This window comes from Pelophylax lessonae (genome assembly GCF_965119305.1).
Source record: "Pelophylax lessonae genome assembly, chromosome: 9".
In the NCBI taxonomy this organism is placed as follows: domain Eukaryota; kingdom Metazoa; phylum Chordata; class Amphibia; order Anura; family Ranidae; genus Pelophylax; species Pelophylax lessonae.
The window spans coordinates 216,289,323-216,433,501 of NC_138776.1; the positions used below are offsets into that span (position 1 = coordinate 216,289,323).

At 43.4% G+C, this 144,179-nt stretch overlaps 3 protein-coding genes across 3 annotated transcripts in view; 2 read left to right on the forward strand and 1 right to left on the reverse strand.

Annotated features, from left to right (window-relative positions):
* Positions 1 to 20,016: 20,016 nt before the first annotated feature.
* CALY (calcyon neuron specific vesicular protein) lies at positions 20,017 to 83,799 on the reverse strand. The gene is made up of 5 exons (XM_082269350.1): positions 83,657 to 83,799; positions 38,368 to 38,522; positions 35,058 to 35,177; positions 26,653 to 26,766; positions 20,017 to 20,521 (listed from the first exon to the last, which is right to left on the reverse strand). Exons 2-5 carry the CDS (start codon positions 38,488 to 38,490, stop codon positions 20,327 to 20,329), a joined length of 552 nt encoding a protein of 183 aa, XP_082125476.1. The 5' UTR covers positions 38,491 to 38,522; positions 83,657 to 83,799; the 3' UTR covers positions 20,017 to 20,326.
* A 10,043-nt stretch (positions 83,800 to 93,842) lies between these two features.
* Positions 93,843 to 144,179, forward strand: part of LOC309563331 (uncharacterized protein) — a gene marked incomplete at its 3' end in the record, with an annotated part of 417,962 nt that continues 367,625 nt past the window's right edge. The window contains exon 1 of the mRNA XM_082267726.1: positions 93,843 to 94,026. The remainder of the gene's footprint in view (positions 94,027 to 144,179) is intronic.
* The window catches only part of LOC309562610 (uncharacterized protein), a 19,745-nt gene continuing 6,584 nt past the window's right edge, over positions 131,019 to 144,179 (forward strand). The window contains exons 1-3 of the mRNA XM_082266863.1: positions 131,019 to 131,102; positions 142,887 to 142,950; positions 143,214 to 143,260. Of these exons, the coding sequence (XP_082122989.1) occupies positions 131,095 to 131,102; positions 142,887 to 142,950; positions 143,214 to 143,260 (119 nt within the window). The 5' untranslated portion in view covers positions 131,019 to 131,094. The remainder of the gene's footprint in view (positions 131,103 to 142,886; positions 142,951 to 143,213; positions 143,261 to 144,179) is intronic.

A 144,179-nucleotide genomic window follows, 5' to 3' on the forward strand; every position in this document is an offset into this window, starting at 1 on the left:
CCAAGCATTCTGCTGGCATTTCGTGCTGCTCTATTACATTGTCTTCCCACCTTTAAGTCTTCTGAAATAATTACTCCTAAATCCCTTTCCTCAGATACTGAGGTCAGGACTGTGTCAAATATTCTATATTCTGCCCTTGGGTTTTTACGCCCCAGGTGCATTATCTTGCACTTATCCACATTAAATTTCAGTTGCCAGAGTTCTGACCATTCTTCTAGTTTTCCTAAATCCTTTTCCATTTGGCGTTTCCCTCCAGGAACATCAACCCTGTTACATATCTTTGTGTCATCAGCAAAAAGACAAACCTTACCATCGAGACCTTTTGCAATATCACTTATGAAGATATTAAACAAAATTGGACCCAGTACAGATCCCTGAGGTACCCCACTGGTGACATGACCTTGTTCTGAATGTTCTCCATTGACTACAACCCTCTGTTGTCTGTCACTCAGCCACTGCCTAATCCACTCAACAATATGGGAGTCCATGCTCAATGACTGCAGTTTATTGATAAGTCTTCTATGTGGGACAGTGTCAAAAGCCTTACTAAAATCTAGATATGCAATGTCTACTGCACCTCCACCGTCTATTATTTTAGTCACCCAGTCAAAAAAATCTATAAGATTTGTCATTTGACATGATCTCCCTGAAGTAAACCCATGTTGTTTTTCATCTTGCAATCCATGGGATTTAAGGTGTTCCACAATTCTATCCTTTAATAGGGTTTCCATTAATTTGCCTACTATTGATGTCAGACTCACTGGTCTATAGTTGCTCGATTCCTCCCTACTACCTTTCTTGTGAATGGGCACGACATTTGCCAATTTCCAATCTTCCGGGACGAGTCCTGTTACTAATGATTGGTTAAATAAATCTGTTAATGGTTTTGCCAGCTCACCACTAAGCTCTTTTAATAATTTTGGGTGTATCTCATCAGGACCCTGTGACTTATTTGTCTTCACTTTAGACAGCAATCTTAGAACGTCTTCCTCTGTAAAGACACATGCATCAAATGATTCATTAGTCATCCTTTCAAGTGGAGGTCCTTTTCCTTCTTTTTCTTCTGTAAAAACTGAACAGAAGTATTCATTAAGGCAGTCGGCTAGCCCTTTATTCTCTTCTACATACCTTCCGTCCTTTGTTTTTAATTTAGTTATTCCTTGTTTTAATTTCCTTTTTTCATTTATATATCCGAAGAATGTCTTATCCCCCCTTTTTCATAGACTGAGCTAGTTTTTCTTCTGCCTGCGCTTTAGAAGTTCTTATAACTTGCTTGGCCTCTTTCTGCCTAATCTTGTAGATTTCCTTATCTTCATTGCTCTGGGTTTTTTTATAATTACAAAATGCTAGCTTTTTATTTTTAATGATTTGGGCCACTTCTGCTGAGTACCACAGTGGTCTTTTCCTTTTTTTGCTTTTACTGACAAGTCTAATGCAATTTTCTGTTGCCTTCAATAATGCACCTTTTAAGTAGTCCCATTTCTCCTGGACTCCATGTAGTCCGTTCCAGTCTAATAAGGACTCATTTTTGACTAATTTCATTTTTGAAAAGTCTGTTTTTCTAAAATCTAAAACTTTTGTTTTTGTGTGGTGTGACTCTTTCACAGTTCTTATATTAAACCACACTGACTGGTGATCACTAGATCCCAAGGTTTCGCCTACAATGACATCATTTACCGAATCCCCATTTGTGAATACCAAACCCAAAATGGCCTCCCTCCGGGTTGGCTCCTCAACCACTTGTTGCAGAGACAACCCCAGTAGGGAATTTAGAATATCTGTACTCCTGGTAGAACTTGCTATTTTGGTTTTCCAGTTTATATCTGGAAGATTGAATTCTCCCATAATGATAACTTCTCCTTTCATTGTCATTTTAGCTATTTCTTCAACTAGTAGATCATCTAGTTCTTTAACTTGACCAGGTGGTCTATATATCACACCTACACGAGTTACTGCATGATTAGCAAACTGCAACGTAACCCAAACTGACTCTATGTTGGCCTCACCAACTTGTATTAGGTTAGATTTAATGCTATCTTTCACATACAGGGCCACTCCTCCTCCTTTCTTGCCTTCTCTGTCTCTTATGTATAAAGAGTACCCTGGTATGGTTATGTCCCAGTCATTTCTTTCATTAAACCATGTCTCCGTAACAGCCACTAAATCTACATTCTCAGATGCCATTGACCCAAGTTCATTGATTTTTTTACCTAAACTGCGAGCATTTGTAGACAAGACTCTGAGCTTATCATTTCTTAACCTCTGTGCTTCTGACCTGTTCTGGCATTGTTTCGGGGGGGCAATTGGACTCTTGTATTTTCACTCTTTTGCCCCCCCTTCCTAGTTTAAATACTCTTTCGCAAATTCTTGGAGTTGCTCACTAAGTACATTTGTTCCTTTGAGAGAAAGATGCAAACCATCTTTTTTGTACAGTTCCTTTCTATTCCAAGTAGAGCTATCATGAGAAACAAAGCCAAATCCTTGCTCTTGACACCATTTACTAAGCCATATATTGAACTCCTTTATGCGCCTCTGTCTATCATTCTGAACATTATGCACAGGCAGAACTTCAGAAAATGAAATGGTGGATGGACAAGAACATCCACGTCCCCTTCCTGCTTTTCTTGCTTAACAATATTAATAATACGTCTTCTATCTCGCCTAGCAGTAGCACCAGGGAGACATCTCACAAAACCATTTTCTTTAAGCTCCACACTTCTTATGATTGAATCACCCAGCAACAGCTGCTTCCTTTGAGACTTCACTTTATCTTTTTTGTCCTTGGCTGCAGTCTTGCATTAAGACTTAATTAAGTGGTCACGGCTATCATTGGAATGGATCAAACAGGTTTTATTCCAGGTCGCTCAACATATACTAACATCCGTAGATTATTCACTAATACCCAGGTCCCGAACTCTTCTCCTTTGCCTAGAGTGGTGTTGTCACTTGACACATAGAAGGCCTTTGACTCCGTAGAGTGGCCATACCTGTTCTATGTTCTGGAGAAGTTTGGCTTTGGGAGAGTTTTTCTCACCTGGATTCAAATTTTGTATGATAGGCCATTGGCTTGTCTCCGTATAAATGGTTCAGTGTCCAAATCTTTGAGCATCCATAGGGGCACGCGGCAGGGATGCCCATTATCCCCTCTAATGTTCGTGATTGTTATAGAACCCTTAGCACAGTTACTTAGACACTCCACTGAGGTCCGGGGTATGCAGATAGGCACTTTGGAGGAACGGGTCTCGCTTTATGCGAACAATATGTTGCTCTACCTCTCGGATCCGCACTACTCAATTATCAAAGTACTTACAACTATTCAGGACTTTGGGTCTTTTTCAGGCTTCAGGGTTAATTGGTCCAAGTCAAGTCTCTTTCCAGTAAACTTGGACACCCCTCTTTCTCTACCCGCAGAGTGCCCTTTACGAATCACCATGTCCTTCTGCTACCTTGGGGTCAAGGTGCAACAACCTCTTTCTAGTTATATAGCTAATAATCTTCTCCCCTGCATAGCTCTCTTAAATCTGAGATAGATAACTGGAAGCATCTGCCATTGACTCTGACTGGAAGGGTGAATCTGTTTAAAATGATTATGTTGCCTAAATTCTTATATATCCTAGCGAATTGTCCTGTGTTTATCCCAAATAAGTTTTTCAAAGAAATTGATTCTGCCCTCTCCACGTTCCTGTGGTACCCCAAGGGACCTAGACTCTCAATTGCCATGCTTCAACAACCTTTATCTGGGGGTGGGCTGGCCTTACCGAATTTACGCCTTATTACTATGCATTACAACTGGTATATATACACGGGTGGCTCTTCCCTCAACTGAATAACGCAGCCAAGGGGGCTGAAGCTGCAGTTGTATCCTCCTATAAAACACTAACAAATCTGATACACAGGCGTTCAGTTGCTCCCTTTGAAGGAGTGGAGTTGTTGGAGACCTCCCTTAGAATTTATACTAGGTAGAAATCTATGCTGCATGGTCATCCACTGTCTTTTTCATCGAACCAACCCTTGTGGTACAATCCCACTCTTATGCATTTTTATGATTCTCAGAATGCTACACTCCGGGCTGGGAAGGGCCTCAAATACATTCACCAACTGTTTAACAATGGAGTCTTTAAAAGTAAACATTTATACAATTTCAACAGGACTTTCTGATCCCCGGCTCATGGTATTTCCGATACCTTCAGTTGAGACATGCTGCCTAGGTGCAGTTTGGGCCGGGACCGGTGTCTCACTAATTCCTTACTTGAGAAGGAGCTGTTGAGGGATGTTCACTCCAAACTGATCAGCTTATACTATATCACCTTGATTCGGAGTGTACCGTCCCGATTGGATGCCATCTGGGCCGGGTGGACGAAAGATATTCCAGATTTATTGGAGGACAATTGGGAGGAATTGCTTCATACTTATTTCACGTCAGCGATTTCTGTCAGGGACAGGTTGATCCAACTTCGTATTTTTCATAGAACGTATTATACCCCACATAGATTATTTCTTATGAAAAGGAGGAACAGTGCGGAGTGTCACAAATGTTGCACCATGCCCGGGGACCTTCTGCACATGTTGTGGAGTTGTAATAAAATTAGTGGTATGGTAAAGTGCTGCACTGCCTCTTTTCTAGAGTGCAAGGTGTAGAATCAATAAATGTATGGAAAAAAAACAATATAAAATGAATAGTTGTAATGTGTGTGTATACAAATTACTGATAATTCATCATAAAATCATTGTGATAAAAAGTACGATCCTATGAGGTAAACATCCAAAAGAAATGATATATATATACCAAAAGTGCTAGATGTTCCAATATAAAATGCCAATCCTGGTGCTATAAATGAATAGCTAGTGACATGAGGTAATATCTCCATATAATAAGTGAATATATCCAAAGGACTAAAATATGATCATTGAAAAGTGCAACACGCTGTCCCAAAAATTGCTGATATGAGGACATTCCCAGAGTCGATGTAAAAGTGTAGGCCGTGTGATTTTACACTACGGACATTGCGCTTGGGTAGGATCATCTGGGCAATGTCGAAAAAGATAGTAAGATAGATGCATTATTCTAAAATGAGTGAATCGCCAATTTTCAGAAATAATAATAGAGTGTATGCTTTTATAGCTCTTAAGAAGCTTTTCCGGTAATGTTTTTTCCCCCATAATGTGAGACCATTTCTTTCGTTTTCTGTTTCAACCGTGATTCGTATTCGGTTCTTCCCGTTTGTAAGTGTTCACCGTTTATAGTTGCACACTTCCAGTATATTATGTTTGGATTCTTGATTTTACATTTAAACTATATGCATGCCATGCCATTTATCTTCACTGGCCTGTGACACATCGATTTGGCTGACTTGCCGTTTTGATGGCCTCAGTGCTGAGTGTTTAGTATCCATTTAATAATTATTCTTTCCACTATATGCTATTTTGAGTGGCTGCAATTGAGGGTCTAGTCCACACGGTGGCGCCATGGTGCCCCGACCGCTCAGTTGAAGGGCTTTGGGACTGCTGTGCGGCCAGGTAGCCACACACGGCGCTGCGTCCATTGGAGGGCGCTGTGTGTGGCGTTGGTAGCTGGCCACGGCCTCCTTTTGGTGTCCCTTCCGGCTCCTTCTCTCCCGCGCGGGTTGCTGCCCGGGCGCTGAACACCATCCGGTGTGTGTCTGTTTTCCGGAGCACGCATGGGAGTACTGGCCGGGGTTGGTTTGATGTCACATCCGGTGACTCACCACCCGGCACTGGAGGACTTCCTTACGCCCTCTCTATGGTGGTTCATCCCCATCCGGGGGAATCGGCTGGCGGTCTGAGTCTGACATTATGATACCTCCGTTTTTGGTAAATATATCCTGGCTTCCTTTTTTTTCAAACTTTTAGCTGTTTCTACTATGGGCTTTCCCCTTCCCTTGTGCGGTTCCTTTATTAATACTATTAATACATGATCTATCTACATTACTCCACATTAGAGGGACTTCTTACAAGTTTTTGGACACAGCTGTGCTATATTTATTTTGGCTGTCTGCTCCTAACTGGTGAGTACAGTTGTAACGGCTACATTTCATGTATTGGGTGATCTGCTATCTGCAGGTCCCATGTCTTTTCCCCCTTTGGTTAAAAATTAAAGCCCTCTCACATGTCATAATATGGATCTCCTTGCACTGGGTATTGGTGCTTTTTTTTACGCTATCTTCCCTTTAATAATTTTCCTTTCCATTCCTACTATGTTGCCTTTTATTTATTTCTGGTGTGGTATGCTGGGCTTTGTAGTTCCCCCTCCATATCTAGGGGCATGTATATCAACCATTATGTTGCTTCCTACTTGTTTTTGGTGTCGTATGCTGGGCTTTGTAGTCTCTCTCCATATCCAGGGGCATCTATATTGCTTCCATGCTTTTTCTTCAATATCTATTATTTTCGGGTTATTTTGCATGGCCCCCTGTGTACATCTTTCTAGGACTTTTGCCTCCCCCCCTCCCCCCCCCCCCCTTTTTTTCTCCTTCCCTTTTTGCTTTTTCCCCTCCCCCACCTTTTTTTCTTGCTCTGACTTATTTTATCCTTATTGCTTATATGTCTTCCACTCCAGGTCATAATCACCGATATTTATCTTGAGCATACACACACTTTGTGTGTTTTGCGCATATTGACATCAGCTGACAGACTCATCACAGCCGACCCCCCGTTATTAATAATATCTTTTCTATGACTTATACATTGCTTCTGCGCCTAAGCATATTGGCCATTGTGAATTACCATTTGCCTCTATTTGGGGTAGGTATATCTTATAAATCTCCCTTTATGTCTTTCCGGTCCCCACATCATTCCTTCTATGCCTCTCTGACCGTATGGACGGTTGCATCCTGGCTCCTCTTGTCTGGTTCCTTTTTCCCTCTTTGTATTGAACATCTCCCACTCTCTTTCCCCCTCAATGGTACTTTGTTTTGATTGACTACATCTTCACGACATTACTATTTTTTATATATATATATATATATACACATATATATATACACTGGGTTAGAGTTTAGCATGACCTATAGCGCTTAAAGGATCCCATTCTTAGATACAATGTTAACCCTGGAAGACACATGTATTGTTAGTGACTTATATACTAAGCCAACTGATAAAAATCAACTTTTGCATTACAATAGTTTTCATCCAACTGGGGTTTTCAAATCTATCCCTAGAAGCCAATTTACATGAGTTAAAAGGATAGTAACTAACCCACAGACTTGTGCAATCAGATTGAAAGAGATGGGTGAGAAACTGACAGAAAGGGGATATCCCTCTGAAATAAATAATAAAGAACAGAAACAGGTAGTGACATTCACAAACTCATGAAATTCTCAAAGGAGGATCCCCTTTGTGTCACAATTTCACCCATTCTCGATCGATATACAAAAAATCGTTAAGAGACACTGGTCGATATTGGGTGAAAATGATCCCAATATTCCGGAATTTCACGCACCCCCATTACCATCATATAGAAAAGGCAGAACTTTGCGTGACAGGTTAGTGAAGACTGACCAGTATGTTGATCCTAGTCCTATGATAACATTTTTAGGACCAAAAAATACAGGCTCTTATCCATGCCTGAGCTGCATTCAGTGCAATTCAATGATAAAAGGAAAAAACTTTACACATCCACACAAGGGATATGATATAAAAATTTAAGGATCATTTTACTTGTCAGTCTTCATATGTTATATACATCATTAAATGCCCTTGTGGCTTATACTATATTGGTGAAACCATTCAAAAAGTTAAAGATCGCATTGCCCGACATAAATACTCAATAAAAGATAAATTAGTTCAGTTACCATTAGCGAGACACTTTCTGGAAAAAGGACACTCAGTGTCCCAATTGAGATTTATGGTCATTGACAATATACCTAGAAACAGAAGGGGAGGAAATCGTGAATTACAGCTTAGGAAACGTGAAGTCCAATGGATCCATTTTTTACAACCGAAGGGGTTAAACTCTGAACTCGACTTGTATTTATTTTTGTAAATGGTATCTTTTTGAAGGGACCTTTTGGTCTAATTATGAGTCCTACACCTTCAACAGTGACAGCTATATTTCATCAATCAAAATATATGTTTCTTGTAGAGTCTTTTTTAGTGACAAATATTTTTTTATTCCTTTATTATTAGGATAACACTGATTCAACACCGCAACATATAGTTGATTGTGATATTTCATTGATCGAAATATATGTTTCTTGTAGAGTCTTTTTTATTGACAAATATGTTTTTATTCCTTTATCATTAGGAAAACACTGGATATGACTAATTGCATATAGAGAGGGATCTGTGTTTTGTAACTTTGTCTCAGTCCTCCTAATGATACATTGGAGACCACTGTGTGAATTAATCAATGATTGACGACTCGTGGATTCTTAATTGATGCTTGAACATATATAAGCTTTTGTACTTGTATAGAGATTTAGATGTATTTCTGTATGAGGAAGGACGTTAACCTTTGAGTCCGAAACGTTACGATTGAAATACTATGATATTGTACTGGTATGTACTTTAGATATCTTTCCAATAAAAAAAGAATTGTGCAGCAATCCCTGTGGACTTTTTCTCTTATATATATATATATACACATGTATACCCCTACCTTTATATATATATATATATATATATATATATATATATATATATATATATATTCTTGTTTTTCCGTTTATTAAGTAACATAACATATTTCATATTAGATGGGTCTCATGTAGACTGTCTTGTTGATAGACGACTGGTGAATAATAAAAGTTTATTCTGTTACACAGAGTCTGTATACCAGTAGCTCCAGAAGAAGCTTGATACTTCAAGCGAAACATGTAGGGCATCTGGCTGCATGAACTATCCCTTATCTCAGGGCTGCATCAACCACACTCGAGGACCCATATAGTGTCACTATTCGGGCACTACCTCCGAGTTTGTAGGATGTAATGTATATTATTTCGATACCACCATGTCTCATGTATCATTGTTTTACCACTGTTATATATACATGTCCTATTGATCTTGTGTATCTTGTGCATGTTAATCAAGTATTCCCCTAGTGCTAGGGGTTTCTGTTTTTATATGTCAATCAATAAAAAAGTTTTTACTTCACCCCTATTTGTGCCTATAAAGTCCATTTAGCTCCTTTCCACGATTCGATACAGCTTCGTGATGTTGTCATGGAGGAGTGGAAGAGGATTCCAGTGGCAACCTGTGAAGCTCTGGGGAACTCCATGTCCAAGAGGGTTAAGGCAATGCTGGAAAATAATGGTGGCCACACAAAATATTGACACTTTGGGCCCAATTTGGACATTTTGACTCAGGGGTGTACTCACTTTTGTTGCCAGCAGTTTAGACATTAATGGCTGCGTGTTGAGTTATTTTGAGGGAACAGCAAATTTACACTGTTATACAAGCTGTACACTCACTACTTTACATTGTTGCAAAGTGTCATTTCTTCAGTGTTGTCACATGAAAAGATATAATAAAATATTTACAAAAATGTGAGGGGTTTACTCACTTTTTTTGAGATACTGTATATTCTCAAGGGCTCTCTGAATGTACTTACCCAAGAAAATGGATATCAACTTAAAACATGGTGGTAGAAAACATCGAATCTGATCCACAAATTTGCCCCATCGGTCTCTGAAAGCTGCTGGAGATGCAGCAAGGAGACAGCACTTTCCTCCATATATATAGTGTACATGCCCCCTAATTCAGCCTTATTGGTGTAAGGTGCATGACACGATGATTGTGATCTCTTCGCTCCCGTTGGTGTTTTCTCTGGCACAGTACTTCCTTCATTTTTCTAAGATACCCAAAAAACAAAATCATAAGTCGGTAGCTATGAAAACAATTAACGCTGCTAGGCTTGGTGTACCAGTTCATTGGAAGTCCAACCCCCCCCCCCCATTCAATGAGGGAATGGGTCCATCGTATCAACTATCTAGCAGCGATGGAGGAGCTAATCTATACCACCCTTGATAAAATCTCTGAATACTCTGACATTTGGGAGGCCTGGGCATTGTTTCAAGGCTCTCGGTTATACCAGGAGCTAGTTCAGTATAGCAAAGGAGTTGTTATGGAACAATAACTTAACCTGTTAAAAGGAGAACTTAGAGTTCGTCTTTGGCTTGATACAAAAATATGTAATAACCAGAAGTAGATGGAGAGGGTAGCTGATGGTTTCCCTATCCCTGCTCCTCTCTTTATCTTTTGTGTGCTCTGCAATCCCTATCTTCCTAATCTGAGCATCTGGATCTTCCTGGACCTTCCGACTGACCGTAAAAAAAAAACAAAAACAAAAAAAAACACATCTTTTCATGATTTGATCAAATTGACATGGTAAATCTGATAGGGTTTTCATTTGGTGGGCTGATGGACCTTATAATTACCTTCCCCACCATCTCGACTATCTCAAAGGGTCCTTGCCATTTGGTGGAAACTTGCTCTCTACAGTAGGCACTAATACCAGTACCCGATCCTAAAGTTTAAACTCTCTAACCTTGGCAGACCGGTTGTACATACAACACTGGGCCTTTTGCGCAGCCTGCAAATGTTCCCTAATTATAAGCAAAACTTTTTACATTTGATCTTGTAGTTGTGAAATGTGTTCCACCACACTCCGATAAGGGGAAGCTTCTTGCTCCCATATCTATTTCACTATATCCAGTAGTCCAGAGGGGTGTCTCCCATAAGCCAACTCAAAGGGGAGAATGCCGTGGAGGCCTGGAGTACCTCTCATCTCTAACAATAAGGCTGACAACAAGCAATCCCAATCACGACCATTCCCCTCAACCGTTTTTTTTTTAGTGTCACCTTTAAGGTATTGTTGAACCGTTCCACTAACCGTCAGTTTGTGGATGATACACCGAAGTCTGCAAGAGTTTAATTGTAAACAGTTTACATAACTCCTTCATCACTTTAGACATTAATGGGGTAACTTGAGCCGTCAGATCTCGAATGGGAGCCCTGTTCTCATTAAAGTGGTGTTCCAGCCCTTTAGGTGTTTATTAAAATTCAGCAGCTACAAAAAGTGTAGCTGCTGGCTTAAAAAGCACACACTCACCTGTCCCACAATCCAACGATGCGGCTGCCCGAAGCCTTGATCCTCTTCCTCTGCTCTCGGTGGCACCGGCATCACTAGTGTGGGCACCCGGCTATGACAGCTTGCGGCTTCACAGCCGGGTGCGAGTCGCGCTGCACGCCTTGATTGGCCAGTAATCTCCTGGGACCTCTGACGTGTCCCGAGCGGTAGTGGAAGCGGGTACCTGTCAAAACTAGGTACCAGCTCCCCCCTCAAAAGCGGAAGTTCCACTTTTGGGTTAAACCCTGCTTTAACACATGAAACAACTCCAGTGCAATGACCTTGGATGAGCAATTTCTCAAAGGGGCAATTTTCGGATACCTGGTGGCATAGTCAAGGACAACTAAATGTATTGGTGTCCCCTAGCTGACTTGGGTAAGGGGTCCACCAAGTCCATGGCTATGTGATCAAAGGGAACCTCGATAATTGGAAGCAGTACCAGCGGACTGCGAAAATGGGGTGTTCTATGACAGGTGGGACAGGACTTGCAGTAGTCTTTAATTTCTTAATTACACTGGGCAAATAAAAATGCTGGAAAACCCATTCCTAAGTTATAGCCACGCCAAGGTGACCCACAAGTACATAACTATGAGCCAAATGTAATACTTTAGACCTAAAAGATTTTGGTACCACCAGTTGTTCCAACACTTCATCATTGTCTTTGGTTACTCTGTACAACAAATCATGATTCACAGCAAAATGGGGGAACCGCATATCTGCCCCAGGTTGCTGTGGTTCACCATTTAACACCGTGACCTGTTCCCTGGTGAGGATCAAAATGGGGTTCCTCATCTGAGCACTAAGAAAATCCTCCCGGAAGCACGTGAGATCTGACAAATCTGGCTCAGAGGAGGTACTTTCCGCTTCTAATCACGCAAACACCTCCAGGGGGCCGGGCTCACTTTCTGCAGGTTCAGCCATCTGGTACCTTTAATCAGTATTGATATCCTGCAACACAGTATTACAACCTCTGAGGGTTCCTGCTTTTTGGGGGAGACCCCCGAACCCTTGAGCTTTTGCTCATACAAGTCCCAAAACATGGGACACTCTCGCCCGACTAGTAAGTCATGAGGCAATCCTGGGTCCACCCCAAGTTTTAGTGGAGCAGTTACCCCCACATCACTATGCACACAGATGACCCTGACCTGTTCCCCTGGTACCAGCTTTCCCTGTAACCTGTCCGCTCAGAGCAGGGTGACAACACTCCCTGAACCAAGGAGCACTACCACCTCTTGCCCATTGACCCACACCACACACTCATGCAGATTCAGGCTGGTTGCATACTGCATAGGCATGCACGGACCATTGACGATGACTCATGTCGCATTCTATTGGCTCCTCCCATTTTTGATTTTTTGCCACTACATGACCCAGTTGGTAGCAGGACCAACAGTGAACCTCACGGGGTTCCCCCTGCCAGCTCTCAGGAAGCTTTGGCACCAAGGTGCTCCTGTCAGTTGAATTATGCACCCGAAAAGACGCCCTGCATTCAAAAGGTGCCATCTTGGCACTGAATGCACCTCCTTGGTCTGGCCCAGCTCTCTGGTTGCAGAAGGGTGCATGTCACAGTATGACAGTTGGGGATCTGCAGTCAGGAAAGGAGCCAGCACATCCTCCCAGCCTTTCTCAGGTAGACCTTTGCTGTTGCAATCCTTTCAAACATCGTCAAATAAGCTTCAACATTATCCGTGGCCGACATCTTTTGCAGGGTCTGCTGTACTGCCTTCCACGGGTCCCCCTTCACAAAGGGGCCACCTCTTACCACTTCAGCCTGCTGGATTACTGCCTTCTGTAAGCCTGCTATCTGTTCCATCAGTAAGTAGTTTGTCTCCTGTTGCACAGCGACTGTCTGTGCCAAGACCTGCTCCTGGCTGGCCTGTACCTGCCTATTAACCAGTATCAGTTGCTTAATTAAAGCGGAGTTCCGGGCACAGATCTCATTTTTTGATGAACATACCCCCGGGACAGTCAGGGCTAGCACATTCCACAATGGCTAGTCTCTGATCTGTCCCGGTTCGCACTTACCTGCAAGAAGAAATACTTACTTTGAAAATTTCTTCCACAGCGTTTCCATTTCTCTTGTGGGCAGCTGAGGCCGGCGCGGTCCTCTTCGGTGTCTTCTTCCGCGTCTTCTTCTCCCAGAATGCGCCGCACCGGCCCCTCTCGTCACTTCCGGTGCGCCCGGAAGTGACGTGCGGGGCCGGTGCCGTCGCATTGATTCCTGGGAGCGATGACGTTCAGCTCCCAGGAATCATCGCGAGGCAGGAAGTGACGGGATGAGCCGCAGCGCTGGAGGAGGAAGTACCCTGAGGTGAGTATTTACGATCTTCGATTACAAGGTGAGTGTACAAAAAAAAAATACAGATTTTGTGCCCGGAACTCCGCTTTAAGTCCTTCATTGCTTTATTTGATGCTTTTCCAGTCTGTGCAGCTTTAACCCAGGACATGGGTTTGGCCTGCACTCCTCAAACTGCCAAATGCATCCTCCACCAATTGTCAGGATCTGAGGGGTTAACAGGGAGCTTTGAGACAGTTCAGTCAAATTAAAAATGCTTTATTCAGCAAAAGCAACACAAAAATGACAGACTTTGTCTTGATGGGCAGTTTAAAACAACTCAAGGTGCTCTATTCATCAGTATAACACAGTCTTTTAAATCCGGTTAGCATCCCAGCAAAACAAACATTGTAAAGTCCAAGTTTCAGACCAGCTCACCCCAGCAGGTCACCGTCCACTTGTGGAGTCTTCCAGACAGCATACATCTCTCACTTTCACTGCTAGGAAACAGCTCCACTCAAGCTCTCAAACCAGCTGATTAATAACCAGGTCTGAGGGAAAAGTATCTGCCCACTTCAGTAGCCCTCTCTTAACCCTGTCCAAGGCTAACTCCCTATAATAGGTATACGTTTTAGGGGTTGAAACCTAGCTACATCCCTTTTGCAAGATTTGATAACATTCTGCTGATAGCAGGAAGCTGTAGCAATAAACACCAACAGCCAGCCAGTGGTCTCCCAACTCTTCTATAAAATGCAAAACCATGACCCAAAAAAAATATAGGTAAAAAAATTCCATTGACACAGGTCAACTTGCAGAGTGGGCGGAGCAACTACCGGCAGCGAGGGAGCTGTGGAGGAAGAGCTGCGGGGGACACGTGTGGCGGGGAGCCGCACTAGGGAGCCGCACTAGGGAGCCGCACCAGGATACCGGGAAACCGGGCGCGGGTGCGGGGACCGAGGCAGAGAGCGGCGGTGGAGGTCGGAAACCGCCGCACCGTACTGAGGAGAGGAGGAGACTGAGTGTGCCAGGAGGAGGAGAGTGTCCAGAAAATAGTGGAGGAGGAGGTGGAGACCGTCCGTTCTCAGTGAGGAGAGACCGTCCGTTCTCAGTGTCAGAGAACGGCGGTGGAGGTCGGAATCTGCCGCACCGTACTGAGGAAAGGAGGAGAGAGTGTTCCTGGAAGCAGAGGAGGAGGAGACCGTCCGTTCTCAGTGAGGAGGAGGAGACCATCCGTTCTCAGTGTGTGTGGCAGCAGCTGTGAGTAAGGCAGCAGCTGCAAACAAGGAAAGGGAGAAAGCTGTGTGACTGTGCTCTGTGAACCAACAGCTGTGTGACTGTGCTGCAACTGATTGCTGTGTGACTGTCTCTGCAACTGAGTACCTGGGAAGACTGGTAAGTATCCTTGCGACTGGTGAGTATCTTTGCGACTGGTGAGTATCCTTGCGACTGGTGAGTATCTTTGCGACTGGTGAGTATCTTTGCGACTGGTGAGTACCTTGCGACTGGTGAGGATCTTTGAGACTGGTGAGGATCTTTGAGACTGGTGAGTATCCTTGCGACTGGTGAGTATCTTTGCGACTGGTGAGTATCTTTGCGACAGATGAGTATCTTTGCAACTGGTGAGTATCTTAGCGACTGGTGAGTACCCCAGGTTTAGTACCAGGGGAGATAGAGGTAGTGTAGGTAAGGAATAGCAGGTCGTTAACATTATCCCCATAGAATAGTGGGTAATAATGTCCGACAGGATTGCGGATGCCACTCAGTGCACTTCTTGCGCCATGTATGAGTTCCTTGATGAACCAATCGAGGGCGAATACCACTGTGCAAGATGTGAGCGACTTGTTGCTCTGGAAGACCAGATCCTGGATCTAGAAAACACAGTGGCAACACTGCGTTGCATCAACAACCTGGAAAGAAACTTGGACATTACCCATCAGGCGCTGGCAGGGACCAGCATAGAGGAGGGAGGAGTAGAGGAGACGCAAGCATCAGTGGTACACAGCTGGGTGACCGTTAGGAAGGGTAATGGGAAGAGTGTCAGGGAGGCCAGTCCTGAGTTGGTACACCCTAACAAATTTGCCATGTTGCAGGTTGAGGGGGATATCAGCTCAGGGGTGGCAGTGCTGGAGCAGGCGCCCTCCCCCAGCTGCCAGGGGAGCGGCGGCTCCAGGAAGAAGGGGGGCCGTGACTCAGGAAAGGTCAGACAGGTTGTGGTAGTTGGGGACTCAATTATCAAGAGGACAGAGAGGGCAATCTGTCAAAAAGATCTCGGTAGCCGAACAGAATGTTGTTTACCGGGTGCCCGAGTTCGGCACATCGTGGATCTGGCAGACAGATTATTGTGCGGGGCTGGGGATGACCCAGCGGTCATGGTGCATGTGGGCACTAATGACAAAGTAAAAGGAAGGTGGAGGATCCTAAAGAACGATTTCAGGGACTTAGGTAATAGATTGAGGAATAGGTTTTCTCCGAAATACTGCCTGTACCTCGAGCCACACAAGACAGGCAGAAGGAGATTAGGGAACTTAACAAGTGGCTGAGGAATTGGTGTAGGAAGGAGGGGTTTGGGTTCCTGGAGAACTGGGCTGACTTCTCAGTCGGCTACCGGCTCTTTAGTAAGGATGGGCTGCACCTTAATGGGGACGGTACAGCTCTTTTGGGGAGAAAGATGGCCACCAAGTTGGAGGGGCTTTTAAACTAGGAGACGGGGGGGAGGGCTCAGAAGTAGAGTCAGTCAGGAGGGAGCAAAGGACTGAAGGCAGTTGTAGAGTCAGCAGTGACAGTAGGTCTACAACGTCAATTGGCAGGTCTGTGCGGGAAAACCTCAGACCAAACAGGAATAAACATAACCACCAATCACATTTAACTTCCGTAAAACTAAGAGGGGTATATGCTAATGCCAGGAGCCTAGCTAATAAAATGGATGAGTTGGAAATGTTAGTACATGAGGATGACATAGACCTTGTGGGAATAACGGAGACTTGGTTCGACCCCTCACATGACTGGCTGGCCAATATCCAAGGGTATTCAGTGTACCGGAAGGACAGGGTAGTAAAAAGAGGGGGAGGGGTATGTCTCTATGTCAAGAACAATGTAAAGGTGATAGAGAGGAGTGACATTACAGAAGGGATGAGCATGGATTTAGAATCTGTGTGGGTAGAACTCCATAGGGAAGGAGAAAAGGGAAAAGTAGTTGTGGGGGTTTGCTATAGGCCACCTAAACAAGGGGAGGAGATAGAGCTGGAATTTTTAGCACTACTGGGTAAAGTGGCAAAACTGGGATCAGTCATCATATTGGGGGACTTCAATTATCCCGACATTGACTGGGAAGAGGGGAATACACACTCACAGAAGGCCCGTCTATTCACAGAAACCTTACAGGATAATTACATGTCACAGTTGGTGGACTCTCTGACTAGAGAAAACGCAGTCCTGGATCTATTGATCACTAATGACCCAGACATAATCTCGGAGGTAGGAGTCCAGGACTACCTGGGCTCTAGCGATCACAGGATGATCACATTTAGTCTAAATAACAATATAACAAGGCAAGTGGGGAACATAAGAACCCTAAACTTCAGAAGAGCAAACTTTCCAAAATTGTACTCATTGATGGAAAGGGTAAACTGGGACCAAACCCTGGGATCACTGACCACAGAGGAAAAATGGGAATGCTTTAGGAACATATTAAGCAAATGCATCTTGCAGTGCATTCCTATGGGAAAAAACGTATTAGGGGAAAAAAAATGGCCTTCAAGAAATATAAATCAGGGGGCACAGTATCGGCTTTCGAGCAATACAAGGAGGCAAATAGGAAAAGTAAACACGAAATCAAGATGGCTAAAATCAACTTTGAGAGACAAATAGCGGAGGATAGTAAAAAAAAAAACAAATAAATTCTTTAAATATATCAACAGCAAAACTAGGGCAGAGCATATTGCACACATAATTAACGATGATGGGAGGATGGTTACAGACTGAAAAAGCAACCGTGCTGAATGCTTTTTTCTCGTCAGTCTTTACTCAGGAAAATGAGGGGTACACTGACCATGACTGTATGGTTAGTAGTAATACACAGGACTTGCCACTATGGCTAACAGATCGTGAAATCAGGGAAAGGCTGGATAAACTTAACACAAACCAATCACCAGGCCCAGATGGCGTACATCCGAGAGTACTCAAGGAGTAAGGTTATATCTAGACCACTGTTCCTGATCTTTGCTGACAGTATTAGGACAGGAGATGTACCGGGGGATTGGAGGAAAGCTACCATGATTCCGATATTCAAAAAGGGGCAGAGGCATATCCTGGGAAATTATAGGCCCATCAGTTTGACATCAATAGTATGTAAACTTCTGGAGGGGATGATAAGGGACTACTGTATATCGTAGAGTTTGCTAAAGACAACAACATCATCAGCAGTAATCAGCACGGGTTTACAAATGGGCGTTCTTGCAAACCAATCTCTTAACATTCTGCGAGGGGGTGAGCTGTGAGCTAGATAGGGGCAGACCAGTAGATGTGGTGTACTTGGATTTTGCTAAGGCGTTTGATATAGTTCCCCACAAGCGCTTAATTTATAAAATAAGGTCTGCAGGTATCGACCGCAGGGTTTGCTCTTGGATACGGAACTGGCTAAAAGGGCGTGTCCAAAGGGTGGTAATAAACAGCGCATACTCAGACTGGTCTGAGGTAGTAAGCGGGGTCCCCCAGGGCTCAGTCCTGGGACCAACCTTGTTCAATTTATTCATAAACAGCATTGAGGACGGGATCAGTAGTTCGTTATCAGTTTTTGCAGATGACACAAAATTGGCCAGGGCAATAACTGCACAGCATGATGCAGATATCCTACAGAATGACCTGGACAAAATAACGGAGTGGGCAACGACATGGCAAATGAGGTTTAATGTGGAGAAGTGTAAAGTTTTCCACTTGGGGACTAAAAACATAAAAACACAATACACTTTAGGAGGGGAATCCTTGGGGGAATCAAAAATGGAGAAAGATCTGGGAGTCTTGGTTGATGATAGATTAGGCAATAGCATGCAATGTCAAGCGGCAGCTGCCAAAGCCAGCAGAATATTAGCATGCATAAAGAAAGGGATGTATTCCAGAGATAAGACTATAATCCTTCCACTTTATAAAACTCTGGTCCGACCGCATCTGGAGTATTCTGTCCAGTTCTGGTCGCCAGTCCTCAGGAGGGATGTGTTGGAGCTGGAGAGAGTCCAGAGAAGGGCAACTAAACTGATTAGGGGATTGGGGGACCTTATATATGAAGAGCGTCTGCAATCGCTTGATTTATTCTCCCTGGAGAAGAGACGCCTGAGGGGGGACATGATAGCAATTTATAAATATCTCAACGGGGATCTCAGCTTGGAAAAAAAGCTGTTCAGTCGAAGGGATTGCATGAGGACCCGAGGGCATACAATGCGATTAGAGGAGAAGCATTTTAACCTCAGGCAACGTGGGGGGTTCTTTACTGTTAGGGCTACAAGATTGTGGAATTCTCTACCACAAGAGGTGGTTTCTGCGGGAAGTATGGTGGCTTTCAAAAGACTATTAGACGTACATCTCAAGGATCAGAACATTCAGGGGTATGTGAGATGATTACAGCCACACACACCTACACAGGTTGAACTGGATGGACTATTGTCTTTATTCAACCTCACCTACTATGTAACTATGTAATTAAAAAAAAAAAACACAACAATATTATTATTGCTGATGATGATGGCAGACAGACTGTGGAATCAAAGCAAAATACCAGTATTAACTTCACATGGATACTTCCTTATGGTAAATGAGATGCCCAGATTTTCGCCTTTTTTCTGGAAGAGCTATGTATTTCTCAGGCAAGTTGCTGATAACATGAAATTATCTATATGAAAATATCCATCCGACTGAAAGGAGTTTAAGAAATTAATGAAACATAGGCCACTGTACAGTTAAAAGTAATATATTTAATGTAGCATACAAATGATATGCCATGATTTCACAATACAATATGAATTTTTTTTTTCCACTTTAAGCTTAAAACGGATCACATCCTCTCCAAATAGCAACATGAAGGGTCTCTGGCCCTTATACTGTTCAAGTTACAACACTGGGACCCATGCCCTGATATAGTTTATGTTGACTTAGCAGACTATGTGTGCCTCATTTACTAAAGTTTAATGTGAAATGAACTGAAATGGTGCATTTTGAATATCCAAACACGTGCAGAAAAGGCTCCTATATTTTTTATTTTATCTTGCACATAATTGGATGTTTATGTTTAATTCACTGTCCTTAACCTTACACAGTACTAAATCAGACCCAACTATTATACCATCTTGGTAAATATCAGCTTAGGTTTACCAGTATAATGAAAAGGTATTATACTGATGGTCTTGATGAGGGTTTCACTTCTGTTTTCAAGTGGCATATCCCATTTAATCCTATTCCATCATTTTAACAAGCAACAATATGGCAACTATAATAAAAGATAGTTAAAAGCAATAAATGGAAATAACTGCATTGAGAAAGTGAAAAAGCATTCTAGAGATTATGAGAGTACAGCAAACATGAGTACTGACTGTCCTTAAAGTGCTGCACAGAGTTGTTTGGGATTTCACTCTGTTTTTTATGACTTGTCCATGATATCTTTGAATGGTGGTAAAATTACTTGTCTATGTTTTACTTTTTTCTCCAGTTCTCTTGAATTCCCTCTCTGTAACAATGATTAGTATTTTTATGGAAACCCTGACCCACAAAAGACATTCTGCAAAATATTAAGTGTGTTAACTTTATTGCATCTCCGACACACCTTGCTAACTGGGACTAAGTTTTATTTTTACATGAAGATGTTTCAGGCAAAGTAGTGCATGGTGATAGGGAAAACTTCCAGCTCTTCCAAAAGCCAACCTTCTTCCTTAAATCTTCCTTGATCTCACAGATTTCCCCCTTTCCTTAGCTATATAAACTCACTGCTGTGCTGCCCCCATCTCTCTTTTGGCTTTTTCTGCCTCCTTTAGGGCATTGATGACCGGCAACCATGGGGAAGGCAGTTCTGGAAGAGTCTTCTTGGCCTGTGTGATTGCTGTGTATAGGGTGCCATGTGGTCCTGCTTCTTGCTGGGAATAATACATTTCCAGGTCTGTAGGAGAGCAATGCTTGTGCTGTAAAAGAAAAGGCTCAGTCACAAAATAATAGATTCAACACAATAAGAATATGCAATTGACAATAGGTAAGCTTCCATTATGTTATAATGAGTGATCTTGTCCCTAGTGCTGGGAAAGTGGCGTGTACATGTTTTTCTCGTTCAAAATATTTCATTATTTTTTTATGAACATACAACAGATGCAACAAGGGTAGGTAAAACAGAGTCCAAACATTAAATTATGCATAACAAAGGCCCGTGTACGTGTTTTTAAACATTGTCTTTTATGAGTAAAAATTGTTGCTGCACTATGCTTGCTTTTTCTGTCTCATACAGTATGTTCATTGTGTATACAGAAACTATTACCTGTGGAGGAAGGAGGCCAACCTAGACAGATATACACTGATCAGCCATAACTTTAGGACCATCCACCTAATATAGATTAGGTCCCCCTTTTCCTGCCAAAACAGCCCTGATCCGCTGGGGGGTGGATTCCACTAGACCTCTGAATGTATGCTGTGGTATTTGGCACCATGCCATCAGTAGCAAATTCTTTAAGTCCTGTAAGTTGCAATGTGGGGCCTCTATGTATTAGACATGTTTTTCCAGAACATTGCACAGATGCTTTATTATTTGAGATCTGGAGAATTGAAGGCCAAGTCAACACCTCCAGCTTAAAGTGGTTCTATGCATTAGGTAAAAAAAAAAAAAGCCTTCTGTGTGCAGCAGCCCCCCTTAGCTCTCCTAATACTTAAAACATATCTCCCGTGCTCAAGTGGTGTATTATTGGGGAATAGAATATATATATATATATATACAGTGGGTACGGAAAGTATTCAGACCCCCTTAAATTTTTCACTCTTTGTTATATTGCAGCCATTTGCTAAAATCATTTAAGTTCATTCTTCTTCCTCATGATTGTACACATAGCACCCCATACTGACAGAAAAACACAGAATTGTTGACATTGTTGCAGATTTATTAAAAAAGAAAAACTGAAATATCACATGGTCCTAAGTATTCAGACCCTTTGCTGTGACACTCATATATTTAACTCAGGTGCTTTCCATTTCTTCTGATCATCCTTGAGATGGTTCTACACCTTCATTTGAGTCCAGCTGTGTTTGATTATACTGATTGGACTTGATTAGGAAAGCCACACACCTGTCTATATAAGACCTTCCAGATCACAATGCATGTCAGAGCAAATGAGAATCATGAGGTCAAAGGAACTGCCTGAAGAGCTCAGAGACAGAATTATGGCAAGGCACAGATCTGGCCAAGGTTACAAAAAGATTTCTGCTGCAATTAAGGTTCCTAAGAGCACAGTGGCCTCCATAATCCTCAAATGGAAGACGTTTGGGACGACCAGAACCCTTCCTAGAGCTGGCCGTTCGGCCAAACTGAGCTATCGGGGGAGAAGAGCCTTGGTGAGAGAGGTAAAGAAGAACCCAAAGATCACTGTGGCTGAGCTCCAGAGATGCAGTCAGGAGATGGGAGAAAGTTGTAGAAAGTCAACCATCACTGCAGCCCTCCACCAGTCGGGGCTTTATGGCAGAGTGGCCCGACGGAAGCCTTTCCTCAGTGTAAGACACATGAAAGCCTGCATGGAGTTTGCTAAAAAACACCCGAAGGACTCCAAGATGGTGAGAAATAAGATTCTCTGGTCTGATGAGACCAAAATAGAACTTTTTGGCCTTAATTCTAAGCGGTATGTGTGGAGGAAACCAGGCACTGTTCATCACCTGTCCAATACAGTCCCAACAGTGAAGCATGGTGGTGGCAGCATCATGCTGTGGGGGTGTTTTTCAGCTGCAGGGACAGGATGACTGGTTGCAATCGAGGGAAAGATAAATGCGCCCAATACAGGGATATCCTGGACAAAAACCTTCTCCAGAGTGCTCTGGACCTCAGACTGGGCCGAAGGTTTACCTTCCAACAAGACAATGACCCTAAGCACACAGCTAAAATAACGAAGGAGTGGCTTCACAACAACTCCGTGACTGTTCTTGAATGGCCCAGCCAGAGCCCTGACTTAAACCCAATTGAGCATCTCTGGAGAGACCTAAAAATGGCTGTCCACCAACGTTTACCATCCAACCTGACAGAACTGGAGAGGATCTGCAAGGAGGAATGGCAGAGGATCCCCAAATCCAGGTGTGAAAGACTTGTTGCATCTTTCCCAAAAAGACTCCTGGCTGTATTAGATCAAAAGGGGGCTTCTACTAAATACTGAGCAAAGGGTCTGAATACTTAGGACCATGTGATATTTCAGTTTTTCTTTTTTAATAAATCTGCAACAATGTCAACAATTCTGTGTTTTTCTGTCAGTATGGGGTGCTATGTGTACATTCATGAGGAAGAAGAATGAACTTAAATGATTTTAGCAAATGGCTGCAATATAACAAAGAGTGAAAAATTTAAGGGGGGTCTGAATACTTTCCGTACCCACTGTATATATATATATTTATAGGTGTTCCATGGTCTTTTGTTGGTATCACTTGTGGTCCTACTAAAAGACAACAATAAAAGAAGGAAGAAGATGTGCAAAACTGATAGAGACATACCCCAAGCGACTTACAGCTGTAATTGCAGCAAAAGGTGGCGCTACAAAGTATTAACTTAAGGGGGCTGAATAATTTTGCCCGCCCAATTTTTCAGTTTTTTATTTGTTAACAAAGTTTGAAATATCCAATAAATTTCATTCCACTTCATGATTGTGTCCCACTTTTTGTTGATTCTTCACAAAAAAATACAGTTTTATATCTTTATGTTTGAAGCCTGAAATGTGTCAAAAGGTCGCAAAGTTCAAGGGGGCCGAATACTTTCGCAAGGCACTGTAATATATAGCCCACCATAGATGGATTGAAATTCAGATGGTTCAGCTGGGACCGGGCAGGCTGGTTGTACAGAAATCTGATAATTGTGTTCTGATGACAGGGAGCTTTTGCTGATGTCAGAATACAATAGCTCCGCGAAAGGAATTTCTGCTTCAACATCGAGTGTGTTGATGGGGGGGATCAAATTATTACTTTTTAATTCAACCCGCAGGTTGAACACCAAAAAAAAAAAATACATCATCTATGGCCTGTCTAAGAGGTACAAAACAATCATCTATGGCCTGCCTAAGAGGTACTGTGAGACTTTACAGTTTATGGTGTTCAAGATTCAAATGGTTCAAGGTTTTTGCTGCTTCTATACCTGTGCTGCTGCTGTAGTTAAATTTAGCTTAAAGTGGAGATCAACCCAAAAGTGGAACTTGTGCGCTCATTCGCTTCCTCCCCCCCTCCGGTGCCACATTTGGCATCTTTCAGGGGGGAAGGGGGAATGGGTACATGTTTTTGACAGGTACCATTCCCCACTTCCGAGAGAAGGTGCCGCGGTGCCGTCCCTTGGAAGTTTGGCCCCCTCCTCCTTCCCCCGCCATCGAGTCAATCTGAATGCACAGCGCACTTTGTGCATGCACAGTAGAGATCCGCCCGTGAAGCCGCAAGGCTTCACTGCTGGGTTCCCTGACCGGCAATGGCGGCGGCAGCACCCGACAGCCAATGGAAACATTGGCTGCGGTGCCAACATCGCTGGACTCCAGGACAGGTAAGTGTCCTAATATTAAAAGTCAGCAGCTACAGTATGTGTAGCTGCTGACTTTTAATTTTTTTTTTTGAGGGGGGGGGGGGCGGAACTCCACTTTAAGTGCTATGGTGATTTGAACTAACTGCCATAATAGTCTGGTATTCAAGTCAGTTAGCTTGTTTCATTCAAAGGTCTTATTTACCTACTTACTGTTCTTGTGCATTTTCTTATTTTTGCCTTGCAATAATATACTTACTTTATTCACAGTCTGGTGTCTAATTTCATATGCTGATATAGTTATGGCATAGCTCCCAACTGTCCCTGATTTCGAGGGACTGTCCCTGATTTGGAACAAAGTCCCTCATTTTGGTCTGATCTATATAATTGTATAGAAAAATGCACTTTAATCTAAATTCTTTTTTTGTTGCATTTGTAAATGTATAAAGGATTAGTAGTGTATAATAAAAGCACTTTTAACTAATCTTTTTTCATGTATAATTCTCCTTTAAGGGGGCATGGCAGTGGGTGTGTCCTATGACTATATACTATTGCTAGTTAGTGTCCCTCGTTCCCATCTGAAAAAGTTGGGAGGCATGGTTATGGCAGTATACTCATACCTAGACTAACATAGGTCCTTGCAGAACACTAAGATATATCTAGGTGTGTCAGAGGGGACAAAGCTGCTTACTGAGTCCTGGCAGAGAACAGAGTACCCAATATACCAAGCGGCTCCTGTGGGGGTAGCATTACAGCAGTATCAGCTCTCCATTTTTAATTGTCCCCCCAGAGAAACCTGTGGCTTAAAGTGGCCCTGGTTCTGTTTGCTTACCAAGAAACATGGAGCACATTTTTTTTTAAAGTAGGAGCAGCAGAAAGGAAACAAAAAAATTATCAAAAAGGTTAAAGCGGAGTCATTGGTTATAACTGAAGAAATGAAGAACACACAATAAAAATAAGTTACAGGTAGAAAATGTACAGTATACATGTAAACCTGGTCAACACATAACAGACTTTACTGGAAAAGGGATGTTGTTACCAGTAGGATTTTGCATCAGGACTGTCATTTTAAACATGCATCGTTGTTTGTTTGCCCTTAACGAGTCCCGGACCGCCCGCCGCAGTTTTACTGCGGCAGGCAGACCCTCCTGCATGAACCGACTACATCGGTGGCACGCGTGGTGCCGGCGGCGCGTTCCTGCCCCCACTAGGCAGCGGGGATGCCGATGCACGGGGCTGGCGGCACCGATTGCCGCCAGCCACACAGCCACACACAATCGCTCCCCGCTGAGAGAGAAGGATGGGCAGCTGTTGTAAACACAGCTGACCGTTCTTCTCTCTGAAATGATCACAGTGTGCCTGTGATCCTTCTATATAGGATCACAGGTCTCTATGGTCATTTCACAGGCCCCTCCCCCCACAGTTAGTAAACACTCCCCTAGGCTTAAATTTAACCCATTGATCACCCACTAGGTTAACCCCTTCCCTGCCAGTGTCATTATTACAGTAACAGTGCATATTTTTAGCACTGATTACTGTAGTAATGTCACTGGTACCCCCAAAAGTGTCAAAAATGTTAGTTAGGGATCCGATCAGTCCGCCGCAGTCCCGCTAAAAATCGCAGATCTCCGCCACTAGTAAAAAAAATAAATAAATAAACAAAAATGACATAAATCTTTCCCCTAGCTTGTAGACGCAATAACTTTTGCGCAAATTGCTTATTGCGATTTTTTTGTTTTTTAGCCAAAAATATGTAACAGAATACAACTTTTTTTTCTATGGCCTAAAAGGATGAAAAATTTTTAACCAATTGAAACAATTTTTTGGGGGGGAATGTGAAAAATATTGTTTTTTTTTCTGATTTGGCGTTCTTTTTTTGTTTATAGCGCAAAAAATAAAAAAATCAAATACCACCAAAAGAAAGGTCTATTTGTGGGGAAAAAAAAGGACATCAATTTTATTTCAGTACAGTGTGGCACGCCCTCGCAGGTTTCTATTAAATTTACGCAGTGCCGAATCACAAAATATGGCCTGGTCATTAAGGGGGCAAATCCTTCCGGTCCAGAAGTGGTTAAAGGAGTTGTAAAGGCAGAAGGTTTTTTATCTTAATCATTCCATGCATTAAGATAAAAAGCCTTCTGTGTGCAGCAGCCCCCCTCATGCACCCAAACACTTACCTGAGGTCCCTCTCTGTCCAACGATGTCCACAAGTGTCTCAACCGACCGAGATTCTCCGTCCTAGATGGCTGAGACACAGCAGCAGCTCCATTGGCTTCCACTGCTTTTAATGAAAGTCATCTAGCCAATCAGGGCAGAAAGGGGGCGGGGTTCCGTGTCTAAATAAACACAGGGAGCTGGGACTCAGCTTGGTGCCCCTATAACAAGCTGCCTGCTGTGGGGGCACTGAACTGGAGGGAGGGGCCAGGATTACAGAAGAGGGACCCAAGAAGAGGGGGATCTGGGCTGCTCTGTGCAAATCCACTGCAACAGAGAAGGTGAGTAGAACATGTTTATTATTTTTATAGGAAAAAAAAAAACAGGACTTTACAATCACTTTATATGTTGAAATGGTCACAGTACCTTGAAAATGAAACCTTCAGGACAAGTGAGCTGTTCATACCACAGAGCCTTGTACATCACCAGCATCAGAAGACAAGCCAGAAAAACCATGGTGATCAGAATCAGACCAGTCAGCTTGAGAAGTCAAAAAAAAAAAAAAATGAAACATCTTTTAGGAATCTTTAAGAATGAATAATAGAAAATATTTGGATTAAATGTTCATCATTTCTTTCTGCACATAATGGAAGGTCCACAGAGATATTTTTTTAATTACAATCACAGCACACATTACCTTAAGACCGCATTCACATTGATCCGACTTGGACCGTGACTTGTCAGCCTGACAAGTCGCGGTCCGTCACGCTCCCATTGTGTAGTACAGGAGCCGTTCTAATAGGAGCGACATAAGTCGCTCCGACTTAGAAAAAGGGTCCTGTACTACTTTGGGGCGACCTGGAGGCGACTTGCATAGACATTCATTTTATGAGGTCCGTGCAAGTCGCGCCGAAGTCGCGCTGCAGGCGACTTCACAGGTCGCCCCCTAAGTCGGAGCGACCTAGTGTAAACCGGCACTAAAAGAAGAGCAACATTTCAAACAAACATTTCTAAATGTTTAAATTAAAAATATAGTCAGTTGGGGTCAGCCGAACTGAGAAGCAGGACTGGGAATCAATCAAGAAGAAATGAGGTTGAATTTATTCTTTTTTGAGAAGAGAAGAGAAGACTAAGAGCGGTATAATCAACATGTATAAATACATAAGTGGTGCATATGCACTTGGTGTAGAGGTATTCACTTAAGGGTTATCAAGAGGACAAGGGAGCACTCTTTACGTCTGGCGGAAAATATTTTTTAACTCCAAATACAGAAAGGCTTCTTCACAGTAAGAGCTGTGAAAATGTGGAATAGACTCCCTCAAGAGCTGGTTCTGGCAAGCTCAGTAGATTGTTTTAAAAATAAGGCCTGAATTCTTTCCTAAATGCACATAATATAACTGGATACTAATATTTATAGGTAAAGTTGATCCAGAGAATATCCGCTTGCCTTTTGGGAGATTACGAAGGAATGTATTTTCCCAGCTGGATCAAATCGGATCATGCTTTATTGGGATTTTTTTTTGCCTTCCTCTGGATCAACTGTGGGTAAAGGATAGTGTATATGGAGATTTTTGATTTGTGTGTGTATTTTTATTTTTTATTATTTGATTGAACTGGATGGACTTTTTTCAACCTGATGAACTACAGTATGTAACTATTAACTATGATCCTTTGCAAGCTCAAGGTTATATATATATTATAATAATCAAAAACAGATAATCTATGCTAAGTATATAATTAAAAATGCATATGCATAAACTGTCTTCAGTGAACTTGGAGTATAGACACATACTCCACCAAGCCATCCATTGGTCAGTAAGTTTCACCATCAAATGGAAAGTATTTGTGGGGGTTTGCTATAGGCCACCCAACCAAAGGGAGGAGGTAGAGTTGGAATTTATGGCACTGTTGGGTAAAGTGGCAAAGCTGGGGCCAGTCATCATATTAGGGGACTTAAACTATCCTGACATTAACTGGGAAGAGGGGATTGCACACTCACAAAAGGCCCGTCTCTTCATGGAAACCTTACAGGACAACTACATGTCTCAGATGGTAAATTCTCCTACTAGAATGAATGCAGTGTTGGATCTATTAATTACTTATGACCCAGATCTAATCTCAGATGTAGGAGTCCGGAACAACTTGGGTTCTAGCGATCACAGGTCGATCACATTCAGCGTAAATCACTAGGTAGCAAGGCAGGAGGACAACATAAGAACCCTAAACTTCAGAAGGGAAAACTTTCCCAAACTGTGCTCAATGATGGAGGAAATAAACTGGGAAAAAACCCTAGGATCACTGAACACGGAGGAAAAATGGGATTGTTTTAGCAATATATTAAACAAATACATCTCGCAATGCATTCCTATGGGAAATAAATTTAAAAGAGCCAAAGCCAAACCTGGCTGGCTTAGCCGTAATGTAAATAAACTTATTAGAGAAAAAATTATGGCCTTCAAGAAATATAAATCAGAGGGGACGTTATCGACTTTCAAACAATATAAGGAATTAAAAATGTAAATACGAAATCAAAATGGCAAAAATTAACTTTGAGAGACAAATAACGGAGGATAATAAAAAGAACCCTAAGAAATTCTTTAAATATATCAACAGCAAAAAAACGAGGTCAGAGCATGTTGCACGCATAATTAACGATGATGGGAGGATGGTTACAGAGGACAAGGAAAAGGCAACTGTGCTTAATGCTTTCTTCTCCTCAGTCTTTACACAGGAAACGGAGGGGTACACTGACCACGACTGTATGGTTAACAGTAATTCACAAGACTTGCCGCTATGGCTAACAGAGGGGGAAATCAGGGAAAGGCTGGATAAAATTAACACAAATAAATCACCAGGCCCGGATGGCGTACATCCGAGAGTACTCAATGAACTCAGTAAGGTTATATCTAGACCACTGTTCCTGATCTTTGCTGACAGTATTATGACAGGAACTGTACCAGGTGACTGGAGAAAAGCGAACGTGATACTAATATTCAAAAAAGGGCAGAGGCATATCCCAGGGAATTATAGGCCAGTCAGCCTGACATCAATAGTATGTAAACTTCTGGAGGGGATGATAAGGGACTATATCCAGGAGTTTGCTAAAATCAATAATATCATCAGCAGTAATCCGCACAGGTTTACAAAGGAGCGTTCCTGTCAGACCAATCTGTTAACATTCTATGAGGAGGTTAGCTGTGAGCTAGACAGTGGGAGACCAGTGGATGTGGTGTACCTGGATTTTGCTAAGGCGTTTGATACAGTTCCCCACAAACGGCTGATTTATAAATTAAGGTCCGCAGGCATCAACCACAAGGTTTGCTCTTGGATGTGGAACTGGTTAAAGGGGCGTGTGTCCAAAGGGTGGTAGTAAATAATGCATACTCGGACTGGTCTGAGGTGGTAAGTGGGGTCCCCCAAGGCTCAGTTCTGGGTCCAATTTTGTTCAATGTATTCATTAACAGCATTGAGGACGGGGTCAGTAGCTCGATCTTAGTGTTTGCAGATGACACAAAATTGAGCAGGGCAATAACTTCACATCGGGAGGCAGAAATCTTGCAGAATGACCTGAACAAAATAACAGAGTGGGCAACTTCATTGCAAATGAGGTATAATGTGGATAAGTGCAAGGTATTGCACTTAGGGACTAATAACGCATTGGCAAAATACACGCTAGGGGGGGAACCTCTGGGGGTATCAAAAATGGAGAAAGATCTGGGAGTCTTAGTAGCAGATAGACTTAGCAATAGTATGCAATGTCAAGCTGCGGCTGCCAAAGCCAGCAGAATCTTAGCATGCATAAGGAAGGGGATGTATTCCAGAGACAAAACTATAATCCTTCCACTTTATAAATCACTGGTCCGACCACATCTGGAGTATTCTGTCCAGTTCTGGTCACCAGTCCTCAGAAGGGATGTGTTGGAGCTGGAGAGAGAGACAAGAGAAGGGAAACAAAACTTATTAGGGGATTAGAGGACCTTAATTACGAAGAACGTTTAGAAGTGCTCAATTTATTCTCCCTGGAGAAGAGACGCCTGAGAGGGGACATGATAGCAATTTACAAATACCTCAACGGTGATCAGAGCATAGAAAATAAACTATTCAATCGCAAGGAATGCATGAGGACACGAGGCCATACAATGCGAGGAGAAGCGTTTTAACCTCAGGCTACGTAGGGGGTTCTTTACAGTAAGGGCTAAAAGACTGTGGAATTCTCTACCACAAATGGTAGTAACTGCGGGGAGCATGGCTACTCTTAAAAGACTCTTGGACATACATCTCAAGGATAAAAACATTCAGGGGTATGGGAAATGATCACACCTACACAGGTTGAACTGGATGGACTATTGTCTTTATTCAACCTCAACTACTATGTAACTATGTAACTAAATGAAAGGACTCATAGGGATGCTCGAGAGGTAGTTAGGTGGTGAGGGCATGTTTAAAGTGGAACTGAAGCCTTGTTTATAACAGACTGTGAGCAGACAGGCTATTATCACAGTAGAGACATGTATTGTCTTTTCTGCAAAAAATATGCACCTATGTGCCTGCTTGCAGCATTTTCCGGCATGTAAACTGAGCTGTGCATGCACAGCTCAGCTTACAGCACCAAACTCATCCCTATGTCTCCCAGGAATTCATTTAGTTCTGCTTTAAAATTTAAAAAAATTGTTTTTTGTTTTACCGTAAAATCCTTTTCTCTGATGTTCATCGATGGGCACAGCTCCAGAATCTTCTTGACCATTGGGTTATGCTGCCCCCTACAGGAGTAGGACACTAGGCAGGAAAAAACTTTGCCACACCTATGGGGCAGTCCCAGGGAATATACTCCCACTTCTTGCTATAGGCATTTAGTTTTGTTTCAGTGTCAGAAGAACAAATAACTCAAACTCAACAGAGGGGTGGGTGCTGTGTCCATCAACAAACATCAGAGAAAAGGATTTTACGGTAAGATAAAAATCCCATTTTCTCTTTTGTTCATTGACGGACACAGCTCCGGAATCTTCTTGACAATTGGGATGTCCAAAAGCAGTGTCAAACATGAGGGGTGGGAAAAAACAGAGCAGAAAAAAATTCCCAAAGGTCAAACCTAGGCAACCAGGTAACACGTAGCTGAACCAAGAACAAATGGAGCTCACCTGAAAACAATACACCCTCAAAGAGGATCAAGTTCTCTCAAACAGCGGCCTGCAAAACCTTGCGGCCAAAAGCAGCATCCGCAGATGCCAACACATCTACTTTGTAAAATTTTGTGAAAGGGTGCACAGACGACCAGGGGGCCACTTTGCAAACCTGCATCACTAACACTTGATGGCGGAAGGCCCAGGAGGCACTAAGCGCCCGCGTAGAATGCACCTTACCAGGGAAAGGAGGAACATAGACCCTTGATCGAATAGGCCTGCACCACCGTCTGTCTGATCCATCTGGAAATTGTCATGGCAGACACAGCCAACCCCTTGCGTGGTCCATCCATAAGGACAAAAAGCGACTCGGTTGCCACCAGGTACACCCTAATCGCCCGAACCACATCCAGAGAATGCAAGGCAATCTCCTTAGGATGCTTAGGCTTAGGACACAGGGAAGGCAACACAATGTCTTTATTCAGATGGAAACCAAAGACAACCTTAGGAATGACTACCAAGGACAAAGCACCACTTTATCTTTATGAACCACCAGATAAGGTGAACGACAAGACAAAGCTGCCAGCTCGGACATCCTGCATGCGGAAGTAATTGCCACCAAGAAGGCTACCTTCTGGGATAATGTAAGCAGAAGAATTTTGCGAATATTCTCAAAAGGCAGTTTCTGAAGAACCGACAATACCAAATCGAGGTCCCACGGAGGCAACGGAGACCGCACAGGTGGAGCCAAGTGGCGAACCCCTTAAACAAAGGTGGGAGTCAGACAACCCCCTATCCTTCAGCACCTGGCTTTCAACAGCCAAGCCATTAAAGCCACAGACTGTAAACCAGGATGGAAGATCGGCCCTTGTGCCAACAGGTCTTCTCGTACAAAGACTGGCGAGGCCAGTCTGGGGCCACAAGGATGACCGGAATTCCTTCTGCCTCTATCCTCTAAAAAAGGAGGTCCACGGGTCTGGAAAGTATCGGAGACGTCCCCCCACCACAGATACGTGTGAGGGTGCCCCTTTAGGCAGAGGAGGATTTGTCTGCGGGCCTGGAGAGACCCGCTCTCGGCTTACCAGACCAGGGCCCTTTTGGAATCTCCTGAGTGGGTTTGAATGGATTTCGATCCCATGTCCTGAGATCCTGAGAACAAAAAGGCCGCTTATGAGCCTAGAAGAAAGGGCCACGTTTGCGACGAGACTCTTTGCTCCTAGTAGCCTGTGGGAGAATTGTACTCTTCCCCCCGTAGGACCCTTGATCCATGGAAGATCCGAACAGGCGATCCCTTAGGATCAGGGAAGATCAGACAGGACATTCTTGGAAGCTTGGTCCACGGACCAAACTTTTAGCCATATCATGCACTGAAGGACCACCGCTGTCACGGATACCCTGGAGACAAAGGGGGCCGCATCCAGAGAGGCATCACAAATAAACTGTAACCCCTGGACCAGCTGGTACCCCAGCTCTGCAAAGTTAGGTGGGATCTGTTCCCCTTCCAGATCCTGGCGCAAAAGCTTTGCCCACTCCGTTAAGGTCTGGGATACCAAAGTTATGGTAAACGCCGGTGTAAGGATCGAACCCACCATGGTGAACATGTGTCAGACTAAGGTCTCGGCTCTCCTGTCAAAAGGGTCTTTAAAAGCTGGAGAGTCCGCCACCGGGAGAAAAGTGGCTTTGTTCAACCTGGAAACCTGAAAATTCACCACAGGATGGACTGTCAACTTTTTTTAACAGGGACTCATCAAAGGGATACCTCCTAGCGAAACGCTTAGGCACCCCAACAGTGTATTTAGGGGAACCCCACTGACTCACGATAATTTTGTCAAAATAGGAGGGAAAAGGAAAGACCTTTGAGGATCTGCGAAATGTACCTTCGGCGGAGACGCAGCAGCAGCTGCGTCCTCTAGTTTTAAAGTTTCCCCCACTGGCATAATCAGTGCATCCCCTAGCACCTTTTCATATGTGGCTGTAGTGGAAGAGGAATCATCCTTGCTATCTGAGCACTCAGGGTGCGTTGACACAGACCCAGTAGGGTGACTCGCATCCGCGGCAGCCAATTCAATCTCAGAATCTGAGGAAACAGAGGATGCAGGTGAAGGCAGGGGCGGCTTTTTACCCGTCCTGTTATGCAGGACCATATCTACTTTGGACACTAGTAACTCCAGAACCGCCGTCATTGCAGACAAAGCAGACTGGGACCCAGAGGGCTCCACAGACTCTGAAAGAGGATCAGGTGGTGAAATATGCTCCAGGGGCTCCCTGGGTTAACCCGGGGAACCACACCAGCAAAAGAAGAAAACACTGCTAAGTGACCCCCCACCTCCCCGCTAGCGGCACCACAGGTCCCAGCACACCCAGCCGCTTCTATAGCAGGGAGAGCCGTTTTGCACCCACAGGGACTCACCACCACCGGTCAGGTAAAGAACAGAGCACCAATGCTGCACGCCGCACGGCAATTCAGAGAGAAAGAGGAAAGGGAGTTAACACTAGAGGCCCAACGCCAAAATCACCACCCATAAGGCTCTAAAAAATGGCCGCCGCTCTATTCAATGGGAAACTGCTAGAAAATGGGTGCCGGACTACACAAACATGGCCGCCGATATATACAACAGCCATCCACAACAAAATAGCAGCTCTACGTGGCTCCCGGGACCCCCAGAGGACCCCCAGGAATGCATGAACAGTAAGGAGGAGCCCCCAGCAAGACAATCCCCCCCAAAAAACGCATTTTTGGCACCCCCAAACTGGGTTTTCAGGTATGGTCATCCCGGGGGGGGGGGGTAAGAGTGAGAGCTAGTGTGGGTGAATGGAGGGGTGGTCCACAAGGGACCCCGAGATTTTGGGGGGAGACGCTATGTGGGAAGGAGGAGGAGCCGGGGTCTGACCTTCCCAGGGAGGGGCCCACATCCACCCCAAAAAGGACACCCGGGGGAGGGGGGACACTACTTACCACACCATGAAACCGGGTGGGCATCACTCCAGGCAGATCACCGCATCGGAATGGGGGTGCTGCGGGCCAGAGGCATGCTGCAACTAAGGCCGTGACCAGGTCATATGCATCCCCGCAAGATATTTAACTCGCCAGCCCATGTCCAGTGGGGCTATGTCGCAGAGAGCTGAGGCCTGCGCGTGCTCGCTGTCTGGATTGGGAGACCATAAGGATCTAGGATATCCAGTCTGACACCCAGTCTAGCAGTTGATTGCAGTTCTCACAGGAACAGAAAATAATAAATGAGGAAAAAAATTCCATTAAAAAAAGGGAAAAAATGCTAGGAACAGAGATTCCAGCAAGGAACTAGGTCCTAACGCCTGACTAGAAAAAAACGGAATGCCTACAGCAGGGAGTGGGAGTATACACCCTGGGACTGACCCATAGGTGTGGTAAAAATGTTTTCCTGCTTAGTGTCCTACCCCTGTAGGGGGCAGCATAACCCAATAGTCAAGAAGATTCTGGATTCCATCAATAAACAAAAGAGAAATGTATATTTACAGATACATTAAATGCTTATACATCTGAATCTTCTGATCATTTTGCTTGTGTAAGTATTTTGTCATCATATGCATATTTTAAATTGCCCTTGCTTGTGAAAAGATAACTAGACCTTGGCCTTAAAAAATGCTAAATTCTCATTTATTAAATATTCATCAACAAGAGGAATACATCTTTACAATATTAACAACTAAAAATGCTATTCACTGCCATACCTTGACCTTTTCAGAGACCTCATCATACAGGTTTATGTTTAGTCGTTTAATCCCTGGCACATGAATCTTCCTCTTTTTTTTCTGCTGCAGCTGATATTCTGTCCGAGTCTTTACAATCAACTAGTAAAAAAAAAAAAAAAACGAAATGTAAAACAGAGATTCCATATAAGTTGGTATTTTTACTGTGTAGAGGACAAAACATATTTTCAAGCGGACATACATAAGACATTTCTTGGTGGCCTAGAATGAGCCTGATACTTTTGAAAATATTGCTTATTAACTATTACAAAAAACTACTACAAAAAAACTCCCACTTACCATCTTTTTAATGGGGTTATCCGCTTATCCATTGGTCCTAGACATGGGAGGCTGCCATTTGGTTGTTGTGTGAATAAGTATGCCAACCAAAAATAGTACATGTGTGAGTATATACTAATTTTATATTTATGTGATTTGCATTTTATTTTATTTTTTCATGTAGTTATATACCTAGTACTAAGAACTTCCTGACAAAGCCAAACTAGGTGAAACATGGAGAAGCAAGTACCTGAGGCGACTCAGCTCAAGAACATCGATTCTAAATTGAACTGTTTATATTGTACTTCATTGACCAAAAAAATTCAATTTTTATGTAAGGTTTTATCATGTGATATAATCAAAAAGATTGTAATTTTAACTGATATAAAACATTTCAGTTCATTGGTGGCACCATAAATGTTCTGCTTCTGTTATAAAAAATAATTACAAAAAAACACTTTATGAACTATTTAATTGTAATTTCCAAGAAGGACAATTAAAGAGGATTCAGTTACACTTGTCACCTGAAATACACCCATTTTATGGCCATTTTTTGTTTTCTTATGCTAAGAGGCTTATAACAAGATATCTGCATCAGCAACGCAAACTCAGTAATGAAAAAGCAACATGTTTCGAAGGCCTTTAACAAGCACTTAACAATTCTACAAAATTATCATTATTCCTTTGTTATTTATTGCCATTGTATAATGAGCATCACTAATACAGAGGATAACATCTTTATTTTTCAAGGGCTGTATACTGTATATTGTTTTCTTATATTTATGTACTTCAAAGATAGTGTAGGGGTCACTCAGATTTGCCACAGGTTCCTCTTCCAAACTAGTGCAGCCAGGCACACAGCAACAATGACTCTTTGACACTGGCTCAATGAACAGTCTAGGGCAGGGCTTCCCAAACTTTTTGGGGCCGAGACCCACTTCTGAATACAGTTATTTTTTGGGGACCCACTTGCTTGTAATTGAATATTGTAAACGCTACAGAATTTGTTGGCGCTATATAAATGCAAATAATAATAATGCATATTTTAAAGAGAGGGGATGTTAAATTAAAAATATAAATTTACTACTTTTCAATTTATTATTGAATGAACTTGCCAGATGTTCTAAGTGAGGGGTCAGAAACCTGTGGCATGTGTGGCATATAAGCGGAGTTGTAAGTAATCAGCACCCTCATAGACATTATAAGGCAGGCAGAGGACAGAAATAAACCACCTCAGGACAGTGATCAGCAGGCTATATGGCACTCACCCTCCTTCCTCTCCCAGCGGTCCACAGTGAAGGTGAAGCCCCTGTTTGCCCTCTCCAAGGCCCAGCACACCTCACTCAGAGTCTCCATGATGAGGAGCTCTATGCTGGTCTTGGTGTCCTGGCTCTTCTCCTTCAGATCCTCTACTGGGGTCACAGAAGCTGCCATGAACTCCTGACACCGCCGGGCCACCTGGTCCTCCTATGAGACCGAGGCTGCTGTCTCTGTCCACTATAGCTGAGAGAATCCCGCCGCCAGTCTAGCCACCACTGCTGCCGCCAGCAGGACCCAGGAGCTGGCTCTGCACCCCATGAACATATCCTACATAACAGTCCACATACTACTGATGCAAGTATCCTCCTAGTGGGAAATGCAGACCAGTCTCCGTAAACTGCGTGGGCCGGGTCTTGAAACCATCAAGATTTGACTGCTCTGGCTCTCTGTAATTTGCTCGCACAGCACAATTTAAGTGCGCCCGCTCTCAGTGATGTCCGGCTCAGCGCCACCCACTCAAATGCAGCTCGCGACCCACCAGTGGGTCCCGACCCACAGTTTGGGAACTCCTGGTCTAGGGGTATACTCCATTAATTCTTAACAGCAATGAGAGGACACTTCACGTTGGTGCAACTCCTTATTATGACAGTCCCCTTTAGTAATGGCCCGGAAACTGAACTGTACTGAGACACTGTCACACACAAGGGATAGCAGCAGAAACAGTCACATATGATCCTGCCTTTCTAACCCACTACATTCTGGAATCATCCAGAAGATAGGGGGAAACAATCAAACCTGCAACCAGCCCAAAATAGACCAAAGCAATCACAAGCTGCTCCATTGATTACAGTGAAGCCAAAAAGAACTAAATATACCTAGCTTTCCCAGCAACCTATCTGGGAGGGTGTTACACCAGTTCAGAATTAACCCCCAGGTACACATCAGATCACAGTTCTACCTTTGCTCTTGCTCTCTTTTCTCAGCCTCCAAATTTTGCTGGAGAATTGAGCAGGGGGAAAGTGACAACACTTTTCCTGTAAAATGAGTAGGCAAAGTTCTAACAACAACAGAAAAGAGGTTTCAAATAAGAGGTCTCCATATTAGGTTTGTCTTAAAGGGACTCTGTCACTTGAATAAGGAAAGCTGCTAAGCAGTATAAATTGTACCCAGAGGTGCCTTCATATACCTGTAACAGCTTTCATTGCCTTCTGTGATATTCCAATGCTGGACTGTTCTGAATGGGCAAAACTGGCAATTTCAGATGATAATAAAGCAGGTCTACTCTTTCCTGCTTATTCACATTCCTAGTGGCCCATTACTGTGATTGGCTGCCTTGTTGGCCAATAGGAATATGTGTGGAGCAGGCAATCTTCATAACTACCAGCAAGTGCCAGAGCTTTTCCTTTTTAGGAAGACAAGGATAGCTGCTGCAGATCTGGTGATTACTGCACTTCAAGTTTCAACGAACCAATGTGATCAGACAAACAATAGTCTTACCGTATTGAGAGCGCAGGCTTAAATATAAAATATGTAGAGCATTTTCCAATGTATTTTTACTGATATCGATTCATGGAATTTGAAAGGATTCAAAACAAACATATTCATATCGCTCATGTACAATTTTGATATTATAAAGAAAATTATTTAAAACAGAAGCATTGCAGGAATGTAATACCCATCAAGCACTCTGAACACATGTTAACTATCACAATAAAGTGATCTGAGCTTGTCAATGATGTAGATCATATCTAACCTTTTCAGGAAATGGTTGCTCCAATTGGTCAACATCGAGAGGTGTTATCAAGGGCACCTTGTCCTCATCCAAACCTTGTTCAGTGTCACCTTTATCTGACAGGTTAGCCCCTAGCTGCACCATGGTCTCAGGCACAGCTAAACCGTGAAGAAAATCTGAAAACAGTAACAAACAAAATGAAAAAAAAAAAAAATGGCAATAGTGAATGTTTGATGAAACATGGTGAAACAAGCAGCAGTTTCTTCAAAAAGATACATAAGATCAACAGGTGGCTTGGCAGTTTCTATTGAGAAGGGAGAAGAGCTTGATCCAGATCCTCGGTTTTATTACCTGCTGTTTTGCCTTTAAGACCTATCCAGGTCTATTGGTCTGGTAAGGGCATATCAGATTATTTTCCGGTGGTGGATTCACTCTACACTTCTCCTCACTATCAAGCTTTCTGGTGTGATGTTATAGTTTCACCTGGATTTATATTGATTTATGGACTATTTATATTAGTCTCCTATTGTACTCTGCACTTGCTAAGTGTCCGCATTCCCAGCTGGGCCTGCCTGGGGGCTGCGACCTGGTTCCAGCTTGCTGCAAGGCCATCCCCACCATCAGGGGCCCTGGTGAAGAAGCAGGCTGGGGCTTAGACTTCATGCCCTGGGGAACCCCGAGTTGATGAACTACAAGGGCTCACTATTACAGACTTTTGACACTCCCCAGCGTGGACAAGGCTGTCTTAAAAATCTTAAATGTATTTCTAATCATTACCCATCTAAGTAAAATAAGAAAAGAAAAACAAGGTTTGGCTTCAATGATACTTTTAAGCTAATCTTTGCAAAATTTTGTACCGCCTTAATGACAGTGAACAGCAGGCATCTCCAGGAGTTTGCACTCCATATCCCCATCCCCAATGTTGTGCTACTGCACATCAAAACTGAGGCCATTCATAATGTTGGCAGGTTTCTGGCTGGTATTGGCCTCCCACCCGATGCAATTTACTATTGATGAATGGGGATTCCCACCACAGCAATGGGCTAATAAAAATTCACGTAGGACTTAAGGTAATGGGGCCAGCACCAGCAACCAAGATTTTCGGTAAATGACATGTCTGAATACCATCTAGTTAGTTAATTCCACTGCAGATTTTTTTTTTTCAAGATAATAGGACTAAATGTTAGGCTTAGTAAATGCCAAATTACATAAATCCAATTAAACAGAAATACTGTAAATGTGTATATACAACATAAAGAAAAGCAACTCGGATATAACACAGAAGACACATACAATACCAAGAAAAGCAAGAGAAATTACTAACTTGCAGTAAACGAGGCTAGGCTAAACACAACACAAGACAGACCTTGTAAGCAAGTAATCTGAAACCAATCTGAGGTTTTCTGATTGGCCAAAAGTGCAACTGTTACCCAGAAACATCAAAATGGTTTATTACAAAAGTGTCACATTTGACCTAACTTTATTCAGTTTCAGAAATATGCTTTAATGCAGAGGCGATAGAAGCCTTCCAAAATGCTATGTCTTTTTTGCTTCCTTCTTTCCTTCCCCATGACCCTACCATATTATTTTTTATTTTTATTTTTTTTTTCCAATTTATTTTTGTTTTTGTTCTCTGTTTCACAAAAAAAAAAAACTACACATTATAATTTATAACAATACATCCACTATCAATGGTGTGGTGCAGGGACCCATTTAGTATTATTAACTGATGCCTTGAACAGCTCAGGTTTGCATTTGGTCAACAGAGCTGGGACAAGGGTCTAGTAGGAAGGGCGGCTGCCCTGGTCTCAATGGTTTATTGCAGGGTTGGGGCACCCTGACCCTAACCCTAAGGGAAGAGGGGGGGGGGGGCGGCAAAGTTTGGCATCTTTGCCCTGGGCGCTCGATGACCTTGTCCCAGCACTGTTGGTCAACACAGCCATTTTTTAGCATTCAGGCTACATTAGATGGTCAATTGCAGCCAACACATTCATTGATTACTGTTCTTTTAAAGATCACACTTTTTGTGGTATTGTGTAGTTGCTATCAGCAACCAAGGATTCAAATCCACAACCACAGCTGAGGAGAGAACAAGGACAATTCACAACCATGCACTAGTACAAAACATAAATAATGTGTGTAATAGGGCCGTCATTATTCTGTGACTTTATATGTATTTACAGTGCCTTGAAAAAGTATTCATACCCCTTAAATTGTCCACATTTTGTCATGTTACAACAAAAAATGGAAATGTAATTTATCGTGACTTTATGTGATAGACCAACACAAAGTGGCACATAATTGTGAAGTGGAAGGAAAATGATAAATGGTTTTTAAAATTAAAAAAAATATATATATATATATATATATATATATATATATATATATATCTTTTAACTTCTCCACAACTATATCCCTGACCTGATCCTTGGCCTTCATGATGCTGTTTGTTTGGCACGGTTCTCTAACAAACATCTGAGGGCTTCACAGAACAGCTGTATTTATACTGAGATTATATTACACACAGGTGGACTCTATTTACTAATTAGGTGACTTCTGAAGTTCCACTAGATTTTAGCTAAGGGTATCAGAGTAAAGCCCCATACACACGCACAGATTGTTGGCCGACCGATCGGCCGTCTTTTGTCCAGTGTTGTTGTGTTGGTTGAAATGTGCTCTAGACTTGCACTGGACTTTTGTTGGCCAACAAAAACCAACTTCAGAAGTGATGTCATGTGATGGTTGACTTTCCGTGTGTTTTTTCTTCTCTGAGCATGCCCAGTCTTGCTCATCTGAATTTTGTCTGCCGAAATCTGTACTGACTGAGGAACAATCGGCCGTTCTGTTGACGGGACGGCCAACAAAAATTTTATAGCATGCACACCAGATTTTTTTCGGCCAAAAAGTCGCAGTTGGTTGTCTGAAGCATCATACTAACAAGCCAACAATCGGCCGATCGGACGTTGGCCGACAATTTACGGTCAACAATCTGTGCGTGTGTACGAGGCTTAAAGGGGGCTGAATAGAAATGAAAGTGGGGGGTGTCATGGCGCTCTTCTAATATCCCAAGGTGGTACAAGGAATGTGGGTGGATGGGAGGGGGGGGGTTATGGGGCTGCGTGGGGGGTAACAAAGTTTGGTACTGTAGGGAAGCTATAGTCTGCGGCAGCCAGCTGAAGCGTGGAGAAGCCCTGAGAGATGCAAGAAAGGGGAGAGCGGCGCCAGCTTAGTATAGTACAAGTTTATTTAACACTGTTAAAATTGGTGACTCACTGTCCGAGGTTGGGTGAGACCGGTACACAAAGACTGTTAGGGTCATCCATCTTCCTCTTCCAGGATAGTGGTCATAGGAGAAGGTGGTGAGGTTCCAGAGGTATAGCCGAGCCGCTGTGGGGCTGCTAGTTGTCACTGGCCGCGGCGGAGCATGCACAACAGGGCTCCGGCTGCCGACTTCTGATCCCTGATGACATCACTTCCTGGCAGGAGAAAAATAGGGGTTGCACGCGTTCAGAGCATCCATGCTCCTTCGTCAGTCGCCTGACGAAGGAGCACGGATGCTCTGAACGCGTGCAACCCCTATTTTTTTCTCCTGCCAGGAAGTGATGTCATCAGGGATCAGAAGTCGGCAGCCGGAGCCCTGTTGTGCATGCTCCGCCGCGGCCAGTGACAACTAGCAGCCCCACAGCGGCTCGGCTATACCTCTGGAACCTCACCACCTTCTCCTATGACCACTATCCTGGAAGAGGAAGATGGATGACCCTAACAGTCTTTGTGTACCGGTTTCACCCAACCTCGGACAGTGAGTCACCAATTTTAACAGTGTTAAATAAACTTGTACTATACTAAGCTGGCGCCGCTCTCTCCTTTCTTGCATCTCTCAGGGCTGAATACAAATGCATGCCACACTTTTCAGATATTTATTTGTAAAAAAAATGTTGAAAACCCTTTATCATTTTCCTTCTACTTCACAAATTTGTGCCACTTTGTGTTGGTCTATCACATAAAATACCAATAACATACATTTATGTTTTTGGTTCGAACATGACAACATGTGGAATATTTCAAGGGGTATGAATACTTTTTCAAAGCACTGTATCTTCAATAGATGTGGCTAAATACTGATCTTCAGCTAATAGCTACACCTAGAATGCCCTAAGTCCACTTATTGGTCTATAAGGTATTAGGCACATTCAGCTCATTCATGGAGAATGGAAAGGTGTGTTGAGAGAGCACAGTGTACCTGAATGTTTCTACATAGAACACAATCTCTGGTCTTCAACATTTCTTTATCAGCTTTGTGGGTCTCTTTCTCACATGGCTTTGCTTTCTCTGCACTTTAAATATGGCTTGACAATAAATGTTCTAATGGTATTCAAGGTAGGTAAACATGGAAAGGGGTCCTCTAGTGTCAGACGTCAAGCTAGTTTATATAGCCTCTCATAACAGCTCAAATCATGGTGTCTCCTTGGAAACACTCAGTTTCTGACACTAGAGGACCCCTTAGAAAACATCTGGATACTGGATAAAAGGCATCAGAGAGAAGATACTAGTGCTAGCGTCAGGCCACTGTCCTAAACCAGCTCGGTATGGGCTGGCACCCATTGTCATATGATTTTATGATTCATTTAATTTTGGCTTTTAACATACACATCCAATAAATACTACACTATGGAGACTTCATCTGGCTCCTGGTGAGCTTTATTTTTCCACAGCTACATCTGGATGGTGCAAGTTGGTGAACAGCCTTCCCCACAACAGATGGTGGATCTACACTGAGTGCGTATTTGCTATTGTAACAGCAGGCAGGTTTTCCGGTGAGTGTCCATTTCACAGGGGTGTGGTGGATAATTCTGGAGCACTGCACTGGATCGCTTCTTCACTTTTCAAGTCACCTCCAATTTTTTGAGCACATCTGTGCACTGAACTTTGTGCTTTCACCAATAAGTTTATATTGCTGATCCTATCATGGGACTGTGCATTTAAATCTATATTGTTCATTATATTGGTTATTTATTGTTGATTTTCATTCAAGGTTTGACTTATTTATTATTATATAACACATTATTCGCATTTTGTTGTTGTTAATTTACTTTTGGCACTACACACTTTTTCCTTAGATTATTTAAAAGTTTGGTATTTTACTTTTCTGTGTCAGCTGCCGCCCCACCACAGCACAGGGATACACCTTTTTTTTCCGTAAAAAGCAAGATTCTTTCCAGTAAACTCAAAGGGAGAGAACGTAACCCTAACATATCAAGTAATTTATTTACCAATTTGACAGGAATGTACAAATGCTATAAGAAAAAAATGGAGCAATATCCTTTGATAATGTCCATTTGTAACGCTCCTGCGTTTTATGTATGATGTGGATTTTCAGCTGCAGAAATATTCCACTTCAGTAGTCATGTAGAGAAACGCTGAGACACCAATCCCAACTCCCAATGACTCATCATGTGTGGATGATCTCAATTCAGCAAGTAAATACACACACTCAATAAGATGTTTCCTAGAGTGACTTATGTATATAGTAACACAGTGATGATAGGCTGAAGAGACAGATTGGGTAGAGATGGTAGATGACAGACACTTGAAAGGAAATGTTCTTGAAAGTAAGATAGTAGCAGATGGGATGCAGATAGGTTTAGCAATCATGTATGGTAGCAGATGACAGAGTAGCAGGTGGACATACAGGAGAGATCAACCCAGTGCAAGAACAGGTAGTAGTAGGCTCAAGAGCTAGCAATCTTAGATAATGCAGATGTAGTAATAGTCCTTAGTATGCAGAGCTAGATAGTGTAAGCTTTAGTATGAAGGTTATAGAGGTTTCCCCTGTGGGGTACTTATCACTAATAGCAATGTAGCAGAGGAGAGGTTCGGCAAGAGCGGATGATCCGGTAGCGGGATACAGGGATCAGCGCAGCGTGGTTCCGACAGCGAGGTATGCTTGCAAGCATGAGAGCTTCAAGACAGGTTAGCATCAAGGCACAAAGCAGTTTGAACGAACACATGTGAGTGAGAGCCGGCGATCTAAATAGCCATCCAGTCCGGCGCTCAGTGATGACAGCATCAGTCTTAAAGGTGTATGCGCACCTTACCAAAAGAGAATGGTGGGGCGCATACACTTATGAAAGAGTAATTAGGGTACCCAAAGGTACCAGAACATTACACCATTAGGACGAAACGCGTCCAGTAGACTTCTTCATCCCATTTATGTATTGCCTGTAACCATGCGATGTTTGTAAGTGCAAGTCTTTGCTTTTTTATTAAATGTTATTTAGCAATATTATGCTATGTGCACTTTTTTCTTGGCTTCCCTGTGGTCTGGTTTATGAGAGATTTCCACTTCTCCCCCTACTTTCCCATGAGCCCGGAGCTACATCCCTGGTCGTTTCTTAGGAGGATTTTGGATCATCATATAAGTCTGGTTGGTCTGTTTGTCATATGATAATACAGGCCCACAGCATCTGGTGAGCGCCCATTTCATTTATTCATCTGGTGACGGGACGCTTTTCACTTTACAGTCACTATTGTGTTTGTTATCAAGATTCATCACATTTTGTGACTTTATTTTCACCTTGATTATCCATTTATATGGGACTTTATTTGATCCAGTCATTTGGTTTCAATTGAATATGTTATCACTTGATGTTATTTTTGAATATGTTTATTCACATGTCACATTTGTTTAGCGCTGCACTCATCCTTTACTCTATAAGAAAAAAATGCTTAACATGCTCATTTGTACAACATGGCCAAAAGTCCTTTAAAACGAATGGAAAGAAATATCCCATCTTCAGCTTCTACACCTGCTCCACCAACTTTATGATCTATGTTCTTATGTGCCCTTGTGGCTTATTACAGAATATATAGGTAAAACCATTCAACCCCTAGTAAGGTAAGATTTGGGGAACACAGACATGCCATCGAGCACGAGGTAAGATAGTATAATGTGCCCAAACACTTAAAAGCCATCCACAACAAATCCAAAAGTGGTCTTAAAGTATGGATAAGGGAACACATTCCAATGACCTGTTCTAAGTCAGAGAGGTTCAAAAAGCTGTGTGAGCAAGATACGTACTGGATATTCACCCTAAATATCCTGACTTTATTCAGACTCAATGAAGAAATTGAGACAAACACTATATTATGAACATTTTTCAGAATGATGGATGAGGAAATGTTACGCTGCTCTGAGGCTCTTTTGAGTAAGGAATGGAAGTCTAAAGACAGCCAGCAGTATGTAAATTTTTTTTCTCATCCCCCATTCATACGGACTAAATGTTCCCTATCAACTCTTAAAAATTCCATTTCTCATATCCAATACATATCTTTTTCAGTTCATCTGTACAAAATACATTTACACACTATTCCATACATTTGCACCTAACGAGTCCATTAGGTACTGGCCAATTCATACATTTGGAAACATATCTACTGTCCCTTACTGATTTTAATTTAATTGTATTTTATAATTTTTTCCATTAAAATGTCCATCTGTGCATATATATCTTTTCTGATTGTACACCAATGTACATGCATACAAAAACACTCACACTTTCAGTATTTTTGTCTTTTTTTTCCATCTGCATAACCATGCTCTTTCTGAAATATGTGTCCATCTGCACATGATCACACGTCAACTATTAATGCTTTGTTGGACATATACTAATCACAAATTTTTCCCTCCCTGTTCCTGCATTGCTCGCTACCTTTTTTTTCATATTGTAATAATTTATATTCCCATAAAGAGTTTGTCCAATCTACATCTATATTTTGTTGTGCCTAGAGCGAGGGATAGACAGCACAAACTAAATGACTCTTCCCATTTCAATCTGACAGTCTGGCGATCTGTCAAAAATGTTTTTGCTTAACTCCCTCCCAGTCTCCTCCCTTTCTGCCTTTAAAAGCTCTCCAGCCAATCCTCCTATATGGTTTGACAAAGGTGCTGTCCTTGTTCCCCCAAAGTATGTAGTCCCGCCCCCCACATCATCCTTTTGGATTCTTCCTGCATTGCTCCAGCTCTGGCTCTTTACGAACATCCACCTCCCCACTCCAGCTCATCAGTTCACCACTGCAGACTTTCAACCTTGGCTGCCTTGTGTCTGACCTGCTGCCATTGCTGGCACCTCCATAGCCATACTGACACAATCCTCCAGCCTCTTCCAAGCCTAATCCTGCTGACCCAGCCATGAGCTCTGCAGTTTGTCCACCTGAATGTGTTTTTTAATCCTTCAATAAATGTTAGTGCAAATTTTTACTTATATCCTTGGTTTAACCTGCCTCTAATAATCTACACTTAGATGGCGGCACTTCTCATACATTTCTTTTTTTTTAACATGGGAAGTTTCCTGTGTTGACTTTCCACTCTTGACCACTCCCCACCTCCAAGCAGTATTAAGCCCAAGTAGAACATCCAAGGTAGCCAGAGTTTTGAAGAGGTCCTCCTAGGAGGGGGAATTTTCAACGCACTGCACATGCCTAGGGGCAAGATAGTTATTGATGTTGCATCTTCACTAGTCAAAAGCCCATAAGATAAGAGCATGTGCTAGGTAGTTCCTCAGATAATAACTTTCCCAGCATGCATAGGCAGGTCCCTCAAGCCTGCTGATAGGTTGGGACATCAAATATCCATAATACAATAGGTCACTTCTGGCACACCTTGCTGGAGCTAATTCAAACAGTGACTGAATGAGATGAATCACTCTATGCTTAGAGAACACCAACAGACAGAAAGACGTGTGTACAATGTACATGCATGTAAACGCGTCATAACATGTCTAAATGGATGTGTTTTTTATAAAAGATTCTGCTTGTAGGAACTTATGTGCCTTTCCAAAAAATGCACGTGTCTGTGTGAACGAGGCATAACACTTGCACACTCCTAATCTGCTCCCTGATTTGTGTGTGTGCTGTGTAATAGAGGAAGAGATCCGTTCCTTCTGTTATTTGGGAAGAAAGATAAAAGATGCCAATGCCCTTGACAGCAGTGAAGGCAGGGGTTTCTGCATGCACATTTTAAAATGCACCTGTGTAAAACATTTACATATTCTTAACAAACAGTAACAGAGCATGAACACCAGAAAATTATTTTCAGAAATTCTCAAAGATAAAAGCAATATCTATTAAAGCTAAACTCCAGTCCTCTCCTGTACTGGAATTACTCTGGTTTCCCTACAAATTGTGAGCTTCTGGACGTGTTTATTAGAAGATACAGCAAGTCTGATGGAGTCAGGGGGAGCTTGCCTCATTTCCTGGATGTAGGACATCCAACATTACCAGGTCCTTTCCTCTCTGGCACTACTGTCCCTGGCCCAACCCTTTTATTTATTGGATTTTAGTTCATTCAAACATGGAGGCTTTGCACCACATGTGGACCACCATAGGGTGTGCACCACAGGATGGTCTGTATACAAATTCACTCTTCCAGACATTTGTATATTTGCATAACTCCTCCCCGAAGCCAGTCTATTGCTTGCATCAAGCTGAAGGCAATACCTTGCGTCAGGCTCTACTGAGACAGCTTTGATGTTTTTTTCAGGAAGCTATGTACAGCTGCTTCCGCCAGCCACTTCTGCATGCATTGTATAGAGAAGCTCAGAGACCTAGTTGCGAGGTCAGTGGGTTTAAAATAAGGTATGCAATGAAAACAGAAAGCTTTTATTGAAAGATTTAATTAGTATGTTGAAGAGGGGTGAAGGAATAACCAAGGAAACCAAAATATAGGGAGATTAAATACCAACTTTAAAGCTAAACTCCAGAAATTCAGCTACTTTGCATCGAAAGTATTTAGTACATCTATGAGATTTTAGTGACTGTGCTGTGAAATGTTAAGATTAATTTCTTCTCCACAATGCCAATAGCTACAGAGGTAAGTGTTTTAAAGCACTTTAACTGTTTGTCCTGAATTTGTAAATACTTTAGGGTGCATAGTCTGGGCATGGAGATCACATTAAGCTGTGAGGGCTTGAATTATTGAAGAATAGAGTGCCTTGCGAAAGTCTTCGGCCACCTTGAACTTTTCGACCTTTTGCCACATTTCAGGCTTCAAACATAAAGATATAAAACTGTAATCTTTTGTGAAGAATCAACAACAAGTGGGACACAATCATGAAGTGTAATGAAATGTATTGGATATTTCAAACTTTTTTAACAAATAAAAAACTGATAAATTGGGCGTGCAAAATTATTCAGCCCCCTTAAATTAATACTTTGTAGCGCCACCTTTTGCTGCGATTACAGCTGTAAGTCGCTTGGGGTATGTCTCTATCAGTTTTTCACATCGAGAGATTGAAATTTTTGCCCATTCCTCCTTGAAAAACATCTTGAGCTCAGTGAGGTTGGATGGAGAGCGTTTGTGAACAGCAGTTATCAGTTCTTTCCACAGATTCTCGATTGGATTCAGGTCTGGACTTTGACTTGGCCATTCTAACACCTGGATATGTTTATTTGTGAACCATTCCATTGTAGATTTTGCTTTATGTTTTGGATCATTGTCTTGTTGAAAGACAAATCTCCGTCCCAGTCTCAGGTCCTTTGCAGACTCCATCAGGTTTTCTTCCAGAATGGTCCTGTATTTGGCTCCATCCATCTTCCTATCAATTTTAACCATCTTCCCTGTCCCTGCTGAAGAAAAGAAGGCCCAAACCATGATGCTGCCACCACCATGTTTGACAGTGGGGATGGTGTGTTCAGGGTGATGAGCTGTGTTGCTTTTACACCAAACATAACGTTTTGCAATGTTGACAAAAAGTTTGATTTTGGTTTCATCTGACCAGAGCACCTTCTTCCACATGTTTGGTGTGTCTCCCAGGTGGCTTGTGGCAAACTTTAAACAACACTTTTTATGGATATCTTTAAGAAATGTCTTTCTTCTTGCCACTCTTCCATAAAGGCCAGATTTGTGCAGTATACGACTGATTCTCCCACCTCAGCTGTAGATCTCTGCAGTTCATCCAGAGTGATCATGGGCCTCTTGGCTGCATCTCTGATCAGTCTTCTCCTTGTATGAGCTGAAAGTTTAGAGGGATGGCCAGGTCTTCGTAGATTTGCAGTGGTCTGATACTCCTTCCATTTCAATATTATCGCTTGGACAGTGCTCCTTGGGATCTTTAAAGCTTGGGAAATCTTTTTGTATCCAAATCCGGCTTTAAACTTCTCCACAACAGTATCTCGGACCTGCCTGGTGTGTTCCTTGTACTTCATGATGCTCTCTGCGTTTTAAACGGACCTCTGAGACTATCACAGTGCAGGTGCATTTATACGGAGACTTGATTACACACAGGTGGATTCTATTTATCATCATTAGTCATTTAGGTCAACATTGGATCATTCAGAGTTCCTCGCTGAACTTCTGGAGAGAGTTTGCTGCACTGAAAGTAAAGGGGCTGAATAATTTTGCACGCCCAATTTTTCAGTTTTTTATTTGTTAACAAAGTTTGAAATATCCAATAAATTTCGTTCCACTTCATGATTGTGTCCCACTTGTTGTTGATTCTTCACAAAAAAATTACAGTTTTATATCTTTATGTTTGAAGCCTGAAATGTGGCAAAAGGTCGAAAAGTTCAAGGGGGCCAAAACTTTCACAAGGCACTGTAAGTAGTTTTGTGCTGAAGTGTAATTTCAAAGAATTACATGCTAGGGGCATGTTCTATTTTGCAGGGGGGCGAATTTATATTGTGCATACAAAAATGAAAACAATACAAAATATCAAGCACCCTTACAAATACAGATCTAGCCTACAAAATACATGGACTGTCTTGTATACAATGTCATTCTAGTTTATAATCATGTTTTTAATTTAAAGTGGATGTAAACCCACTCTGATAACTTGTCCCTATAGGTAAGCCTATAATAAGGCTTACCTATAAGTACTGTAAATATCTCCTAAACTTGAACCGTTTAGGAGATATTAACATTTCATGCAGCCGATTATGTCATTGGCGCATGCGCTCTGAAGAAATGGCCGCCCGTGCCCCGTGCGCGGGAGTGACGTCACGCGGCTCCCGGCCAGTAGCATAGCCGGAGTCCGCAGACCAGGAAGGAAGACGGCTGAAGATGGATGCAGCCTCCATCTTCAGCCCTCTTCCTTCCTGGTTTGCGGACTCCTGCTACTAGCCGGGAGCCGCGTGACATCACTCCCGCGCACGGGGCACGGGCGGCCATTTCTTCAGAGCGCATGCGCCAATGACATAATCGGCTGCATGAAATGTTAATATCTCCTAAACGGTTCAAGTTTAGTTTGGAGGTGAGTTTCACATATTGTGCTAGTATGCGATGCATACTAGCACATTATGCATTTACTTTGCAGGGAAAAAAAAAAGGAAGATTTTACTTCCTCTTTAACAAATTCAAGGTATACATCAGAGCAGAATTAAAGGGTTGGCCATTTAAGCTGACGCATTGACAGTTTCAGTTCTCATGTGTTCCAATCTGTCATGCTTTCATCAGTGCCAAGCTCCGCCTTGAGTACTCAAAGGGGTAAAAAGATGCGCCACACTCTGAATACCTCAGCAAACTGTGCAGTGGAAGGAGTTTAAAACCTGAGCCACACTCCTTGTACCCACAAAATACGCTTTAATTACTGTGCCACAAGCAAGAATTTTACAGACATGAACAATTCTCAGCACAAATATTTGTAAAAAAAAAAAACTTGTCTATTACATATGTTTTTCTGCACACAGTCTGCCTTCATTATGAGCTCTTTCACAATGAGGCACTTGAAAACTGCACATAAAACTTTGATCGCTTTTTGGGCGCTTTTGAGGCACTTTCCATTCAATTTAATGGAGAGGTGCATTTTTGAGGTGCTTTTTTTAGCATTCAAAACATGTTCCAAAGATGCTGCATGCCGGATTCTTATCACTGCCCTGCCAGTGCACCACTCCACTGTGAAAGCATTTGTTGATTTCAATGGGAATAGGTTTTTTGTGAACTTTTCAGGTGTTTTTTTTAGAGCCAAAGCACATGAAAAGCGTCTCAGTGTGAAAGGGCTCTAACATATTAAAGACCATTGAGCAACCGGCAACTGTTGTACAATAAAGCATAACGAGTGCAGTGGTCAGGATATCGTCTTATACAGCCCAGCCTACAGCGTGCAGTGATCGCCAAAGCATTTAAAAGAGTTCTCCATAAACGCTTAATTTACAAACTGAGGTCTGTTGGCATTGATGATAATATATATAGCTGGATAGTAAACTGGGTATAGGAGAATGTCCAGAGGGTGGTGATGAATAGCGTACATTCTGGATGGTCTGGAGTTGTAAGTGGGGTACCCCAAGGCTCTGTCCTGGGACCAACTCTGTTTAATTGGTTCATAAATGATATAGAGGTTGATGTGAATAGTTCAATCTCAGTGTTTGCTGATGATACAAAGCTAAGCACTTTATAAAACCATGGTCCGGCCACATCTGGAGTATTCTGTCCAGTTCTGGTCGCAAATCCTCAGAAGGGATGTGCTGAAACTTCCAAAGAAGGGCAATTAAACTAATTAGGGGATTGGGAGACCTTAATTACGAGCAACGATTACACGCGCTTAATTTATTCTCCTTGGAGAGGAGACGCCTGAGAGGGGACATGATAGTGATTTACAAATACCTCAATGGTGATCCCAGCATAGGAAAAAAACTATTTAGTCTCAAGGAATGCAAAAGGACACACAATGAGATTAGAGGAGAGGCAGTTTAACCTTAAGCTGTGTAAGGGGTTCTTCACTGTAAGGGTGGTGAGAATGTGGAACTCTCTTCCACAATTGGTGGTAGCTGCGGGGAGTATGGCTACTTTTAAAAGACTATTGGACGTGCATCTCACAGATCACAACATTCAGGGTTATGGGAAATGATCATGTCACTGACACATACACACAGGTTGAACTGGATGGACTGTTGTCTTTATTCAACCTCAACTACGATGGAACTAAGGGTAATATCTTCACAGCAGGAAATGGAAACTTTACAATAAGACCTACTTAAAAATAGGGTGTTTTGGCTGCATCTTGAGTATGTCGTCCAGTTCTGGTCACCAATCCTTAGGAAGGATATCCTTGAACTGGAGAGAGTCTAGGGAAGGACAACAAAGCTAATAAGGGGCCAGATGACCTCAGTTGTGAGGAGTGACTACAATCAGTAAATTGACTTTAAAGACAAAAGGTTTTTACCTTAATGCATTCTTTGCCTTAAGGAAAAAAACATCCAATAGTAGCCCCCCCACCCCAAACACTCACCCCGAGTCCTGTATCCGCTTCAGTTCTTCACTCCCCTCTTCCTTCTCACACAAGCTTCACTGGGGGCAAAAGAAGCCATTGGCTCATGCTACTGTCAGTCAAATCATGTGCAGAGGGTGGAACCAAGTGCGTATCTATGAGCATAAACAGGTCAGCTCGGAATCACACCCGCACATATGCCTCCATAGCAAATGACTTAGAGAAGTGGAGGAGATGAGAGCTTCAGCGGGGGGACCCCAGATAAGGAGGTTTGGGGATGTTCCATGCAAAACCAGCAAGTAAGTATAACATTTGTTATTTTAACATACACATGTCAGCTCGGAAACACACCCGTACGTATGCCTCCATAGCAAACGACTTAGAGAAGAGGAGGAGCTTCGGCGGGGGACCCCTGAAGAGGAGGTTTGGGAATGATCCGTGCAAAACCAGTTTTTGCACAGAGCAGGTAAGTATAACAGGTTTGTTATTTTAACAAAAAAAATAACCTTTACAACTGCTTTAAACATATTTTCCCTTGAGAAGAGATGCTTAAGGCTGAGTTCGCACATATGCAAATTAGATGCATTTTTATCCGCATCCAAATTGCATAACATGTGAATGTGACCAGCTTTCAATAGAGCTGGTTCACACATGTGCAGGGTGGCCGCGGTGCAGTTTTGAAAAGGGTCCTATGTATTCTTCGGTCTGGTTCAGGTGCGAATTCAGGTAAAAATTTGCACCTGAATCGCATCTGAACCGCTGAATAGAAACGCACAGGACTCCAGACTGCAAACCACAGCTGCAAATATGTGAACCCAGCCTTATAGGAAATATGAATGTAAATTTAGAAATATAGAGTGAGAGCCCAATTTCCTGTTGATCCTACCCTGAAAGCAGACCCAATAGAGGAGACCCTGGTAAAGCCCCTATCTTCCCTTTACCTGGCTATTCTTAGTGTCGAGTCTCCCAAGATTGATAGGTTGTGGGAACAGTGGAGTGAGGACATGCCAGCCCTGGATAGAGGGACTTGGGAGAAGTGTTTTGAGAATAATACTAAGATGGTAATTTTCTCCCGTGACAGGTTGACTCAAACAATGTTTTTGCATAGAATTTATTACACGCCTCAAAGGCTGCATAAAATTTACCCACAGCGCTTCCCAGATTGTCCAAGATGTCACTCTACTGAAGGTACATACTACCATATGCTTTCTTCAGTTAACCTTGCCATTGTCCTCTCAACTAGCCCTGCTGGGCATTCAAGATGATGAGCAGAGGCCTTGTCGTACCAAAAGACTGCTTGCCCTTTTATTGTACTTTGCCAAAAAGGAAATTCTGAATAGATAAATCCTCCCCCCCCCCCCCCTATGCTGGCCTCATGGGAATCCTATATTGATGCAGTACTACCCATGTACAAATTGACGTACATTAGTAGGGGATGCCCAGGGAAGTTTGTTAAGGTTTGGCAGCCCTGGATGGAGTGGTGATGGATCCCTGCAGGTTCTTGGCTGCTTTGCCCTGGGTTGCGTCAAATGCCCTGTCGGGGGCCTTCCCCTCCGTTGTGATGAGAGTATATGTTTTGAATTTGTACTCATCTCCCTATATTCATGCAAGTTGTTTGTTGTACACAATTTATCAAATAATACCTTTAGATGTGGTGAATTGCTATGTAAACTAAACTTATTGTACTATGCCATTTTATTTCAATAAAACCAATTCTGGTTGTTAAAAAAAAAAAAGTGTTTGTGACCCTAAAAAAAAAAAAAAAGGATTATTTTCCCCATAAACATGGTATACAGCACAGTAGGGCTGAACGATATTCGATGTTCACATCGACATCGTGCTGTGGGAGTGGGCAATAGTCTCATCGCCGGAACATGCGATGGAAGACACAGTGTGGAAGGCAGAGAAGTCGGGACTCACAGTGAGTAGAAGTCTGCCCTGCAGCTAGTTCTGCTGACTGAGCGGTGAGCAGCGGCACAGCGAACCAATCAAGCGTGCCTGCACACCTGATTGGTTTGCTGTGCCGCTGCTCACGACGTGATTGGTTTGCTGTGCCGCTACTCACGGCGCTCACCGCTCAGTCAGGAGAACTAGCTCCAGGGCAGACTCAACATGTCAGGGGACGGATGTCAGACTGGCTGTGTTCTTCTAGAAACTCACTGTGAGTCCCGACTTCTCTGCCTTCCACCACACTTCTTCTTAACCTGCTGTCATACTTCCCCCAGTTCCCTACATTAACATTAACCCTGGCCTGCCCTGTATGGTACAATCAGAAGAAGGCTGCACTACTTCCCTACTGTAACATTAACCCTGTATGGTACAATCAGAAGGCTGCACTACTTAACTACAGTAACATTAACCCTGTATGGTACAATCAGAAGGCTGTAGTACTGCCCTACATTAACATTAACCCTGTATGGTCAGAAGGCTGCACGTTCCACGTGCCAGCACAGTGCACAGTCACACGTCAATGGTTTGCTGTGCCGCTGCTCACGTCACTTACCGCTCAGTCACAGCCAACATTCACAACATTCATCACTACTAAAAATGCGCGACGGAGAGGATCCGCTGCAAAAAAATATCGCAATATATATCGTTGGGAAAAAAAATATCGCAATGTGATTTTTTTTCAATATCGTACAGCCCTACAGCACAGTGCTTGTGCTGTGCAGTTTGCCTCCCCCCCCCCCCCCCCATATCACCTGAAATACCTGGCTGATCCTGCCTGGTTCTGCCCTCCCCTATAAACTGACCATGGTTTATCATGGCTTTTTTTTTTTTATACAGCACAGGCACAGGGACACATAACGTTATTTAACAGAGGGTATGCACACTTATACAACAGTGGGTTAACAACCACTTTATTGTCAACAAATGCAGTATTTACAGATTTACAAATGCAGATTAAATTACCTTTCTGAGATTAAAGAAATCCTAAAAACATGACCATGATAGATTACTTGGGGACTGGTGTTGGGAAATTCAGGTTCTAGCGTAATCACTTTATAACTGATTTACAGTGAAAGTTTGTTATCAACTTTTTCAGTAGTATCCAAAAAGAATGCTGATAAATACCTGTCATAGCAGGGTCACGTTCTTGAATTATTTATCACCATTCCACAACAACCAGCAGAAATGGTAAAAAAAATACATGCAGTTTTCATAAAAAATAAATAAATAATGGATGCCAAATGTACTGAAATTTGAAGGGGGCATTCCATTATACCTCCCAAGCGTCTGAGATGGGAAAGAAGGGCAATGTTTAGCGCAAAGTGTGTAGGCAAATACAACAACCCTTGTTGCACCGCCAGTTGCAAGGATCAAGACAATTAACATTACTTTATATTTCTATCACATGAGTATATAGGATATTTATAGCGCCAGCAGTGTGTGCAGCACTTTACATGCAGAAAAAGATTGGTTGGTCCCATAAGTTCTTTTTCTCTACTACTTTTACTTTATACTGGCTTTTCAAAATACTGTACCAAATATAAAAAATTTAGAGGCTGAAGATGAAATGTTCAGTGAAGTATAACACTTTTAGTAGTTAACCTCTTGGCGCAGACGGCATGTTTATATGCAGCAGCTCAGAGGGTATGCCTTTAACACCAAGCACCTGCATATATACGGTTCTGTAAAACAACTTACCGCGCTGAGAGCGTGATCCCTGCAAGCTCTCAGCACAGTAGCTAGAGAGGATTGTTAAGCATTCAATTCAGACTCGCGATCGAGAGCCTCTGGTCATGTGGCCCGAATGCCCTTTTGCCTTCCGGCTTTTAGAACTCTTAAATGGGTGGGAGGCGGTTGGCGCAAAAGGGTTAAATTGTATCTTTTTTTTTTTATATAGGTCTATACTTGAGACCAAAAAAAAGGGAAAACTGAAGAAGAAGCAGAACCTATGATCATATACTGCTTTTTATAGTATTTGAAAGTGGACCTGATATCTAATGATGAATAAACTCAAACATATTCCCGACTTTTAGATAGTTTTTCACAAAGTGAATACTATTGTTGTCCTATGGACAGAGTCTCCCACCTCAGCTGTAGATCTCTGCAGTTCATCCAGAGTGATCATGGGCCTCTTGGCTGCATCTCTGATCAGTCTTCTCCTTGTATGAGCTGAAAGTTTAGAGGGACGGCCAGGTCTTCGTAGATTTGCAGTGGTCTGATACTCCTTCCATTTCAATATTATCGCTTGCACAGTGCTCCTTGGGATCTTTAAAGCTTGGGAAATCTTTTTGTATCCAAATCCGGCTTTAAACTTCTCCACAACAGTATCTCTGACCTGCCTGGTGTGTTCCTTGTTCTTCATGATGCTCTCTGCGCTTTAAACGGACCTCTGAGACTATCACAGTGCAGGTGCATTTATACGGAGACTTGATTACACACAGGTGGATTCTATTTATCATCATTAGTCATTTAGGTCAACATTGGATCATTCAGAGATCCTCACTGAACTTCTGGAGAGAGTTTGCTGCACTGAAAGTAAAGGGGCTGACTAATGTTGCACGCCCAATTTTTCAGTTTTTTATTTGTTAACAAAGTTTGAAATATCCAATAAATTTCGTTCCACTTCATGATTGTGTCCCATTTGTTGATTCTTCACAAAAAATTCAAGGGGGCTGAATACTTTCGCAAGGCACTGTAAATAAGTCTACTGCAAATAATGGAAATACTGAGCCTCACACTTTCTGCAAAGGTGCAGTATTGGTCTGATAACATTGACATGTCACTGGTCCCTTTGTGGGTCCAGGGTTTGCACACCATATTGGGTCTTTAGGGTCTGGGAACCCTGGGAATAGACCACATCCCTGGACCTGTACGGCAAATTATGTCTAACTGCACCTGTTGCAATGAGTACCAGGTTGATCGTCCAAGCAGGATCCAGTGCCTGAAGGAACATTACAGGCCATCCCCAAGGTATTACCACGGTTTCTCTAATCAAGATGCACTGGTTCTATTGTTTTAGTAGAATGCACTGAAGAATTGATTAAAGAATTAAAAATAAAAGAAAGAAAACTGGTTTAGCATAGCAAACATCTACAGAGTACAGAAGAGGTCAATCACCTGACATTAGCAAGGAACAGAGGAATCACAACAATGGGTGGGGTACAGGAAAAGCCTGGGGTATTATGAACAGCAAAGCTTTGCCAGTGCCCAATCACCTGAAGGTAGCAGCCTATAACCTAGGGTCTATAAATATTCAGCCCAGTGCCGGGACAAGGTCATCCAGTGCCCAGGGCGGACATGCCAGAATGCACCCCCCCCTCTTCTGCGTTGTGCACGAAAAATCATCTTACCCATGCCCGATAAGTGCGCCTGATCATCTGAATCTGATAAATTACAAAGTGCAGGGGTTAGGATCAAAAGTATTATACAGAATGCAGGTATCAGTAGTAGGTAATGTACAGAGTGCAGGAATAAGGCATATGTAATATATTTTGTGCTGGGGTCAAGAGTGGGTAACATACAGAGTACAGAGATCAGGAGTTTTTGCACCCTAGTGCACAGCAGTATAAGGCATTTTGTCTACATATATACACTTACATACATACTGTACATAAAACCACCCATGTACCTGTCCAACTCAAGCATCTTCCCTGACTTTCTATTTCATAATAAAGGTTTATAGGTTAAGTCCACCTTTTGGGGAAAATAATAAATGCACGTATTGTTGCAGAAAAAAATGTGAATTTATTATTTTTTCCTACAGGAGCATTGCACCTGCAATCAGTAAATGGTGGGTGCAATGTCAGACTCCTGCAGACATGTCCTCCAGCCAGAGGCGTAACTAGAACTTTCAGGGCCCGGTGCAAGAAACATTGAAGGGCCCCCTGGACCCCTGGCCGGGGCCCTTCCCTTGAAGCCTGGGGCTCTTCCCACTGATCCTTGGGCCCTCTACTCTCGTTGCAAGGCCCTTTACTATGGTCCCGCTTGGGACCCTTTCACAAGTTCTGCAGTGGGCTCCCTTCCTGCCATCTCGGGGCCTCCCCACGGTGGTGGAATGCTAGGACCCTGTTGCAAGTGTTGAACTTTGCGTTCCTGGAAATTCACCCACTGGTGTCAGTAGTTTTTATTTTTTGGTATTTAAATTGAATTATTTTTTAAAATGTTATTTTATATTTTTACAATGTCACTGACTATGACTCTGTCCATTCAGAAAAGGAAGGCGCTGGTAAATTACATATTTACCCACCCCTTCCTGGTTCTCTATTGTGACACATCCCCTGCAGCAGCCGGCAGGAGAGGGAAGGGAGCACAGTGTGGGGGGGAGGCAGCACAGTAGGGGGGGGGGACCAGTGAGCACACAGGGGCCCAGAGACAGCAGAACACAAGTGAACTGGATAGGAGGAGTGGTGGAGGCAGCATACAGAGGAACCAATCTCCTCCCTTTTCCTCCTGCAGCTACAGGAGGAAAAAGAAGGACAGTGATTTCTCGACATGCTGCCCCCGCTGCCGCTCCTATCCAGGTGTACAGGAGAGCCGCATGGGCTCCCCTGGAGCATGGGGCCCAGTTGCAATTGCAACCCCTGTAGTTACGCCCCTGCCTCCAGCTTTCTTTCTTGTATCTATGTACAGGCTTTCTGTTAGAAAGCTATAGGAAATGTCAATGAGCTATAAGGGTGCTGAACTACAAGCCATGTGCCTTGGTGGCAGACGGGACTTGTAGTTCATTTATTCAGATCTCTGTGAATGAATGAATGATGCGGCTGTGTGGGTGGAGCTCCGCACATCCACACCAATTTTAAAATATGACAGCAACTGCAGGGGAAAGGATCCCCTGCCCGCTGCCACACGGAAAGGGATGAGGGAGGTGAGAGGGGAATGAGCTGGAACATGTTAAATGTTACACCCAAAATTTTGGTGTAACGTGTTCCAAAGGTGAACCTATCTTTTAAATCCCAACTCCAAGAAAATAAAAAAAAACCTCATCCTTGCAGTGGGGACCCCTGCCCTGCATGTGCGAAATACTCAATTAATATAGGAACAGGGGATATTAAGATATGAGTAGTGTGACCTTATTCTTTGTCCTAGCAAGCTCCCTACAATGCTATTACTGGTCCGCTGAAGCTTCTTAGTAAACTGCAACCAGCCACAGTCCCACTCTAGCCTCTTCAGCATACCAAAAAGGGCTAATGTCCCTGTACTGTATTTGATGATGCTGGAGGTTTTGCCCACAGAGCGGACCTTCGGGCAGAGGAGAATAGCACTGGAGTTGGCCAGAACAAGGTAAGTGAAAGAGGTACTTGTTGAGGGTGAGCCTCCAGAAGTTGCTGCAGGGACAGTGACTGTTCTCATAGGGTCTCAGATTTACTGGCAGTCCCCTCTTTATTCAGAATTATTTTTGAGGCTGCTAGTACAGAGCCAAATACCGCTGGGACAAGATTTTTCAGGAAGCTGTCCTCAAAGATCTGTAAGTGCCCTTGGGTATCCTGCAACCCTCAACCCTCCTCCCTGCATTTTCTTTTAAGAATTGCAATAAAAAGTAAAAAGGCCCCTAGACTGAACTTAAATTTGTTGGTGTGCTTCTGGGAATGAAAACCAGGCGGGTGGCCTCTGGACAGGTAAGGAAGACTCAGTTTCTTTTTGTATTAAATACGCTTTAGTATGATTACACCAGAGCACATTCTTTGATTGCTCTGTGGTCCAGTTTTGATGCTCACATGCCCATTGTAGGAGCGTTTAACTGTGAACACAGGTCAGCATAAACACCCTGATCAGCCTGTGGCTACACATCCTCATACACAGCAAACTGCAATGCCCATTTTTTCTGCTTTGAACACATCAACTTCATTAACAAGATGTTTACTTACTGCCCAATATATTCAACTGAATTTCAGATGGCATTATAACGAGATAATCAATATTATTCACTTAACCTGTCAGGGATTATAATGTTATGGTTGATTGGTGTAGAAGAAAATTGTTTTAACTGCCAACTGTTCAGTATTTTTTTTTAAAGCTACCAGTAACAAGTATTTTCTAGGTTAGCTGTGCCGCTTAGCTACATACTCAACAACCGAAATGGAGAATGAATCAGCACTATTTTATAGCACTGTTGCGGATTCATTATCCAGTAGGAACCTAGGTGGCATAAGTGGCTTAAAGTTGCAAAAGAAAATAGCCACCTGCCTGGCTATGTGGAGTGAAAGAAGTGTATAAACTACAAAACTTTAAAAAAAAGAAAACTCAGCAGCATGGCAGGATCTTCTGTACATGTAACAATTTATTGTCACACTGGGTTAAAGGAGTTGTAAAGTCAGAAGGATTTTTATCTAAATGCATTCTAAGCATTAAGAGAAAAAGCCTTCTGTGTGCAGCAGGCTCCCCAGCAGCCCCTAATACTTGTCTGAGCCCCATCTCTGTCAAGCGATGTCCTTGAGACCCTCAGCCGACCCTCTCCTTTCTGATTGGATGAGACAGAGCCATGGCGCCATTGGCTTCCGCGGCTTTCAATCAAAGTCAATTAGCCAATCAGGAGAGAGGGGGCGGGGCCGAATGGCAACTACGTGTCAGAATGGACACGCGGAGCTGCAGCTCGGCTCGGGTGCCCCCATAGCAAGCTGCTTGCTGTGAGGACACTCATCAGGAGGGAGAGGCTAGGAGCAACGAAGAGGGACCCGAAAAGGAGGATCTGGGCTGCTCTGTGTAAAACCAACTGCACAGAGGAGGTAAGTATAACATGTTTGTTATTTAAAAAAAAAAACAGACTTTACAATCACTTTAATATCCAACATAACAGAGATGCTAATGAGTTTGAGCCACTCTGGAATTAGTCATAGCTGTCTGTTACTCAGAAATACACACGATATAAAGCATATTCCTAATGCCCTCACAGGTGAGGTTGAAGGAATTACAGGTTAGAAAAAAAAAAAAGCTTGGAGCCCTTTCAGACAGTCAGAATTCGCCAACGGATCCCCACTGAGCAGGCAGATGACAGGCCTATGTCCGCTCCACTTATGCAGAGCAGACAAAAACACAGCCTGCTTTCCTCTATGAGAGGTCACATGGAAACTGTCATCCGTTCGACCCGCCAGATGGATGAGCAACGGATTCTGTTTTTAGAGGATAGGATCGGATCGGATGTCAGCCGTGTCAACGGACACATGTCCAATAACATCCGCCACTCCATAGACGACAAAGGACGGTCCACCTAAAAAACGAATAGGCGGACCCGATTGGTCCGCCTGTGTGAAAGGGGCCCCAACAGGAAGTTTATATTCAAAACGCTAATATATGTTTCTGGTATCTACCATACACTATTTAATGTAGGATACAAATTACATTCCCAAAAATAGTTAAGACCAGCCTTTTTCAATCGGGGTGCCTTGAGGTTTCTTTAGGGTTGCATTGGCAAAATGCCCAAAAATTGTATACAAGTCGATATGTGTAAGAAGGCTGCCTTTTAGTTACACTAAGTCACAGGTTTCATTGTGCACCATTACAACCTTCTAGCTGCCGGCATCCTAACGACCAATGGCCTCATCAGTTGATAAGGAGGATGTCAGTCGCCTGCAAAGCATCCTTGTTTGATCTTCCCCTGCCCCTCTCCATCAGCATTGGGGTCAGATTAGCTGAGTGAGGGAGAAAAACTGAGGGAGAAGAGAAACATTGCAATACTGATCAGTACCCATTTGCAAAGGTGTATTTGCTTTGAAAGATTAAATCACCTCTAATGTTGGGTGTCCTACTTGTGGATGTTGCTGCATTATGTAAAACTACAGTATTATAATAGTTCTTACATTTTAGAATGATGTGCCTCGATCATTTTTAAAGGGTGCCTTGAAATTGTCCATTATTTTTAAAGCGCACCTTGACTGAAAAAAAGGTTGGGAAACACTTTTATATACCATGAAGAGTTCTTTCGCCTAATTCAAAAATCCACCAAACTTCTATTTTAAGCAATTTGCTATTTAATAATCACCACCTCCATCAGATGGGAAAATGTCATCATCTCTGCAAAAAAGAAAATGCGGACATATTGCCCCCATAAGTTTCCCTAAAATGTCTGGAAACGTTAGAAATTTGCTTGGCATTCATATTCACAGTATTACAAAAGTGTTTACCCATACAGACCCCAATGGTACATCCAGTATACTGAAAGGAACATGTGCTACACTGTATCATGTAAACTACATTATGTATGTTGCAATTAATAAAATGTTGAATAGGGAGCTTTTCTCCTTTGGGAAGGAACATCACCTCCATATTAACGGTGTTAACACTACACTGCAATATCTGTAAGTACCAATCCCACAATGACAAGACCCAGCGGCAGACAGTCACAGCTGTTGCTTTTTATGGTCTGAACTGTAGTATTGTGGAGAATATACAGGTTAGAGCCCTTCTACTTGAAAAAATGGCAACTTTCCTTTAGAATGGTATATACTTCCGGACCCAGCCGCGAAAAGTGAAATTCCGCGAAATAGAAAAACCCTATTAAAATGCATTGTAGGCATGTTTTTTTTACTGTCACTGTACGTGTAGAAGCATTTTAAGGTCTTTAAACACACTTTTAAAACAATAGAAACTCATTTAAACACATAAAAGATACTAAGAGACATAGCAAGAGCTATGGAAAACACAAAAATATTTCATTTTTAATGATTTATATAGTAAAATAACATTACAAATAAAAACGCGAATTACCTGGACCGCAAAAACTGAACCGCGATGGAGCGGGGGATTACTGTACATTTTTATTTGAAAAAAAAAAACAAGTACATTTCTGTCTAAAATACGTACTATAGCTTGACATTTAACAGAGTAAGTAGTCACAAATGTAATCCATTTGTCTTTTCTTATTTTCTGCTCCTGTTGCGTTGCTCCTGTTGTGTCCCAGGTGACTATCCCTTGTCCTGGCAGCAACAATACTCTTCCCTCGTTGTATTAAACTGTCCAGGTAACCGCTTTACTGAAGTCTCTCTTTTATGACACCGCATTCCATAAGAAATACTTCACCTGTGGAATAGTTTCTCCAATGGCTCTATTATGCCACTCCTATGTAATGTCATTACTGTTGAAATACTGTACAAAGTCTGCCAAGAGTTTTCTGTCACCATTACATATTAACAATAGATCTTCAATACATCTTCCATACCAAGAAATATACTCTTCAAATGGTCTGTAAAAATAAGTATTTCTTTCCACCATCCTATATGTAAAGATTAGACAGAACTTTGCTCCCATTGAAGCTCCACATTTCTGCAGATAGAATGTCCCTTTCTACAAGGAAACTCAATGGATGATGACAGCAAAAACTCCTGAAGTTCACCTATGTACTGGCTGTATCTTTTAAAATAATGTTTAAATGGCGTGGTAATAATGAATAGAGAGATTTAACATCAAGAGTAACCCAAACATAACCCGAATGCCAATCTAGGTTCAGGATATATGTAAACACTGTGTTGCCTACAAAATTGGTTGAACAGCATTGCAAGCCCTTTATCAGGTAAAGCAGTTCACTTACTTCAATATACAGAAATGTCACCCCCCCCCTTTTTTTCTACCCTTCTTATCTGGTGTGTAGAGTTGACTTCAACTCACATACTCACCTGCTCAGCAAATCCAGCGTTGTCATGCTGAGATCTGCTGCTCAGGTGTCACTGCTATCTTCCCTTCTTACAACACTGAGGGCCCAATTACTTTTTTCGGGTTCAGACAGCCAGACCTCAAATGACATGAACCAGGCCAGCCCACTGCCTGCTACGTGTCTCTGCTCCTGCAGCTTCCTGGGATATGTGATGGGGATATTCCATGAGGCTGCAGGAGCAGAGACACACCGTTTTTGCTTAGATGAGAATGGTGTGGGAGGGTGAGGTTGTAGTAAAAAAAAAAAAGTGTAAAAACAATGTAAACAAAGAAACTGCAAAACAGCAAACATTATGGAAACATGAGATCTTCTTCTCTGCTACCCCTAGAAAGGAGCTACTCTCAGGTCCGGTTCACATTTATGCGATGCGGGAAGGCTGTGGATCCGCAGCCTGTTCCCGCATCGCACACGCACCCCCGGCAGTTCACACTGCCATATGCGATACGCTGGGGGTGTCAATGTAATCTTAATGACACCCCCAGTTTGATCGCATATCGCAGTGCGATCGTGCAGTTCGCACAGGATCGGATCGCACAAGTGTGAACCACTGTGCGATCCGATCCTGATGCGGCTGCCAAAAAGGGTCCCTGTGCGTGTTTGGTGCGGCTGTGGTGCGAATTTAGCCATACAAAGTGTATGGCTAAACTCGCACCGCACAGCCGATCGCATGTAATGTCGGAGCAGTGCGCTCCGACATTACATGCGAACCCCGCACACGCACAAGTGTGAACCGGGGCTCAATATTGTTCTCACTTAACCTAATGGTAAGAATGGCCCTCCAAAGTCACTAAACCATATACTATATAGACTGCTACAGTTAAACTCTCTCTAACTTAAAGCAAAACGATATGAAAACGCGCTAACAAGCTTAACTGCATACACATGTACTGTGTTCCTAAATTATTCTCCTGAGCATCTGAGGAGGCCTAGCATGCCTAAGTTCTGACTTGCATCGCATACTAGCACGTTATATAACACTTACCTGCAAACGAAGCCGCTGGAGGCCGCATCCATCTTCGCCTGTCTTCCTTCAGGGTCTGCAGACTTCTGCTGTACTACTGGCCGGAGCCGTGTGATGTCACTCCCGCGCATGCGTGAGGAGCCGCCGGTAATGGCCCAGGGCTCTGTAGAAACAGCACGGGTGGCCGTTCCTTCAGAGCGCATGCGCCAATGACATCATTGGATGCATGCAATGTAAATATCTCCTAAACGGTGCAAGTTTAGGAGATATTTACAGTACCTATAGGTAAGCCTTACTATAGGCTTACCTATAGGTACAAATTATAAAAGGTAGGTTTACAACCACTTTAAGGGAAAAAAATCCTAAATAAACAAAGCCACCACATTTAAACATTGGTAAACTACAATATATTTAGGGTTTTTTGAGTTTAATACTGGTTTAAGCAAAAATGATGACACTTTATTGACACTTTATTTGCTGTCCCTTAGAAAAGAATTGCCCTAAACACTCACTTGACCCAATGGTATGAATGGCCTTCTTCCTTAATCTACATAATCTGCTATAGTTACACCCTGGCTGTCTTATAGTTAAGTGTATGAAAAGACCTAACAAGCTACCGTAACTACATGCTTTGTATTTTTAAATTCTTCTCCTGAACAGTGAACCCCAGAGGAAGCCCAGCATGCCCAAGTTCTGACTTGAAACTGAGTCTCTGTACGCATATTAAACACTCTTGACTTTCGTAACTTCTAGGGAGCGTAAGGGAAGAATTTATGAGGAAAGGTATATACACCTAAGTGGTATGGGTTGCCTTAATGTAAATCCAAAGCCACAACAGATATGCTTGACTATATGATAGTTTTATTTGGCTAAACGTGTCATATATTCTGCACAAATTATAATGTGCAAAATACAGTCTATAGATTACATTCTACCCTATCTTCGCGTGAACAACTCATTAGCACCTTTGAGACAATTTATATCTCCTTGTAGTTAGGTGATGTGTTGGTTTCCAGGCTTAGGCCTTTTGCACTTGGGAGTTTATAGTTCAATGCCATTCACGTAGGATAATTAATGTAAAAAAATAACCTTTAATACATTCCTATTTAGCTACATACAGTAGCTATCAAACTAGTTTTCCCAATTGCTCAAAAGAGGTTACTTTGACCATATATAAAACAAGCATAGCAAGAAAGGGGCAACATTCAACAAAAAACACTTCTAGAGAGTTGTAATAATTCACAACCTAAGATTAAATTGTTTGCTCCTCATCTAAGCTGTAAAAATACAGTGCCTTGAAAAATAATTCATACCCCCTTGAAAGTTTCCACATTTTGTCATGTTAAAACCAAAAACGTAAATGTATTTTATTGGGATGTTATGTGATAGAACAACACATCCAATCTGACAGAGCTTGAGCTATTTTGCAAAGAAGAATGGGCAAAAATGTCCCTCTCTAGATGGGCAAAGCTGGTAGAGACATCCCCAAAAAGACTTGCAGCTGTAATTGCAGCAAAAGGTGGTTCTACAAAGTATTGACTCAGGGGGGCTGAATACAAATTCACGCCACACTTTTCAGATATTTGTTTATAAAAAAAAAATTTGAAAACCATTTAGCATTTTTCTTCCACTTCACAATTATGTGCCACTTTGTGTTGGTTGTGCAACAGACCACGAGGGTCAAAAAGGGGAGAAGGGAGGGACTTTTTGAGGATGCCAGAGAGATCAACAATTTACATAAAAGAGTATAACATTTTCAAATTTATTGACATAGCAAGTAAAAGAGTTGGGAGCATACAAACAAGACCAAACCCATGTGATGTAGGATGGCATGAACTGTAAATTGCTGACACACATTGAGTAAAACACAATCCCAAAGCTTATCGTCCAGAACCCTGACACATTTCGGCTGATTCAGTCTCCTTCAGGGGATTGGTGGACTTTGAGTACAAGCTGGGTTTTCTAGAATTATAACAAATAGTCATACAATATGTATGTAAAAAAAAAAAAGAAAGAAAAGGAAAACATGAATCGATATTAGAAAATGAATCATTACATACACAGGAGACTGAAGTAGCTTATGCTGGGGATCCATTTATTGGATGAGGCCAGATGTAATTGGCCTTTGCCTACAGTGCTGAGTCCTGAAAGCAAGGGACATAGAAAGTGGCAGCCAGGGCTTTATGCATTCCAAGAAAATAATGATGAATAATACATCAAAGTGAAAGTCTTAGGGGCTATGTTTATAGTCCCATATATGTTACATACTATAGAAAAGTATAATAAATTCAAAAAGGGATAATACATACAGGCATGCTATATTAACTCTTTTTGAATTTATTATACTTTTCTATAGTATGTAACATGTATAGGGCTATAAACATAGTCCCTAAGACTTTCACTTTGATGTATTATCCATCATTATCTTCTTGGAATTCATAAAGCCCTGGCTGCCACTTTTCTATGTCCCTTGATTTCAGGACTCAGCATTGTAGGCAAAGGCCAATTACATCTGGCGTCATCCAGCCTCCTGTGTTTGTAATTTACATTTTTTTCTAATATCGATTCATGTTTTTCATGTTTTCCTTTTCTTTCTTTTCTTTTTACAAGCATATTGTATGACTATTTGTTATAAAATTCTACAAAACCCAGCTTGTACTCAAAGTCCACCAAGTCCCTGAAGAAGACAGAACCAGTAGAAATGTCGTAGTTCTGGACGATAAGCTTTGGGATGGTGTTTTACTCATTGTGTGTCTGAAATTTACAGTTCATGCCATCCTACATCACATGGGTTTGATCATTTTTGTATACTCCCTATGTTGCAAACTCTTTTAGTTGCTATGTCAATAAATTTGTAAATTTTATACTCTTTTGTGTATATTGTTGATCTCTCTGGCATCATCAAAAAGTCCTGCACTTATCCCCTTTTTGACCCTTGTGGTCTGATGCACAATTTGTGACGTGGGACGGATGCCATCCAGGTGATCTGAATTTATTTTCGAATTGTATAGTCACTAGCTAGATGGTTGCACACACTTTGTGTTGGTTTATTACATTAAATCCCAATGAAATACATTTACATTTTTGGTTGTAACATGACAAAATGTGGAAATTTTCAAGGGGTTTGAATACTTTTTTCAAGGCACTGTAAATATCATCTTACACTATATTACCAAAAATATTGTCCAGAATGTCTTGATATGCTGACACTTTAAAAGTTCCCTTCACTGCAACAAAGGGGCCAAGCCGAACCCCTGAAAAACAAGCCCACACCCCCCCCCCTCTCCACCAAATGAAGTGGACCGGTGCACAAAGCAAGGTCCATAAAGACATGAATGAGCTAGTTTGGGGTGGAGGAACTTGACTGGCCTGCACAGAGTCCTGACCTCAACCCGATAGAACAACTTTGGGATGAATTAGTGTGAAGACTGCGAGCCAGGCCTTCTCTCCAACATTAGTGCCTGACCTCACAAATGCGCTTCTGGACGAATGGTCAAACATTCCCATAGACACACTCCTAAACCTTGTTTAAAGCCCTCCCAAAAGAGTTGAAGCAGTTAGAGCTGCAAAGGGTGGGCCAACCCAATATTAAACCCTATGGACTAAGACTGGGATGCCATTAAAATGAATGTGCGTGGAAAGGCAGGCATCACAATACAATTGGTAATATAGTGTAATTGACAAATAGCATGTACATCATTTTACCCTGACATACTATATTTTTTAAACAGATCATTTAAATAATCAGTGCAAGGTATGAGAAGCTCAAGGGTAATATCATTAAAAGAGGTATTAAACAAAACCTAGGACAAACGGGGGAGGGCCAAATCATGGCACCACATCCCTACAATTATCAAGCTTACAAACACAAAAAAGAAAAACTAAGAAATGACACCAAAAAAACTTCTTAGGTGCCATTAAACATATACATAAGTATACAAAGAAAATCAGTCCTATTTACGAAGATCTTAAACAGACATTACAAACAAATTTAAAAATAGTAATAATAGACACTTGAACCATAATACACTTGTTCAAGGATGGACTCCAGATATCATGACAAAACTTCACTTATCCATTCTAGGCAGATACATAGCTTTACTCATCATTCCTGGTTTCAACATGTTTCACTATTTCACTTCATCAGGAAACCACACACAAGTTCTTAGAACATTGCACAAAAAAAAAGGAACATCATTAAGAAATGTGCTATTTATTAAATCTCATTAATTCATTAAATCCAAATTTATCATGCTTTCTTTGTGTATACCACGATAAAAGGGGGGAACTTACCATGTCCAAAAATTCTTATTTATGCCTCCAGAAGCCCCAGGACCACCACAGAGGGGGGGATCTCCCTTATCAAACACCCCAAAGAAACCCAAAATAGGGGAGAAACAGTGCACCACAGAAGGAGATAAGGAAATAGATGACAACTATAAAAATATCCCACTAAATGTCTTGTTAAAGGGCAGATTTTTTTTACTTACTATAATTATTATAGAAAGAAACCACAAGGGGACACCAAAAAAGCACTTTAATTGATGAAACAGAGGGGATTACCTTAAACTAGGGGTGTCCAATCTTTTGGCCTTCCTGGGCGATGAGGACTAAAGCTTTTGCATCTGCCTAGTGCTAAGTATGAATAAGAAAAGTTTTGTCATGATATCTGTAGTCCATCTTTGAACAAGTGTATTACGGTTCAAGTGTCTGTTACCACTATTTCTACATTTTTATGTTTCAAGATCTATGTAATAAAGACTGGATTTATTTTATTATATCCTTTTCTATATTAGGACAGGAGATGTACCAGGGGATTGGAGGAAAGCTAACGTGATTCCGATATTGAAAAAGGGTCAGAGGCATATCCCGGGAAATTATAGGCCTGTCAGTTTGACATCAATAGTATGTAAACTTCTGGATTGGATGATAAGGGACTATATTGTAGAGTTTGCAAAAGACAACAACATCATCAGCAGTAATCAGCACGGGTTTACAAATGGGCGTTCTTGTCAAACCAATCTCTTAACATTCTACAAGGAGGTGAGCTGTGAGCTAGATAGGGGCAGACCAGTGGATGTGGTGTACTTGGATTTCGCTAAGGCGTTTGATACAGTTCCCCATAAGCGCTTAATTTATAAAATAAGGTCTGCAGGTATCGATAGCAGGGTTTGCTCTTGGATAAGGAACTGGATAAAAGGGCTTTTCCAAAGGGTGGTAATAAACAGCGCATACTCATACTGGTCTGAGGTAGGTGGTAAGCGGGGTCCCCCAAGGCACAGTCCTGGGACCAACCTTGTTCAATTTATTCATAAACAGCATTGAGGTCGGGATCAGGAGTTCGATATCAGTTTTTGCAGATGACACAAAATTGGCCAGGGCAATAACTGCACAGCATGAAGCAGATATCCTACAGAATGACCTGGACAAAATAACGGAGTGGGCAACGACTTGGCAAATGAGGTTTAATGTGGAGAAGTGTAAGGTTTTGCACTTGGGGACTAGAAACTTAAAAGCACAATACACGTTAAGAGGGGAACCCTTGGGGGAATCAAAAATGGAAAACGATCTAGGAGTCTTGGTTGATGATAGATTAGGCAATAGCATGCAATGTCAAGTGGCAGCTGCCAAAGCCAGCAGAATATTAGCATGCATAAAGAAAGGGATGTATTCCAGAGATAAGACTATAATCCTTCCACTTTATAAAACTCTGGTCCGACCACATCTGGAGTATTCTGTCCAGTTCTGGTCGCCAGTCCTCAGGAGGGATGTGTTGGAGCTGGAGAGAGTCCAGAGAAGGGCAACTAAACTGATTAGGGGATTGGAGGACCTTAATTATGAAGAGCGTCTGCAATCGCTTGATTTATTCTCCATGGAGAATAGACGCCTGAGGGGGGACATGATAGCAATTTATAAATATCTCAATGGGGATCTCAGCTTAGAAAAAAAGCTGTTCAGTTGAAGGGATTGCATGAGGACTCGAGGGCATACAATGCGATTAGAGGAGAAGCGTTTTAACCTTAGGCAACGTGGGGGGTTCTTTACTGTTAGGGCTACAAGATTGGAATTCTCTACCACAAGAGGTGGTTTCTGCGGGTAGTATGGTGGCTTTCAAAAGACTCTTAGACGTACACCTCAAGGATCAGAAAATTCAGGGCTATGTGAGATGATTACAGCCACACACACCTACACAGATTGAACTGGATGGACTATTGTCTTTATTCAACCTCACCTACTATGTAACTATGTAACTATATGTTTATTGGCACCTAAAAAAGTCCCAATTATTTTTCTTTTTTTGTGAATCAGTATCATTGAAAGAGGAACACAAGTCCGATAATTCAATCAATCAGGGGTCTCAGTCAATTCAGAAAAGAAATGTTCCTGATACACAACTAGTGTCATAATGCAATGCAGCATGATCAAATGAGATTTTAGAATAGCTCGAACAAATTTTGCTAAAGCTTATAAGAGTTACAAAATTATTTTCAAAGACTTTTGTCTTTTTGTGTCTCCATCTGTCCACAAGCAGGCAGGTTATGCACAAAATTATTAATTCAGCAGCATTCATACTCTGCTTAGAACAAGGCATACAATGCAGTCTTCAGCTACACTAAAGTTCCACCATGATAACAATGATACTCTATCTTTGTTTAGTGACTGTTTCGAAATATAAAATGTAATCCTAGAAGAGAAGATACATATTGGGAACTCTCTTTTAGGTAGAAAATTCATCCTCCACCATGTAACTATTAGTCATCAGAGGTCTTCCTGCTTGTAACCCCTGCTAATTGGCTATTTTAAAACAACTGCAAAACAAAATCTGAGACTACCATCACAGAGAGTGAGGCAGAACCAAGCACAGGAAATCAATCATGCCTCCATTCCAAAAATCTGAAAAGTATTTATTTTCCAATGCCAGGCTTTACTGCACTGAACAAAGCTGCCCAACTCTAAAAGATGTATGTACAGAAAGATGCAGCTCTGCATATGCATAATTCACACTGGAAATGATTAAAAATATACTCTGTTGTTAAGTAGCACTTTATAGTATAACCTCAGCTTAACCTCCCTGGCGGTCTGATTATGTCAAGATTTCTGTGCTAAAAGCGGTACATTGTTTTGCATAGAAATCTGTTGTTTTATATTTAAAACTCACCTTCTCCTGCGATCCCCCGCCGTCCTCCAGCCATCCTCCCGCTGTCCTCCCACTTTCTGCTCGGTCGATGCCGGCACCTGTCTTCCGGTTCCCTTCCCTGCGAGCCTTGTGACACAGGGGGGTGGAACCGGTGGCAATTTCCAAAATGTAAATAAACCAAATGACATGATACAAAGTTGTGATCCAAATGGATTACACTGTATCATTCCATTTCACCACAGGATTTCACCTACTGGCTTTTCCAGTGCCCTGCCTGTGCTTTTCCAGTTCCTTGTGCCTAGAAAATAGAGAACGACCATGGCGTCCAAAAAGCGTTCTTTTTGTGCAAAAGCGATTTTAGACGAACTGGAAAACAGCGACAGCGAAACAGAGTTACTTGAAGAACTGAGCAATAGCAATTCTTGGGAGAATTCGTCATCAGGTATGGAAAGTGACAACATCGACAATTCTGATGTCTCTTTCTGGCACATACAGTATCTAACAAAAGTGAGTACACCCCCCACATTTTTAAAAATATTTTATTATATCCTTTCATGTGACAACACTGAAGAAATGACACTTTGTTAATGTAAAGTAGTGAGTGTACAGCTTGTATAACAGTGTACATTTGCTGTCCCCTCAAAATAACTCAACACACAGCAATTAATGTCTAAACTGCTGGCAACAAAAGTGAAAACACCCCTAAGCAGAAATGTCCAAACTGGGCCCAAAGTGCCAATATTTTGTGTGGCCACCATTGTTTTCCAGCACTGCCTTAACCCTCTTGGGCATGGAGTTCACCAGAGCTTCACAGGTTGCCACTGGAGTCCTCTTCCACTCCTCCATGAGAACATCACAGAGCTGGTGGATGTTAGAGACCTTGCGCTCCTCCACCTTCCATTTGAGGATACTCCACAGATGCTCAGTAGGGTTTAGGTCTGGAGACATGCTTGGCCAGTCCATCACATTTACCCTCAGCTTCTTTAGAAAGGCAGTGGTTATCTTGCAGGTATGTTTGGGGTCATTATCATGTTGGAATACTGCCCTGCGGAGGGGATCATGCTCTGCTTCTTATGTCACAGTAAATGTTGCCATCCATGGTTCCCCCAATGAACTGTAGCTCCCCAGTGCCGCCAGCACTCATGCAGCTACAGACCATGACACTCCCACCACCATGCTTGACTGTAGGCAAGACACACTTTTCTTTGTACTCCTCACCTGGTTGCTGCCACACACACGCTTGGCATCACCTGAACCAAATAAGTTTATCTTGGTCTCATCAAACCACAGTACATGGTTCCAGTAATCCATGTCTTTAGTCTGCTTGTCTTTTAGCAAATTGTTTGCAGGTTTTCTTGCCTTGCATCGTTTGAAGAGGCTTCCTTCTGGGACCACAGCCATGCAGACCAATTTGATTCAGTGTGTGGCGTATGGCCTGAACACTGGCAGGCTGACCCCCTACCCCTTCAACCTCTGCAGCAATGCTGGCAGCACTCATATATCTATTTCTTAAAGACAACCTCTTGATATGACGCTGAGCACGTATACTCAACCCCTTTGGTCGACCATGGCGAGGCCTGTTCTGAGTGGAACCTGTCCTGTTAAACAGCTGTATGGTCTTGGCCACCATGCTGCAGCTTAGTTTCAGGGTCTTTGCAATCTTCTTATAGCCTAGGCCATCTTTATGTAGAGAATAAAAACAGTTGGCGCACAACGGGTAATAAAAGTTTCACCAAGGACTTCACAAGTGGCACTTAAGACAAACAACCAATATGAAGGGTTGTCAATAAAATAAATGGATAATTCATAAGTCCATATGTAAAAGGTCCATAAAAAGGTCCATAGAAAGGGAGTCCATGAATTATCCCAAGGTGCACTCCTGAGGCTGCTCAAGTGACAAGTAGAAGAATGCTTGGCGCTAGCTAGGGAGAAAACACAAGCGCCACTCTGAGTGCAGTAACTTGAGATTTATTGCATGAATTTATTGGAACAAAGGGTACTCACAGATAGAATAAAATAAAGGCTCATGACAACACTCCGGTCGGATCAGGATGGCTCGGCCTGAAGAAGGAGCGCATGCTCCGAGAACGCGCCGCCGGCGCCCTGATGTCATCACGTTACCGGAAGTGACGACGGATCGGCTTCTGTGTGTCCCCGGGACCAGGAAGAGCGGCCAGCTACCGCTCACAGCCTGTCGACCGTCACTGCTCGAGCCATCCTGATTTGACCAGAGTGTTATCATGAGCCTTTATTTTATTCTATTTGTGAGTACCCTTTGTTCCATTAAATTCATGTAATAAATCTCAAGTTACTGCACTCAGAGTGGCGCTTGTGTTTTCTCCCCATCTTTATGTAGAGCAACAATTATTTTTTTCAGATCCTCAGAGAGTTCTTTGCCATGAGGTGTCATGTTGAACTTCCAGTGACCATTATGAGAGAGTGAGAGAGATAACACCAAATTTAACACACCTGCTCCCCATTCCCACCTGAGACCTTGTAACACTAATGAGTCACATGACACAAGGGAGGGAAATGGCTAAATGGGCCCAACTTGGACATTTTCACTTAGGGTTGTACTCACTTTTGTTGCCAGCAGTTTAGACATTAATGGCTGTGTGTTGGGTTATTTTGAGGGGACAGCAAATTGACACTCTTATACAAGTTGACACTCACTACTTTACATTGTAGCAAAGTGTCATTTCTTCAGTGTTGTCACATAAAAAGATAAAATAAAATATTTACAAAAATGTGAGGGGTGTACTCACTGTTTTGAGATACTGTAGCTCCGTTGGAAATTCTGAAGAATCATTTGATATACTTCCCAAATTCCACAAGCTATGTGCCAGAAAGAGACATCAGAATTGTCGCTGTCGTCACTTTCTGTACCTGATGATAAATTTTTCCATGAATCGCTGTCGCTCAGTTCTTCAAGTAACTCCATTTCATTGTCTCTGTTTTCCAGTTCGTCTAAAAGTGCTTTTGCGCAAAAAAAACGAAAAGCACAGGCAGGGCACTGGAAAAGTCACCAGGTGCAATCCTGTGGTGAAATGGAATGATACAGTGTAATCCGTTAGGATCACAACTTGGTATCATGTCATTTAGTGTATTTACATTTTTGAATTTGCTGCCGGGAACCGGAAGGCAAGCGTCGGCATCTGCCGGGCACAAAGCAAGAGGACAGCGGGAGGAAGGCTGGAGGACGGCGGGGGAGGACGGCGGGGGGTCGCAGGGAAGGTGAGTAAGATTCTGGGGTAATCCCGAGTGTGGCTCAGGGTTACCGCTTTTGGTACTGAAAATGAACCCCTGAGCCACACTCGGGAATACCACTAGGAAGGGTAAGAGGCATAAAGCATATGTGTGCAGTGTGGGTGCCAGAACTGAATCACCCAAGGGATTGGGAGCCACAGGATGAAAATAAGTTTTAATAATGAATAGCAATATACATGCAAGAACTGTACAGGGGCTCACCAAGGTCCCTTCAACAATCTTAGAGAGTTGCAGAGATGCAGGGATTTGCTTCCTCATGTCAGAGTGGCTTCCTAAATCAGCGTTTTTCAACCTGTGTGCCGCAGCACACTGGTGTGCCGGGAAGAGCCCCCAGGTGTGCCGTGGCAAAATTACCCCATCTGATCTACAAACTGTGTTGGCCACTCAGTTAAGCCTTGTTGTTACAGCGGTTCTGGTCTGCTGTCTAAAGCTCACGTCCCGCTGCCACAGGCATTTGGGAAGCTGTGTGGGCCGTCCGATCGCATCTTGCCAACCGATGAGGTCATCGGTTGCTAGGGGCGGGTCAAGCGTACGCACAGCTTTCTGGGATGTGCGAGACGCAGGTCCCAGGAGACGCTGGCTGGCGCGCTTTTCCCCTAGGGGAGGTGAAGCAGAGCATGAGGAGAGGAGGAAGAACAGGGAGGAGGCTTTTCAGTGGCTGCATATGAGCTCCTCTGAGCTCCATGAGGTACAGCAATTGTACCTGTAATTTACTTGCATGTTTTTGTTTTAGGTATAATTGCAGGCATGGTGATTGTTTTTTTTTTTAATGCAATATAAATATACATAAGATATGTTGGTTATTATTATTATTATTGGTAATAGTAACTATATTTCTTTAATGGTAACTGCACTTCTTTTTATTTTGTCTTCCGCTTGCACATTGCTCTGCTGCAGTTTGGCCGCAGTGCAAGTGTAGCGCAGGGTACCCGCGGTTTTCATGTGCATTAACTGCAGTTTCCTATAGACTTCTATTATGTCCCTCATTTTTGGTGTGCTTTCAGAAAATGTAGGACATAATAGAAGTTGATGAGAAACGGCAGGTAACGCACATGAAAAGTGCAGGTACCCTGCGCTACACCTGCACTGCAGCGAGTTATAGTTAAATATACGTTCCGGCTCTGAAATGGTTTATCGGGGTTATGGCTGAAGATATCAGCCATAACCTCAGTATTGTTTTTTACAGCCCACGGCTGGCTTTCTAATGAAAGGGTTCCAAGCAGCACATGAGCCACTGGAATGCTTTCAGAAGCAGCGGGAGGGGATGTACCCCCCTCCCACCGGCTCACCCGATAAGCAATCCAATAGTGCAGCCGGCTAGTCCCAGGGGGCGATGAAAGAGTACATCCTCTTTAATAGCCTCTATGGCCTTGGAGGGCCAGAGCGACGTCATGTTGTTCCGTCCAGTCCAGGCTGCATTTTTGGTTGGTGTGCCTTGAGATTCTTCCAGATTTTAAAGTGTGCCTTGGGTGAAAAAAGGTTGAAAAACACTGTCCTAAATGACTAGTAGGGAAATATTCAAGAATCAGCAGGTGCAGAAGCAGAGAGATCCACAAATTGAATGCAACAGATGCAATGAGATCTTGCATTGCAAATCCTCAGATACAGCTTCCTCTTCAGCAAGGAGAACAGTGAACAGCACAGTAGTGACATCACCAAATATTACTCCAAATCCCTTGGAGTAGTAGTCAGAGGCATCAGTGCTTTAGATAATCTCATACTACAGATATACAGCTAGGAGTCTACAGTACAAGAGGCACAGGAAGTACACTGATATTTTTCAGAAGGAATTCCAGCAAAAGAAGATTTTCGGGTACTATACTTGAAAAGTAAAAATTTGCTCTAACACAAAATCGCTACTCCAGGTAAGTCCAAAATTGGGACTCCACTGGCTCAGCTCAGAAGGGTCCAGGTGGCAATACACCTAGAATCCTCCAAAAATGACTAACAAAATTCACTTTATGCAAACACAGATGATGATAATAACAGCCAAAATCCACAAGCAGGGGAGAGATGGTTAACACATTCCACACTGTTATGAGGAAGAACTCTCCCCTGCTCGTGGATTTTGGCTGTTTTTATGATCATCATCTGTGTTTAAATAATGTGATTTTTGGAAAATTCTAAATGTGCAGCCATCTGGATTTTGTTGCTTGTTAAAGATTTGCTCTGCTAATAGGAAATTTTAGAAGTGTTAATTCCGACAATCAGTACCCTCATCAATGCACATTTTGTCTTGAGTTTCTTTTGAAAATTAAATATCTGCTGTATGAGATATGAGACTTGGTGATGTCACCACTGTGTTGCTTTGACATGAGGAAGCAAAACGTTGCCTCTACCAAGATGGCCACATCCATACAGGGACACAGAGCAGAAAAGGCATAGTAAGTTAGGGGGCCTTCAGACAATACCCATGACAAGTCCTTTGCCCTCTGTCTACATTTTTGACACAGCTTCCAGAGTTAATTCCCTGTTTAACATTCATGGATGTTAGCAAATCTTCATGTTTTCAGTTCAGCTTTACTTTAGGATTAGGGTAGATAACATGACCAATTCAACAGACAAAAGCCACACAACGATATCCAGAAAGGCTTGTAACAATAGAACAGTCAATGTACTGTATATGTGGCAGGTAAATTAAATATACTGTATATGTGGCAGCTTTTAAAATCTTGTCATATTTCACAGCAGCTGACTTTCTGTGGAGGTGATAAGTCACCTCAGCCAGTTCCGTGTGGGATGGGTACCCAATCGCCCCACAGCCCCCCCAATTACTTTATGGACAACAGTGATTTTACCACGTCAGCATTGCCTGAGATAGGGATAGCACTTCATGTAAAGAGGCGAACAAAGGAGGAGCCATTGAGATTTAGGGAGAACACTGGGAAATGCAGTTAGAGCACATGGAGTTGGGCTGTGCCCTCATAATTGTCTCCTTTCTCTGTGGATCCCTCTTCTAGTCATGTGAAATATAATTTAACCAACATATTTGAACATGTAAACATTAGCTCTACAAACAGTGCCTACAGATAAAGGTGATATACTTAAATAAAGACACAAAGACATTTTTCAATAATTTATTGAACACAAATATTAACAGATGACATGATGAACTGTGGAAAAAAGTAAGTGCACCTTTGGCCTCAGAAGTTGGTAGGACACCCTTTAGTAGAAAAATATTTGTAAGAATTTTGCAAAACTGCCCACAAGCCTCTGACATCAGCTGAAATCTTTCAACACTCCTCCATGCAAAATTCCCAACAGTTTGTTTTTGGGGGTTTCCTTGCATGAACTGCCGATTTTATTCTTCCACAACATTTCAATGGGATTCAAATTGAGTCTAAGACAAGGTCACTCTGTAACCCTCCATCTTTAACTATTGAGCCATCACCTGGATTGCTAGTGTGCGTCAGATCATTATCATGTTGACAGATCCATTTCAGGCCTAACTTCAACTGTCAGACAGTTGGGCTTTCATTCTCATCAAGTACAGAATTCATAGTTGAATTGACTGCAAACTTCCCATGCCCTGGGTTAGCAAAGCAATCCCAAACCATAACATTTCCGATGTCATGTCAGTTGGTATGGGCTTCTTCTCCTGACATGCTGTATTTGGGTTGCATTAAATATATAAACTGTTACTGTGACTAAACAAATATATATTTGATTCATTAGTCCACCACACATTGTTCCAGAAAACTTGGGCTTTGTCTCCGTGTTCAATGGCAAACTGTGGTCTTGTATTAATGATCTTTTTAGACATCAAAGGCTTTTTCATGCTACCCACTTGCATGGTAAATCGGTGCAATCTCTTCTGGATTATAGATTCATGCACGTTAACATCAACTGTTGCAAAAGTTACCTACAGATCCCACAGTTAGATGTTCAGGTTCTTAGAGATTTTTTTTTTTTTAGAATAAAATATTCAGCTCTTTGGCTGAATTTTCTGGGCTAATCAGTCCTGGACAAACAGCAGTCATTTGAAATCTTTGCCATTTGTAGATTATTTTTCTTACAATGAATGAATGGCAATCTTTTAAAATCCCTTTGCCACACTCATGTTCTTCTTTCCCCAGGCCTTAGAGAGCTCTGTTGATCACACAGGTCAATAGCAAAGAGCACAAGACCCTAAATATCTGAGGTTTAAATCAGAAAGGTTCAATCTGCATACTTTCTAAAGATGTTGCAATCATTGGCATCTAATCTGGAACAGCCAATTTTAAGTGATAGTAAATACAGAGGTGTACTTACTTTTTGCATCTGACGAATCTACATTTCATTAATTGAATAATAAGAATCAATACACAATGCTAATTGCATATGCCATTTGTGCAAGTATATTACCTTGATCTTGACAGTTTTAATCAAGATCTAATGTTTACCTGTTCAAATATGTTTAACTTCTAAAAGTTGACAATTTGTATGTTGTATACTTACTTTTCACAGGCTGCAACATTGCTTGTAATTGCCCGTTTATTCAATAGCAATTGCTACATAATCAGTTTCAGGTAGTAGGGATGGATCGCACAAATCTGGAGTATTGGACCAGAATTTTAATTTCTGCACGCATCATTACCTACATTTTTTGATTGCCAGCAGGGATGAGCTGGGTTTGGTCTTAACTCGAATTTCAGTTCGGTCGAAGCCATAGGAAGCTATCCCTTGCTCGGTTCCCTGCCAGCCTGAACAGCGGTGACTGGGGCTTTCCCCATTGTGTAAGCTTCATGAATGCATAGGACTGGGGATGCTTGTGATGTCATTGACCTAATATGTTCACATGGCTATACTATGTCTTATGGCTTATACTAAGAGTGTAATAAGAAATGTAAAGACGAAATGAAGACGAACATGAGAGACATATAGCGGAAGAGAGTAAAAAGAACCCCAAGAAATTCTTTAAGTATATAAACAGTAAGAAAAGCGAGGCCAGAACACATTGGCCCCATAAAAGACGACAAAGGGAGATTTGGCCACAGAGGACAGGAAAAGGCGGTAGTGTTAAATAATTTCTTCTCTTCGGTCTTTACAAAAGAATTGGGGGGCTACACTAACCCAGCTTGTAAGGCCAAACTAAACAACACACCTCAGGAAGTACCGCAATGGCTAACAGAAGATAGACTTAGAACTAAACTAGAGAAACTTAACATAAATAAATCACGCACCCGAGGGTTCTTAAAGAGCTCAGCCAGGTGATTGCCAGACCCTTATTCATGATTTTTAAGGATAGTTTACAGACGGGTATGGTGCCAGCTGATTGGAAAAAAGCCAACATGGTACCAATATTTAAAAAAGGGCCGAGATATATCCCGGGAAACTATAGGCCGGTCAGCCTAACATCAGTAGTCAGCAAGATTTTGGAGGGGATGTTAAGGGACCACATACAAGATTTGAGTAATGAAAATGGTATTATTAGTAGTAATCAGCATTCATGAAAAATTGTTCTTGCCAAACCAATCTATTAACCTTCTACGATGAAGTGAGCTGCCACCTAGATAAAGGTAAGCTTGTGGATGTGGTGTATCTGGACTTTGCAAAGGCCTTTGACACCGTTCCCCACAAACGCTTACTGTTCAAACTAAGGAAGGTAGGTATGGACCATAGGGTGAGTACCTGGATAGAGAACTGGCTCCAGGGGACAGTGCAAAGGGTGGAGATTAATGGGGAGTACTCGGATTGGGCGGGTGTGGAAAGTGGGGTCCCACAGGGTTCTGTCCTGGGACCAATCCTGTTTAATTTATTCATAAATAATCTAGAGGAGGGGATATCTAGTACAATCTCAGTATTTTCAGATGATACTAAACTAAGCATGCCAATATCTTCTATGCAGGATGTGGAAACCTTACAAGTGGACCTGAACAAAATAATGGGGTGGGCAACTACATGGCAGATGAGGTTTAATGTTGAAAAATGTAAAGTAATGCACTTGGGTGCCAGAAATCAGAAAGCAAGCAACTCACTAGGGGGGGGGGAACCTCTGGGTGACTCTAGGATGGAAAAGGACCTGGGGGTACTGGTAGACAACAGGCTTGGCAGTGGCATGCAAAGCCAAACCGCTGCAAGCAAAGCCAACAGAATACTGGGATGTATAAAAAAGGGGATTCACTCCAGAAATAAAGAAATTATTCTCCCTCTCTACAAGACTCTGGTCCGGCCACATCTGGAGTATTCTGTATTCTGTCCAGTTCTGGGCACCGGTCCTCAGGAAGGATGTGCTGGAACTGGAGAGAGTGGCCACTCACTAAAACTAGAGGAAAGGCGGTTTAACCTTAAAGTACGTAGGGGGTTCTTTACTGTCAGAGCAGTAAGGATGTGGAATTCTCTTCCGCAAACAGTCGTATCAGCAGGGAGCATCGATAGCTTCAAAAAACTATTAGATGGGCACCTTAAAGACCACAACGTACAGGGGTATACAATGTACGGTTAACAGCAAACACACACACATCATAGGTTGAACTGGATGGACTGATGTCTTTTTTCAACCTCACTAACTATGTTACTATGTCAATGACAGTGACGAGGGTCATTGTCAAATCCCAATCACAGCACTACCTACTTGGAGTTTGCATGTTCTTCCTGTGCTTGTGTAGGTTTCCTCTGGGTACACTAGTTTCCTCCCACACTCCAAATGCATGCTGGTAGGTTAATTGGGTTTTGTCTAAATGTGCCCTAGTATGTGTATAAATGTGAGTTAGGGACCTTAGATTGTTAGCTCCTTGAGGGTTGGGACTGATGTGAATGTACAATATATATGTACAAAGCTGCGTAAATTGTCAGCTCTATATAAGTACCTGTTATAAATATTTAAAAAAATATGGTCATCTGGCCATATTAACTCAATATCACTAGCATGCGCGTCCCTTTGTTCATGTGAATTTGCAGGGCGATGAATGCCCTAGCCACAGCTGACTGAGCCAGCAGGGATGCGATCATGTGACAGTGTTCTGCCGACCTGGGTTTTGCCCAAACCCAGCACATCCCTGATTGCTGGGTGATCATGGACGATGATCGTTCTAGCAAACATCTCTTGCAGTGTTTCAGACTTAAATACTGAACTGCATTAAGAGGTTTCAAATCTGTTTTACAAAATGCCAATACCTTCCTTCTTTATTTCTCCCACAGGACCAGAGCTGACTCTATTGTGGTTTTAGGCAATACAATCCAGTGTTGAACATTGGCCTGCGCTCCTGGCAACTGAATCACAAAGCATTGACAGCCTTAAAATCCCTAAGACAGGTTTGGAATTTGTTGCTTTATAGAATGCTTATAAAAAATGCAAATTAGGGCCTGACATGAGCTACTGCCTCTTTAGAGAATATTTATTGATGAAATAAGGTAATATAACCTTAAAAGTGGCCAGACTACTGTGGTTTATTGGGAAAGCAAAAGCACAAAAAAGAAGAATTGAATAGATTAAAATATATAAGCATTGCTCTAATCAGTATGTAGAGTTGTTTTTAAAACAGATACATATCTATGACAATTCAAGGGTAAATTCAAAGCGCAATTACATTTCACTGGAACATGGAATCAGCCAATGTAATAGATCTGCGATGCTCCACATAGGGGTTTAGGATGACATCATACGACATGCACCTCTTTAAATACTGCAGTTGTAGACTAACATCAAATGCAGTGAATAATTACGCCAAATATTTGTGTACATAGAGAGAAATCATCTATTAGGCATGTCGATGAACTGTCAAAATGCAAAACATCAATTCAGGCACCTTACATAATGCTCTGCTTTAGGTCTACAAGAGGGCTGATGCCATTCCAAAAACACCTTCTAAAATAAATGCAAAATGCAAATTCAGCTTCATTCATTTTACACCATCTCAACAGCAAAGTAAAAAATCAAGGATCACAACTACGAGCACAAGGGTGTCATGGACAAGAACAAATGATTTGCATCGGCTTTGTCCCTGTTCATAGCTCAGAAGGATATTTCTATGTATATTGTTTAGCAAAGGCTGAGCACGCTAGGGAATATATAGAAAGGCAAACTGACAAAACCAAAAATGCAACCATCATGAAAATGAAATGCAAATTCCTTGCATGCAGAAAAAAAAAACACATTACACAGCATAGTAAAAGGTTAGAAATGAATACCAGCAACAAAGGGTCAATGTATCCCAACCGGCCCCCAGAATTACCTCTCACCCGGGGATGGTCAGATAGCAGATGTGTAGTATGAGTTGCTCCTGTTAGGATGTATGTATATATGTGTGTGTGTGTATGTATGTGTGCGTCTCGCTCTTTGGAAGGAATCTGATGGAGCCCGGTTGCCAAGGTGACGTTTTCTCAGACTGTCTCCCAAAGGGTGGGCTTAGAGAAAGCAGTTTCAATAAGCCTGACAAAGGCAGAAAAGCCTGCAAGAATATCACTGGAACAGAATCATGGATAATCTAAAGTATGCTGCAAATAGTGCAAAAGAAAAAAACGTGCATTTATTACAGTTAAAACATTAGCAAATACTCGGTTAAAGACCAGGTGATAAATAACGATACTACATAATTTATACCTTGCTGTAAATTATAAAGATATAAGGATTCATTAAGCAGTTGAGTGAGAAAATGAATATATGGGGCCACAAGCTTAAAGTAGTAATAAAACCAAAACCAAGGATGTAATATATTACAGCTTACCAATTATAAGAAGCAGCAGCTGCATTCATTTATTTATTTTTTTTAGGCTTTTTTCATTCTGTTTGCACCTGGTGATCTTGCCAGTAACACAACTCCTGTATTAGAATGCCTCCATTCTGGATGAATGAGGACTGGGGGCACCTTTTGACAGCTACATTGTCAGTCTGATAATGGCAAGTGTAGCATGCACCAGCAGATTTAGATACATTAAGAAATGGAAGCCAATCTCCAGCTCACACTTTATAAGTAGTTATAGAAAACAGTTTTTTCCTTTTGGGATAAAGGTTTTACATGACTAGATAAAACTTGATCATTGTAAGCACTCCTGTCAGTGTTAAAATGGTTTGTCTCATCCCTGAAACTGATACATTTGCAGGAGAGCTTGTTATTTTTAAAAAGAAAAACACATACTTACTGTACTGGCTGGAACACCAAGAAATAAAAGAAAAAAAGCCTAAAAAAGAAAATGAATTCAGGAGAGGGTGTGGCTTCCGGCGCTGAAGATGGCCGCTTAGTTCTTCGGCTCCGCTCGGCCACCCGGGACATCCACCAACTACAGCTTCCACAGCGGGCACTGAATCCCTCACGATCTCCCTATCGCCTCCGGGAACGATGAGGAACAAGAAGGGATCCTCACAGTCGCACAAGCTGGACGGATTTCTCATCTCCAGCTCGGCCAGACTCCGGCAAGATGGCGCCGACAGGCCCCCGCAGCACGCACCCATCCGAGGAGGGAACCAGGGTGGCGGAGTACAGCCGTTCAGGCAAGTAGCCAACCCGGATAGTGGCAATTCCTCCGGTGCCTCCACTCCCCCTTCTCCCTCATCGAGGAGCCCGGCTAAGCAGCGTCCCCGCTGGGGCTCTCCCCCCCCCGATCCCGCTCAGCCATGCGGGATGGATCAATCAGCATCCCTCTCTGGGGATCCCAGGGGATCGAGCACACTGCCTGCAAGTCCTTTTGCCGCTTTCCCGGTGGGTGACCATCCAATTTCTGCCACACTACTTATTTATTTTTTTTTTTTTCAATAAAAGCTTTATTGAATCGCAATAATAAACATGTACAGTATTAACAATGGCAGTATGACATATAGGTATAACTGTACAACATGTGCATAAGTTACAACATCATGTAATGTAGAATCAAAAGTTAGTGCAACAACATAGAACATGTAAGTCAGCTCCTGAGGTATAATGGGGGTATCTAAACTGGATACCCTCTCTTAGATGAGACAGGACCAAAGACATATGCCTGTCTCAAAGAAGGCCACTAGAGGGCGGGGAAGGAAGCGAAGATAGGAATTAAAGAAGACGAGTAAAGGAAAGAGAAGGAGAAGGAAAAGAAAAGGGAAGGGAGTGGGAGGTAATGGAGTACTATTGATAAGTACTTGATCAAGTAGCTCATTGTAGAAGCGTATACTAAAGGTCCAGGTGGAATGTGAGGGTTGATTATGAGAGTGCTAATCTTCAGTCATTTTTTTAAAATCCGAAGAAAGAGTAAATATCAACCATGGTCTCCACATGTCATGGAAGGGTCCGCTATTTTCTTTTTTGATGGCTAGAGTTTCCTCCATTTCATATGTGGAAGTAACCTTGTCTACCCAATTCTTAGACGAGGGGACGGATTTGGAATTCCAGTGTAAAGGTATAAGAGATTTGGCCGCGTTGAGTAGATGTCTCGTTAGAGACTTTTTATATGACCTATATGAGAGTTTATTGATGTGTAATAAACAGCTTGCCGCATTAAATTCTAAGGTAGAACCAGTGATATGTTTGATCAGGAGCACAACTTTGTTCCAAAAGGTCTTGATCATGTCACAGTTCCACCAAATATGTAGAAATGTGCCTGTGTGAGCTAGACATCTCCAACACCTTCTGGAGTACCTTGGGGACCACGTCTTCATTTTCGCTGGTGTTATGTACCATTGCGTGCGGATTTTAAATGACGTTTCTTGAGTTTTTGTGCTCAGGGAGCATTTGTGAGTAAATACACAGGCCTTCTCCCATTCCCTCTCAGAAATTTTGCGTGATAACTCAAGTTCCCATAATTTCCTATATTTGTCGTCAAAATTCGGCGATGGGGCTATAAGCCACTGATAGGTCATCGATGTCGTTTTCGATATTGGGGACTGTCTCTCACATATCCTCTCAAAAGCAGTTAGTTGTCTAGCCCACAAGGTTTTCTTTTTGTTATTTTGAACAAAGCTGTGCAGCTGGATATAATTCCACTGGTTCAATGAGATGTTTTGGGGTTTTAGGTTGTTTAGTTCGTGAAGAGATAGAATTTTTCGATCATGAATGCAATGTTTAATGAGCAAAGGATGGTCAGCTGAGCACTTTATATTAAGACCAGGAACAAAGTCTGATTTGTGGGAAACCGGAGTCAGAGGGCTCGGGTTGGTGGATAAGTTATATGATTTCGCTAGCTTGTGATAGATGGTAAGGGTGGTGTTGATTAAGGGGTGGTGTTTAACTTCAGAAGGGAAGTTGTGAGGGTCTGTCCAAAGCAGGAACTGGGTCAGATACCGGGAGCAGTGCCTCTCCATGGCCACCCAGTCCTTTTGAGTTGAATGGCAGTGCCAGTCAATCGCTCTGGTGAGGTGGGTGGCTTGGTAATACTTATAATAATCCGGGACCCCTATGCCTCCATTGATCTTGGGCAATTGCATATATTTTAGTTGTATCCTAGGTCTTTTGTTGGCCCATATGAATTTCCTTTGAATAGTCGTTAGTTTCCTGAAAAAGGAGGGAGGTATTGTGATGGGTAAAGCGTGAAATAAATAAAGTAGTCTAGGTAAGATGACCATCTTTAAGATGGCTGCTCTGCCGAACCACGAGAAATGTTTAACATCCCATTTACTCAAGTCATTAGTGATGTTTTTCAGGATTGGGATAAAATTGGCCTCATAGAGGGCATCTAGAGTTGGGGTAAGTTTGATTCCTAAGTATTTAAGTGAGGTTGAATCCCATTTGTAGGGGCAATTAGATTTAGTTAATTGTTTTACTTTATCGGGGAGTGAGATGTCCATGGCCTCCGATTTGGAATGGTTGATTTTAAAGTTTGATATGTATCTGAAGGTGCGGAAGTGTAAGTTCAGTTTTGGAATGGAGATATGTGGTTGTGATATATAGAAGAGGAGATCGTCCGCATAAGCAGAAACTTTGAATTCTCTTTCTTTAATACCGAAGCCACACACATCTGTATCCCCGTTAATATGTCTAATTAATGGTTCCAACGCCAATATAAAGAGGATGGGTGACAAAGGACAGCCTTGTCTAGTTCCATTCTTTAGATGATAGGGGCAGAAAGGATGTTGTTCACCTTAACTTTGGCTGTGGGATTAGAGTAGAGGGATCTTATCCAAGATATCATACTACTTTTCAGTCCTATATGTTCACAAATCATCAACATGTAGTCCCAGGCCACTCTATCGAAAGCCTTTTTGGCGTCGGTTGAGATTAACAGACCTTCAATCCCTAATTTGTGGGCTCCGTGTATTAAGTTCAGGGATCTGATAGTATTATCCCTAGCCTCACGGCCTGGCATGAAGCCTACTTGTTCAGGGCCTATAACTTGTTGCAATAGCGGTCTTAACCTATTTGCTAAGATTTTTGCTAACAGCTTCACATCTAGATTGAGTAGGGAAATCGGTCTATAGCTGGCGCAGGTAGTCGGATCTTTATCTGCTTTCGGAATCACTGTGATGCGAGCAGTGAGAAAATCTTGAGATGGTTTATGCTGTTTGGTTAGTATGTTTAGTGCGTTTGTTAGGGGGTCTGTTAAAGAGGTTTCAAACATCTTGTAATATTGGGACGTTAGTCCATCTGGACCAGGACTCTTCCCATTTTTAAGATCTAGAATTGCCAATTTGGTTTCTTCTGGGGAAATTTCCTTTTCTAATGCCTCCACATCTCCATCTGAAATCTGAGGAAGGCCACTGTCAATGATGTATTGTTTCATAATTGAATGTCTGGAGCCTATGAGGTCGCTTGGTCTATTCTGAGGGGGCAAGTTGTAAAGCTTCTCATAGAAAGATCGAAAGGATTCCGCTATCTTTCTCGGGTCATGTGTTAGTTTATTAGATTTGTCTTTTAATGACATAATGTGTGAAGAGGCTTGCGCGTCCTTTAATGCCCTTGCTAGGTACTTGCTTCCCTTATCCCCAAATTCGTAGTATATTGCCTTTTTTTAAAAAAGTGATCTTTTTATTTTGTTGTTTAGGATTTCGGACAAGGATTTCCTAAGAGATAATAGTTCTTGGTGGTGTTCTTTGGTTAATGACATTTTATGTTGAGCCTCAAGAGTCGAAATTTTTGTGATCAAATCTTGGACTTGTTGCTCCTTCTCTCTCTTTTTCCTGGCCCCGTATTTAATGAATTCACCTCTCACCACACATTTGTGAGCCTCCCACAGGGTCATGGGGGAGATATCAGAGGATTTGTTTTCATTGAAATAATTTGTGATTGTAGTTTGAATTTCACTTTGTATTTTAGCGTCTATTAAGAGAGAGGGGTTTAGCCTCCAATTAAATACTGGTTTGCAATGCGTGGTTGAGGAGAGAGAGAGTGATATCGGAGCGTGGTCAGATGAAGAGATGATCCCAATGTTAGCGTCCATAAGGTTGGGAATGTCCCTCTGAGTAATGAACAAATGGTCTATTCTCGTGTATCTATTGTGCGGTGCCGAGTAAAAAGTGAAATCCCTGTCGACCGGGTGTAACGATCTCCAGGTATCCACCAGGTTCAGTGATCTTAGTGCATGTTTGATTTTTTTCAGTGATTGGTATTTAATACACGAATGACCTGAAGATGTGTCCTGAAGGGGATTTAGGGGGACATTGAAGTCTCCCCCTATAATAATACATCCCCTGGCAAAGCTTTTTAATTCATCAATAATTCTTGAGCAAAAGGACACATGTGCCTTATTTGGGAAATATACATTTGCTAGCGTGGTTGGACGTCCGAATAATGTACCAGAGAGGAACAGAAACCTGCCTTCTGGGTCTGAGTGTTGATTTTCAACTACAAAGGGTGCAGATTTGTGTAATAAAATATAGCAACTCCTTTAGTCTTAGTGATGGTACTAGAAGCCTCATATATTTTAGTGTAGTTTTTGTCAGTCAGGGTAGGGATCTTGGGTCCCTTGAAATGTGTCTCTTGTAAAAACACAATTTGAGCTTTTGATTTTTGTAGTTCATATAGCAATTTCCTCCGCTTTTCTGGGATATTAAGGCTGTTCACATTATGGGAAATTATCAGGGGGTTCTTTCCCAGCTGTGAATAAGCCATGGTTAGTCAGGGCACAAAGTGGTATTGGACACGGACAATGAGGGGAGGGGGAAAAGGGTGGTAGAGAAAAGGCAGAGAGAAGAAAGAAGAGAAGGAGGAAGGAAGAATAGACAAGTAAGTAGTATCACCGACACACTACTTAAAGGAATGCTCCATTCCCTCTGGTCATCACTGCACACGGATGTGATGCAAAGCCTCACCCAGACAAGACAAGATGTGCAGCAGCTGGAGGTGAGAATGGATAATGCTGAAGCCTCCATGTCTAAATGCTCTTTATCTCTCAATACCCTCATCTCAGCTCATAATGATCACACGGATGACATTGATTGGATTAAGGACAAGCTTGCAGACCTGGAGGACAGGTCTCGGAGGAACAATTTAAAGTTAAGGGGAATCCCCGAAACTGTCCAGTCCCAACATTTGCGCAAAATGGCTACTGATCTTTTCTCGGCACTGGTCCCTTCTCTAACTGCGGCCGAATTGGAGATGGACAGAATCCACAGGATTCCTAAGCCTCACTTCATTGCACAAGACCTGCCTCGGGATGTTCTTCTCCGTGTGCATTTTTTCCAGACGTAGGACAGAATTCTCCTGGCCTCTAGACAGCTTCAGGCTCTCCCTGGGGATTTTCCGCAGGTCCAGATCCTGCCAGACTTATCCAGACACACGCTCCAGAAGCGTAGGAACCTCGCCACCATAACAAAAGCCCTGAGGAATCACCAAATCGTGCACAAATGGAAGCACCCGGCTCAACTATCTATTACCCACCAAGGCAACACTGTGACGATCGCTTCTCTAGAAGAATGTATGGCCCTTCTGCATCGCTGGGGCATCATTCCGGAGCCGCCAGCCACTCAGTCGCGGTCTTCCAGATCTCCCTCACCGCAGACCCTCCCGGATGATTGGCACATTGTGTCCCGCAAAAGGTCCAGTTCCAAACACTCCTCACCCGGAGGTGAACGCACCTCGATGCCTGCTCAACGTTGGTCCCTGGCCTAGGTATTGTTGACCTACTGGCCCCTCTCTTTTTGTTGCAGGTTTTACCTGCCCCTAGACTCTTTTTTATTTTTTGTCAGGCTCTCCCAGCCTGCCTGCCTTCCCTCCCCTTCTCCTTGTGTTGCTCCAGTCGGACTATAGGACTTGCAATTATTGAACAATCTGCACTACCCATGGCCCTCGTCCAGATGATCCGTTCCGTTTCTCCGATGATGCAAACTACCGTCCCATTTCTCTATTGAACAGCGACCTCAAGATCTACGCCAAAATCTTGGCGTCCAGACTTCAGCCCTTCCTCCCCCTGCTTGTGAGGAACGACCAGATGGGTTTTATGCCGGGCAGGCAAACGTCTGATGCCACCCGGCGGATCATAAATCTTGTCCACCTGGCGGAGGTGTCTAAAACGCCTTCTCTGCTCCTCACTTTGGACGCAGAGAAGGCGTTTGATAGGGTGAACTGGTTATTCATGCGACTCACGCTGGAAAAATGTGGCTTCTCGGGAGGCATACTCTCTGCGATTCTTGCCCTTTACTCATGTCCCTCAGCTCAGGTCCTTACTGCTGGCACAACCTCGAATCCGTTAAAAATAACTAATGGCACCCGTCAGGGCTGTCCCCTCTCACCTACGATCTTCAACTTGATGATCGAACCCATGGCGGAGGCCATTAGATCGGATAACGATGTGATGGGATTCCGGCTGGGTTCCGTCTCCCATACGGTTAATCTGTTCGCAGACGACGTCGTGATCGCCCTCACCAATCCGAGCCAGTCCCACCCGGCCGTCCATAGAATTCTTTCTGAATTCAGCTCGATCTCCTACCATAAGGTGAACACGTCCAAGTCCTTAGTACTGAACATGGGTGTTAGTAAACGAGACGCTGACCGTCTTCAGAGAGACTATCCTTACCCCTGGACCGAGGTCTCCATCCCCTATTTAGGAATACATATCACCCCCACCACCAAACGCCTATTCCCTGTTAACATAGACGCCTTATTGAAAAAAACATCTAAAGAAATGGCAGCTATGTCCAAAACAGAACTCTCCTGGGGTGGCCGGATGGCCGCCTACAAAATGTCAATATTGCCTCAAATATTGTATCTCTTTAGAGCGCTCCCCCTCACCTTTCCCAAAAAACAACTGGACGCTCTCTTCAGGAACATGCGTGATTTCATATGGGGTGGTGGGAGAGCCCGTGTGGCTACCTCCACCTTGTCCCTTCCCAAATCCCTGGGCGGTGCTAAACTCCCTGACTTAGCCCTGTATCTATGGTCCACTAAATTGGTTCAGATCCAAACTTGGTTCTCTACCTCCCACGCCCTTCCTTGGGTCCAACTTGAACGCCATCTCACTTCCATTAGGGATCTCCGCCTGTTTCTCCTCGGCGATTTATGGATCCCCTGGTCATTAGCTCAGCCGCCACCCACGACGCAGTCCTCGCTTATGGCGTGGCGCAAACTTGCTCTCTCCGGTGGGAGGCAGGCGGATAGACACTCTCAAAATTCCTTGTCGCTCCCTGTTTCCATCCTGGCTGCCCACCTTCCCTCCCTGCAGTTGACCCAACTAATTAATTTAGGACTGACTTCACTCTCACACTTCTATATCCACGGTACACTACGCTCTCCAGCCTCCTTGGCACGGGAGTATAGTATCCCTCCTACACTGACCTTCACGATCCACCGCATACACAGCTTCCTAGTTAAGCACCCTCCAATGACGGCCCATGTCCCCGCTAAACCCTGGGCGTACTACCATGCAGACCCATGTCCGACCAAAGGTATCTCCCTTTTTTACGACAACCTCCTCCAACTTGCAGATAAACCTAAGTCTATGACAATGCTTAGGGGGGAGAAAGATTTAGCGAACACCTTTACTACGACCCAATGGTCCAGAGCTTTGTTGTCCACATATCGGTATTCACATTGTACTTCCCACTGGGAACTAATGCTCAAGATCACGAACCGGTGGTATTATACACCCTTTCGGCTCTCAAAGCTGTTCCCCTCCACCCCAGCCCACTGTTGGCGTGAGTGCGGAGGAACGGGTACACTGGTACATATTCTTTGGGAGTGTCCTTCACTCACGAGTTATTGGAAGAAAATTTTCTGTTGTATAGCAGATTGCACGGGAATTCTTAGCCCTCCTAGAAAGGAGCTTGCGCTGTTGAACCTAGGCATCGACGACTACCCAATGCTATTTCGATGGTTGTACATATCCTGTTAGTGGCAAGAACGCTCATCCTACGCAGGTGGAAATCGCTGGAGATTCCAGGTTTCTCTGACATGGTCTCACTAGTGAACGATAACTATCGCTTGGAAAAAGCCCTAGCAAGCAACGATATCTCCTTGCATAAATTTGCCGAATCCTGGCGTTATTGGAAATATCACCAACAGTGACCTTGACGCTTGGCGGCGTGGTGGGGTTCAGCCTCTTCCCTGGCAAGTATGTTCCCACTGGGATGTCGGGGGGGGCTGTCATATCCCTCCGGGCCTGCCCGGCCTCCTGGTCCCCCTTCCCTTTGTCTCTATTCTAGGCCCCTTCACAATATAGTTGGGTCTTGGAGTACATTTTGCTGTATTTCTTTTGGGGTACAATCTAGGGCTCAATGTTGGGCATTATCTTTAGTGCTTGTTCTTTTCTCTTTCATGGGTCATACAAGACTGTGCCTATCCTTGTTCAAAGTTCCGCTGTTCACCTGTTAGCCATTGACCGGTTATGGCATCTGATCTTCTTCTTTGACTATTTTTTGACTATTATTGAACTTTTATTGAATTTTATTGTGTCCAGTCTGGAGTAATGTTCCCCCCCTCTCCTCCCTCTCCCCCCCTTCCCTCCTTCCCCCCCCCCTTCCCCCCCCCCCCCCCCATATCGTTGCCTTACAGAGTTATGCTCTACATGACTTGTTACTATTGTTATGCTTTTCGAATGTGTGTACTACTTTTTTTTCCTATGAAAAAAATCAATAAAAATGATTGTTTAAAAAAAAAGAAAATTAATGCAGCCATCTCATCTAAGAAATGGTAAGTTGCAATTGTGACAGGAGTCACTTTGGGCATGGGGGTTGTGGACCCCAATTTTTTTTAAAGAGGTTGGGAGGCACCATGTCCAGTCTTGTGTGGCTTACTTATGTTTAAGTCACCCTGCATCTTTTATGGATGCAGGGTGACCGGGAGGGTGGTGCACACTGAGAATATGGTTTGGACTACTTCAAATGGGACAGTAATATGCATTACCAGTATCTCTCAGGAAATATGGAGATCTATCTTATACCCATACACTGTAAGGCACAGGAAGTGCAACACCTAATTTGGGCGTCCAGGAACTATGAGAGACACCATGTCTGCTAATCAATGCGTATTAGCTGCAGAGAGAGGGGGGATTGTTTCCAGCAGCCCCTCCTAAAGAATGTCTACTGATTAACTAAGTGCTTTTGTCTAAAATAGGACAGTATGTTAATTGGGTCTGAGACTATTGATAAGTATGTTAATGAGCTCATCTGGCTGTCTACTAAGGGATGTAATTACACAGTCATTGTTCATGTGGTATTCTCAAAGTGTATATAAATGCTGTGTTTCTTTCAATATACGAGAAGAAGAGAGTTATTCTCACTTAACCTCAATACAGAGCCTTGTCTCGTAATTGGGGGTGGGGGGGGTGGGGATTTTTTGTATGGGCTTCATGTATGGCGGATTGGAGTGGTCGATAGCTGTCCTGGTGTTCGGGAGCAGATTATCCTAGACGACTGTAACCCCTTTCATACTTTGGGGTGTCGTTACAGCAATATAATAAATATTGCTTTTGAGTTTAACACCACTTTAGCCCCTTCCCACCTGGCCTATTGTAATATCCTGGGAGGACGTCATATTACGTGCTCCCTGGATCGCGCTTCTCGAGCACTCCACAGGCCACACTCCGGCACAATCTAACACCTGCTGTGTCCACTTGACTCGGCCAATGACAGATCACTGTATCGGCCCACTGCCAGTACCATGTGACCTCTGTTGCCAAATATAGCAGATCACATGACAGGCATTTTCGGGCCTCAAGAAATGAGGTAGGCCATCAGTACATCAGGATTGATCGATTTTCAGATATACAATATATACCATAGTTTGTGGACTCTAACTTTCCTACGGACTAAAAAATATACACTGATTTGGGTTATTTTCACCAAAGAAATGTAGCAGTATGCTGTACATTTTGGCCAAAATTTATGAAGAAGGATGATTTATTTGCAAAATGTTATAAGAGAAACAATAAAATAAATGATTAAATACCACCAAAGGAAAGCTCTGCTTTTTTTTTTCTTTTTAAAATTTCATATAGGTACAGTGTTGCATCCACTCGCAATTGTCTCTCAAAGTGTGACAGTGCCGAAAGCTGAGAATTGGCCTGGGCAGGAAGTCTGGTATTAAAGCTGTTAAAGAAACTTCAGCATAACATTTTGGACCCCTTTTACAGTTGCTTGTTTTCCTTGTTCTTTAATGCAATCCATGTGTATAAAAAAAAATAATAAGATTTACAGCATTAGGATCCGTTCACACAAGAGCAGTGACAGGAATTTTTTCGCACTGGAACATAGTGCACCATTTGGGCACATAGAAAACAATCAAGGGCCAAGGTGCCGAACGTTTCTGTCTTCCCAGCCACAGATGGCCCGAACGTGATCTTGATTGGGATATATCCATCATAGGGGAATTTCTCCGTCCCAATTCCCCAAATCTCCAGCTCTTCCTGCTTACACAGGGGAATGTGCTTCAGGTATTTGTCATAGAAGTCCCTGTATAAGAGCATTACTTGCGCTCCAGAGTCCAGTAATGCTTTAGTATAGACACCTTCCACTAGCACTGACACAATGGGGGAAGGCCTTATCAGCCTTTCTGGCAAATCAGCCTGTTTTTTAGAGAGAGTTAGATTCCTTCCTTCCCTTAGTATCTGCTGAGAAGACCTAATGGTAGCTTGGGGAGTGGAGAAGCATTGACTCTGTGCCTGTTTTCCCAACCCAGATGGCTGGTTACCCAGCTCGGGTGAAGGTGCGACTAAACGCCTTGAGGCCCTCTTCAGGCGCCTCGGCTTGATCTTCTCATTCTTTCCATCATTGGAGCTCTTGACCCTGTTGGAGTTCTCAGTTGTCTCCTTCACTGTGAATCCTTGCAGTTTCCAACCTTTAAACAAAAAAAAGTTTCTGTAACCCTTTCAATACTTCGCCCAGATTTGGTTCAGTCTCCTTTTGAGGGCACTGTACTTTGAAATGCCCCGGCTCCCTGCAGCTAAAACACCTCGAGTCAGGCTTCGCCATCTGCATATTAGTCTGGGCTTCCATTATTCATTGAAAAGTTGGTTGCATCTTATTTTGGGTTTGAATAATTTGAGTGAGTAACTAAACTGGGGCTGCTTCAGCGACAGACTTGACAATGGGAGAGCTGAAGTATTCCTCTACCTCCATCTCCTCATCGCTTTCCTCCACAAGGGAACTCTTCTCCACTTCAGTCATCCGAGCTGACACCTTTTCCACCTTGGGATTAGATCTTGAAAGTTCTTTAGACCCTTGATTATTTTCGTCTAGCAGGGCCTCCTCTTCCCTTACTTCTTTCACCAGTTCGGGATAAGTAGGACCACTTGCGTTTTTTTAAGTGGCAGGCTCAACACAATGGGTGGTTGGGCCTAGAACCCTGCAGAATTAGTTCTAGACAAACTTTTTCAGCATCATGGGGGTCAATCCCCATTTTTGAATGAGCTAGTGTAGGATCCTATCCACTCTGACAACATAATCGGACAGTCTCTCACCCTTGCTCTGGTAGGTGTGTTCAGATTTGCACAGATTTAGATTACAGATTCCACACATAAAAATGAATGAAATTTTGAATGACACGCTTCTTCAAGGACTTACAATTCCTTTGACTGGATCCTTAGCAGATGGACTAGCCTCATTATAGTTTGATATGTGGCTATTGGTCTCGTTATAGCACTGATCTGGACACTCATTATCATTTTAGATTTTTTTAGCGCTGCACTTTTTGTTTACAGATTACGGATTACATCTGCTGTGGGGCTTCTAAGACTTTTACTTGACCTCTGTCTTTTCACCACCTCTGGAACGCTCCACTCTCCACTGCTTGCATGGCCTGATCCATCCAACTTTCAAATCCTTCCTATCCAGTAGGGGTTAGAATCTACCCTGAGAAGAACTGAAGCTTTCAGTATCTCTGTTTACTTGATGAGCTGAAGCGGTACTATTCTTCACCAGACTTTCAATCCGCTTGCTTAAGTCAGTACAGAAAGAGGCAGGCGGCAAACCAGTTGTGGGCTTTTCGACTTCCTCTGACGCTGGGCTTATTGACCTGAACTGTGAGTGATCCTTACCCAGGTCTCCAGCAGGCAGTAACGGTATCACTTGAGCCTCCAGCCCTTCTGCCAAGCTCACAACATCTTTCTGGAAACAAGTTAAAAAAGCCACTCTCCATTCTAACAAGGCATTGGTGCAATCTAAGTCAAACTTCTACAAGATGACCCCTTGTTCTTGCACAGCCTTCCTCACCAGCTGCCACACCTCCCACTCAACTTCAGGTATCTCTACCTCTGTACACAACTCCAACTGGCTGTCTTGCTCTTGACTCCAAACAGGATCCTTCCTTCAACTCTTAACTCATCGCACAACTTGTTATGGCAACCCATGAGGGGTACCCTGTATGAGCCCCCAGACATAGCCCCACCCCTGTGAGGGCAGCTTAAAGATAATTGACCACAAGGATTGACCTGACCTTGCAAGTCCCCCAACACCTTTGACACCCTGGGTTCAGACATTTCTGCATAAAAATCTGCATAACAATGCAATCGTACAGGCACCAGATTATGACATAGTAATCAAGTAATTTTTTTACGTAGAGTTCTGCAGTCAGACAAATCAACAAAATGTGGCTTAGGCAAGTATATTGTTAGTATCAACTTCTTAGCACAAATAAACAGGAACATTATGGATATAGAGTTTTAACAGAATGGAAGGCAGCAACCGGTAACCTGAATAAGGCCTATGGCCACCGGTAAGAAAAGGGAAGGAGAATGACCATCTTTATGTCAGACTACTCCCTATTGCCCCCTGGTGCCACAACCCCACACTAAACACAGATACTCAAGAAAATTCCAACAGATTACCCAAAATATAGGATCCTGGTCTCTGAAAACAGTTACGTATTATTATGGGCAGGTATTGTACTCAATATCACTTTAGTGTATGTGCGTGTGTGTGTGTGTGTGTGTGTGTGTGTGGGGGGGGGGGCAGTGGAGTCCTTGTGTTGTAGATGTTCTATATCTTCAGCTAGCAGGGCCCAGGAAAGTTCCTATATAATGGCATCCAATGTTGCAAACAGCAAGGATAAAGGGTCTCCTTATTAGGACTTTAACAAAGAGACAAAAAGATAAAGGTGTCTACATGCAGTGTCTCTTGGCGTGTAAAGAGGGTGGGCTTTTGCCTGCTCACCAATCCAGACAATACCAGGCAATAAAGGAGTAGCGGAGAGATCCTGAAGCAGGCTCCTGAAGATTCTGTGATCAGGGAAAAGGTGCTCGACCGTACAATCTGCCTCACTGTGGCTAATGTTGTAGAGTGTCTCTGCCAATGACACAGGCAATTTAGCTGGCACCTGGCTACAATAATATAATAAGATCTAGCAAATATGGTATATACAGTATGTTGTAATATTCTATTGTTTGTAATGACTTAAAGATAAACGAAGCTTTGCAAAAAATCAATATGTAGTGTATATATCAGAATACAAACCTTTAGACTTGGTCCGTGTACTGAAAATTGATTAATGCACCCAATATCTCTCCCAACCTACACAGAAAGATAAAACAAAAATATTACCAGTAAATAGTTCTTTAGAAATAGATAAACTATGTAGTATTCCAGCTGTATAAAGTTGGAAATACTTGGTTAGCTTTTCATCCAAACGTCCGTAGAAAAATTATTTGTCAGAATATTCTTTCTTGCCATATTGAGTCAACAATTTCATTTAAAAGCCTTTACAATTTTGTCCAGACTTGATATTTGAATGGAATCCAGACGTATGAAAAAGGTTTCATAATGACATGTACATTTTTTCATGAATGAAAACCACATTCACAGTTAGAAAAACGTTTGCTTGAGAAAAAATTTCCGTCTTCAAATTTTCTTATTACTGTGCACTTTGCTGTATTTTTTGTGCATTTCTGCCAACGTTCCCAGAATGTTAAGGTGTGAATGTAGTCTAAGGGTCCTTTCACACGGGCTTTCCACCTAGCGGACTCCATTTTGCTTAGTGGGGATCGATCCGCTGATCCCTGCTGAGCAGGCAGATGACAGGTCCGTCTCCGCTCTCTGTGCTGAGACGGACCGTTCAGATCACCGCGCTCCTCTATGGGAGATCGGATAAAAAATGGACCGCCTGTCCATTTTCATCAGATCCTATCTGATCCGATCCTCCAGACGGATGGAAGATAGGGTTTCCATCTGTCTGGATTTCACGGACAGGATCGGATAGCAGCAGGTGTCAACAGACATGTCACCGCTGACATCCGCTGCTCTATAGGGGTGCATGGAGCATCCAAACGGGTCCGCCTGAAAAAATGACAGGCGGACCTGATCAGAAAGGCCATGTGAAAGGGCCTAAGTGTCAGCAGTGATCATCACTGGGATTGATTAACTCTTTACACACACACACACGAACACTAGCTGCCACCATGTGTTTTTACAGAATCATGCACCATTTGCAGCATCTCTTCTAATAATTTGAACTTTTAAGAAATGTCTGTGCCACTCACTGTCATGCAGAAAGGAAGGTAAGAGAGTTTAATATATAGTAGTGCTCTTCAAGGAGGCAGAGATTGTTCCATTTCAGATTAGAACAGATTTATCAATGCGTATTCTACTAGATTATTTTGCAATTTATTTATGATGCCTATCAAGCATGCAAGGACATTGTACCTGGAAGGGATAGGTGCAGCATCCAGACCTGCTGCCTGCAGTCTTTCAAAGTCTATGACAGGCCATGGCTGGACAGGTCTGAACACTCAATGAACTGAATTTAATCAAGTATAAGACTGCTTGAGCTGGTCTCTAACCAGCAGCTATCCAGATAGGCTAATCCCTGTTGTTGACTTAAGCCCCGTACACACCATAAGAAATGCGGAAGGGAAATTTTGTCCGACGACCAATCTGTCGATTTTCGGATTGTTAGTATGGTGCTTTGGACAGCCGACTCCGACTTTTCGGCTGACAAAATACTGATGTGCAGGCATTAAAATTTTTATCCTCCGTCAACACAGTCCGATTTTCGTCTCATTAGTACAGATTTAGACGGGGGAAAAATCTTATGAGCAAGACTAGGCATGCTCAGAGATGAAAGAACACAAAGAAAGCAATCCAACACATGACATCACTTCTGAAGTAGAATTCTGTCGTACGGGAAAATTCGTGTGCAGTCTAGAGCACATTCCAGCCAATGGACACGCACTCTGGACAAAAGACGGACGACCGTTCTGCGGAAATTCATAGCGTGTGTACGGGGCTTCAGAGGCTGTGCCCAGATACAGTTTTCCTCAGCAGAGCTGAAATTGTCAAACCTCCAAGGACAGCTGAGGCATAATGGTTAGGGCCCTTTTTTCCCATTTTTTCACTTCCCTAAGGCAGCTGCCATAAGTCTATGAATTACTATAGCTCTATGTGCCTCAATGAAGGATAAAGAAACTATGGTACAGTAAATGCTGAGCAATCTACCCAAATCTAGAGGGGCAAAGCCTTATAAAGAAATAAACGGTTGAATGGTTCTTACAACATTGTAATTCAAAGGGGCTTTGAATGTTGCAATCATAGCCAATGTGTTTTGGGGTTTTAATAATGTGTAATGCTCTTATTTATTTTCCAGTGACCTGGAACACTTAGAGCCGGTTCACACTGGGGCGACCTGGTCGCCTGACAGGTCGCCGTAGGTCGCCTGCCATAGAGAAGCTGTGGACCCGTTCTAATAGGAGCGACACAAGTCACTCTGACTTAGAAAAAAGGGTCCGGAGCTTCTTTGGGGCGACCCGGAGCGACCTGCATTGACTTCAATTATATGAAGTCCGTGCCGGCCGCTCCGAGGTCGCGGTGCAAGCTGCGCGCCACGACTTCACAGGTCGCCCGTCAAAGTCGGCTCGCCCCAGTGTGAACGGGGTCTTACATGAAAAAGTTCCAGGAGTTTGAGGTAGCCCACTTTTGTTGTGAAAAACAAAAAAACAAAAACAACAATCCCACTAGGTGATCAATGTACATTGCAGGGATTTTAGCAAACGTTGGTGGAGATCTCTACCTGTTTCTGCTCTGAAGAAAAAGATGTTTGCTCTTCTATGTCTTTTGGATACTGATGTGACTTTTTCATTGCTGATTAGCTGATGCAATTGCAGTGCTCTAATGAGGAAAGTTGCAAGGTCTGTATCCCTTTAGAAGTGATTAAAGGAGAAGTACAGGCAAAGCAGATTTGGCTGTACTTCTCCTGTGTATCATAGGAGTGCAGTTCCTTTTCAGCTAGAAAGACAACAAAAAGAAGAGAAGGGCGCACCGACCTAGTGCAATTCCATTAAAACATTTATTGAAGAATACCAGAAAGGTATCATACATCATACTCACAAACGCATGTTGAAAATGCGCATGCCAAAACACTATATAGACAGGTAACCTCCAGGACATGCACTGTTCCAATGCTGCAGGAGGGTTTGATGGCATCTGTATTGGTTAGGCTGAGGTGTTTCAAGGGAGAAACCTCTTCCGTAGAGCCACCCTGACAGCTGAAAAAGCTCATACTTCTTTTAACTCCTTAGAAGCATCTCACCAAAAATGAAATTTGTGTTGCAGAGGATACCCAAAATCTGACTTGTACCTCAGTGCACAAATTGGGGAAAATCAGTCAGCTAATCACAAGAGCATTTCTGAAGGCATTCCATACACCAGCTGTGAACATAATGCCTCCAGGTTGCCATATTGCATTGAATTTTACAGAGAATTAAAGCGCTGCAACTTGAAAAGGAAAGGTACTTTTTAATAATAATAAATTACATTATGACTTGTGTTACAATTGTATATGCTAGATTTTTTTTTTTTTTTATGTATTATATTTTTTTCCCACGAAAGTCGAATTACCCTTTAATTATAGCAGCACTAAGAGGAAAGACACAGGCTTGGACTGGCATATTTGTATTACCAGGCCTAAAAAAATTGTGATAACCCCATATAAACTTTTTTTTATATAAACCAACTCCCTCAATTCAATTTAGTATACTGATACCTAATGTCAAAGTGAGCATGTCAGTAATTTTTAAACTCAAAATAATTTGTCCCCCTGTAAAAAAATGAATGTAAATACTTACTTCTCCTGCCACTTGCATTTCAGAATGCTCTGGTCAATAGAAACAGACAGGTGATGTTTCTTCTGAAATTGAAGTGTTAATCTTCTGTGTCTTCTGCAGAGCTCAGTAGTTCTGCCAGCTGACCCATATCAGGGCAGCACACTGTAGGGATTAATGAACCCACCTGGGGACACAGGGGATTGATGCTCCTAAAATAGTCAGTTTCTTTATAGACTTCATCTGGTGACCCACTGTGTGCCTGTAATAGTTGGTTGCATCAAAGTCCTTTGCCAATAATGATTATGGAGCGGATACTCCATATTTTAATCTCCTTCGTTTCCTACACTCCATTATAGCCACCCTTACAGTATATTCAGATCTATTTATTAAATTAAATGTATTAGGCTGAGTTCACACTTATGTGAATTTGCATGAAAGGAGAGTGTGACCATCGCTCAATGGAGCCGCTTCACACAGCTCCAGGGTGGCCGCAGTCCGCATTGGAAAAGGGTCCTCTGTATTTTTGGCTCAGTTTCAGGTGCAAATTCAGGCAAAAATGTGGACCTGATTCGCACCTTAATCTGTGCACAGGGACGCATCAGGCCCATCAGTGTGAACCCTGCCTCAATAATAAAAAACATTATGTAAAAGCACCTGAAATTTAGATTGTAGCACAAAGCAAGTACCCCAGATATCTGCATTTCAGGAGACTTTTTTTACTCAGTTTCCAGATGCCTCGAATTCCTAAGCTCACTGACATGCAATTAATGGCCAGAATTTCTGGTTGAGAGCCTCACTCCACCCCCTTTTAAGCATCACTATTCTGATATACCTGTTATGAATAGAATTATTGGGAATTTGGTCAACAATTGCATGTCAATGCACCTTAGTAGATCTAACTAGGGCAGGGGATTTTGGAGGGGACTAGGGGCTTCCCTCCTACCCACTGATTATGGTCCATGGAGAGAGCAGATCATCCTCTAATGATGGACAACATTGTGATGAATGCTGAGAGCAAGGCTTGGATTAATTCTCTGAATAAGGACAATAAAGCTTCCCTTCTGGAGTGGATGGAAGGGGTAATATTAATCTTGTACAGGTTAATGATCAGAGGGAATACGGTGGCCCTCCTGCAGACTGGGTTGGAGAGGCTCTTGCACTTGGCACAATAATATTTATCAACAATATCCCTCAAGAAATCTATGCAGATAAATTAATTCCTCAGAATCAGACTGCTGGAAAATTGTTTTTTTTCTGATGTCTTTCCCACTGTGTGCCTCCTAGGTATGAATTCCCATTGTTAATTGGGTCACCTATTGTTTCTGTCCATCTGCTGGTATTATGTCCACTTCACCTTGTTACCAAACTATTGTGGGATGTTACAGTATATGTTTGTTAACAAGATTACTGTTTAAGATCACTGATAGTTGTAAGCTGTTAATTGGATTGTCATGCTAATATCCTCAAGAGGGGAATGTCCTCTTGTGGGGTATAAAGTATGTGTACTGAGTTTTAATAGAGTCATTCCTTTGGATTTTACCTCAACATTTTGTCTGTGTACGATGCGTGGGGTAATGCCTTGTACACACGCACCGATTGTTGGCCGTGAATTTTCGGCCAACCTCCGATCGGCCGATTGTTGGCTTGTTAGTATGATGCTTCCGACAACCGACTACGACTTTTCGGCCGAACAAAATCTGGTGTGCATGCTATAAAATTTTTGTTGGCCGTTAACAGAACGGCCGATTGTTCGTCAGTCAGTACAGATTTCGGCAGAAATAAATCAGATGAGCAAGACTGGGCATGCTCAGAGAAGAAAAAACACACGGAAAGTAAACCAGCACATGACATCACTTCTGAAGTTGGTTGTTGTTAGCTGATAAAATTTGTGTGCAGTCTAGAGCACTTTTCAACCAACACAACAACACTGGACAAAAGACGGCCGATCAGTCGGCCAACAATCGTTGCGTGTGTATGAGGCTTAAAAAGACTGGTATTAGCTCTTGTCTGCTGAAAGGGTTTGGAGAGAAGGAGACAATGTCTGGCGGAGGCAACCAAGCTGGGTGCCAAGCATTCCGTCACACATATAAAAACTGAGAATCTGGTCAAAAATTGCATGGCAATGCACCTTAGCATTCAGGACATCTCAAGCCACTATATACAGTAAGAAAAGTTAACTGATGTGCAACCACCTAGCAGTGCGCCTATGTCTTGCAATTCACAGTTGGGGTATTTTTTACTCTCCAAATTTACTTTAAAGGGTTAGTTTACCTTTACCAAAAAATTACATATACAGATGAGAGGCATCTGTAGAAAGAAACAAACTGTTCGGCTTTAACCAAAGTTGAATGATGCCCTTGCCATAGGCCAGGGCTTGACAAATTTGCTTTGCATCTAGGAGCCAGCTAAAAAAGGACCTGCGCGTTTATAAACACAGGACATAAATGAATCAGTTTTTCATTCATCTTGTCACATATGCCTAGTGCAAATAGTTCGGTCGAGAAACACATTAACCTTTCAATTTATCGTTAGTTCGGCAGAATTTTCCAAACTGTTCCTTCTATTTTTCGGCTCTGAAAAGTTAAAAGATTTTCTATTTGTGCCCATTAACTGGGTGAAAAACGAACGGCCCAACTCACAGATTTTCGAACAATTTTACGGCTAGTGTATGTCCAGTATAAGTGTTAGACAAGCACAAAGAAATGGCTTCTGATCCCATTCTGGAAGAGTTTCCACTACAACCAAAGGACCAGGTGTTAGTCAAGAACACCTAACACACCAAAGGAAGCAGGCTGGAGCATAAATTGAAACGCACCCGATACCAGGTGGTGGAGCAGCCTTTCCCACCTACCCTGGCAAATGGCCTGGTCTCAGAAGGTTTCAACCCTATCAAGAGGAGACAAGCATGTGTGTTAGGGATTGACTACTCCAGGAGGCCTGCTGGTGAACGGGATGCGTTTGATGCTGCTGTTCTTCTTCTGATGCATGAAGCTCAAACTGACTAGTTCCTACCACCCATAGTACTCGAGTCTCCAGCCTCCCAAAACTTAGAACCTAACGACTTCCCGAACGACAGCTTGGAGGGCCTGTCCACCCTATTCATTACCACAGACTGTACTGACTTGTCCGAGAATTCCCCCACAAGCTCAGGTGAAGAGGGAGTCACTACCTGAAGATGGACTTTTGCCAAGTGACTCGGCTGAAAGGCAAAAGAATTGTCATCCTTTGCGGTCTAACCACGGGAAACCTTCTGCAAGATATTCAGACAATGTTGTTTAAAATAGTTTTTACAGTTCTGCTTTATTTTTTTGTCCTTGTTGCACTTTGATTGCTGTTGTTGCCTTTACTTTTGCATCTGTAAAAGGGGAGGAGAGTGTGGGCAGGTGCTGTCTACTTTCTCCACTGCAGGTGGCGCTCTCAGTAGCGACACTGTTGTTGGAGAGGAAGTCAAGAGGAACAGGGTTCCTTTATAATATCCTGGGTCACTGGGGAAGCTATCCTATTGGATGTGTAAAAAAAAAAAAAAAAAACAATTAGCGCAGTCCTATAGTGATACCCAAAAATGATTGCTGCTAGAACATTACCCAGTGTTTTTCACTACACCTCCCAACAATTATGCTCACCAGCTCTGCTCCCGTTCCTATACACATTACGATCCCAGTTAGAGCTTCATCCGATGATGAAGCTCTGACTGGGAGTGATGAATGATGATCCGAGGTTAAAGCCCTGACTGGGAGCGTAAGGCGTATAGGAACAAAAGCTGAGCTGGTGAGCTACATTCACAGTGGATGCTGTTACCCATTTCATTTAATGCTGTTTACATAGCACTTGGGATCTTTTTAAACCATTGAGGAGCTTTTTAATAAAATAATACTATACAGAGAGCACTATTTCTGGTTCCATTTATTTTACATGCATACCTACCTGAAGTGGTGTGAAGCTGGTGAAGAGACAGAAAAAACAGGAGTTCCATTTCCCACGGCCACTGATGCCTAATAGCCCATGGTAAGGCAATAAGTGATATTGAGACTTTGATTCATATTGAGGTCAAATAAAGAAGGTGAGGAGGAACTGAAGAGATTACTATTATAGCACATTGGCAGTGGATTTTTTTGGACGCTTAAGAAGAGATTGTGGATAGGACTGTATTTTTTTGTTTACAATGTTTTTATGTCAATTTATATGTATTGCATAATTATCTTATTGGATGTTGCTGCCCTATGTGACTATGTGGTGGTCATCTTGGATCAGGCAGAGCCTATTTAAGGCCCTAGCTCCCAGGTTTGACACGCATTTCTCATGTAGGCATTGTAGAGAAAGGTACCCCGCCTGTTAGGTACAGTGTTAGCGGTAGGGAAAGGTTCCTGACAAGGAGGGAAAGTGTAGGATCTGCGACTCCTCTGGACATTATCCCGATTGGGCATGAGATGACCAGGCCACCTTCTACCCTCTTTACAGGTACTATCAGTCCAGTGAGCATTGCTCCATTCAATTTGCTTAAACCCGTGAGTTCTCCTGGGTTGAACGGTCTTCCCCCTGGGTTCTGTTGTGAACCCTTTTTGCATACTTCAATACATGTTCTTTATTGTACCCACCTGTGTGAAATACTGCCACCGCACCACTGACTGAAAAAATTCCTAGGATGTTGCTAAGAGATGTCTAGCTGTTACTGTTTACCCTCACCATTACATGAGCGAGCTCTCAAATGTTAAGCTCAGAGCTATTACATTGGGAGGGAACAAGTGAACGTGAGGAGGTTTGAATCAGAGAAAGAGCTCACTCCTGCAACGGTGAATAGTAACAGCTAGGAGTCGCTTAGTGTTGTCCAGTCAAGCTCTACAAGGTACATAAATGGCCTGCACATATAGCAAGGGCATTCTTCATCTTTGGTCATAGCAGCACAGTTTATGTTATCTACAAATGTCCCTTACCTGCATAGGTAGTTTTTGGTAAAGGTGAACTATTCCTTTAAGACAGGGGTGTCAAACTCAATTTAATCGCGGGCCGCATCAGCATTATTATTGCCCTCAAAAGGGCCGGTTGTATCTGTAAGACTAGATGTCCAGAGCATCCCCTACTCTTACATAAGATGTCAAGAGCCTCCCCACCATCAGTAATTGAGTCCCCACCCTACCTTACATCACAGTGCACCCCCTTATCTTGTGCTGCTGCTGGGAAGAAGCTGTAGGCATTGCTGGAAAGCAAAAAGTACAGGGCCAGAAGAGGGCTGGAGCTCTCCTGCAGCTTCAGGAGAGGTGCAAGGGCCACATGAAATGGCCTGGAGGGCCGGATTTGGCCCACGGGCCTTGTGTTTGACACCTGTGCTTTAAGACTACCATTAAAGGGGATGCATTATTAAGATGAGCCGTGGTGGAAATGCAGCAATTCACTAATTGGATAAAGCATGTTTCCACAAAGCCGATTGCCTCTCGGTTGATAAGGAAGGAATTTTTTTTTCCCCTGCTGTAGCAAATTGGATCATGCTTTGCTGGGGTTTTTTCGCCTTCCTCTGGATCAACTGCAAGTATAGGATTGTGTATATGGGATTGTATGGTTGGGTTTTCTTGACTGTTTTTTGTTATTTTATTGGTTGAGGCAGATGGACTGGTGTCTTTTTTCAACCTGACTATGTAACTAATTAAAGCCAATCAGTATTGGTTTGAGATTTAATTGTAATACAAGATGTATTCCTAATTCAGCCATTTTTAATATATATCTCTATGCGTAGAACTCCCCACTCTATACTCTGCTACAGTGTCAGATTAAAATAGAAGGTGCCAAAACTGCTGATTTTTGGTGGCTTAACAGCAGTGCGATTTTAAAAAGTGAAGCATATTCTGTAGTGTTCCTGTATCTCTTCGAAACAGAGCAACAGCCTCTCATATGACAGATTTACTTTAGCAGAAATAATCCTTCTCCCCACTTCAAACACAATGAGGACAGATATAAAAATACCTGGAATTCACAGCTTTGTACATGAAATACTGGAGACTAGCTGGCACATTAAATGGTAACAGAAGGCCATCATTTCTTTACTGCATTTCCACCAAAGTAGGTATAAGCTTATCACAAGTGGGGGTTAATGTTTAGAAGTTCTAATTAAACAGTGATATCAACAGGAGGAGGATGTGAAGTTATCATGCAGACATCTTCACACATTTTCTATCAGACCAAGTACTGAAGCATCATGAATATTCAGTAGGTATAGTGATGTATGCTTTGATCAGTTTACAGGCGTCCTTTAGAAATTATTCATTTGCCACAGCTTATAAAATATGGAGAAACAATTTACACTATTTCAGTGGAATAAAATAGCATATAATAACTCAAGGAATGTTTGATGTAGTGATAAAAGTGTAGTATGGCGCTCCACAGTCAGATTTCTTTCAGGTAGCTAGGCCAGAAATTTATGTTTCTTTTGTGCTGTAACAACGTCATGTGCTACATGGAACTTCTGAAAACTGGATAAGAAATGCTGCATGTTAAACTTCTATTTCAAGATGTTACAAATAGTGATAATATTTCAAACACAAGTACCAAAATACTGGTGTTGGTGATAGCAGTTGTCCATCAGGGCTGCTTAAAAAAGGGGACGAAAGATATTTGACCTGTCCATCAAACAAAAGAAAAGCAATACTTTCAGACTTGGCCAATAACTTTCAGAGTAGCCCAATAACTGAAAAAAAAAAAAAATTGAACATATAAACCCTATAGATCCCTGGTGTCCAACCTGCAGCCATTCAGCACTTTCTGTGTGGCCCTCAGGGCCCCTGCACCTGCAGGCACTAATATGAGGTTTCCTATTGCCCTGTAAGGCTACATTCACATGGGTGACTAGCAAAGAAGGCTCAACTCAGTTTGTCACTCTTACTCAATTTTTCCAATAAAGTTTTTTACCTGTCACCTACCCATCAGAGTACCCGGGTACCTGTCACCTGCCTATCGGAGTATCCGAGTACCTGCCACTTGTCTATCAGAGTACAAGAGTAACTTCCACCTGCTCATCGGAGTACCTGCTGCCTGCCTATCAAAGTACCCGAGTACATTCAACCTGCTCATCAGACTACCTGCCGCCTGCCTATGAAAGTACCCGAGTACTTGCCGCATGCTCATCAGTACCCGAGTACCTGTCACCTGCCCATCAGAGTACCCGAGTACCTGTTACCTGCCTATCAGAGTACCCAAGTACCTTCCACCTGCTCATCAGAGTACCTGCCGCCTGCCTATTGAAGTACCCAAGTACCTTCCACCTGCTCATTAGAGTCCCTGCCGCCTGCCTATCAAAGTAACCGAGTACTTGCCGCCTGCTCATCAGTACTCGAGTACCTGTCACCTGCCCAGCAGAGTAACCGAGTACCTGTCACCCTTCATACAGCCACCATGTCCAAGTCCAAAAAAGTTTTCACTGACGGATGAGAGCAGCGGGGAGCTATCACAGTCCGAATCTGAAACCAGTTCCGAATCTGGTTCAGAATCCGAGCCCTTTGAAGGCTTTACATCGGGGACCGAATCGGAGGAGGAAGATGTTTGGCCTAAAAGAAGATGCACTGAAAACCAAGCAGACACCAGCAGCGCCAATGGCCAATTGGCAAACGCCAACGGCACTAGACCCCAGGAGGAAAGGCCCAGTACAAGCACTGGAATTTCACTCCAGCCCAAAGAAGCAGAGCCCAAATGCAGCTTCCAGATGCCTTAGCAAACCCATTGTGGCTGACTTCTTGCTCAGGGTCAGCTACAATCCCCCCCTTCACAGCACAGCAAGGTCTGCAGGTCAACACCAAAAATGTTTCTTTAATTGATTTTTTAAATTTATTTTTCCCTATAGAGTTTCTTCAAGTCATCGTGGATCAAACAAATCTTTTTGCCCAACAGTTCATAGAGAACAACCCCACCTCATATCATGCCGGTCCTTTCGAATGGAGACCCCTAACATTAGAAGAGCTAAAAGTGTTTTTGGGCCTTACCATCAATATGGGGCTTACAAAAAAAACGAGTTGCATTCCTATTGGTCCACCAAACCCATCTACCTCATGCCAATTTATTCAATCGGTCATGTCCAGGTCCCACTATGACATTATAATGCGCTTCCTGCATTTCAACGATAACTCGCAGAGCCCTCCCCGAGATCACCCCAATTTTGATAAACTCTATAAAATTCGCCCCCTGATTGATTTCTTTTCTAAACGGTTTTTCCGAAGTTTATGTCCCTGACCAGAACATCTCTGTGGACAAATTACTGGTCCATTTCATAGGCCGGATGGGATTTAAGCAGTACATTCCCAGCAAGAGGGCTAGATACAGCTTAAAATTTAACAAGCTCTGTGAAAGCAACACTGGGTATGTGTACACCTGTCGTGTGTACGAAGACAGAGACTCCCAGCTCCAGCCCCCTGAGTGCCCAACGTACATGGGAATAAGTGGGAAAATTGTCTGGGACCTTGCCTTCCCACTGTTGCAAAAGGGGTACAACATTTATATGGACAATTAATATACCAGTTTGCCCCTTTTTCGCCACCTGTACCTGAAGAAATCCTTGGCCTGCGGTACAGCAAGAAAAAACAGAAGGGCTTCCTGCAGCGTCTAGTCATTACAAAATTAAAAAACGGGGAATCCGCAAACACTTTAGGAATGAGGAAGTGTTGGCTTTGAAATGGAGGGATAGGAAGGACGTTTACATCATGTCCACCATCCACAATGACACCTCAGTGGAACTTTGAAGAAGACGCGGTCCTGTTTGAAAGCCTGGTTGTATCCACGAGTACAATATGTTCATGGTGGGGGGCTGGATTTAAATGATCAAATGCTGCAGCCCTATCTCCCGACACGAAAGTCCCTCTTTTGGTACAAAAAAGTTGCAATTTACTTTTTCCATTTGGCCATTTACAACGCATATGTCACCTATCAAAAATCTACAGAAACACCAAACACCTTCCTCCAGTTTATTGAAGATATTGCCACTGCCCTGATTTACCAGCAAGGATCCCCGCCCCAGAAAAAGCAGACTTTATAAGCGCCATTTCCCTGACCATATCCCACCATCAGAAACCAGAAGAAGACGTCAAAAAAAGTGTCGGTGTGTAGCAAAAAAGGAGTTAGGAAAGACACAAGTTTTTATTGTGCCCAATGTCCCTCCCAACCTGGCCTATGCATTGGAGATTGCTTCAGACTCTTATCACACTGCCCTAAACTTTTAGCCTATATTTCAATCAGACTGCCATTTCCCCTTTTTCAATTTCTGGGCTGAATATTTTCCTGCGGCCTCAACTAACCAGATCACTGCCTTCAATGTGAACCAACCCTGGCCTGTATATCGACTATGCCTCTGCCTGCCATCTGCATTGTTTATCTGCCATGTTTCTGCCTTTCATGTGAAATGACCCTGGACTGTTTATCGATCTGCCTATGTGTTAGGGGCCTTAAACAATGTGATAGGTTGTCAGGAATTTATGTGTGTAATTTATGTCCCTAGGATGCATGATGGTGCTCCTTGGATGTTGGGCCCCTCTATGTGGATAGGCTGTGAAAAGGTCTCACACATGTGGTATTGCCATACTCAGGAGAAGTGGCAGAATGTATTTTGGGGTGTAATTTTTGCTGTGTACATGCTATATGCTAGGAATATCCTATAAATTGACAACTTTGTGTAAAAAAAAAAAAAAAAAAAAGGTTTTCATTTTTTTTCCACATTTTCCAAAAACTTGTGAAAAAAAATGAGATGTTCAAAAGACCCATAATGCCTCATAGAATATACCTTGGAGTTTTTTTCTTCCCAAAATGGGGTCATTTTGTGGGCATTTCCATTGTCTTAATGCTCTAGGGCACAGGTGTCAAACACAAGGCCCGCGGGCCAAATCCGGCGCCCTAGGCCATTTTATGTGGCCCTTGCACCTATCCTGTTGCTGCCGGAGAGTTCCAGTCCTCCTCTGGTCCTCCTTCAGACCCTGTACTTACTACTTTCCAGCAATGCCTCCAGCTTCTTCCCAGCAGCAGCACAAGATAAGGGGGGTGGACTGTGATGTAAGGGAGGGTGGGGGACTCAACTTCTGATGGTGGAGAGGCTCTTGACATCCTATGTAAGGGTAGGGGATGCTCTTGATATCTAGTCTTACAGAAACAACCAGCCCTTTTGAGGGAAATCATAATGCTGATGTAGCCCATGATTAAATTGAGTCTGACACCCCTGCTCTAGGGCCTTCAAAAGTGTGATAGGTAGTCAGAAAGTTATATGTGTATATATGCTCCTAGAACGCCTGAAGGTGCTACTTGGATGTGGAGTCTCTTTTTGTGGCCAGGCTGTGTAAAAGTCTCACATGTGGTATCACCATACTCAGAAAGAGTAGCAGAATGTATTTTCGGGTGTCATTTTAGCTGTGTACATGCTATGTGTTAGAAATAGCTTATAAATTGACAACTTTGTGGGAAAAAAAGAAAAAAACATTTTTTCTTAATTTTCCCAAGAATTGTGGGAAAAAAATACAACTTCAAAAAACTCACCATGCCTCTTACTAAATACCTTGGAATGTCTACTTTACAAAAAGGGGTCATTTGGGGGGTATTTGTACTGTCCTGACATTTCAGGGCCTCAAGAAAGGAGATAGGCCGTCAGTACATCTGGTGTGATCAATTTTCAGTAATTGGTACCATAGCTTCTAGACTCAATAACTTTTACACAGACTAAATAATATACACTAATTTGGGTTAATTTTACCAGAGATATGTAGCAGTATAAATTTTGGCCCAAATGTATGAAGAAAAATTAATTTTTTTGCAAAATTTTATAATAGAAACAAAGTGTTTTTTTTTTTTTCAAAACTGTTGCTCTTTTTTGCTTATATCATGAAAAAAAAAAAAAAACCCAGTTGTGATCAAATACCACCAAAAGAAAGCTCTATTTGTGTGAAAAAAAATTATAACAATTTTGTTTGGTTACAGTGTAGCATGCATGAGCAATTGTCATTCAAAGTGTGAGAGTGCTGAAAGCTGAAAATTGACCCGGGCAGGAAGGGAGAATATAATAGGGGTGTAACTGCTCTGTATGGAAGTGGTTAAAGAGTAGGTAAACCCAATATTTCATATTCTTGATACAGTATGTGCCTACTTAACCATGTACTTGTATAAAAAAGTATCCTGTTCTCTTTGTATTGCTTACTTTGTGTAAAATCCCTGGTTTTCTATTAAAAACTGACCACACTAGGCAGGAGAACACACCGTGTTCAGTTCTCTACCTAGACTTGTCCTGACACATCACCCCCACAGCCTGTTGCTGGGAAATTCAGCGTTCTGCTGCTTCTCCTCCCCCCAGCCCTTAAGCAGCTTAGAACATAGGGAATGTGATCACTTATAAAAAGGGGGGGGGGGGAAGGTATTTATAATGTTTTTATATCTATACACAAATGTTTTGCCTTTCATTTCTATTTTAAACTCAAGGGTTTGTTTTACAAGGTGATCATTCAAATACTTTAAGAGTAATAGAAAGCCCTAATTGTTTTTAGGAATTTTCTGAAATTCACTTCATCCAAGGAGATATACAGTATATATGCTACCAGTCACATTTTTAACAGTTAAAGCCCAGGGAATAACTTGCAATAGTACAAAGCCAAGCAGTAAGCTGCCAGAGGTGAAAACAATGTTTATGGTAATAAAAGCTGAAAAATTATTATGTAGATTTTTGAGTTACACAAAAAGACCTTTTTAAGGTAAGTAGTAATGGGGTAACAACTCACAGCTGTTCTGCAGTAGTGTAAGTAAATTAAGCCTTGAGGGCCAGTTCACACCATATAAACACAGTCCTGATGTGTTTTTACTTGCGTGATTTTGACACATTTTTGATGCGTTCCAGTGTGTTTTGATGCATTCTGGTGTATTTTTCCCCTCTTTTTTTGTTCATCCTAAATCTTCACATGTGGATTCTGGTGCATTTTTGTTGCATGTAGGCGAGTTCTGGTGCGTTTTCATGTGTTTACTGCATTCCAGTAGAATTTAGTGCAGAAAAAATGCACAATGCTCTGCTTTGTTTTCTGGCACTAGAACTGACCACACTGGTGTGAACTATGCCATTGGAAACCATATAACCTACTATCAATGCGTTTTTGATGCAGATAAAGAATGCACTGGACTGCCTATGGTGTGAACTACCCTGAAAGTTTATGCTAACAATTCCTACAGGTGTCCCAACTTTTGGTGATTACTTACAAGCTCTGTCTATATAGAAGCAGTATTGAAACAGACTGTGTTACTTTACACTCCTAAAGAAGAAGTACGGCTAAAGATTTTTTGGCCCCGCTACTCATATGGATCCCAGGAGTCCATTCTGCACTCCTGTGACCAGTTTTCAGCCAATAGCATCACTCAGGAGGTCCAGGCTCTGGATCAATCACGATTCTCCAAGATGCCGGACCAGCAGCTGGCTCAGCCTCTCCACATGCTGCTGAAAGCTAGAGGTGTACCGAACTGTTCGCCAGCGGACAGTTCCCGGCGAACTTAGCATGTTCGCGTTCGCCGTTGCGGGCGAACATATGCGATGTTCGGTCCGCCCCCTATAATACATCATTGAGGCAAACTTTGACCCTGAACTTCACAGTCAGCAGGGACATTTCCAGCCAATCAGCATACCTCCCTCCCACACCCTCCCACCTCCTATAAATAAGCAAGGGCAGCATCCATCTTAGATCATTCTGAAGCAGTGTGTGTAGTGAGAGTAGGGAGAGCTGCTGCTGCTGTTAAGCTAGGGACAGTTGTTAGTCAGTGTTCCTGGTCTTGCTAGTCAGTGTTCTTGGTCCACTACTGCTGTAAGGACAGCATCCTGACAGCACCCCAAAAAGCCCTTCTAATGGCTGGTATTTGTGTAATTTTTTTTTATATATATATATATATATATATATATATCTAGTGTCCCCAAAAGCCCTTTTAAGGGCTGGTAATTGAGATTTTTCTTTTTATATATATATATATATATATATATATATTGTACACTGCAGTTGCCTGCCCGCTGTGTGTGAGAGGCCACAGACCCACCACAGACTGTACTGTGTGCACACCACACTCATTTCGGGTGGCACAGGCACAGTACCTTGCATTTTAAAAAATATTTCTTTTTTCCTCTGTCATAATTGCAGTGAGTGCTGTGTCAGGTCCACAGAGTGCACTGTACCCACTGCAGTGCACTGCCCACCACTGATATATATTACGGAGGCACAGCATCTTGTTGCAAATTGAAAAAAAAAATATTTTTTATTATTGCAGTTGCCTGGGCTGCCAGTGACTGTCAGGTCCACAGAGTGTACTGTGCCCACTGCAGTGCCACTGCGTGCCCACCCACCACTGATATATACGGTGGCACAGCAGCTTGCAAAGTAAAAAAATATATATATTTTTTATAATTGCAGTTGCCTGGGTGCCAGTGACTGTCAGGTCCACAGAGAGTGTACTGTGCCACTGCCCACCCACCACTGATATATAAGGTGGCACAGCAGCTTGCAAAGTAAAAAAATATATATATATTTTATAATTGCAGTTGTCTGGGTGCCAGTGACTGTCAGGTCCACAGAGAGTGTACTGTGCCACTGCCCACCCACCACTGATATATAAGGTGGCACAGCAGCTTGCAAAGTAAAAAAATATATATATTTTTTATAATTGCAGTTGCCTGGGTGCCAGTGACTGTCAGGTCCACAGAGAGTGTACTGTGCCACTGCCCACCCACCACTGATATATAAGGTGGCACAGCAGCTTGCAAAGTTAAAAAAATATATATTTTTTTTATAATTGCAGTTGCCTGGGTGCCAGTGACTGTCAGGTCCACAGAGAGTGTACTGTGCCACTGCCCACCCACCACTGATATATAAGGTGGCACAGCAGCTTGCAAAGTAAAAAAATATATATTTTTTCTATAATTGCATTTGCCTGGGCTGCCAGTGACTGTCAGGTCCACAGAGTGTACTGTACCCACTGCCCAACACTCCTATAGGGTGGCACAGCACCTTGCACTCATAGTACAACACATTAAAAAAAAAAATGACAGGCAGAGGCAGGCCACCCCGCAAGGGCCGTCGTGGTCGTGGTGCTGTGATTTCCTTAGGCCCTAGAATAATTCCCAGTGTTCAGAGGCCACCACAGACCCTGAACTCAAAAAATTCTGAGGACATAGTTGACTGGCTTACACAGGACACCCAATCGTCTACAGCTTCCGCTCGGAACCTTAATGCACCATCCTCCTCCAGCTCAGCTTCGGGCACCTCTAAATTTACCACTCGCCAGCCCACCGGCACCACCACCAACACTAGCACCACAGCCGCTTCACTTGATCCGTCAGAGGAGTTATTTTCACATCAGTTGGAAGAAATAAGTGATGCGCAACTATTAGTGCCAGAGGATGTAGATAACGGGGATATGTCTCAGTCAGGCAGCATTATACACATGGACGTACATTGTGATGATGATGATGTTGTACCTGCTGCTGCTGCCTTTGCTGAGTTGTCAAGTGAAGCGGCTGATGATGACGATGTGTCTGTGGATGTCACCTGGGTGCCTGCTCGAAGAGCAGAAGAAGAGGGGGAAAGTTCAGATGGGGAGACAGAGAGGAGGAGGAGACGAGTTGGAAGCAGGGGGAGGAGGTCATCGCAAGGAGCTAGTGGCGCAGTCAGACAGCATGTAGATTCGGCACCCGGGGTCAGCCAGACAGCACGCCAATCAACGCAAGCTGTTGCCACCACCAGAATGCCGTCCTTGCAAAGCTCAGCAGTTTGTCATTTTTTTTGTGTGTCTGCCTCTGATATCAGCGATGCCATTTGTAACCTGTGCCAAAAGAAACTGAGTCGTGGGAAGTCCAACACCCACCTAGGTACAACTGCTTTGCGAAGGCACATGATCTCACATCACAAACGCCTATGGGATCAACACATGAGTAAAAGCAGCACACAAACTGAAAGCCACCATCCTCCTCCTGGTCCAGCATCTTCAGCCACGTCAACCACTGCTGTCCTCCATGCCCCCTATCAACAACCCGCCCCTCCGCCTCTCACCTTCAGCAGTTCCTGCTCATCTGCCCACAGTCAGGTGTCTGTCAAGGAAATGTTTGAGCGTAAGAAGCCAATCTCACAGAGTCACCCCCTTGCCCGGCGTCTGACAGCTGGCTTGTCGGAACTCTTAGCCCGCCAGCTTTTACCATACAAGCTGGTGGAGTCTGAGGCCTTCAAAAAATTTGTCGCTATTGGGACACCGCAGTGGAAGGTACCCGGCCGAAATTATTTTTCACAAAAGGCAATCCCCAACCTGTACTGTATTGTGGAAAAGGAAATCATGTCACGTCTGGCACACAGTGTTGGGGCAAGGGTCCATCTGACCACTGATAGCTGGTCTGCAAAGCACGGTCAGGGCAGGTATATCACTTATATATCACTCATTGGGTAAACCTGCTGGCGGCTGCCAAGCATGGAATGCGTGGCTCTGCTGCAGAGGAGTTGGTGACACCGCCACGACTTGCAGGCAGGCCTGCTGCCACCTCCTCTACTCCTCCTACTCCATCCTCTTTGCTAACCTCCTCGGCTGAGTCCTCTTCTGCTGTTGCGTCTTGCTCCACACCAACTGCACCCCCCCAGCTCCCCAGGGGCTATTCCACATGCCGGATACGACAGTGTCACGCTGTCTTGGGGTAGACTTGCCTGAAAGCAGAGAGTCACACCGGACCAGCACTACTGTACGCCCTGAACGCACAGGTGGATCAGTGGCTGACCCCGCACCAACTGGAGATCGGCAAAGTGGTGTGTGACAACGGAAGCAATTTGTTGGCGGCATTGAATTTGGGCAAGTTGACACATGTGCCGTGCATTGCACATGTGTTGAATCTGATTGTGCAACGCTTTGTGCAGAAGTACCCAGGCTTACAGGACATCCTCAAGCAGGCCAGGAAGGTGTGTGGCCATTTCAGGCGTTCCTACACGGCCATGGCGCACTTTGCAGATATTCAGCGGCGAAACAACATGCCAGTGAGGCGCTTGATTTGCGACAGCCCGACACGTTGGAATTCAACACTGCTAATGTTCGACCGCCTGCTCCAACAAGAAAAAGCCGCCAACGAGTATTTGTATGACCGGGGTGCTAGGACAGCCTCTGCGGAGCTGGGTATTTTTTTGCCACGTTACTGGACGCTCATGCGCAATGCCTGTAGGCTCATGCGTCCTTTTGAGGAGGTGACAAACCTAGTCAGTCGCAACGAAGGCACCATCAGCGACATCATCCCATATGTTTTCTTCCTGGAGCGTGCCCTGCGAAGAGTGCTGGATCAGGCCGTAGATGAGCGTGAAGAGGAAGAGTTGTGGTCACCATCACCACCACCAGAAACAGCCTTACCATCGCTTGCTGGACCTGCGGCAACACTGGAAGAGGAGTCTGAGGAAGAGGAGTCAGAGGAGGAATGTGGCTTTGAGGAGGAGGAACACCAACCACAGCAGGCATCCCAGGGTGCTCGTTGTCACCTATCTGGTACCCGTGGTGTTGTACGTGGCTGGGGGGAAGAACACACCTTCAATGACATCAGTGAGGATGAGGAATTGGACATGAGTAGCTCGGCATCCAACCTTGTGCAAATGGGGTCTTTCATGCTGTCATGCCTGTTGAGGGACCCTCGTATAAAAAGGCTGAAGGAGAACGACCTGTACTGGGTGGCCACGCTACTAGACCCCCGGTATAAGCAGAAAGTCTCTGATATGTTACCCAATTACCGGCAGTCACAAAGGATGCAGCAGCTACAAAATAAGTTGAAAAGTATGCTTTACACAGCATATAAGGGTGATGTCACAGCACAACGGGAATCCAACAGGGGAAGAGGTGAAAGTAATCCTCCTCCTACCACAACCACGCCGGTAAGGACAGGACGCTTTACAGACGTCTTGTTGATGGAGGACATGCGGAGCTTTTTTAGTCCTACGCATCGCCACAGCCCTTCGGGGTCCACCCTCAGAGAACGACTCGACCGACAGGTAGCAGACTACCTTGCCTTAACTGCAGATATCGACACTCTGAGGAGCGATGAACCCCTTGACTACTGGGTGTGCAGGCTTGACCTGTGGCCTGAGCTATCCCAATTTGCCATTGAACTTCTGGCCTGCCCCGCTTCAAGTGTGCTGTCAGAAAGGACCTTCAGCGCAGCAGGAGGTATTGTCACTGAGAAGAGAAGTCGCCAAGGTCAAAAAAGTCTTGATTACCTCACGTTTATTAAGATGAATGAGGCATGGATCCCAAAGGGACTGACAGTGGGGGATGCATTTGACTAAAAAAGGCCTGGTGATGACCGAGATGCCTTGGGCTAAAAATGGTCCACACGCTGCTGTATTTAATCATTCTCTGCATGCCGGATGACTTACGTGACGTCTCCGCCACCAACTACGGTTCAAGCCGCAATGTTTTAGTGCACTTTCTGCCTTGAAAACCTAAATTTTTCAGGCCGCTGCTACAGCAGCGGCTGCAACAATACCTACTTTTTCATGCATGTGTACATGCCTAATTTTTCTGGCCTCTGGTGCTACACTGTGGCTGCAAAAAAACAAAAAACAAAAAAAAAGGCACATACATGTGTCAATTCCCCTTCGTGATCGTTACCTTGTCGTGGCGAAGGGGCTTGCGTATCACAATGAAGCGATCACCTCTAGGAGTGTGTTGGCACACCCCAGATGATAAGGTCGTTGCTTCATTGTGAACAGACCAAAAGCGATCCGCGGGATAATTTTTCATAGAAAAAACATTCATTTTCTTTCATTCTTTCTGCGGAGCTGGGTATTTTTTGGCCGCGTTACTGAATGCTCATGAACAATGGCTGTAGGCTCATGCGTCCTTTTGCGGAGGTGACAAACCTGGTGGTCAGTCGAACCCAAGGCAACATCATCGACCTCATCCCATATGCGTTTTTTCTGGAGCGTGCCCGGCGAAGAGTGCTGGATCAGGCCGTAGATGAGCATGAAGAGGAAGAGTTGTGGTCCCCTTCACCACCAGAAGCAGCCTTGTCGTTGTCGATTGCTGGACCTGTGGCAATGCAGAGAGAGGAGTCTGAAGAAGAGAAGTCAGAGGAGGAAGGTGGCTTTGAGGAGGTGGAATACCAGCCACAGCAGGCGTCCCAGGGGGCTTGTTCTCACCTTTCGGGGACCCTTGGTGTTGTACGTGGCTGGGTGGAGGAAGAGACCTTCAATGATGTCAGTGAGGACAAGGAACGGGACATGGCTAGCTTGGTATCCAACCTTGTGCAAATGGGGAGTTTGCTGTTGTGCAAATGGACTGACTTACTGTTGTTAAACGGGGAGTTTGGTCTGTCAGAGTTTGGTCTGTCACTGTGAAGCGGGCGTAACCCTTACACTACTTGACCGATACAACATCATACCTGATCGTATTCACACACTGGATGTTTTAAAGCACGTTATTCCAAACAATTTAGGAATGTTAGGTGATTTATGCCCTTTATGGATCAAAACCCGACTCTGCGTCAACTACGTAATTTTCAGTGGGAGTTTTGCCATGGATCCCCCTCCGGTATGCCACAGTCCAGGTGTTAGTCCCCTTGAAACAACTTTTCCATCACTATTGTGGCCAGAAAGAGTCCCTGTGTGTTTTAAAATTCGCCTGCCTATTGAAGTCTATGGCGGTTCGCGAACATTTGCCGATGTTCGCGTTCGCCGTTCGCGAACGGCGAATTTTAGGTTCGCGACATCACTACTGAAAGCCTGAGCCAGCTGCTACAACCCCCCTCGACAGCCTGGTGGTCTAATAAGAGCTGGAGGGGCAGAGCAGAGAGACAGTGACTGACACATGGCTGCTCACTGAAAACTGAGTGCCAAGCAATCAGCGGTCTTTGATCGGTCAGTTTGCAGTCTTAGAAGCAGCATCAGACCAGTTTGTTCGCTGAAGGGCTGGAAAGCAGTGCAATAATGAGTGTTTGCAGGCAGCAGTGAAGCATGGTAGAGGATCCTTGCAAGTTTGGGGCTGCATTTCTGCAAATAGAGTTAGAGATTTAGTCAGGATCAATGGTGTCCTCAATGCTACGAAATACTGGCAGATAAATATCCATCATGCTATACCATCAGGGAGGCATGTGATTGCCCCCAAATTTTTGTTTAGCAGCACAACAACCCCAAATACAGTATAGAGCCCCCCGCTCCCCAGTACACACTGATCAGCGCTGACAGCCATTGGCTGCCAGTGCTGATCAGGTGCCCATTGGCTGCTGGTTTTCAAGCATTCCTATTCGACAGAAGCCGGACATTAGGCCGTTGAGATTGGTTTAAATTCCGTGAATGACTTGAGGATCAGGTGACTGGACTTGCAAGTGAGTAGCAACTCTCTCTAGCGTATCTGTATTCAAATTACCCTTCTTGTAACCCAATTAGAATATAAACACTATTGATATTTACCAGCACAAAAGTGCTGGATAAACATTAGAGTGCCGAAGGATGTCATGAAATAGGTGGCTTATTACATTCCTTACAATAGAAAATAGATACCGTGTATGAAGGGGAAAATAAAAGCCTTTAAGGGTTAGTTCATTTCAAATGTATTCACTGCAGTACTTACACCTACATTAGATGCTAGTCAGCATGTGGAAATGTAATTATCTTAAACATTGGCTTACCGCTCCATTCTAAAGTATTGCTTTTCAGGCTTCCTTTCAAAAGATGCATCCCCAAAGCTGTATTTCAGGGTTTGAACATCTCATCTGGCCCTGTAGTTCAGTGCCCAGTGATTAACCACTTGCCGACCACCGCACGACTATTTACTGCGGCGGTCAGCCCCTCACAGGCAAAGCGACGTAGGACTACGTCGCTAGCCTGTGAGGCTCTAGGGAGTGAGCGCGCGCCGCCGGAGGCGCTCTCCCGCTCGGTCACGGACCCCCCCCCCCGCACGTGTGCCCGCCGGTCACTCGCGGTTGTCCGTTACACCGGGAGAAAGGCAGGCGGCTAATAAAGCCGCCTGTTATTCTTCCCTGTGTAAGAATGGAGATCATACGGTTCTGCTATGTAGGACCGTTGATCTCTGTTCTTAAACCAGTAGCCACATCCAATCACAGTTAGAATCACGCCCCTAGGGACACACTTAACCCCTCCCTCTCAAAAAAAGTTAACCCCTTCACTGCCAGTGCCATTTTTACAGTAACAGTGCATATGTATAGCACTGATTACTGTAGTAATGTCACTGGTAACCCCAAAAGTGTCAAAAATGTCAGTCAAGGGTCCGATCTGTCCGCCGCAATGTCGCAGTCCCGCAAAAAAAATTGCAGATCGCTGCCATTACTCGTTAAAAAAAAAAAACAACAAAAATCTTTCCCTTAGTTAGTAAACGCAATAACTTTTGCGCAAACCAATCAAAATACGCTTTTTGCGATTTTTTTACCAAACATATGTAGCATAAAACAAAATTGGCCTAAAATGTTAAAACATTTTGATTTTTCAATTTTTTTGGGGGGGAATTTCATATAAAAAAAATGTGAAAAATATTGTTATTTTTGCAAAATTGACGCTCTTTTTTTGTTTATAGCGCATGATCAAAAAGTCGCACAGGTGATCAAATACCACCAAAAGAAAGCTCTGTTTGTGGGAAAAAAGGACGTCAAATTAGTTTAGGTACAGCGTCGCACGACCTCGCAATTGTCCGTTAAAGTCACGCAGTGCCGAATCGCAAAATAGGCCCTGGTCAGGAAGGGGGTAAAATCTTCCGGGGCTTAAGTGGTTAAACTACATATCTCAAAACTCAATGCACCCAAAAGTAAGCCTGGACAGGAGGGGCGAGGGTGGTGAGTAAACGTGTGTCTGGATTACATTGTATATTTTATCTCCTCAATGTTCCATCTATCCTAGTTCGATTTCAGGACAGCGGCGGACTGCAACTTTTATTGCATAGCGTTGCCGAAGGAGCTAGGCTTTAGGTAGGAGTTTTGAATTATACATTTTTTTTCTCAACAGGACAATGACTTATTATCCACTTGGGCCCATATAGTGCACTATAATGTTTATTGTAAAGGTGAACTAACCCTTCAAATATCCAGATATTTTGTTATAAAAGCTGCTACATCTGATTTACACTAAGCTGAAGAAAACAGCAGATCTTTCAACATTACAATAATATGAAGCATACCAGACAATAGGAAACTCTCATTGTTTAACCTTTTCCCGCTAACCGTTCGCATATATGGGTCCCTAATGTAAACATTTATGTGCCGAGAGCTCTCACCCTGCAAGCTTTCAGCACAGTAACTGGCGATTACCAGAAAGGTCCCAATACCTACTTGCGATCGGGACCTTTCATGATCACATGACCGCTGTGACAGTCACACACAGTGGTCATGATTGAAATTCTTGCCTCTGTCTCCCAGCATTTAGAACCCCTTAACGGGCTAGGAGGAGCGGCAGGAAGAGGTTAAAGAGCAACTCCACTTTTGTTGAGAAAATAACATTCCCTTCTAGGTGATCTATGTACAATGCAAAGATTTAAAAAAAAAAAAAAAGTTGCAGTTTTCTACCCTTTGTTATTCTCGATCTGCTGCTGCACTTGCAGGGAACTAAAGGAAAAAGAAAAAAGTAAAATTGAACTTTAAAAGCCACAAAAGGAGGGGTGCTCATAATTATAAAATGTATACATTTATTTAAGCCAAAAGAGATAAAAAATCAAATACATGAAAAAGGACAATACATAGTAAAATATATTCCAAATAGGAATATCAATTGCAAAATAATAATAGTGTAGGTCTTCAAAGATCTTGGTAGTGTAGGTCTTCAAAGATCTACACTATGTTTTTTGGATTTTGTACATTAATATTCCTATTTGGAATATATTTTACTATGCATTGTCCTGTTTCATGTATTTGATTTTTTATCTCTTTTGGATGAAATAAATTTATACATTTTATAATTGTGAGCACCCCTCCTTTTGTGGCCTTTAAAGTCCAATTTTACTTTTTTCTTTTTCCTTTATGCAATTATGGATGATGGGGCCTATTAGATTAGAGGAATTTTTTAATATTGCAGGGAACTAATGAGAAATATTTCAGGGTCTGCATCCCTTTAGACATGATTCACCTTTGGGAGTATTTCACCAAAAATTACTTTTTTGTTGCAGGGGATGCCCAAAATCTGGCTTGTATCTTAGTGTACACTTCTGGGAAAAATCAGTAAGCCAATCACACAATCAGGAAATTACATTTCTAGGGGGGCATTTTGTATACCATCCATGTACAGATTGCCTCCAAGTTGCCATATTGCATTGCATTTTACCGAAGATTACAGTACTGAATCAAACAGACTGAAAAGGAACGGTAATCTTTGCTATTATTTTCCCCCATGAAAGTGGAGTTACCCCTTACCTGTGACTGACTATAACAAAGTGCATCTGAGGTTACAGTAAGGATGTGTCAGAACCCATGTCAGGTTTTTGTTGCTTTCCTATTTCCTCCCCTATTTGTTCAGGTGACTAAAGTACAGAAAGCGATGGAAAAAGTCAACATTTTGAGACATCATCAGAGCATAAATAGAGAAAAAATCACCCAGTAAGGACACTTGTCCCAGTCACTTGTCACTTTAGAAAGATATCCTTTCTCTTCCTGTAGTTTCTATGGGACAGGTAGGTAAGGGAAACTACCCAATATGACACAAATAAACCAACAGAGGTTTTAATCCTTCCTTGCTGACTGTAGGAAAAGGACTGTTAACGTTTTGTCTTAATTATCTTCTATCCTTCAGACTGCTGAATGGACAATGAAGGAGCAAGCATCCATGTTAGCAAAACTATGCTGCCCAAGATCCAAGCAATCACTATTTTCTGTTCTCCCTGCATGATTTTGAGACATCATTACTAATGTAGCATGCCCCAGACTCGTCCTTGTGCAGCCCAGTGCATGTGAGCCATTGATGACAAAACAGCAGCTATAAGAAGGCATAGGGGCACAGGCCCCTTAAATTTCAAACAACCTGCGCGCGCGAGCCCTATGGTGCAGTGGCGCACGCGCCGGGAACCACGTGAGCGGGGAGCGGAGGAGGGAGCCAGAGGGGGCACAGGTGAGTGGATCTGGAACCAGAAGCAGGGAAAGGAGCGCTCAGTGTTACAGTACCCCCCCTTTGGTCTCCCCCTCTTTTTGGTACCCAGAAACCTGTGGATGAGCTCCTTGTCGAGGATATTGGACTCGGGCTCCCATGACCTCTCCTCAGGACCACAATTCTCCCAGTCAACCAGAAAAAATGTTTTACCTCTGACGACCTTGGAGGCGAGGATCTCTTTCACTGAGAAGACATCAGAGGACCCAGAGACAGGAGCAGGAACGGTGACCTTGGGGGAAAATCGGTTAAGAATGAGGGGTTTGAGAAGGGATACATGAAAGGAGTTAGGAATACGGAGAGAGGGAGGAAGATGGAGTTTGTAAGAGACAGCATTAATTTGGCTTTTGATTTTAAAAGGCCCGAGATAACGCGGACCCAGTTTGTAGCTGGGGACCCGAAACCGGATGTATTTGGCAGACAGCCACACTCTGTCCCCAGGGGCAAAGACAGGAGGAGTTCTTCTTTTTTTATCTGCATGTCTCTTCATACGAGATGCGGCCAGGGTGAGCGACTTTTGAGTTTCTTTCCAGATGGAGGAGAAGTCCAGGGTCAAGTCATCAACGGCAGGAACTCCAGAAGAGGTGGGAATGGGGAGGGGGGGCAGCGGGTGACGGCCGTACACCACAAAAAACGGAGATTTGGTGGATGACTCAGAGTCTCTAAAGTTATATGAGAATTTGGCCCAGGGCAACAGGTCGACCCAATCATCCTGACGGGAGGAGACGAAGTGTCGTAGATAGTCACCAAGGATCTGGTTAACCCTCTCCACTTGTCCATTGGACTGAGGGTGGTAGGCGGAAGAAAAGTTCAATTTGATTTTTAATTGGGTGCAGAGTCCTCTCCAAAATTTTGAGATAAATTGAACACCTCTATCGGAGACGATATGTGTTGGGAGACCATGGAGACGAAATATGTGTAAAAAGAATTGCTTCGCCAGCTGTGGCGCAGAAGAGAGACCAGGAAGCGGGACAAAATGTGCCATTTTGGAAAATCTGTCAACAACCACCCATATGACTGTGTTGCCATGGGATACGGGAAGGTCAGTGACGAAGTCCATCGCTATGTGGGACCAAGGCTGTTCGGGCACTGGCAGAGGGAGGAGAAGACCTGCAGGCCTCTGGCGGGGAGTTTTGTCACGTGCGCAGACAGTACAGGCCCAAACGAACTCCTTTACATCTTTCTCAAAGGAAGGCCACCAATAGTGTCTGGCAATTAGCTGAGTCGTCTTTTTAATTCCAGCGAGACCCGCCAGGTGAGAGGAGTGACCCCATTTGAGAGTCCGGAGGCGAAGACGTGGAGGAACATACGTTTTCCCTGGAGGAACTGGTACCAGTGAAGCAGGGGCAGCTGAAATCAGACACTCAGGAGGAATGATGTGTTGAGGGACGGTTTCGTCTTCGGAGGCATCGGTGGAGCGTGATAGGGCATCCGCCCTAATGTTCTTATCAGCAGGACGAAAATGGATCTGGAAAGTGAATCGGGCAAAGAACAATAACCACCTGGCCTGGCGCGGATTAAGGCGCTGGGCAGACTGAAGGTACGAGAGATTTTTGTGGTCAGTGTAGATGGTGATAGGATGAAGGGATCCTTCCAGGAGATGTCTCCATTCCTCTAGTGCCAACTTAATGGCTAGTAGTTCATGGTCTCCAATGGCATAGTTCTTTTCTGGAGGGGAAAAAGTTTTAGAGAAGAAGCCGCAGGTGACATTTCTTCCTTTAGCGGACTTTTGAAGAAGAACCGCTCCGGCTCCCACAGAGGAGGTATCTACTTCCAGGAAGAATGGTTTCAGCGGATCGGGCCTAGACAAGACTGGAGCGGAGGCGAAGGCGGTCTTAAGGCAAGTAAAGGCTTCTTCCGCTTGGGGAGGCCAGGATCTCGGATTCGCTCCCTTCTTGGTTAGTGCCACAATAGGCGCCACCATAGTGGAGAAGTGGGGGATGAACTGGCGGTAGTAATTGGCGAATCAGAGGAAGCGCTGGATAGAGCGAAGTCCTGAGGGGCGTGGCCAATTCAAGACTGCGGAGAGCTTGTCGGGGTCCATTTGAAGACCTTGTCCAGAAACTAGGTATCCCAGAAACGGAAGGCAGCTACGTTCAAAGAGGCATTTTTCAATTTTGGCATAAAGATGGTTAACACGGAGACGCTGGAGCACTTGACAAACATGGAGACGGTGTTCTTCCAGAGTGGAGGAGAAGATTAGTATGTCGTCAAGATAGACCACTACGCAGGTATACAACAAGTCCCGGAAGATCTCATTGACAAAGTCTTGGAAGACTGCAGGAGCATTGCACAGGCCAAAGGGCATGACAAGATACTGGAAGTGGCCATCTCTGGTATTGAAAGCGGTTTTCCACTCATTCTGATGAGGTTGTAAGCGCCCCTGAGGTCAAGCTTAGTGAAGACCTTTGCTCCGCGCAAACGGTCAAAGAGCTCCGAGATGAGAGGCAGCGGGTAGCGATTCTTTACCGTGATTTTGTTGAGACCGCGATAATCAATACAAGGGAGTAGTGACCCATCTTTTTTGGCAACAAAAAAGAATCCTGCTCCGGCAGAAGAGGAAGACTTCCTGATGAAACCTTTCTCGAGATTCTCCTGAACGTACTCCGACATGGCCTTGGTTTCAGTAGTGGAGAGAGGGTAAATCCTGCCATGAGGTGGTGTGGTACCAGGAAGTAAGTCAATGGGGCAGTTGAAGGGTCTATGTGGTGGTAAGACCTCTGCCTGTTTCTTGCAAAAGACGTCAGCAAAGTCTTGATAGGCTTTAGGAAGGCCGAGCAAAGGAGAGGAGATTTGTCTGGTGGGTACCGACTTGAGGCAATGAGTGTGGCAGGTAGGGCCCCATGATTTAATGTCCCCAGAGGTCCAGTCGAGGGTAGGAGCGTGACGCTGGAGCCAAGGCAAACCAAGAAGGATGTCAGAAGTGCAGTTAGGCAGAACAAAAAATTCAATCGTCTCTTGGTGGAGAACCCCTATGGTCATGAGCACGGGTTCTGTGCGGTAACGCACGGTGCAGTTCAGATTCTCTCCGTTAACTGTGGAAATAAAGAAGGGCTTGACGAGACGGATAACAGGGATGTTAAACCGGTTGATGAAAGAGGCTTTAATGAAGTTTCCTGCAGAACCAGAGTCCAAGAAGGCCTCCGCAGAGAAGAAGACTTTAGTGGCTGGAGAAATTCGTACTGAAACGATCAGGCGTGGAGAGGAAGAATTTACACCCAGTGACGCCTCTCCCACGTTCACTAGGTGCGAGCGTTTCCCGGACGCTGAGGATGAAGAGGACAGTCCTTTAAGAAGTGTTCAGAGCTCGCACAATATAAACATAAGTTCTCGTTCCTCCGGCGAGACCTCTCTTGTTGGGTCAGGCGAGACCGATCCACTTGCATGGCCTCCTCGGTGGAAGGCACGGTAGCAGACTGCAAAGGGTACTGGAAAAGAGGAGCCAGGCGTGGGTATCGCCTGACGCGACCAAGATCTTTTTCCTGGCGGAGCTCTTGACGCCTTTCAATGTAGCGCATATCTATGCGAGTAGCCAAGTGGATAAGTTCAGTCAGGGAGGCAGGTATTTCTCGTGCGGCCAGACAATCCTTGATATGGCTGGATAAACCCTTTTTAAAGGTCGTGCAGAGAGCCTCGTTTTTCCAGGCCAATTCGGAGGGTAGAGTGCGAAATTCTATAGCATATTCGCCCACTGTAGAGTCTCCTTGGATAAGGTTCAGCAAGGCTGTTTCCGCGGACGAGGCACGGGCAGGTTCCTCGAAGACGCTGCGGATTTCGGAAACAAAGGACTGGACAGAGTTAGTGGCAGGATCGTTGCGGTCCCAAAGCGGTGTGGCCCAGGCCAAGGCCTTCCCAGATAATAAACTGACCATGAACGCCACCTTAGACCGTTCTGTGGGAAACTGGTCTATCAACATCTCTAGGTGCAGGGAACATTGGGACAAGAATCCCCGGCACATCTTAGAGTCCCCATCAAACTTGTCCGGGAGAGATAAGTGGACTCTAGCGGTAGCAGCGGCAGCTCGGGGAGGAGGAGATGCAGAAGCTGGCTGTGACGGCAGAAGCTGTTGAATCATGGCGGTCAACTGCGTCTGTTGTTGTCCTTGTTGGGCAATCTGCTGGGACTGCTGGGCAACCATGGTAGTGAGGTCAGCGAGACTAGGCAGCGGCACATCAGCGGGATCCATGGCCGGATCTACTGTCAGGGTCCGGACTGGTGGCAGATGACTGCACTAGAGGTGGATCCTCTGTGTCAGTGAGGGATTGGCGTGGACCGTACTAGAGGACCGGTTCTAAGTTACTACCGGTTTTCACCAGAGCCCACCGCAAGGCGGGATGGACTTGCTGCGGCGGTAGCAACCAGGTCGTGTCCCCCGGTAACGGCTCAACCTCACTGGCAGCTGATACAGGCGTGGTACAATAGGACAAGGCAAAGGCAAGGTCAGACGTAGCAGAAGGTCAGGGCAGGTGGCAAAGGTTCGAAGTCAGAGGTCAACGGCAGAAGGTCAGATACACAGGCAAGGCAAACACAAATCGCTTTCTCAAGGCACTAAGGCAACAAGATCCGGCAAGGACAGGAAGGGGGAGTGGGTTTATATATGAAACAGGAAACAGGTCACAGGAAACAGGTCACAGGAAACAGGTCACAGGAAACAGGAAGTGAGGTTTGGACCAGGCACCAATTACTGGTGCACAGGCCCCTTAAATTTCAAACAACCTGCGCGCGCGCGCGCGCCCTATGGTGCAGGGGCGCACGCGCCGGGAACCACGTGAGCGGGGAGCGGAGGAGGGAGCTGGAGCGGGCACAGGTGAGTGGATCTGGAACGAACGCCGCGAGCGCTCCGGTCCAGAAGCAGGGACCGGAGCGCTCAGCGTTACAATTGCTTTGTTGGATTATCTGAGATAGAAGAAAAACACTATCAGTTTTTGGTGCTGTGTCTGAAGTTAAAACATCCAGTTCCAGTAAATCTTGCTGGTATAACATAGTTAGGGCTCTTTCACACGGGCGATCCGATCAGATCCGCCTGTCAGTTTTTTAGGCGGATCTGAGCGGATCCTCCATGCAGCTCTATGGGGCAGTTGGTGTCAGCGGAGACACCTCCGCTGACACCCGCTGCCATCCGTATCCGATCCTGTTCGTGAAATCTGGACGGATGGAAACCCTATTTTTCCATCCGTTCAGTAATCGGATCGGATCTGATGAGAGCGGACAGGCGGTCGGCTCTCATCCTATCCCCCATAGAGGGCAGCGGGGGCTGAGACACCTCCCTCTCCGCTCTGCAAGCGGAGACGGAGCTGTAATCCGCCGGCTCAGCAGGGATCGCGGATCGATCCCCGCTGAGCAACACGGATCTGTGTGAAAGAGGCCTAACATAGTAGTTGAGGTCGAAAAAAGACAACAGTCCATCCAGTTCAACCTGTGTAGGTGTGTGTGGACGTATTATTTCCCATACCCCTGAATGTTTTGTTCTTGGAGATGTACATCCAAGAGTCTTTTAAAAGTAGCCATACTCCCCGCACTTACCACCATTTGTGGAAGAGAGTTCCACAATCTTATTGCCCTTACTGTAAAAAACCCTTTGCGTAGCCTAAGGTTAAATCGCTTCTCCTCTAATTGCATTGAATGGCCTCGTGTCCTCTTACACTCCTTGCGACTGAATAGTTTTTTTCTATGCTGAGATCACCGTTGGGGTATTTATAAATAGCTATCATGTCCCCTCTCAGGCGTCTCTTCTCTAGGGAGAATAAATTGAGCACTTGTAAACGGTCCTCATAGTTTAGGTCCTCCAATCCCCTAATTAGCTTAGTTGCCCTTCTTTGGACTCTTTCCAGTTCCAGCCCATCCTTTCTGAGGATTGGTGACCAGAACTGGACAGAATACTCCAGATGTTGTCGGACCAGAGTCTTATAAAGTGTTAGGATTATAGTTTTATCTCTGGAATATATAACAGCATGTGCTGACCTGATATATTCTGATAAAACTTTCTTCCATCAAAAAAAAAACCATGTAATTATAGAAAAATTATATATATTTTTTATTTGAGTAATGAGAATATGCATGTAATATTACTTTCCATGCATAAAATCCAAACAAAAACACAAGTGTACATTGTTTCTTACACAATCTCGTCAGATGAGACCAAAGTTCTCAGAATGGGTAGGGCTTTGAACTTTGCCTCAGACAAGCTATATATTTTCAGTTACTTCTCAGCCTAGAAGAGATACCATCCCATCAAGGAGCAGCCATGAAGGGGTAACTATTACTTTTGTCTATATTTCACCCTTTTCAATCTATAGGATTTTAGGTCTGGGTCACACAATGAATTGTGCAGGAATTCGTTGTGTGTTCCTATGCGATTCACATGCGATCTTGATGTAGTGTGATTTCAGCCCATTAATCGAAATAAATTGAAATAGACACAATTTGTACAATAATTTTCCAATCACAAAGGCAAACCTTTTTTTGTGTATGCTATGTTTGTTGCCACCTTTTTCCGGGTCGTTGTTTGCTTCTGATCATGCACTTTTTCTCAATTAAATTATTTTCATACGATTACTGTACACATTGAGCAGAAATTAGAGGTTGTGTTCATGTACGATAAAAATTTGCTAGCTTCCACCTTTGTTGGTTTTTTTGTCCGAACAAACGTCGTAATTGACTGTCAAAAGCACTATGCTAACAAATCAGATAGATAATCAACCAATCGTTTGTCATACTGAATTTTTCTTTCAATTTTCTTACAATGTGTACCCAGATTAATTGTTAGTTTGCTAATTAGAACTGGGTCTCTACGGCTACCCAGCAAAGCCATACTGCCCACTTCAGAGTGGAAGTACCTCAGTGGCCAGCAAAGGCACTCTCATTGGAAAGTGGTAAGCACCAATAAGTAAAAGTAAATCAAAGAGTGGCATAGAACAGTCTTTTTTTGCCAATAAAGGAAAGGGGGAAACTTGTCTAGGACTTTTTTTTTTTTTTTTTTTATAAAAGAGATATTTTTAAAAGTGTAAAGGTTCACTTTATTTTGTGCTACAAGCCGAAATTTACAGTTTTTTTAAATCTGTAACATTCAAAAGGAGATCCATAAATAAAGAAAACATATTACAGAATGATAGGTTTATTAATATAAGGATAATAATACTGAAAAATTATAACTGTAATATAGGTGCGGTTCCTGGGGCTGGAAAAGAAAAATATGGCCCTACTCTTAACCAGTGTTGCCAACCCCCCGGAGGGAAATTTACTGTCAGAACGTCCAAAATTTACGGACGGCACCAATTTTTTACTGACATGGCAAAAATGTACATAAACAGGCTGTTTTCAGTGCTAAACCGTGCAAATATCAATACTTAAACTATAAACATGTAGATAGTGCTATTAGCAATGTGTTTAGGTTAAACAAAAGTCAAAAACCATATTTCTCCTTTTAAATGAAGGTCAGATTAATATAACCCAGCCAGCACAGCGTTCTCCCATATATCAGAGTGTGGAGGATTTCCCCTTACAGTGTAACTCTGACATAAAGAGGAATGCTGCAGATCTTGATTTAAGGGGGAACTCTGATTTAAGTGGGTGCTCTGGTGACCAGAAACCGCCTTATATCAGAGTCCACTGCATTTCCCTTTACATCAGAGTTCCCTTTTACATCAGGGTCCGCAGAGTTCCTCCTTCGCACTGTAAGGGGAGAATCCTGCAGACTCTGATGTAAAGGGGAACCCCAGGAACTCTGATGTGGGGGGCAATCAGTGACCAGAGACCACCTTCCACAGAGTGAATACATTAATATATGGGGGGGGGGGGGGTTACTGATATAGAGGGATCTTTATATCAGTGCCCCCTTACATCAGTGACCCCCCCATCAGACTGGTCTGTCGGCGCTGTCTCTGACCTCCTCTCAGGTGCACTGTGCAGGGCTCAGTCAGACGGTTCTGGTCTCCACTTTGCAGGCCCCACACATCTGACTTCTCCTGTGACCCCTATCCCGGCGGCGCTCTCACTCTTGACTCCTCTGCAGACTCCCCTGCAGACATGATAAAAGACAAGAGATGGTCAGAGACTGCGGACATGGTACAGGAGGTGGTCAGAGACTGCGGACATGGTACAGGAGGTGGTCAGAGACTGCGGACATGGTACAGGAGGTGGTCAGAGACTGCGGACATGGTACAGGAGGTGGTGAGAGACTGCGGACATGGTACAGGAGGTGGTGAGAGACTGCGGACATGGTACAGGAGGTGGTCAGAGACTGCTGACATGGTACAGGAGGTGGTCAGAGACTGCGGACATGGTACAGGAGGTGGTCAGAGACTGCGGACATGGTACAGGAGGTGGTCAGATATCCTTATAACGATGGGCAAATTTGGTTATGCCCACCTAAATCTCCAAACACCACCCTCTGCTGGCCCCCTGTAAATATTATGAAGGAATATTCAAAAATGTATAATATCTATCAGAAATGCTGCTTTTTATAACTATGCAGAACTTGATTAGGCTGAGATTGTGTATTGCATTTCACAATGATGTCACCACAACATGTTTCAGGCATCAGGAGAGGTGGTTAATAAGCTTACAGGTAAAGGAAAGGAAAGGGAGGACAATGTTATGGACTGGAGGTGGGGAGGTGATAGGGAGAGTTGCAGGCTCAGACTAGTGGTGTCACCCTACAGACTATATACAGTATGGCGGATGGAAAATCTATTTACAATGCTTTGTTTGGTTGGAGTTCCGCTCTATTGTTTGTAGTATACAAGAACGCATGAACACCGCTGACTAGGAAAGCGGGTTCAATTGAAATGATTTTCCAGCATTCTGTAAAATAAACACAGCATTTACATTTCAACACAAATACTGATTATTGCAAAAGGTAAGGATGCTGACCAGAATTTGTTTAGGCAAACTAAAATTTGATTGGACGCTGTGTGAGCCTGCACCATTCCTCTGCTCTTCCGCCGTGCTCTGCCTCTGCTGTCACAGTCTGCTCAGTCTGCTCTGTCCACTCCACCATCCGTGATCCGTGCGTCCAGCAGCATCTTCTAGTCTGTCCAGTCCACTCCAAGTCCACACTCCACACTGTCACTGGCGCAGTGGTGCCACCGCCGTAGATTTACTGGCACTTTTCTCCTGCTACGGGCATTTACAGGCAGGAGAAAAGTGCCCTGATTTTACGGGCTGTCCGTAAATCTACGGGCGGTTGGCAACACTGGACGCATTGCCACCGTATATGTACAGTATATGGTCAGCAAGCAGTTAACATGGTAACCCTGCCATTAACTTTCTGCCCTACGGTGACAACCATACTGAGAAGTGTTGTCATGCTAGGGCAGGCAATTTGTTAGAGGAAAAAAGAAACAAACTGTAGTGCTAAAAGGTGAACTAGTGTAGAATGAGAATAACAGATGACGTCAAGTGTAAAGTTCAGAACCACAATGACTATATGCTGTAGGAGCATTAAATCTTACAATGTCTGTTCAACAGATAGGGAAAAAACTTTAAAACTTAAGGGGAAAAAAAAAAACTTGTAGAGGTTCTTTTCTTTTGGTCAGCCATACGTTAGACGCAGCATCCACAAAAACCACCTTGGGAATGTCCAGCCTCAGGAGTGCAGAAAGATGTCAGCCACCAGGCAGACTATTTAATATAAAATAAGCATCCACTTACATATAAAAACAGGAATGTCAGCCACAGCAAGGGAGCCGTGTCATCAGCTCACAGGGAGCAGCATAGTGACAGGTGGAGGAGGAAAAGAGCCAGGATTTACAGGCTCTTATACGGTATATACAGGCAGCTAGCAATAGCAACTCACAAGGGACTCTGGACTGGAGACCATCCGTGATCCGTGCGTCCAGCAGCATCTTCTAGTCTGTCCAGTCCACTCCAAGTCCACACTCCACACTGTCAGTCTGTCACTGGCGCAGTCGCAGTGGCGCCTGGCGGGCGGCCGGCGGGAAGACTTGAATGACGGCGGGGGCGGAGGCAGGGGCGGGCGCAGGCGCAGTGCGAGCCTGCATCTCTTCTCAGCGAGTCCGAGAGAACTCGGGAATCTCCGGAGTCCGGAACTGCGCGCCGCACGCCGCCGTAGATTTACTGGCACTTTTCTCCTGCTACGGGCATTTACGGGCAGGAGAAAAGTGCCCTGATTTTACGGGCTGTCCGTAAATCTACGGGCGGTTGGCAACACTGCTCTTAACCACTTTATGACCGCCCGCCGCAGTTGTACTGCAGGCGTCAGCCGCTCCTGCGCGTACCGCCGTAACTATACGTCGGTCACGAGCAGGAGGTTAGGGGGTGAGCGCGCGCTGCCACCGGCCCGCTCCCACCCGCGCTCGTCCGTGGGAAAGCCGATGCAGCGGTCAGGCAGCTCCAATTGCCACCTGACACCCGCGATCGTTCCTCGCTGAGAGAAGAATGGTCAGCTGTTGTAAACTCAGCTGACTGTTCTTCTCCCTGGAATGATCACAGAGCCCCTGTGATCCTTCTATATAGGATTACAGGTCTCTATGGTCATTTCAGAAGCCACGCCCCCCCACAGTTAGAATCACATTTAACCCCTTGATCACCCACAATGTTAACCCCTCCCCTGCCAGTGTCATTATTACAGTAACAGTGCATATTTTTAGCACTGTTTACTGTAGTAATGTCACTGGTTCCCCCCAAAAGTGTCAAAAATGTCAGCCAGGGGTCCGATCTGTCCGCCGCAATGTCGTAGTCCTGCAAACAATCGCAGATCGCCGCCATTACTAGTAAAAAAAAAAAACAATAAAAATTATATACATTTTTCCCGTAGTTAGTAGACGCAATAACATTTGCGCAAACCAATCAAAATACGCTTATTGCGATTTTTTTTACCAAAAATATGTAGCAGAAAACACATTTGCCTAAAATGTTAAAAAATTTAAATTTTTATGTTTTTTTTTTGTGGGGGGAATGTTATATAGCAGAATGGGAAAAATATAGATTTTTTTTCAGAATTGTCGCACTTTTTTTGTGTATAGCACAAAAAATAAAAATCGCACAGGTGATCAAATACCACCAAAAGATATTTCTATTTGTGGGAAAAAAAGGAACATAAATTTTGTTTGGGTACAGCGACGCACGACTGCGCAATCGTCAGTTAAATTCATGCAGTGCCAAGTTGAAAAAAGTGGCCTGGTCATTAAGGGGGCAAATCCCTCCGGTCTTAAAGTGGTTAAAATATCGCCACCAGTCCCCAAACATAAAGCAATTATCTACAGTCTATAGATTTTTAATAGATTTTTAGAGCGGGGTAAGAAAAGAATATTCCCCTTTCTGTGAAGATTGATAGGGGTGTCTGCTTTACAAATAAAACCTCAACAGTGTACAACATCTCTGTGTCCATATTTTTAGATTTATCTTATCTTTTATCAATCAGACGTAAAATTATACAATCATGTTTAGACTACTTTGCTGGCATCACATGAATATGGTATATCTATTAATACCTTAGTGTTAGAAAATAGAGTATATTGATTCTGCAAGGATAAAATGTATTAATTATTGTAACATAAGGGTCTTCCTTGTGACCTCTCTGCCACACAGAATTGCAGATCTGTTACAGATGACTCATGCTTAGCAACTTTTATAGGCCAGAACGTTCATCAAACCATGCAGCATATTTATACATGGTCTGTATCAGCATGCTAGATTACATGTAGTTACATATAATTAGTAATCTTTTCAGAAAAAAAAAAATCAATAAGAACAAGGGTTCCTGCTGGGATTATAGCTTGCGGCTTTAATGATTATTTAACCACTTAAGCCCCGGAGGATTTTCCTGCTAAAAGACCAGGCGGTATTTTGCGATTCGGCACTGCGTGACTTTAACGGACAATTGCGCGGTCGTGCGACGCTGTACCTAAAGGAATTTGACGTCCTTTTTTTCCCACAAACAGAGCTTTCTTTTGGTGGTATTTGATCACCTGTGGGATTTTTTGATCATGCGCTATAAACAAAAAAAGAGCGACAATTTTGCAAAAATAGCAATATTTTTCACATTTTTTTATATGAAATTCCCCCCCAAAAAAAATTTAAAAATCAAAATTTTTTAACATTTTCGGCCAATTTGTTTTATCCTACCTATGTTTGGTAAAAAAAAAAAATCGCAAAAAGCGTATTTTTATTGGTTTGCACAAAAGTTATCGCGTTTACTAACAAAGGGAAAGATTTTTGTCATTTTTGTTGTTGTTTTTTAACGCGTAATGGCGGCGATCTGTGATTTTTTTGCGGTACTGCGACATTGCGGCGGATAGATCGGACCCTTGACTGACATTTTTGGGGTTACCAGTGACATTTCTACAGTAATCAGTGCTATACATATGCACTGTTACTGTAAAAATACACTGGTAGTGAAGGGGTTAACTTTATTTGGGAGGGAGGGGCTGTGTGTGTCCCTAGGGGCGTGCTTTCTACTGTGATTGGCTGTGGCTTGAGCTGTAAGGACACTGATCAACGGATCTACAGAGTAGATCCGTGTGATCAGTGTCTTTACACCGAGGAGAATGACAGGTGGCTTGTTTACACAAGCTGCCTGACATTCTCCCTCTCCCCCGACGATCGCCGAGTGACCGGCGGACATCGGGTCCGCTGGTCACACGCGCGGGGGGGTCCGTGACCGCGCGGGGGCGCGCGCGCGCTCGCTCCCCAGACCCTCCCAGGCTAGTGACGTTAATTAACGTCACTCTGCCTGGCAGGGGCTGACCGCCTCAGTAAATCTACTTGCAGCGGTCAGCAAGCGGTTAAAGAATGGACAGGCCCCATACCATTTGTCTGAACTGCCTCCCTGTGCATGGCAAGGTTTATTATTAAATTGTACAATGTGCTGATTTTACACAAATTCCTACATTTGCTCTCTACTGGATTGTAGAATGTTGGTAAATATCACCAATAATTGCTGTATAGGTGTTCACCATGTATACAGTATATCACAATAATATAATTAGATGTTTTCAGTTTTTTGGGTTTTTTTCTGAATCCATGGCTTTTTTTTAGGCTTTACTAAAAAATATACTTTAACCACTTAAGCCCCGGAAGATTTTACCCCCATTCCGACCAGGGTTTTTTTTGCGATTCGGCACTGCGTGACTTTAACGGACGCTGTACCTAAACGAATTTGACGTCCTTTTTTTCCCACAAACAGAGCTTTCTTTTAGTGGTATTTGATCACCTGTGCGATTTTTTGATCACGCGCTATAAACAAAAAAAGAGCGTCAATTTTGCAAAAATAACAATATTTTTTACATTTTTTTATATGAAATTCCCCAAAAAAAATTTAAAAATCAAAATTTTGTAACATTTTCGGGCAATTTGATTTATGCTACATATGTTTGGTAAAAAAAAAAAAATCGCAAAAAGCGTATTTTGATTGGTTTGAGCAAAAGTTATCGCGTTTACTAACAAAGGGAAAGATTTTTGTTATTTTTGTTGTTTTTTTTTTAACGCGTAATGGCGGCGATCTGCGATTTTTTTTGTGGTACTGCAACATTGTGGCGGACAGATCGGACCCTTGACTGACATTTTTGACACTTTTGGGGTTACCAGTGACATTTCTACAGTAATCTGTGCTATACATATGCACTTTTACTGTAAAAGTACACTGGCAGTAAAGGGATTAACTTTTTTTGAGAGGGAGGGGTTATGTGTGTCCCTAGGGGCGCGATTCTAACTGTGATTGGCTGTGGCTTGAGGTGTAGGAACAGTGATCAACGGTCCGACATAGTAGAACCGTATAATCACCATTCCTACACAGGGGAGAATGACAGGCGGCTTGTTTACATCAGCCGCCTGCCTTTCTCCCTCTGCACTGATGATCGCCGAGTGACCGGCGGACATCGGGTCCGCTGGTCACAATTGCGGCGGGGTCCGTGACCGCAGGGGAGCGGGAGCGTGCCTCCGGCGGCGCGCGGGAGCTCCCTAGACCCTCACAGGCTTGCGACGTAGTACTACCACATGTCTACAGTTAGCTCACAATGCAGTGACCATAATTCTAACCAAAATAAGAAGAGAAAATTACCAACACCTAATTTTAATAATATTCTGAAGCAGCACACCACATTCCATCAAGGTTACTCCCTGTAACATGTTTTGCCTCCTACTGGAACCTAATCATATAGCCTTATCAACAGAGCCCAAGCATGTCTTTATGATTAGGGCCCCAGTAAGGGGGAAAACATGTTAGAGGGAGGATCCTGGGTAGTGCAACTATGCCTGTGTGGATTTTATCCTTTGGAAGTTGTGTGAAGCTCCAGAACTTTTCTCAGGACCCAGGTCTGAATCTGCAAACTCTGCTGTGTCTGCTGGTCTCTCTTCTTACTGAGCCACCTGGGATGCTGGACATCAGCCTGGACAATTCCTTGAACCTTGTTTCTCTTGAAGCTTTTGCACCTCCCATAAACTTTCTACTTTAGCCATGCCTTTGCAATTCCTGTTTGCCAGATTATAGGGCTCTCTCCAGCCAACATCTCGCTCTCGTCACTGCTGCTGTTATTCTTGTCTTCGCTACACCTCGTTACTGACCTTTGGCTTGTTCCTCAGCTGCGCTTAGGTTTGATCCCAACCTGGAACCACTTGTTACTGACTATGCTTCTCCCTAACCTCTACGTGCTGTATTTGCCACTGGCCCCGGCATCCTCACCTTCTGGTGGGGTGATCCTGAGGACCACAACCTGGTATTAACATGCAGCAATGCCCATCTCCACCATTAGGAGCTCTGTTGAGCACTGGCTTATACCTTCCACCTTGGGTGAGTCCATGTCATCCACCAAGATGACCTCCTTCTGTACTTATTCAGGTTGTCAGTGGGAGCCTCTTTACTGCTATAGCTACTGGTCTCTGAGTCTGACCCCTGACAATTTTGCTGAATTGTGTGGAAAGGGACCCAGAGGAGTAAAAACCTGCAAGCTGGCTCTCAGGTTTGCTAAGAGGAGTGACGTCTTCTTTTGAGACCAAAATGTAATATCCCATAGGACATCTGCTGGGCAAGATTATTTTTACATTTTCTGTTTCAATAAAATTTCAAGAGAACATATCAACATGAAATTATAAGGGGAAAACTAGTATCACTTTAATAAAGGGTTACTAAGTCTCATTTTTTTTTATTTAAAAATAACAAATATGTTATATTTACGTGCTCTGTGCAGTGGTCTTGCACAGAGCAGCCCCAATCCTCCTCTTCTCGGGTCCCTTGTCAGCGCTTCTGGCCCCTCCCTTCTGCCGAGTGCCCCCACAACAGGCAGCTTGCTCTGGGGGCACCTGAGCCCAGCCGAAGCTCTGTGTGTCCATTGGCGCTGCTGCTGTGGCTCAGCCAATCAGGAGAGAGTACCGAACAGCCGATGCACATCTCTGGATCAAGATTGCAGCTCAGGTAAGTATTAGGGGGGCTGCGGGGAGCTACTGCACACTGAAGGATTTTTATCTTAGTGCATAGAATAGATAGATAAAACACCTTCTGCCTTTACAACTAAACATGCCATGGCCTCTGAATACAAATTCCTTTTTTCTCTTAATTGCTTTCACATAAAAGGAATAATTTATGGCAGGATTAGTGCACAAGCTGCAACCATAGAAAGTGCACTATCCTTGTGCTAGGTATAAGTTACCTTATAAATCACTTTAGAGACACAATACAAGTGCATTAAATATATGATGAACTCATCCTAAATTGACATACACTATATAACCAAAAGTATTGGGACGCCTGCCTTTACACACACATGAGCTTTAATGGCATCCCCCGTAGTCCATAGGGTTCAATATTGAGTTGGCCCATCCTTTGCAGCTATAACAGCTTCAACTCTTCTGGGAAGGCTGTCCATAAGGTTTAGGAGTGTGTCTATGGGAATGTTTGACCATTATTCTAGAAGAACATTTGGGAGGTCAGGCACTGATGTGGATGAGAAGGCCTAGCTCAAAATCCCTGCTCTAATTCATCCCAAAGGTGTTCTATTGGGTTGAGGTCAGGACTCTGTGCAGGCCAGTCAAGTTCCTCCACTGAAAACTCGCTCATCCATGTCTTTATGGACCTTGCTTTGTGCATTGGCGCACATCACTTGGTGGAGGGGGGATTATGATGAGGGGTTGTTTTTCAGGGGTTGGGCTAGGCCCCTTAGCTCCAGTGAAGGGAACTCTTAAGGCGCCAACATACCAAGACATTTTGGACAATTTCATGCTCCCATCTTTGTGGGAACAGTTTGGGGATGGCCCCTTATTGTTCCAACATGATTGTGCACCGACTTGCGCAATAATGTCACGTGTGAGGCCCCTCCCTGGCTGCTATGCAACAAGGTGTCCGACGTTCTCTTTGTGGGATCAGAGCAGCTGTTAAGGAGCTCATTTAATCGCTTGTGGTGACTGCTTTTGGGAGCACTCTTTCTTTGATGATGCACGTTATCATTCCTTTACGATAAAGAAAGAGGGACTAGTGAATTTAGAAAATCTGAGCACCTTTTTGCGATACATATTATCTTATATTATTATTATTATCAGGGCTTTTTTTCTCAGAGAATAGGTGCAGGTACTGCCCTCTTCTGAGTCACCCCTTGACTCCGCCCCTACCCACCTCCGAGCGCTGTCCTTTGGTTCCACCCTCTACCTACCCCCCAGTACCCCCCCCCCCCCTTTTAGAGAATACAGAACCAAGTATCATGTTGTGGCTCTAGGTAATTTGTATAGAATTTGTTAATGATAACTAAAAAAGCAGTAACATAGATCCCCTGGACTTAGAAACAATAGACCCCCAACAATAGATCCCCCAGCAACAATAAATCTTCCCCTGCAACAATAGAAAAAACAGTAAAATAGATTCCCTGCAATCAGCAACAATAGACCCCCCCCCCCCCAAACAATAGATTCCCCTGCAACAATAGAAAAAACAGTAAAATAGATCCCCTGCAATCAGCAACAATAGACCCCCAACAATAGATCCCCCAGCAACAATAAATCTTCCCCTGCAACAATAGAAAAAACAGTAAAATAGATCCCCTGCAATCAGCAACAATAGACCCCCAACAACAATAGCCCCCCTCACCAATAAATCCTCCACTGCAACAATAGTTCCCAAAGCAGCAATAAATCCTCCACTGCAACAATACCCCCCCCCCACAACAAAATGCCATCCAGCAACAATAGATTCACCCCAGCAACAATAGATCCCCCGGCAGCCAGCATCATTAGGCCATTCATCTCACCCCACTGACCCCAGCACCCCTTTGCCATTGCATACATTCAGACTGGAGGTGCCAGAACTGCATTCCCCCGCGTTCCTGCTGAAAAAAAGCCCTGATTATTATTATATTATTATCATATTATTATATATACTGGTCAGCAGAGGGAAGCATGAAGAATTTCCTGCTAGAGGGTTGCGCTGACTTTGGACTTGGTAAAACACAGTGGACCAACACCAGCAGATGGCATGGCTCCCCAAAGCATTACTAACTGGGAACTTTACACTGGACCTCATGCAACTTGGATTCTGTACCTCCCCACTCTTCCTCCAGACTCTGGGACCTTGATTTCCAAATGAAAATGCAAAATGTTCCAGAGTCCGTTATAATTTGGGATTTTAGGGCTTTGTTTGCATCCTCTTAGTCTCTGTAATTGTTACATTAGTGGCAGTAAAAGGGTAAAAGAAAATAATCGAACAGCTTTAGCAAAATAAATAGCCAGCTTATTGCTAATTATACCTAAAAATACCAAGGTGCCAAAGTTAGAAAGGCTCATTAGTTTACCTCAATTTTATGTAATCCCCCCTGCTGGAATCAGATTTAACGAAAACTTTTCCATGGTTTTATATAACAATGCTGCTTGTCATTGCATTGTGCAACCTCCCTCTCTCTCTGAAAGACAGTAAGTAGCCCACCATGATTGGGGAGAATGCCTGGCCTGGAAATGTACATCTTCAGGGACTAGTGTGGCAACAACAATTTGAGTGCAAGCACCGGGTGGCATGCAGCACCACAGCTATAGCTTATTAACATAAGAAGCCCTAGTCTATGTAGATGAGTGTTCTAACTTTTGTTACGTCTGTTTTAGGATTCCATTGATTTGCTGTGTTGGTGTTCTATTCATTATGGTAATAACACCAGGAAAGACTAAGGTAAGACTTTTTATCCAAACATAAAAAGCTCATCTCCCTAATTATTCTTTATAAAATAAAATTATTACTATAGGTTTATTTGTTCTGGTTTCATTTTACACTCCTAATATGCTAATGCTAGTCCATCAGCACAAAAGCATTGAAATAAAATAAAACTTGGTAACCTAGCAGAAAAACATAATGCAACATTTTAACTGCACACTGGACAAGGTTTAGTTAATCAGCAATAATTCATCCATAAAAGTAATGTTTTTCCATTCTAGGCTCTGACAAAAGAGGAAGAGAGGCAAAGAGCAATGAAGCGTGAAATGTAAGTGGCATATTAATCCTGAATAACACCTGAGACAGTCCTTATTATTTACCCCATAATATATAGATTTTTTTTTCTTAAAATGTCATTAACCACTTGCCGACCGCCGCAAGTACATATACTGCGGCGGTCAGCCCCTCACAGGCAAAGTGACATATATATACGTCACTAGCCTGTGAGGCTCTGGGGAGCGAGTGAGCGCGCGCCGCCGGCGGCGCACTCCCGCTCGGTCACGGACTCCCCGCGCGTGTGACCGGTGGACCCGATGTCCGCCGGTCACTCGGCGATCGTCGCTGCAGAGGGAGAAAGGCAGGCGGCTAGTGTAAACAAGCCGCCTGTCATTCTCCCCTGTGTAGAAACAATGATCACACGGTTCTACTATGTAGGACCGTTGATCACTGTTCCTACACCTCAAGCCACAGCCAATAACAATAGTTAGAATCATGCCCCTAGGGACATACACAGCCCCTCCTTCTCAAATACAGTTAACCCCTTCACTGCCAGTGTAATTTTACAGTAACAGTGCATATTTATAGCACTGATTACTGTAGAAATGTCACTGGTAACCCCAAAAGTGTCAAAAATGTCAGTCAAGGGTCCGATCTGTCCGCCCCAATGTCGCAGTACCGCAAAAAAAAAAATCGCAGGTCGCCGCCATTACGCGTTAAAAAAAAAACAACAAAAATGACAAAAATCTTTCCCTTTGTTATAAACGCGATAACTTTTGCGCAAACCAATCAAAATACGCTTTTTGTGATTTTTTTTACCAAACATAGGTAGCATAAAACAAATTGGCCGAAAATGTTAACATTTTGATTTTTACATTTTTTGGGGGGGGAATTTCATGTAAAAAAATTTGAAAAATATTGTTATTTTTGCAAAATTGACGCTCTTTTTTTGTTTATAGCGCATGATCAAA

Excerpts from the sequence above, each read along its gene's own strand:
- CALY (XM_082269350.1), bottom strand. The coding sequence starts at position 38,490 with ATGGTGCAGCTAGGGGCTAACCTGTCAGATAAAGGTGACACTGAACAA. Across the intron at positions 35,178-38,367 it reads AGCAACCATTTCCTGAAAAG|TTGATTGTAAAGACTCGGAC; the intron begins GTTAGATATGAT and ends TTTTTTTACTAG. Across the intron at positions 20,522-26,652 it reads CTGAAGGTTTCATTTTCAAG|CACAAGCATTGCTCTCCTAC; the intron begins GTACTGTGACCA and ends TTTCTTTTACAG.